This window comes from Pelecanus crispus, chromosome 16 (assembly GCF_030463565.1).
Source record: "Pelecanus crispus isolate bPelCri1 chromosome 16, bPelCri1.pri, whole genome shotgun sequence".
Taxonomy (NCBI): domain Eukaryota; kingdom Metazoa; phylum Chordata; class Aves; order Pelecaniformes; family Pelecanidae; genus Pelecanus; species Pelecanus crispus.
Genome location: NC_134658.1, coordinates 1,606,083 through 1,726,165, shown reverse-complemented (window position 1 = coordinate 1,726,165; position 120,083 = coordinate 1,606,083). Strand labels below are relative to the sequence as shown.

The window sequence follows — 120,083 nt, the reverse complement described above, 5'->3', positions numbered from 1 at the left end:
TGGAGTTGAGATGGACGAGAAATAGGTGAGCTTCCTTAGCTGTGGTGCAGTATTGTACGATGGAGTGCTGTGTGGATGGATAAATGTACATGTGGACGGATCTGAGCTTGTGTTGGCACTAATGGTAGCATACAAGCATGGCAAGCCTAGCAGCGTTTGGTGGATAGGCACTATCTACACTGTACAAACAATAAACAAAGTAGTGTCGACTCTCTCCCCCGTGATAACTTAAGGTGGAGTTAACACAGAGGAGAACAGTTTCTTTTATTGGTGGCCCTTTTAACTTAGTTTCATTTTTATTTGCAAATGGAACTTGTGAGCTCGGAGTATATGTGAGATGCAACAAGACACACATAAAAATGAGCAGCCATCAGCAGTGTCAGAGGACTTGCGTGTCTAACAACTAAAACCACAATCTGCACGCTATTCTGGCTGCTAGTAACAGTGGGTAAGAATTGAATGCTACTTAAAGCTAGAACATGAATTCTCAGTAGAGAATCTGCCTCGCCTTGAATAAAGCAGTGCACAAGTTGGTTTCATAATACTACATTTTTTGAGTACTTCATCACTTTTTCCCATTGAATAAAATGAGAAGCTTGATTTGAATTGTTGCTCTAGCCCTTCAAATCCTCGGTTTTAGATTTCAAAATCCGATTCATGTGTATTCAGACGCTATGTCTTTACTTTAGTCAAGGTAAGGCCAGAGCTCTGTTTTTCTTAGGTTTACTCTGGATTTTTTTACATTATATAATGCAGTTCAGCTATGTAGTCGCATTCCTTTGTTGTTTGGGGCATTTCTCCAGGAAATGTGCACTAAAATGATAGTAGTGTACCCAGCTGTTCATTGTGTACAGTACTGTAGCTACCTGGCTAAGTAGAGGTGTGAAAATCTGATGGTTGCTGGAGCAGTGCTGTGTTATAGTGCATCTGGTGTGCTGTATGCACTATACCTGCCTTGGACAGATGCTCCAAAATCAGTGTGACTTCTGCATCTGCAGAGTGATTGCTTCTATCATGTTCTTGAGGTTAAAATGAGCTAGTAGCTACCCCACTTACAAGAGCGATGACTTTAGAGACTGGTTGTTCTCCCTGCACCATCATATCTAGCTCAAACTATTATATGGATGAGTACAGTACCTGCTCCATGACATAGTTGTGCCGCTCTGTGTTTAGTTGCTATTGAATATGATTCAGTACTCAGACATTCTGCTTCCAAACACTCCATGCTGAGTCTTAAAATCTTTCTCCCTTTAGTTTTGCTTCTTTCTGGTATGTAGAATTTTCTTTTTCTAGCCAGTCTGCTTTATGAAGGCAACTCTTTAGGGTAAGACTAGTTAGGGCAAGTAAAAGCTGAACAGGTTTTCTTCTTCCTTTTCTTCCTATTTTTTGGTTTTGTTTTTTTTTTGGGAGGGGGTGGTTTTTGTTTTGGTTTTTTGCAAGTGGCTCTTTGCAAGATTTTTTTCTTGAAAAGGGAAGCTTTACCTCTTACTGTTTTTTTTAAAGCTCTTCTCCTCCACGGGTTTGAACAAGCTCTCATTATTTTAGAGCTTAGAGGCCATAGCTGGCCAGTACAGGAGGGGACAATATAACATCTAGGGGCTTTGTACAGAAGTTTGTACACTTGTGTAATATGTAATAGGCCTTTTCACACTTTCTGTTGAGCTTTTTACCTGTAACCTTTACTATGTTGTAAATTAAATGCAGATTTTGCCAGTTTGGAGAGTGTAGTGTGTTCGTTCCCAGTCTACACTTCTGCAGTTGGGACTGTACATTGTTTCGTGGCTTATTGAAGGATTTCTGCCATGGCAAAGTGCAGCTGTTGCTGCAGGTCTTGTTCTGAGTGGCTGACCCAGGCTGCAGCTCTTAAAGCTGCTCCAGCTGCTTTGCTTGTGACCTGCTGTGCTGCCTGGCGCTGCGGTGCGTTGCACTTTTGCACACAAGAGTAACGCTTAACAGTGGATTTTAAACAGCAGTCACCTTTGCTTTCTGAGTGAAGTTTTATCTAGTTCTGGCATAATCCTCTCTCTCTGCACAAGTTATACTTCAGAGCCCAACTTTGCTCTTTTCGTTGCCCAGCTTGCTGCCTCTGACCTATAGAGTGGCCGTGGGCAGTCTAAATGCACCATCCTCTGTCACACTGTTTCTCTGCAGCTTGTCCTAGGCTCACTGGGGAGAGCTGTAGTGAAAAACAGTAAACTGGTACCTGGTTAAAGATAACCGTGCTGCCTGCAGTGTAGAGTTGAGAGGGATTCCCAAACTTTGCTGAATTTAGTAATATTTAGGCTATAGATTAGTGTTTCTTCTCAATCCAGCAATATCCTTTAAGCAGCTGGGGCAGTTACATTTTCATTATGGTGCGTCAGCAGTTGGCTGCATCTTCGACATTCATGTGCAGGCTGCTGGTCTGCCATAGGCAGGTCTTGTCCCTGGGGCCTTCTAGGAGAGCAGGAATAGCTTCCAGCGCAGAACAGGTGAGTGTGCCAGCCGAAGTGTGCGCTCATGCAATTGTACCGAGTGCTTTGAAACACTCAGTGGCATGGGGAAAGAGCACAGTAGAGGGTTGGACTGGAAGACATGGCTTAAGACAAGCCAAAGAACCGGGGCTGTGTAATGGCTATTACTGCGCTCAGAGGTCAGATGTGTTTAAGAGGTTTTTTTCAAAAGCAGTCTAATACACTCAGGTAGTTTGTAGGTTTGATCTCAAAACTGTGTCTTAATCTAGCAGCAGTAGGTGAAGGGGGAAAAATGTTTCTGCTTTCACTTCTGCTCAACACCAGGAACAGCTCCTCATTCATACAAGCTGCGTATGTCACTGGGACCTGCCTGCTTGGTGTAGGGGACAGGAATGCTAATGCAAGACGGAAAGCATGAAGTAAGATTGTGGCGAGTTCAGGATAGACAACCATGTGTTTTGGGTCACAGTCTTCTAAACTAGCCTTCCTGGAAGGTCACATAACCAGTAAAGCATTAAGAGGTACCTCACATATCAGCATCACATTAGTGCCTGAGACTAACCATGATGCTTCCCCTGCCTCCTTCAGAGGTCTTGCCGGCTCCACAAAAGTAATAGCTTTCCAGCAGCATTGATGGTTGCTTTGGTGTCGTGTTTTGCTGCTTAGGAATTTCCCAGAACTGATGTCCTCTTCAGAGAAGCTTTAAGGGAGAAGCAGCTAAAGAGCCCGAATCATTGCTGTCCAGCCTCTTGTACGTAGCTGGCTGTCTTGTCATATATTCTGGCATATATCTGTGAAAGGTTTCAATCACGTTTGCAGAATGGTAGAGGAGGAGGAAGTCTTAAATACGAGATGTGCTCCAAGTACTGCTCTAGTCATTCTGACGCATCTTGCCACGACCCAAGTTGTTTCTGTCATCTTGCAAAGGCACCTAGATGGGCAGCTGCCTGCGTGTGTGCTGGCCTTTGAGGAACTGGCCAGTAATACTGGACTAGCCTAGCAACTCCAGTCATAGCTGACCGCAGAGGCTTTTCTGACTCCTGTCTCGGCTGTGATGGATCATTTCCTGCCTGAGGTTTCCCACCTACTTCTGGATAGGTCAGAGAGGCCTTCCCTTGCTTGAGCCTGGAGGAAGTGGGAGCAGCATTTCTCCTGGTGGGTAAGCAATGGTGTGTTTATGCCCGTGTCGCCCCAGGGCAAGTCCTTTCTGAAAGGAGGCACAACCAGTTTTCTCCAGTGTCTTTGTAGAAGTACTGTTTTTATAACTTGAAGAGGTAGCAGGAGCTCATTCTCTGTTAACCTCTCCCATATAGGCTTACCAGAGTGCTCAATTACTTTGGTAACAATTTCAGAATTCGGTGAAGATAAGGAAAATCCTGGAAATGGGCTGTTTAGGCCCATTAGTGGTTCCACAGCCTGATTCTACTTGGACACCTTAAGTAGCTCTGATAATTCTTGCTTGTTGACAGGTCAGAGAAGGTTTGTGCTCCACTGCAGGGAGCGTTACAAACCTTCAAGGTGAGGATGGCTCAGGATGAGAGACCAGTTTTGCTTGGATCCTAGCAGCTGATGTGATCCCCTGACTTCACATATCTTCTGTGCTTGTCTGTCTGGGGCCCTGCTTGTGGGATCACAGTTCCTGCTTCTGTTTGAGGAGCGCTGACATCCTGCATGTTGTAACGTCGGGCCCCCAGCTGCAGACAAACAACAGCAAAGTTTAGGACTTTGACAAGCAGTGAGGATGACTTGGGGACTGCCTAAAATATGCAGAAACTCCAGTTGTCTGTCTGGTGCCCTGCAAGGGCAATTTTTATGTTTTCCCAGTTGAGTTTGGACACCAGAAAAGCAGGTAGACAACTTTGCTCCCTGTAGCTGTTCATGATTGGTGTGGTTTTTTTTCATCCCCGTGACCTGAAGTGGGCTTGTTCAAGGCTTATTCCTGACTTCTCCATGGGAGCTTTTCTCTGTCCTACAGCACTCATACCTAGTTTGGCATTTGAATTTCTGCAAACCATTTCCAACAGACTTTTCATCTATATTTGTCCATGATGTTAACAATGGGTATGTTCCGCTCTGCTTGGGCAAACACACAACTGGAGGGGGGAAAAAAAGCAATTGCATTGTTTCCTGCCTCACTGCATGAGGCAGAAAGTGGCAACTTCCTCTGATGCAAGTCCCCTGCTCCAACCACTGTCCATCCTCGTCACCCTTGTTAGAGGCTCACCAGGGTAAGAAAGAAAACTGCTCGTGGGTCCTGGCTCACCCACCACCCTATTCTGTGCTCCATGGTGGTTGCTTGAAGTAGGAGGAGAGGATCCCTTTGCAGGGAGATACCGTCTCAGTTGAGTTCTGTATCAGATGCTGACCTTGGAGAGCATAAAGACGTTTCGTGTAGCGAGAGGTGATGCCAGGTTAGCCTTAGCACAGGGGTGGGTAGAGAATGGCAGGGAAGTGCCTGTGAGCTTCAACAGGCAAGCATGGACACTATCATCAAGGCGCTGTATGTGACCCCACAGGGCCATCAGGGCCCTCTGCTATTCGTGTTCCCTCTTTCTTGGCCTTTCTGCTGCACAGCTCCTCTGACTTTGGCAATGAGCTGGGTCCTGCTTCCTGGGATGAGCAGTTTTATCACTTGGTGCTCCGATTTCTTCTGCTGCACCTGCTGCTGAGTTGGAGCATCTCTATGCTGCCCTGCTGTCACAGGGGACCCCTCTGGAGGGGGCACCTGCTGGGCAGGATCTCCTCTGAATTGGACCTCGTGGAGGTGGCGCTCACAAAGAGGACCCTCAAGTCCAGGGAGCATGTGTCTAGCCTAAACCATCCTGACGTGAGGCTGTGTGGCTGATGTGGAAATATCTGCTGTGGGAAAAGAATGGTCTTTCCTCAGACCCCACATAGCGCATGCGTGCTGTGGGGAAGTGAGGGCTATTTGTGGAAGGGGATGGGCTGGTTTCGATGAGCGTGTGAAATAAAGTGGGAGTTCTCGGGGCCCTGCTGCGGCTGGCCTGTCCCTCCCCTCGTAGGCAGGCAGGCGGCACCAGGCTGGTGGCGAGCAGGAGGAAGTGAAAATGTTCCGCCCATTTATTCATCTCTGTGTTTGGGATGACGGAGCCCTGACGGGTTTGCTGCCTTTTTCTCCAACAGCTGCTCTGTTCCCGGAGGCATCGCAAACCTCACGGGTCTGCTACACATGCTTCTGGGTAGCTGCAAAGCAGCAACCTCCTTCACCCATCCGCTGATGAAATCGGGCTCAAGGCTAAGCTACCTCAGCTGTCCTTTCACAGCCATGCTCTGCAGCTGCAGTATCAGCATCTCCCTTGAGCATGTTTCTCTGTATTGCTCGCCTGCCCTGGAAATCAGGGGCTGCTGGACCAGCAGCATCCCAGAAACATGTCAGTGAGCAGAGCTCTGGGGAGCTGCACTGATTCTGGGTCTTTCCTCTGTGCCAGCTCTGCTCAGTGTTAGGTTATCACATGTCCCTGGGAGGAAACCTCAGCAAAGAGCAGACTTTGGTATCCTCCAACCACAACCAGCTTGTTATGTGACAAACCATGGCCTGCTGAGCTGTCTAGTTTAGGCCACTGCATGTTTCTAGTTCCCAAAGTGACCTTTCAGTTTTAGACATACTTTTCTATGACTGATTTTCAAACTAATTCCTTCTGTTCCCTGTCCCACTCCCATTTTCCCCAGACTGGTAGCAGAGCACAGGTATGCAGGGGTGGCTGTGGCCAGGCTCTTCTGTTTTGAACTAGACCAGCACATCATCTAGCAAAACCCATATTCTCTTCCTGCAGCTGCAAACATAGGTCTCATTTGTAGCAAAACCCACATTCTGGTTTTCCAGAGATGCTCACCACAACCAGAGTCACCTGTTCCCTGCAGAGAGGCCCTGGCATCAGCCTTGCCACTGGGGTTTCCGGCTGTCTAGGCACGTGACTGGTTCTTTAGGTCCTGTTTGGGAATGGAGGAATAGATACTTGGTGTGTTGACCTTTGCTGTTGGCTATTCAACTTACCCTGTGATTTCCAGAGCAATACATCTGTTCAGCTCCTCCCTGGACTCTGCCTTAGAGCAGCAAAACACTCCTGGAGGGACAAGCTCTGCAGGTTTGGGGGCTTCTCTCTGCTATATTGAGTTTCCTGACCTCCCATGGTTAGTCTGGTCCTGCCCTTCAGGGATTCTTGATGTTGTTTGATAGAATAAAATACACTGTCTTCCCAGCTATTGGTACAAAGGGCATTTCTCCCAGGTGCTGTGTCCCATTTCCATTTCATGATGATAAAGCTTGATGGCATCTAAACTTCTGCTGCTTGGGCTCTTCCACCCACTTTAGCTTCATTCCTTTAGTTCCACATGGGTTTGTGTGCTGCTGCCCAGCTGTAAATCTTGTCCCATTAGCACAGGCTCAGCATCTGTATGCCTTCTGCAGCTGAGCCTGCCTGGGACAGTCTGTCTGTCTAGGGAACAGAGTCAGCATCTTGCTGGCTCTCCCAAGAGGGCTGATACATGGCAGTTCCTGTATCTTTTCCTCTACATCCTCAGCCGTGCTCTTTGCTCTTAGATGTGCAACACCAATGTGCTCTTGCTGTGAACAGGGCAAACCATGTGCTGGACTAAGACCAGATCGTGGCTCACAGATCAAGGGAAGCTATCCCTGTTGCCTGCCTGCACTGGGAATAGTGGACCCAGTGTTGAACCCTGAGTTCAAGAAGAGGGATGTGGGAGAGGGACCACCAAAGGGCAACCAAGATGGTCATGGGGCTGGGCACACAGCCTACGAGGAGTGTTTATGGGAGCTGGGCTGGTTTTGTCTGGTAAAGAGGAGGAGAAGACTGATCTAATAGCAGCCCACAACTACTTGAAGGACGGTTTTGCTGTCAGTGGAGTCAAATTCTTCCCAGCAACGGCAGACAAGATAGTGAGGGCCAATGGCCACTTACACAGCTTCAGCAATGCAAGCTGGGTATTAAGAAAACATCTTCCCTGGGAGAGTGGTGCAGCCCTTAAGCAGATCACCAGAGGGGTGGAAGGTCTCCATCCTTGTAGGTTGTCAAGACCTTGACATGTCTGACTTGCACTGGTGCCAAGGATAGTCCAGCTCCAAGCGTCAGTTTGGCCTGAAGTCCTCTAGACATTCCTGCTGCTATGACACCCTGTGTGGCATGCTGGAATTGCCTTGTGCAGGGGGAGTCTTGATACTCCAGCACTCTCTGTGCCTCAGATTGCTTCGTCCTGTACTAATAATGGGAAACACAAATTCCTGTTAAGTGCAGTGGACTTCTGCAGCTGGAGTCAAAGCAGAGAGACCTCTTTTTCTGCATCATCTACTTAAAAACATCTTTCTCCAAGTTTAATTTCTACATTAAGTCCCATCCTGTTCCTAGCCTGCAGCTTCAGTTTGATCATAGGGCAAGTTAAGGACAGTCCTTACAAAGATGAAGCTCATAAGGAGCAGCAGCTCTCAGAACAGGCATTTCCACCTGGGGGGCTGGCAGCTGTGGGGACTGTGCTCAGCGGGAGAATGAGGCAGGTGCTGCTGCCTGTCCTGGAGGTGTGGGAATTCGGCTCCGCCTTTCCCGCGGCTGGTGCTGCAGCAGTGGCACGCAGTCCAGACTCACTGACTCCCCTCTCCTCTGCACACTGAACACAGCTAGGGCACGATGTACAGGATGCTTGTGCCAGGGGCAAGTGTGGGCTGAAAGCCCGGAGGTGAGCCGGATGCAGGTGCCTGTGTGTTTGTACGGGGTGAGGGCTGTCTGGACGTAGCCATTGGCTTTCTCTGGCATGGTCCACCCAGACCTGCCCTCTGCTCCATGGCACCATCGCTCTGCCTGGCTCCAGATGCAGAGAGGCAGGGCAGGCTGGTACACAGGAGATGTGTGATGGGGACAGCCTGAGTAGGACAGGCTGGAGCATCTGTCCAGCCAGGACAGCACCACGGGAGAGCTGGGGGTTCACGCCTTCACCCACCCTCAGCACTAGCAGCACCACCCGGGCCAGGACTGGGGGGCACCAAGCTGTGACAGGTGATGGGGACCAGGAAGAGGATTGTCCCAGCAGCACGTCAGTCACTGCGTGCATGCTGGAGAGCTGCCGGCAGTGTGGGGCTATGACCAGATAGGGAACTTAACCACTGCTAGAAGCAGAAGCGAAAGCAGAGCCTAGAGCTGCTTCCCATGCAGTTCCCCTCTGCAGAGTGCACGAGAGCACCCAGCAGCATGGCCATGGAGCCACTCTCCTTCCAGGAATACATCTGCTCCCTGGACCCTGCCACCCTGCCCCGCATCCTCAGGATTTGCTCCGGTGTCTACTTCCAAGGTGAGTGCTGGGTGCCCACTGACTCCAAAGGGTGCCCCAAGGCTGTGCCACCTCCCCCTGCCATGCCACTGCAGCCCAGGCTCCCCGCTCCTGCCCTGAAGATGGCTGGTCCCCTGCCACCGGGGTGCCCATGTGCAGGGAGAGGCACAGGTCCTCATGCTACCACCAGACACAGGTGCCTAACGCACAGCTTCTTGTAAAAAACTTTCTGTTCTACAGCCAGTGCCCACCCAGCTGAGTGCCCCAGTGCATTCAGTCATGCTGCTAGGAAAGCAGTGGGGCTCCAAAAACCATCCAAGTTGGTCCTCCGCTTCATGCGCAGCTCTCATCCCAGGCAGTGAATCCCCTGCTGGTGGTGGATCTGGCAGGGACGGAGCCACGTGCTCAGTGGCTGGGTGGGAGGGGGATCCCAGAAGGTGGGATGGCATTGCCCCTGACCCCAGTGCGAGGGGTCCAGCAAGGGCACAGAGAGCAGCCTGGTCTGAGCTTTCTGCTTGCTCCTGGGCCACGTCCATGGAGACATCTTAGGTCGAGGAGAAGCCTTGACCAACATGGCTTCCTCAGCTGGTGGCAATGTTGGTGGTGAAACAGAACCACAAATTAGCAAATGCTTCTGCTGGATTTCTGGGGCTCCCAAAAACACTGGGAATGAACAGCAGGATCCTGGCAACACCAATGTGGCAATTACCACCAAGAGGTGTAGGATTTGTAGCATTTGTTTAGGTTATGCTGACTTTTAAAGAGCAGGAGAAGTGGTTGGGGTGGTCTCGCTCTGCTTCTCTGTAGGTCAGTTGGGGTGGATGTTTAGCTTTCCCAAAGACTTCTGATGGCCTTGATAACATCTTAACGTTGCTAAATAGGTAAAAATGCCACTGTTCCAACAGCAGCAGTCAATTTGTTTAGCAGTTGCTGGTAGTCATGGTGAGGTAGCTGGTGCTTTCTGCTTCGCGTAGCAGGGGGTTTGTCCTGAGTTTGTCCCAGGGAGGGGAGAAGTTTGGGGCTGCGCAGAAGGTTTGGTAGCAGCTCAGTGAATGCAGAGATTTAAGGGCAGAAGGGGGCATTGCTTCTGATGGAGGGTATCGTGATGTGGTAGCATAGCCTGAGGAGCTCCTGCTCCAGGAAAGGCTCCGGCTTCAGGAAAGGCACATCTACCCTGTCCCTTTGTGGTGTGATCAAGTACTGAATCTTTCCTGCTGCATTTCTTGTCCGAGTTACATCGGTTCAGCCCAGCCACTCCCATTGTGCTCTTCTGCACTGCTTTTCTCCCCTGTTATGACCCCTGCACAGGACATGGACTGTACAAGCTTCCAGGTATTCCTGATTCCATAGAAATAAGCATCAGCCCAGCAAAGACCCCTCAGCCAACCTTCTGGTTGTGTGTTCCCTTGGCTGCTGGTGAATGGTGTTGGACCTTGCAGACAGATCAGAGTGCACTGGGGATCAATCAGTGTTGCACCCTGCAGATGCGTCATCCTGTACTGTTGACATGTCTTGAACATTTCCTGCCATTACTGAAGTCCTTACTACTTCTGGCTTTTTGTTAGCAAAAATTTGGGTGGGTCCCCAAGTTGTTAAACAAAACTGCTGCTGGCTCGGCCCCTGCTCAGGCTCATCTCCCAGCCACGCACTCCTCGCCTCCTCTGCATTCTTGATCCTGCTTTATGTTGCAAAACCACTCTGGCTTGGTCCTGCGGTGGAGCTGAAGAGTGCTTTGGGGTCCTGCACGGGGCATGCACAGCCACGTGTGTCTGTGTGTCTTCTGCCAGCCAAGGGGGCCAGCCATGCCACATGTGCATGGAGTTAACCAGGTCTCTGCACCCAAGGCGTGAGGCATCTCTGTGCTCTGGGCAGTGCAGCCTGACCGTGGGTTTCCTCCCTTTTCAGACCATGCCCTCAATGCTGTCACAGTGTGACAGGGCACGAGAGGGCTGGAGGAGGGGGACTGGGGCTTACACAACATGCAATACTTTCTGAAACTTCCTAGCTTTCATCCACCTCTTCCTGTCGTTTATTTTTTCACATTTATTTCTACTTCAAGGTTCCGCCCACTGCCGGTGGGCAGGCACTCTCCCAGCCAGTCCCACCCCCCTGCTCCCACCTGCACTCCCCAGGCGAGCAGTGGTCAGTGGCGCGGCAGTGCCTGCAGCAGCGTCAGGTGCCAATACCCAACGTGGGGACACCAGCCCACCTCTGGCGGTGTGTCCAACCTTGGCTTCATCTGTCCTGCTCAGACCCGCTGGACTTTGTCCAGACGGGTTTTGAGTATCTCAAATGATGGAGATTCCACAACCTGTCTGGGCAACCTGTCCTAGTGTTTGACCACCGTGACAGTAAAAGAAATGTTTTCTTACATTCAGAGGAAGTTTTGTGTGTTCTGGTTTGTGCCCATGGCCTCTGGTCCTGGCACTGGACATCACCAAGAAGAGCCTGGCTTTGCATCCTCTCATCAATGTATATAAATACCTGAAGGGATTCCCCCTGAGCTTTGTCTTCTCCAGGCTGAATGCTCCCAGCTCTCACAGCCTTTCCTCACAGGAGAGATGCTCCAGTCCCTTCATCATCCTTGTGGCCCTTTGTTGGACTCTCTCCAGTATGTCCATGTCTCTCTTGTACTGGGGAGCCCAGCCCTGGACACAGCACTCCAGGGACGGCCTCAGCAGTGCTGAGCAAGAGGGGAAGGATCACCTCCCTCGACCTGCTGGCCATACTTTGCTTATTGCAGCCCAGGACACCATTTGCCTTCTTTGCAGCAAGGGCACGTTGCTGGCTCATGTTCAACCTGGTGTCCACCAGGACCCCCAGGTTCTTTCCTACCAAGCTGCTTTCCAGCTGGGTGGGCCCCAGCATGTGCTGGTGCATGGGGCTGTTCCTTCCCAGGGGCAGGACTTTGCACTTCTTCTTGTTGAACTGCATGAGGTTCCTGTCAGCCCATTCCTCCAGCCTGCCAAGGTCCCTCTGGATGGCAGCACGGCCCTCTGGCCTGTCAGCCTCTCCTCCCAGTTTTGTGTCGTCTGCAAACCTGCTGAGGGTGTGCTCTGCCCCGTCATCCAGATCATTAACAAAGAAGTTAAACAGGATTGGACCCAGTATTGATCCCTGGGGCACTCCGCTAGTGACTGGCCTCCAACTAGACTTGGTGCCACTGATCACCACCCTCTGCGCCCAGCCGTTCAGCCAGGTATCAGTCCACCTCAGTGTCTGCTCATCCAGCCCATTCTTCATCAGCTTCTCTATGAGGATGTGATGGGAGATAGTGCCAAAAGGCTTACTGAAGTCAAGGTAAACAGCCACTGCTCTCCCCTCGTCCACCAAGCCAGTCACCTCATTATAGAAGGTGATCGGGTTGGATAAGCGTGATTTCCCCACACTGACAATCCCAATCACCTTTTCATCCTTCATGTGTCTGGTAACTGTTTCCAGAATTATCTGCTCCATTACCTTCCCGGGGTTTGAGGAGAGCATCACTGGCCTGTAGGTCTCTTCTTGCCTCTCTTGAAGATAGGAGTGACATTTGCTTTTTTCCCCAGTCTTCAGGAACCTTTCTCGATTGCCCATGACCTATCAAAGATAACAGAGAGTGGCCTCACAAAGTCAGCAGTCATGGGTGCATCCCAGCAGGCCCCACAGACTTATGTATGTCTGTTTAGTACTCCTTACCTGGTCGTCCTCCAACAAGGGTAGGTCTTCCTTGCTCCAGACTTTCCCCCTGGTCTCAGGGGGATTCCTGAAGGCTGGTCATACCTGTAAAGACTGAGTCCAAGCAGGCATTGAGCACAGCAACCTTTGCTGTGTCCTTTGTGACCATGGCCCCTGCCCCATTCAGGAGCAGACCTGCATTTTCCCCAGTCTTCCTTTTGCTGTTGATGTACTTGTAGAAGCCTTTCTTGTTGCCCTTCACATCCCTTGACAGATTCAGCTCCAAGCAGGCTTTGGCTTTCCTAACCCTATCACTGCATGCTAGACCGTGTCTCTGTGCTCCTCCTGGGCCACCTGGCCCTGCTGCCACCGCTCGTGCACCTCCTTCATATGTTTGAGTTCAGTCAGGAGCTCCCAAGTGTTGGACAGGAGCACCAGCCACCTGCAGGTATTATGAGGAAGCAGTAGCCAACAGCTTACAGAGGGTGGTGAGGCAGCAGAACAGGTTGCCCAGAGAAGTTGTGGATGCTCCGTCATTGGAAGTGTTCAAGATCAGGTTGGACAGGGCTTTGAGCAACCTGGTCTAGTAGTGAAAGATGTCCTTGCAGGAGACATGTCCATGGCAGAGGGTTTGGACCAGATGATCTGTGAAGGTCCTTTCCAATCCAAACCATTCTGTGATTCTATGAAATGCTGAAGAGGCATTTTCTTTGAGGAAATCTCCCTCCGCACCCTACAGGGTCTGTGTACGAGATCTCAGGCAACGAATGCTGCTTGTCGACGGGCGACCTGCTGAAAGTCATGGCCATAGCACTGCAGAAGGTCATTTGTGAGGACACAGGGACAGGGCAGATAATGGAGCTGCCGCCAACATTTAAGGGTGAGCAGGGCTGCCCTGTCCCAGCCCAAACCTAATGGGTGCCCTTCTCCCACGGGAGACCTTTGCAGCCCCCGTGGGCTCAGCCTCATTGTCCCACAGGTCTTTTCCAGCCTGTCCCAACCCCGGGACCGTTCCCGACACTGCAGGGACCGTCCCTGGAGGGCGGCACGCGGCGGGGCCTGACGCTGCGCCAGGTGCTGAGGCGGTCAGACAGGTGGCCGCAGGCCCTGCTGTGCCCCTCCATCGGCACCTGTGTCCTGCTCCTGCACCCAGTCTATGAGGTGCATGCCGCCATGCACTGTGAGTCTGGATGGAGCGGGCGGGGTGCTGGGGGGAGGCAGGGGGGCTGCGGGGTCAGGGCAGGGTGCTGCGGGGTCGGGGCTGGGGGTCGAGGTGGTGGGGTCAGGGCAGGGTGCTGCGGGGTTGGGAGGGGGGGTGCTGCAGGGTTGGGGGCCTACACTGGTTTGGTGCTGGGACCCCGATGCAATGGTGTGGGTGGCTGCAGGTGGGGGTCGTGAGGTGGGGATCCTCTCCCACATGGGGCTGGGAAGGGGCTGAGCACGGGGTCAGGGCAGCTCTGCCCCACAGTGCGTCGGGACACAGTGAAGATCCCCTCCACGCTGGAGGTGGATGTGGAAGATGTCACGGAGGAGGCGCAGCACATCCACTTCACCCGGCCGCTGCTACTGAGCGAGGTGCTGGGGATGGAGGAGGTGCTGCCGGCCCAGGCCGAGATCCTGGAGGGTCCGGCCGGCCCCACCATCTTCGAGAGTGCCTGGGTGCCGCGGCTGCGGCGGGGGCAGTGGCTGCAGCTCCATGGCCGCTCCCACGCCTGGCGGGTCCTGGCCTCGGCCCCTGGCAGCAGCCGCCATTTCCTCCTCTCCAGCACCTACCAGGGCCGGTTCCGTCAGCGGCCTCGGCAGTTCACAGGGGTGCAGGAGCTGGCAGCCGGCCTGCAGCCCGGGCGGCGGCTGCGCGTGGTGGTGACGCAGGACTGCGAGGGCCAGGGGGACGACGTGCCCCCGCTCGGTGTGGGTGACCGGCTGGAGGCCCGGAGGCTGCAGGGGACCGGCCCCAGCACCTGGCTGCTCTGCCACCGCCATGGGGGCGGGGAGGAGGAGGAGGAGGAGGAAGGCGAGGAGCTGCTACTGCCGCTGGACCTGGGGGGCAGCTTCGTGGAGGAGGCGTGTGACAGCAAGAAGTATGGACTGGTGGAGCTGCTGGAGCAGCAGCCGCTGCCCTGCGAGGTCCGGGTGGTGGCCCCTGACCCGGAGCTGGAGCGGGATGCACTGGGCGCCCTGCCCGCCCTGCGGCTGGAGGCCCGCCTGGACCAGCCCTTCCTGGTGGGCAGCTTCTGCGAGGAGCCGGAGGAGGGCTTCGAGATCCCGCCGCAGTGGCTGGACCTCTCCCTCCTGCTGAGTGAGGGGCCCGTCCACCCCCGGACCCCCCGCACCCACCGCGCCCGGGTGGAGGAGCTGACCGAGGCCTTCTACTACCAGCTGCTGGCCCAGCTGCCCGGCGGCCTGGCCCCGCCGCCCCCGCGGCCCCCCAAGCGAGCACAGGCGGGGTCGAGCCCTGGGGGAAGGTGCCACTCGGCCCCCAGACCCCCGGTCCCCAGACCCCTGCCAGCGAGCACCCGCCCGGCTCCTCCGCTGCCGCCGCTCCCGTCCCTGCCCCGGCTGAGTGACCCCAGCCAGTATGGCTGGCGGGGACCCCGGGGGGATGCAGGTGAGGCCCCCGGCACCTCCCGGGCCCTGGCCCCTCCACGGGGCTCAGCCCGGAGACGTGCTGCCCTGGCGGGAGGACGGGGCCCCCCAGCAGCGTCAGCGGGTCGCGCTTAAGTGGGGAGTGGCCACCACCGCGCCGGGGCTGTCCTCCTGGGGACCTGGGGCAGGGATGCTCAGCTGGGGACATCTGCACTGCAGCCAGCTGGGCCCCCATGGGGACTGCCCCTTCCCATCCCCTTGTCCCATGGGGGGGGGGGGGACACATGAGGAATTGCCCCATCCCCGTGTCCCACATGTTGGGGGGGAACTCACAGGGTCTGCCCCATCCCCGTGTCCCATGTGGTACAGGGAACCTAGGGGGGGGCTGCCCCATTTCCTTGTCCCACATGCAGGGGGGATGTGTGGGGGGCACCCCAATCCCTTGTCCCCCATGGGGTCCATGGCACAAGGGGAAGCAAGGCTTGACCTCAAGGGCGACAGCATGGTGACCACTGCCGACAAGCCCTTGGCCTGCATCTGCCATGGAGTGGGGCACCTTCCCACCACCCCCAGATCACAGGGGACCCGTAGCCCCAGAGTCTGTGGTGGCAGCTGCTCTGCCACCACACCAAGAGAGGCCCTTCTCCCCCACACCCCTTCAGTCCCCGCTGTGTCCGGGCGCAGCTCAGACTGGGGAGGCGGGGAGAGCAGGTCAGGGCGTTCCCCGTGGGGTCTCTGCCGCGGCCCGTTGTGGTGCACGTCCGTAGGCTGTGCTCTCTCTTCCCTTCCAGGCACGGAGAGCGACAGCACTGACCACGATTATGAAACTGTTGATGACAACGTGCAAAACGCAATTCACAAAATGCAGGCAATTTTTCCTTTCTAGTCCTCTAGTTCCGGGCAGCCACCCAGCCTCTAAATACTCTTCGACCTTACATGACATCAGTTACTTGCAGAGGCTAAATACAGCCCTGGGGATCCGCAGCACAACTTCCAACTGCCTCGGTCCTGCTGCAAGGTGCCCACGTTCCTCGAACGCAAGCAGCCCGTACGCTGTCAGGACAGCCCCGGGCACAGAACAAATCCCCTGTTGTGCTGTGGGCTGTGTCCTCAGCTGTCACCCATGGGACTCTGACAGCATCAGACCAGCCTTCAGCTGAGTGGCCACCAAGATGCCACTGAGATGCCAGCCCAGGCCCTGGGACACAGATCTCACTCCCCACCACCGTGTTCCACCGTGTCTGGGCTGGGCTTACAGATGCTTCCAGTCAGAGATGCTTTGGGACCAGCATGTCCAGACACTGGCTGGCACATGGGGCAGGATGGGGTTAGGAAGAGACATGACAAGGTACTTCACACAGTGCAAGCTATGCTGCAGCTGGGGCTCAAACCACTATGTGACACATTTGTATGATTGCATGTGTTTTGGATTTAGTAGGAGAAGAACGTTGATAACACGCTGATGTTTTCAGTTGTTGCTCAGTACTGCTTATGCCAGTCAAGGACTTTTCAGCTTCCCATGCTCTGCCAGGGCCACAAGAAACCGGGAGGGGGCACAGCCAGAATAGTTGATCCAAACTGCCCAAAGGGCTATTCCATACCATACGGTGTCATGGGCAGTATAGAAACTAGGGGGGGGGGTTGGCTAGGGAGCAGCAATCGCTGCTCAGGAGCTGTCTGGGTATCAGTTGGCGGATGGTGAGCAATTGCATTGTGCATCACTTGCTTTGTATATTATTATCATCATCATTATTATATTGTTATTATTATCATTACTATTTTACTTTATTTCAATTCTTAAACTGTTCTTATCTCAACCCAGGAGTGTTTCTCACTCTCACTCCTCCGATTCTCTCCCCCATCCCACTGGGGCAGGGGCAGTGAGCGAGCGGCTGCATGGTGCTGAGCTGCTGGCTGGGGCTAAACCACGACATACACCTAAACATCCCAGCATTAAGGCCAGCAGCAGATGCCCTGGGTCTGGCAGCCAGCCCCACAGACGTGCACAGAGGGAAGAACTGCTTTTTCAGAGCCAGGTCACTTCATTACCAGCAGGCCCCTGGGAACTCAGAGGCAGCAAAGGACAGGTCAGCGCAGCACAGCAAACCAGACTCCCATCTGGCAGGCAGCAAGCGCATTTCGGTGTCTCAGCATTCAGCGTGAAAGATCCCAGGTTCTGCTTTTCAGCAAGGCTGTGGTTCATCTTGTGAGAACAGCTACATGCCTTATGGGGTCATGGTGAAAAATGCTCCTGAATATTTATGAACTCCTGAAACGCTGCCATTGACAAATGCAAAACAATTTCCAGAAGGTAGCTTTCAGCTTTGCATTTCATGTAACAGGAAGCATATCATGACTAGGAGGACAGAAATACACTGAAGCAGCTGCCCTCAGCACGCTGCCTTCCTGAACAAGGCAGGCTTGTGCAGAGAAACAGGAGAGGCAAATCTGTTCTCTGCCCCCCCACACATCACCAGTATCAACCCTGCTGTTTCCTAATTTAGTGGGTTTTTTAGTTATGCTTTAAAAATAGTTGAAAGAAGAAAAACTTGTACCACGTGATGTAATTCATTTGAGCTTCAGCTAAAGTACTTCTGGTGGCAGATACAACATGTAGCTTTCTTCAGTAGTACAGTTACTTAATTTCTTAGTGTCCAGGCATTCACTTCAGTTTGACCTTTTAAAGCAACTTACTTCAAAAGCTAAGGAAAAAAATAACTATAGTCAAAGAAACTCTGGAAAACATGGGCTGTGCTTTTACCCACGTGGCTAGGCTTTGCCAACACAGATGGTCTTTAGGGAAGAAAAGCCTCTAGAGCCACACACGCGTGCAAGACTACCCAAGTTAAAATTTTATTGGAAACATTCAAAAGCTCTAGTAACAAGATCACCTCATAGTACAAATATAGATTTAAATGCATAAACTAAACTTAATTAAAAATCTATTCATGATTACTGTACATTAGTGGAGTACACTCTTGGCTACCCACTTTGTGAATGAAAAGGAATGAAAGTTGAGTTACAAGAAACAGCTCTACAAACAAAAGACAATCTGCCCAGGACAAGATTAGAAAGAGGTTCTTCTTTCTAACACAGGCATCCTCCTAGGAGACAAAACAAACTGAAGCTTCTGAAGCTTTGAGGCATTCAGTTTTCCCATGTCTGTTTATGCTTTCAGTCACATGGTCACAGCATATAATCAATACCAGTTAACAGAATCCTATACGTTCTGCTTGTCCGTGAATTCCAAGGAGGCACTCACAGAGTAACTGAGACTTTCACAGGCTAGAAAGAGCAAAGATCACCTTCCATGTTGCAAAGCTCAGCAGGATAACTTGATACATGGACAAGCATTTGCTTAGAACTAAATCCAGCTGGAAGTAACTTCACTCAGCATCTGTCGACTTATAGTGATCATCATCCACAGTGGAGTAGATGTGTCCCTCGCTGCTAAGGAATTCAACAGCTTGCCTTTGAAGAAAAAAAAAAAAAAAAAAAGCAATTGCTGACTAGTTCATATCAACACCTTTCTCTCAGGGATTTTCCATTTACAGACCCCATTCCTACTGTTCCCTTCTGGCATCTGCCAAGGGAAGCTCTCGGTGGCTCCATCCTGTGAGCAGTTTAAGTGCTGCTCCACCAGTCAGTAGGCACAGAAAGTTTCTCCAAAGCTATGGCAATGTGCTCCCCCAGCAGCTCGCAGACTCTGCCTGCCACAGAAGTGGTGGGAAGGCCACCGCTCTCAGTACTTCCCCGGTAAAAGCAGTACCTCTCACTCTGCTTCAAAGGGGACAGAACACAGAAAGATAATGGATGTTAATTACTGTCTTTAGGCTTCACTGTTTTTCTGAGTCTCAGGGAGGAGAAGCTGTAAGAGACAGCAAAGGAAAAGAGAACAGCAACAGCCTATTCCCAAGTTCTGATCAGTGTGCAGACAGCAAGGTAGTCCTTGAACAGGAGAAAATATCGCTGAGGCACTGCGGTACTCCCAGTGCCTATTACTTTGCTACTGAACTGTTACACAGCTTGTTCTGAAAATAGGGAGTGAAGCATTTTATTACCACTTCAACTGACAATCACTCATTTTAAGCTGTTGAAGACTTCAAAAGCTCTGGCTCACTACTGCATCCTACTGGGAACATCTGAAATTACTAGCGCTGTTGAGCAAGTAAGGATCCAGGCTTGCCCACTATTTTCCTCTCTGCCTCCTTTTATCAGACTCCAGGAAGGACCACCTGGATTTCCGGAACATCCTTCGTTTCTACACACTTACTTGATTGTTGACATGCTCATATTGTGGAGCTGAAGTTTCAACTCTTGAAGACTCATACCTTCTGGGACAGGGCAGTTTTTAATCAAGTTCAGCACCTGCAAAAGCAAGAACCACCATTAGCACACAGCTAGGCTTCTCTATCATCGATAGACAGCAAGGTCGAGGAAGAACTACCCGCTTTCAAAGAGCAACTGAGCTTTCATTTCTTTGTCCTACATCACGCCGCAGCAGCCCCCGCGGCAACTGCTGTGTTCCTGGAGAAGCTTCTTGCACCCACCTGACTCTGATGCGCTGTGAGTCCATTCACTGGTAGGCTGCCACCTCCTCCGTAGCCCCCCACATCACCTATCCCAGCAGAGGAAAACGACTGAGGCACTCTTGATGCTGACTGAAATTACAAGAGTAACATTGCTGTGGTTACACAGGCTGCTGCAAGCCCATGGCATTGAAGACTTAGTGTTACTTCAGAGAGACAGTAATTAAAAACAGATTCCCAAAAGAAACCACTGGAAACAGACTGCAACGCAATCTCTCTCCAAGGAATCCAGGACTCCTGTTACACCTTCACTGCAGCCCTCTGACAGCTTCAAGCTTTCCAGCCCCACAACTGGTATACAATTTCCCCAACGAACCAAGAGATCCCTGGGAGATAACCAGTAACCCAGTAAGGGCCAAGATGGAATCAGAATCTTCAAGTACGTACGTACCATAAGATTTTTTCTGAGGATCATATGCGCATTGACAATCTCTAGTATGTGTGTGGTGAACTCATTCATATTTTCCAGAGGCATGATCTTAAATGCCACCAAGCTTTTCTTATTCTTTCAAAGAAAAAAAAAAAAAAGCAAAGAAAAAAAATTAACATCACAGCAACAGGACCATGCTTAACAGCCAATCCAATCATTCTTTCCAGGAACAGGGATGGGACAGTGGTGGGTAGGGAGACTGTCTGCACTTAACTAGTCCAAAATTTTCCAACTTGCATTTTCATGCATAATTTTGCAAGACAATGCAGACAGGATAACTTCTAACTGGCTGGTAATTAATTGCACTTTGTTTTAATGCATGCACCTTTATTTGAATATTTATTCATATAGTTATAATATTTAGTTATGAGGCAACCACATCACATAATATGCTATAAGAAGCGTCCCCATTAAGCAGAACCAGGTCTAAGTTCTACAGTACAAAAACCCAAGAACATGGTGTCTGGTACTCTGTTCTGCTAAAAACACCACACTGATGAAGAACAGCATTTTAAATGGGTCCTCTGCCATTTGCATTTAGGAACAATTAAAGTGCTATTAAATACAGCCCTGGCAAAAACATTGAAGGATTTGTCCACAGGAAAGGATGAGCAAAGATGACGATTAAGTAGATATTCTAAAGGGAGCCCACTAACACTGTGCCAGATCAGCAAGCCTTCACGCCACTGCTCCAGCCTCATGACTCGAGGGGTCGGGCATGGGTAACATCATCTCACCTGGAAAGAACGAAGATGACCAGCTACTTTCACGTAGGTCCCTGGAGGTACTACAACATTCTCACCACCTGCCTCCTAACAGAGAGGAAAAGGAGAAAGGAGAAAGGAATGGTTTTCTGATTCACCTTTCTATTTCTTGATTATCACAATAAATGCCTTAGGAAAGGAGGCTTATCTCAAGCAAACACAAACAACATGCATTCCTACATCCAGTAAGAGCAGCTGGGTAAGCATAACCATAAATGAAAAACAGAGAGAAAAATATTTGCTCATTTGAACACACTGTACACTTGACAGCACTCAAAGCCAGTTGTCTGCTCTGCTGTCTCTGTCCACTTTCCCTCAAATAGGAAAAAAGCAGGTGTTCAACCATGCAACTTGGCTAGGGGAATGGAAGCAGTCCAGAACCTTTTTTGAAGTTATGATAAACTTGCAGTTAAGCCAACCGAATGTCTGCCTAATTACTCTCCCAAAGTTCTTCAACTGAACTCGGCTGTTTGCCTTCCAATATATGTTACAGTAACATGGGCTAGCTTTAAAGGCCTGCTATACCAGCGGTGAAAATTATCAGCACTTCAGGAGGCATGCATCAGAAAAACCAGACACTATTCATCAGTACACATCTTTGCCTCAATTACCGAGCCACACAGAAAAGTCTGTTCACTCCCTCTCCTTGTATTTCTACACAAAGGTACCAAGCATGCACCTCTCAGTTCAGCTATGAAGTAACGGCTGAGCTTCAGCAGCTAAACTCTAGAAAATTATTCAAAGTGATTCAATGTAGAACTAGATATGAATTACAAAACGGGAGAAGAGTCACGTACAACACCAGTAACCTCTGCTACAGCAGCATCTCCCTTGGCTTTCAGAGGCACGTTATTCCTAAAACACTTTTCAGAAGAGCCACATCTTTTTGATAGGTTTTCTCTCTTCACTGCTCCCAAAGCTTTTAGAGAAATGCGCTCATAAGGAATACGGTGCTTACGTCAGTATCAACCCACTGCCTGACATCCATCGGGGCTGCCGTCATGTCGTCCACTTTGTAGAGAATATTTGTCGGTGCTTTCTCAGCATGCCGGATTATCCCCATAATGGTCACCTGCGTTGGAAGAGGGAGGAGTTCACCCGGAGGGCCCCTGGAAGCGAGTCCGGTTTAGCCTCTTTTACCTTCCCGCTCGCCGCTCTCCCCCGGCGCCCACCTGGGAGATCTCCACATCGCGGATCCGGAAGGTCTCGTCGACCTGCTCGGCGGCCAGCAGCTGCGACACGGTGCAGGGCACGATGTTCTGCGAGCGGATTCTCTGCAAGGGGCGGCGGGGCCGTCAGCGCCGCCGGGGAGCGGCCGCGCCCCTCCCCGCTCCTCCGGCCGCCGCGGCCCCGCTCCCGGCCTACCTGCTTCTTCTCAGCCTGGGTGCCGGCGGGGGAGCCGAAGCCGCCCGGGGACTGCGTGTAGCCGCCCGCGGGCCCCGCGGTGCCCACGGTGCCGTACCCGCTGTCGAAGGTCCCTGAGGGGAGAGAGGGAGAGCCCGTGAGGCGCTGGCGGTCAAGCGCCCCTCGTCCCCGCCGCCGCCGCCATCACGGGGCGCGGCGGCGGCCTCGCCCCCCCCCCCCCGTCTCCGGCGGCCCCGGGCGCCCCTCGCCGCCCCCAGGCACCGACCCCGGCCCGGCCCGGCCGCCCCCGCCCGCACCGTGCCCGCTCCACATGGCGGCGGCCCAACGTCGGGCGCCCGCCGGCCCGCGCGCACCGCCCCTCCTCGCGCCGCCGGCTCCTGCCCAATCCGTGGGCGCCGCTCCGCCGGGCGGCAGCCAATCGCGGCCCTCCATCTTCCGGCTCCTTCCAGTAGGGGGAGGCCGCGCGGAAGCGGCCGGCGCCATTTTGAGTGCGGGCGCTGCCCGGCCGCGCTGCCGTGAGGGAGGCTGTAGGGAGGCGGGGCCGGGCTGTGGGCAGGGCCGGGCCGGGCCGGGCAGGGCAGGGCTGTGAGCAGGGCAGGGCAGGGCAGGGCCGGGCAGGGCAGGGCTGCGGGCAGGACAGGGCAGGGCTGTGGGCAGAGCAGAGCAGGGCAGGGCAGGGCTGGGCTGGGCTGCGGGCAGAGCAGGGCAGTGGGCAGAGCAGAGCAGGGCAGGACAGGGCAGGGCAGGGCAGGGCCGGGCCGGGCTGTGAGCAGAGTAGGGCAGGGCCGGGCTGCGGGCGGGGCAGGGCACAGGGCAGGGCAGGGCAAAGGACGGCACAGCACAGCACGGCAGGGGACGGCACGGCAGCCGCTGGCCGATATGCAGCCCGTCGCGCTCCTCCTGCTCTGCCCGCTGGCCGCGGCCCTGTCAGGTAAGGGGAGGCAGCGGGCCCCGCTCCCCGGCCGGGCGGGGGGTACCAAGCGGCGCCCGGCGGCGGCTCCGCGCCCCCCGCCCCGCTGAGCCTCGGCGTCTCCCGGCAGCGGCGGGGCGCTTCTGGCACATCACCGACCTCCACTGGGACCCCGACTACGACGCGGCGGCGGGTGCCGGGCAGGCGTGCCCCTCGGGCGGCTCCCGGGCCTTGCCCGCCGCCGGGCCCTGGGGCAGCTACCTCTGCGACGCGCCCTGGCGCCTGCTGGCCTCCGCCGCCCGCGCCATGAGGAACCGCCTGCAGCGGCCGGACTTCATCCTCTGGACCGGGTGAGGACGGCCCGGGGCCGCGCCGGGAGGGGCCCCGCTGCTGCGGGGCGGCCGGGCTCTGACCCCGCTGCTGCCGGGGGCTCCTCAGCGCACCCCGCTCCTCCGGCTGCAGTGCTGGGGGCTGAGGGACGGTGCCGCTCTCTTCAGAGAGCTGCTGCTCGCAGAGGAGGAACGCCAGATATTCCCGGAATTGGCGGTGGGGGCTCTGGGGCTGTGCCTTGCTCTCGGGCTGGGGCACGGTCAGCCTGCTGTGAGGGTTGCCACGGTTTGCACGGGAGAAGGGGCAGCCGGCGGGCTGGGACGTAAGGAGCTTGTGGGAGATCCGGGGCTCCTTATGTGGTAACCATTTTGGAGAGGTGAGATAACGATGTGCCTTATAATGCAAAATGGAGGCTTGGCGGGGAGCGTAACTGCGATGAGGCCTCTCGATGCCAGCAAGAGGCTCCCAGCAAGGCCCCAGCAGTGAGCAACAGTAACGTAAGGAAAAGATCACCGCTCGCTATCCTTTCTTTTCAATTGCGGCCAGCCCTGTCTGTCTTCACACAAACCCTTGAGACCTGAAACGCTCGGGGGAATGGGACGCGCCTTTTCTGTTGGTGCACCAACTCCTGCCTGTTAGAGGCAGTGGGAGGAGAGCATTGCCAAACAGACTTGCAGCATTTCTTCAATCTGTGAAGAGGCATCTGGGAGGCTTGTCTCAAAAAGGGGCTTTTTTGCTTTAGAAGTATGAAGAATCTCCCCAAATGGAGCATGTTTTCTCCTAGTGGGTACCCTATTCCACAGGAAGCCTCAATAGCACTTACAGACAGTAAAATCTTTATTTTGCATGATTATTGTAAGTATATATGTCCTCTTGTAATGTTTGCTTTTCTTCTAACACTGCAACATCAACCTGTAATCTGCTGTAACCTCCAGTCCTGGTTTGCAGTGCTGTTGCCTAACCCCATGTTTTCATTTTCTGTCTCTGCAGATGATTGTTCCTGCTTAGAAGTAGTTACTGGTCCTTATGACTTTATGCTGATTTTTCTTTTTCCTTCAAACTGTTTCCCCCGGTTCTTTGACCTCATTCTGAATTTTGAACTTCCCCTCCAATGGGCTTGTTGACAGCCCAGCATCATCTAGAAATGCCATAAGCATGTTACTGAAAACACTGAAGCATTTGTCTGCCCCATGTTCGGAGGCAGACCTCAATGATCCCTGCCTTATTTGAGGCATTCATTTGTTTTCATTTTAATGACAGTTGTTATCCTGCTGTTCACACAGCTGTGCAAACGGCTTTGCTTCACTATTGCTGATCGAATGTTGACCTGAAATTGCAAAATGCTGTTCCTTGCAATATTTCCAGTCAGCTTTAGTGTCTTACTGAATGCACTGAGGCAGAGTGAACCTCCACTTTATATGCTTGTGTATAGATTTTTTCAAAGTAGAATAAAGTGGAGCCGGTTTTCACTTTGAGCAAGTCCTTGAAACTCCTTCAGTGCCTTGGCCAGTCAACATAGCACTGGTTCCTGCCCCAAAAGCTTTGACTTTATTTGCTAGGAGGCGAAAAGAGAAATAAGCAAGTTTCTCTGCCTTGCTTATGACTTTAACCATATGCCCTGTGAGTCACAGATAGCGACTGTGCTGCTTTTATTTTTCTAGAGATGATACTCCACACGTCCCCAATGAGAAGCTTGGAGAAGAAAAGGTTCTGCACATAGTAGAAAATCTGACTTCTCTGATAAGAGAGACATTTCCAGGTAGGATCTGAGGGGATGAGAAAGGGAGAGGGGCACACAGTCTCATGGGATGAGCTTACCAGGGTGGAGAAATGACAGAATTGAGAAGGGGAAAGGCACAGAAGGGCAGTGGTTGTTTGGACTTGTTTGTCCTCTTCCTAGTTGCTGTATGTCATGAGGCATGTCTGAATTGAGGCATCTGACGCACACTCATTTTTTCACGTTAACTCACTCAGAAGAGAGGAAAATAAACATTGCTGTAACTAGTCATTAAGACAGAAAAGGCTGCAAGATTTCCTCACACTTAATCCCTGTCAGCAGTGGGGGAAGGAGCGCTACTGATGGTGAAAGCTCACTGCTTCCTCTGTAAAGCCGTGGCTCTGGGGTGGCTTGTCCCAAGGAGGGATGGTCTTCGCAGTGTTGTACCCAGTCAGTGCAACCACGTGGCTGTGGCGTGGATGATTCACTTTTGCAAAGCTCTCAAGCCATGATGTTCTTTCCAAGTCTGTGAGTGCCTCGGGGAGCTTTGGTGCTGAGGAACTCTGAAGCAGTCATTGATTCCTCTGTGCCTCCTTTTCTCTGTCTCTAGACACTAAAGTCTACGCGGCGATGGGCAATCATGACTTCCACCCCAAGAGTCAGTTGCCAGGGAAGGAGCACAGGATCTACAACCGAACAGCTGAACTGTGGCGTCCCTGGCTGAACGATGCTTCCATTCCTCTTTTCAGAGCAGGTGTGGCACCACTGGCTCATGTTGGAAGCACTCTGGGGAGATGGGGGTGGTTAGGAGAATACCACAAATAGTTTTCCCTGCTTCTATGCTCAGACCAACAGTATTTGTAGAGTATTTACAGAGGAAGAGTCCAATTTAATGCTGATTTCTGGCACAGAGTTCTCCTGCATGCAAGAAAAGACATTTCTTCATGCTTTAGTCCTCCTGCTTTCCTCAAGTTACTGGAAAGTGACCCTACAGAGAATGCAGAGTGGTGAGCTTCAGTGGAAGAAAAAAGATCTTTTAAGAAAACTGCTGGTGCAGGCCAACACTGTGGCTCTCTAGGGCTGCCCAGCTCCTGGTGCTGCACACTGTCCCCACGCAGGGTCTCTCCTCACCTGGAGAGGCATAAGCACGACAAGAGGTACACAGGGGGAAGAGTTGCTCCGAATCCCCATCCTGAAGTGGTCAGAGCGCTGCCAACACCTTGTCCAGACAGTGACGCTGCTGTGGTCATTGCCACGGAGAGCTGAGAGGGATGGAAACAAAAGGGTCTGGGGTCACAGCGACAGACCAGACCTCCAGCTCTGTCCCTGCCGATTGCATTTTTCAGGAGCTTTCTACAGTGAGAAGCTGCCCAGCCCAAGGACAAGGGGGCGAATGGTTGTCCTCAATACCAATCTGTACTATGACCAGAATTACGAGACAGCTGGTGAGGAAGATCCTGCAGGGCAGTTCCAGTGGCTGGAAGAAACACTGACCAATGCCTCTAGAGCAGATGAAATGGTATTAAAAGAAATGAATAAACAAACTTTGTAGAGGGCTTCTCCCAGCCTGGAAGCTCTTCTTGCTCCTGCTCTCCCTTCTGTGCAGTCAGAGCAAGCCAGGGCTCTGTGGGAAGCGTGGGCTTTGCATTCAGTGCAGCTCTTCACTTTTGTAGGTCTACATCGTGGGGCACGTCCCTCCTGGCTTCTTCGAGAAGAAACGAGACAAGCCCTGGTTCCGGAGTGGCTTTAATGAGCGATACTTGAAAATTGTGCAGAAGCACCACAGAGTGATTGCTGCCCAGTTTTTTGGGCACCATCACACGGACACCTTTCGGATGTTTTACAGTGATACAGGTATTGGTTCTGTCCACCCAAGCATTTGCGCAGTAGCTCTGCTAACCCCCAGAAAATCGCTGTCAATGAGAGTTTTCAGTGGCTGTTAGCTGAATGCAGCTGAGAAGCCAGAAAAGGCTTGTGAAAGTCTTTGGTCAACAAGAGACAACAGTGGTTCTGATCTCCATCCCCACCCTGTAGCTCCAGCCCTCCTTTCTGTTCACCCTCAAATTTTGTTGTTTCCCTTCAATGCCTTGCAATTTTTTGCCTGCTCCCTATTGATGGGTTTTGGACATCAGCTGAGACATAAGGGAGCAGTTTGCATGCTCTGGCTCTCCTTTGAGCGTGGTTCTCTTGCACACCCTCACTGCAAGAGTCTTTGACAGCGGTGGAATGCCCGTTCTCGGCTGCCGCAGACCCATATTCGATCCCTGATGCCATTCAATGTGCTGATCTTTATGTGTGCGCTGTCGTAACTCCGGCTGGTGACAAAGCTGCTGTTTGCAGCGTGATCGGTTCCTGGGGTGCTCACCGCAACACGGACGGGGTGTGATACAAGCCAGGGTCTCCCATTCATGGGTTATTTTGCCTTTCTGTTAAGGTTCTCCAATCAATGTCATGTTCGTGGCCCCTGGAGTGACTCCCTGGAAAACAACATTACCTGGGGTGAACAATGGAGCCAACAACCCTGGGATTCGGGTGATCGACTATGATCCAGACACCCTTCAGGTTTTGGTAGGGGATCCCCATGTGCTGCATGCTGCAGTTTTAGAAGGGTGCTTTAATTCCTCCACATGGTTTTAACAGGCAGGACTACAGGAGCCAAGTGGCTATGTAGGTGTCGTGGTTTAGCCCCAGGCAGCAGCTCAGCACCATGCAGCCGCTCGCTCACTGCCCCTGCCCCAGTGGGATGGGGGAGAGAATTGGAGGAGTAAGAGTGAGAAACACTCCTGGGTTGAGATAAGAACAGTTTAAGAATTGAAATAAAGTAAAATAGTAATGATAACAATAATAATAACAATATAATAATGATGATAATAATAATATACAAAGCAAGTGATGCACAATGCAATTGCTCACCACCCGCCGACCGATACCCAGACAGTTCCCGAGCAACGATCGCTGCTCCCCGGCCAACCCCCCCCAGTTTATATACTGAGCATGACGCCGTATGGTATGGAATAGCCCTTTGGTCAGTTTGGATCAACTATTCCGGCTGTGCCCCCTCCCAGTTTCTTGTGGCCCTGGCAGAGCATGGGAAGCTGAAAAGTCCTTGACTGGCATAAGCAGTACTCAGCAACAACTAAAAACATCAGCGTGTTATCAACATTCTCCTCCTACTAAATCCAAAACACAGCACTATGCCTGCTCCTAGGAAGAAAATTAACTCTATCCCAGCCGAAACCAGGACAGTAGGAGAGGACCTCAACCGAGATATTTCAGCCTCATGGCTAGCACAAAGATTTAGTAAGAGCGTCAGCGAGCAAAGGCAAGGTGACGGCGGTCAGCTGGCCTGGGCCTTCCGCTGGGATGAGTTCCCCAGGGCAGCGCAGGACAGGCTTTGTCGTGTTCTTCATGTCTTTAAGCTAGCCTTGCTTTGACGCTTGCTTTACTACCCGGGTAACGTGGATTGCAGAGCTTCTCTTTGGGGCCTGACAGACTTGTCAAACCCCCTCCAAAAGCTTTTAACCATCTAGAAAATTATTTGGGTCCCCCTACTTGCTAAATTGATTCATTTGTCATGGATCTGAATTTAGGTGAATTGTAGGGGCAGATTCTGTTTCCTCTGTCTCTTCTTTGCAAAGAGGTAGAGGATGGGTGTTTGTGCCTTTCTTTGCAATGGATAAAGCAGCTCTGTAGATGCTCCGTTTACATGTTTATAGCCTGAGAAATGAATGCTAAACTACACTGTGGAAGGCTGGGGAGCTAATGAAGTGGAGAGAAAAAGGGCAAGAGACTGAGAACAGTAGTTGTGAAAAATATTATTATTTAGTTTATTCACAGTTGAGAAAATAACTGCACTCTAATACTACGCCAACCCTTGCTTCTGCCAGTGGGCAGTGTTGAATAGTAAATAGCAGAGTGATTCTGAAGCAGGCCGAGCTCAAAATTGCTGATGTTTGGAGATAAAAGTCAAGCAGAGAAAAGCCATCCCTTACGAAACAGAACACTTCTGTGGCAAATTCTGGAGGCTCCCACCTGAGGTGTCTGTCCCCAGATTTCACATCTCAGTAGAAAGCACCTGTTGGGAGGCAGCTCAGCCCTGGCTGGGCAGGGAGATGCGCTGCCTGCAGTGAATGCACGCACCCGCTGTGAATGCACGCGCCTGCGGTGCTGCACACCAGTGGCTGGGAGAAGGGGCTGATCGCATCCTAGCCAAACGTTTCACTCAAGGCCTGATCCTTTCCTGATTTGTCCTCGTTCTGTTTTTCTCTCCCTGCAGGATATGGTGACTTACTACTTGAATCTAACTCATGCCAACATGATGGCCTCAACATGGGAGGAAGAGTTCCCAACATGGGAGGAAGAGTATAGGCTGACAGAAGCCTTTCAAGTCCCTGATGGCTCTGCGCGCTCCATGCAAACGGTGCTGGAGAGGATATCAAAGGATCCACGCTATCTGCAGCGGTACCACGAGTTCAACTCTGTCAGTTATGACCTCACCCCATGCGAGGAGGCCTGCCGCGTTGATCATGTTTGTGCCATCAGGGAAGTTGATTTTACAAAATACAAGGAGTGTGTTAAAACCAGCAGCTCTGCCTCTGCCGTCATCAGTGGTTGGCTTTTATTATTCTGCTTGCTCTTAGGACTTCTGAGTCCCCAGCAAGTGTCATAATGACAGAGCAAGAGAAAATGAAGAGAGCACAGGTTCACCATGTACATGAATCGGCAATTGTGAATGCTTTTGGCATTGAGAACTTACTTGGAAATCAAGGCAAAATCAGTGGATTTTAGTAAAAATTCTATGACGTTGATTTGAAATCTTCTAGAGAAGCTTGACGTTACAGGAAAGGGCAGTGATTGCTACAAAGTCTTTCTGTGCCAGACTGACTGGCATCAGGGACTCTCTCTCTTCTGTTGTGACTTCTGAGGTAGTCTCACAAATCGGATGAAGACCAGGCCTCTCCATGGACTTTAACTTACCATGATGAGAGCTGTGAGCTGCCACGTGTTCCTGAGGAGTCTGCTGCCACAGCAAGAAACTTCATTATTCCTATTTTTTCTTTTTTTTTTTTTTTTTCCCAATTGCTGAGCATAAACAGCTCTTCTTTTCTGTGCTTTCTTAACTTGCATCCACTTAGTTTCTTCCTTCAGCTGGGCACGGCAAGCTGACCTTGACCGCTTCGCCGTTAAGGAACACTGAATGATTTACCAGCCTTGGGCTCTGCTGCCTTCTCTGGGAACCTTGAGCGAACCTAAACAAAGTGATGGCGTCGGGCCCTTTAGGTACAGGTGAATGGGATGTAGAAGGAATGTTTGTGTTGGCTGTAAAAGGCAGCTCCAGGCTCTCCCAGGGGTCCGGCTGCAGGCGGAGCGGGAGCTCGCGAGGCATTGGGGTGTCGCGCTCAGAACGTGCAGCCTGAGCACGCCCAGATTGGGCGCCAGCCTCGGGGGCTCCCGCAGGGCGTCTGCGTGCTGCCGATGGACGCTCCGGCCAGAAAGGTGGAGAAGGGGCTGCGGGGGGAGGACAGAGCCTGCGAGCGGAGCAGCATAGGCTGGGCATGCGAACATGGTGGCGTGCCCACCACGGCAGCCGCAGTGGAACGGATGCCTCGCGTCAGACAAGAAGTAAGGATGCAGGAGGAATAGCTGCCTGCAGCGCCAGGGCTTTGCAGCCATGGTTGGCGTTTGTCCCAGGCACCTCTCTGGAGCCTGTGCCGGTGCGACAACGCGGCTGCCCAGGGCCACTGCCAAGGGCTGTGCCGGGGGGCTCCCAGCCGGCCCTGGGGCAGCCGTGTTGCTGCGGGGGTCTGCTAACAGCCGGGGCCCTGCGCAGGCCTCCCCTCCAGCCCCAGGCCCTCTGCCTTCCCCCACGACCCCTCTGCCTTCCCCTCCGCCTTCCCCCGTGGCCCCTCCAGCTCCGTTGCACCAGAGCTCCCTGGAGCAACCACGGCTGTGAGAAGGGAACGCACGGAGACGCGTGGTAGTTCCAGGTTTTGCTGTGTTCTGACGTTTTGCTGTTTGCAGCAGGATTACAAAGCTGACAGTTCCCAAACCGGCTGCTTTGCTTGCTGTTGATCCCTTGGTTTGGGTTGAAGCGGCCTCGACGTGGGTGCGGGTACGGGGAGGCGCTGGGGTCTTCGGGGGTCGGCTCTGCCGGCGGCCGGGGGGTGGACGCGCAGGTGGTGCCCGGACGGCAGCCGCTCAGTCAGCCGCTCGGCGGGGTTCGCTGGTGTGAGTGATTGAAAAGGTTGTGGAAAGAAATGGTGCCGCTGGGCGCTGGTGCATCCCTTGGGCTGTGGTTTTCTCTCACGAGGCGGGAGCAGAACCGCGGCGGGAGCGGTGCCGGGAGCCCCGCGGGGCGGTGCTGGCCGGGGCGGTGCTGGCCGGGGCGGTGCTGGCCGGGGCGGTGCTGGCCGGGGCGAGCGGGCCGGGGCGAGCGGGCCGGGCGCGGGGAGAGGCCGGGGGGTGCCCGGGGGGTGCTGGGGGAGGGGGGTGGCGGGGGAGAGGGACGGCCGGCAGGAGGCGCTGGGCCGGGGGCGGGGCCTGTCGGGGCGGGGCCTGTCGGGGCGGGGCCTGTCGGGGCGGGGCCTGTCGGGGCGGGGCCTGTCGGGGCGGGGCTGGGGCGTGCCCTCGGGGTGGGCGTGCCCTCGGGGTGGGCGGGCCCCCGGGTGGGCGCATTCCCGCGCCGGCGGCGCCGATGGCGGGTCCGGAGGTGAAGGTGCGGGTGGCCCCGCAGCGGCCGGCGGAGGCGGCCCCGCGGCGGTTCGGGCGGTGCCAGCTGGCGCTGGCGGCGCTGGGGGCGCTGGCCACGGCGGCGGACGTGGTGGCCGACGGGTGGGTGGCGGCCGGGTACGCGCGGGCCGGGCAGCTCGGCTGGGCCGCGCTGACGCTGGCGCTGCTGGCCGTCGCCTCGGTCGCCACCCAGGTCTGCAGCTGGCTCTGGCTGCGCTCCGACCCGCCCGCCGTGCGCCCCGCCGTGCCCCCGTGGCTGCTCGCCGCTCTCCATCTCCTCCAGCTCGGCTTCCTCTTCAGGTACGGACCCGCCCCCCGGCCCCTTCCCCGGCCCCCCCGGGCTCCCCCAGGCTGCCCGCTCGCCCTGCCCCCGCGGGGGGACAGGGGCCCGACCCCCGCTGCTACCGCTCTGCCCGGGGAGCCCGTGGACATCCCGGCACCCGGGGGCGGGGGCGGGGGCCGAGCGGTTTGGCCCCGCCCCGGGTTGCAGCCAGGTGGGAATGTGTCAGCGGCCGGCGGCCCTGCGGCTGGAGCTCCCAGCCGTGTCCCAGAGCACCGGCTGCGCTCGTCTGCCGGTGCCGTCACCGCTGCCGGAGGCCTCCGGCCAAACCGAGCAGCGCCGGGCGTCGGAGCCCGCAGGAGCGGTGAACGCCCCAAAACCTTAACGGCATGGCCACGCTGTGCCTCCCCTCCCGGGGGAAGGCGATAATCCGGTTGCTTCTGCCGAGGGCGGTGCTCGGTTTCATGCTTGAACTTCGCACAGCAGCTGGGCGTCATGTGGATGCTGCGGTGCGTGGCTTGGGAAGGGGGAGGAAGTGGTTTGAGCATAAACTGAAGCGTTTTAAGTTGCCCTGCCAGGGCAGCGCGAGGGCCGAGGGGTGCACTGCCTTGCCACCCGGCAACCCCTCACCGCTGGCCGGGTCCCCGCACAGGTGCCTCCACACCCTGAAGGTGGGCTGGAAGGTGTGCTGGGCCAAGGTGAAGGAGGAGGAGGAGCAGAGCCGCGTGGCCTTCCTCTCCCACGACATCAGCATGCTGCGCCTCTTCGAGACCTTCCTGGAGAACACCCCGCAGCTCACCCTGCTCCTCTACGTTATCCTGCGGACAAACAAGGCAGAGCCCTCCCAGGGTGAGGGTCTGGGGCCACGGGAGGGGGTTGCAGGGGTGCAGGCTTGAGGTCAGAACGGGCTTGGACAGGACAGACCAGATGGGCTGTCTGGGGGCTGCAGGACCCAGCAGGATACTGTCTGCCCTTGCTTGAGGTGTCATTCTTCTCCCATGTCACTTCTTCCCGTGATGTGACACACAGAAGGGCGGACCCCTGTCCTGCGCTCACATGCCCCAATGGACCATGCTGGGCTTGGGGTGGGAGGGTTGAAGCTGCGGGGACCTGTGGTCATTCCCCTGCATGCCCCAGGAGAGGCTGAGGGTCAGGAGAGGAATCGGGAGCCTGCTGGGGAGCGGGGAGTTGCTGTTGTGGATGCGGACGGAGGGTGGAGCGCAGGCCACCGAGGAGGTGCTTTGGTGCCCGTCCTGGGGTGGAGAGCAAGTGTCACGGCAACGAAATGGGGAGCCCAGTCCTGTGCTGGCTGGGTAGAGCCAGCACTCACCTCCTGCCCGTGTGTGCTGGGGGCTTCCCTGGCGGGGAGGCAGCTCTACAGAGCTGCCTGGTCCCATTGCTTCTTCCCCATCTCCTGGGCAAGGCTGGGCACCAGCCTCCTCCTCGGGGAGGGCGGAAGGCTGGGGAGAGACACGGGTGCTGAGGCTCTGACCCTCCGCAGCAGCTGCTTTGCAAGCTGGTGAGAAGCTCATTTTAGCAATGCTGGGCAGGGGGAGGTCTGAGCCAGGCTGGGACCCCCTCAGTCTGTCCTCAGCATCTCCACCACTGTGTTTGCAGGACTGGGGATCTGCACTGCGTTCATGTGTGTGTCCTGGTCTCTCCTGGACTACCACCAGTCCCTGCGCTCCTTCTTGCAGGACAAGCATAAGCTGAGCCTGGGCTCCTCCATCGTCTACTTCCTGTGGAATCTCTTCCTCATCTGCCCCCGCGTCCTCACGGTCGCTCTCTTTGCCCTGCTCTGGCCCTATAGCGTGGCTGTCCACTTCCTCCTTGTGTGGCTAGCGATGTTCCTCTGGGTCAGCCTGCAGGGCACAGACTTAATGGAGTCGCCCGGCCCCGAGCAGCTCTACCGGGCCATGGTGGCCGTGATCCTCTACTTCAGCTGGTTCAATGTGGCGCAGGGGAGGACACTGTACCGCAGCATCATCTATCACGGCTTCATCCTGGTGGACAGCATACTGCTGGCCCTGTCCTGGCTCTGGTACCGGTCCCCCTCTGACGAGCACTCGTACCTCATCCCAGTGGTCTCCGCTGCCCTGCCCTGCTACCTGCTGGGGCTGGCACTCAGAGTCACCTACTACAAGTGGCTGCACCCCAACGTGCAGGTGCAGGAAGAAGGTGGCTACGATGAGGTGGATGCCAGCAGGCTGGAGTTGCGCTCGTTCTCAATGCCAGACCTTGTGAACCGGCGGATGCAGCGGCTGGCCCAGACCCAGTTCCCAGTCTCCCGGCCCATGGGGCAGCGCTTTCTGAATGGGGCTACTGCTGTTGAGTCTGCTGTCTGAGGCCAGCTCTTCCAAAATGACTTGCCAGGGAGGTAGATTTGTTAGTCCTGCTCCTGGTTCTGCCCTGCCAGGCTGTTTAGGGCAGCTGGAGGGACCTGGCAGAAACCAGGGGTGATGTGCAAGCACCTAGCAAGTCCCATGGCACACAGCATGGCTCCCATGGCTGGGCCCTCGGGGGGGGGGGAGCCACAGTGTTTGTGGGGGGTCCAGCATGATGTGGCTGCACTGCGATGTCAGCTTCTCTAATTATTTATTATTAGCTTTTTCAAAAAAAACAGGAAAAAAAAAAATTCAGTGGTTTTTTTTTTTTTTTTTTCCTCTGTGTGTGGCTCCCCCGTGTCTGCTGCTGCCATGGCTGCTTGGGGAGGTGGGGGAGAGCTTGTTCCTTCTTTGGCAGTGGCTACGTGCTCTTTCTGGTTCCAGCCAGGATTTTTCTGCCTTCTGCTTTGCTGTTAAGGTCAAAGATCGGCCATTATCACCACGTTCAAGGAGGGATGGGAAAGGAGGCAGGGGCTCCCCTGCACGGAGAGCGGCTGCCCAGGGCGGGGGGTGCCTGCACTCTGGGGTGTTGTGGGAAGGTGCAGGGTCAGGGCAGTGCCCCTTCAGAAGCAGAAGCACGTTCCAATGTGGATTCTCCGTGGACAGAAATGTTGGTTCTGCCCTTTGCCATATCTGCTGGGTCCCTTCCTGCCTTTCCTTCCTGCTGCGGGCTGAGAGAGGGGCAGAGCTGAAGCTTCGTGCTCGAAGCGGGGCTCCGGGGCCTGGGCTGGGCAGGTCGCCCCTTCGCTGCTGCCCCAGGCTGTCGCTTCTCCCCTTTGAGCTGCAGATGCTGTTTGTGGGGTGGGGGCTGGCAGGGTGCAGCCGTGCCACGGGACGCCGTGCTCCTGTGGGGGCAAGGGCTGCGTCCCAGCGTACGGCCGCAGCGTGGCTCGGCGCTTCGGGCTTATCGTGGCTGCCACATGGCCCCTTCGCTGGCAGGCCCTCTGCCATGCTCTGGGCGGTGCCCCGACACCGTGCCCAGGCCGGAGTTGGCCATGACAGGTTTCCTCAGCTGTAGGTGGCTGCTGATGTGGTCACCGTGGGGCTTCCCAGGCAGGGCTACCCCTGGCTCGGTGCCCAAACCTGAGCAGGCCCAAAATGGCCCCTGCCGCCTTTTGCTTTTGCTATTGCCCAGCCAGCAGCTGTGGCACATCCTGGCTGCCGCAGTGCGCCGCTGGAGGAGCTGACCCGCTCGTGTCACCACCGCTCCTGTAGCAAGATAAGCCCGTGGCCAAGGACAGCGGCACCACAGCAGCAGCAGGGAGGAGGGTTGTTTGTTGGCCTTGCGCAAAAGAAAAAGGGAAGGGGAGGCTTGTGCAGGACTATCCAAGGGCCATCTGCCTCCCCTGGGCACCCACCACCACAGAGCCGGGGAGCTGGTAGCTCCACCGCGGGCTCTGGCGGGACACCCCAGGCAGCTGCACTGCAACCTGCGGCACCGGCACCCTGCACGCCGCCGGCGCTGCCCAGCTCAGGCTGTCGCAGGAAACAAGGACTGTCTACAGGGGTGTCAGAGAACAGGCTGAAGCAGTGACTATAGAAAATAAAGACTTTATTTTTTTTTTTTCCAGTTCATAGGATAGTTCCCATTACACAGACCACCAATGGCCAAAGGCTCCGCAGCCACCAGCACCCAGGGCTCCCCCCCCTCTCCCTCTGCCAAGGGTTCGGCAGTGCAGCAAGGGCTGCTGCAGGCTCCTGCTGCTTTCTGTGAGTGCCGGCACAGACATCTCCCCCCGGGCTCCTGGAGGTGGCAAGTGGACAAGTGGGGTTTTTTAAAGCCCCCCCCTCCCAGCTGTGGTGAAGCAGGAGCGGAGGCTGGCAGCCCCCAGGCGGGCTCAGCGTCAGCGCCCCGGGCCAGCAGGCTGGCTGTCACCCCGGCATTTGGGCTTGTCACCAGTTCAGCTACAGCCAGGTCAGGGTAATGGGAGAGCAGAGACACAGAAGAAAAATCAAATGCTTGGATAGAGATGCTGTTCCTGCCACACGAGACAGAAGTCTTAAATTCAGCCAGCAGAGGGAAAAATAAAATAGCCAGGTCAACCTTTATTAAACAATCACAGAAATGTACCATCAACCTCCTATTATAAAAGTACTTTACATACATTCAAGGAAACATCATATAAATATCAGTATGAAATGTCACTGGCTGCAAGAGTTCCACACTCAGCTAAAATTTCGCTGACACCTTAAAATTTCCTTAAAACATTTTAAAGTAAACAAACACAAAGCAAAGCCAGCCAGCTGCCGGGCTGCTTGGTACCTTGGGTCCAGCACTCGCTGCGAGTGCCTGGGCAGAACACATCCCACCTCCCAGCGCAGGCCAGCACAGCGCTCCTGCAAGCTGCTTTGCATTTCAGTGAAGCAAAGGGGCTGCTCAGCCACGCTGGATGGCGGGAGGTTAAGGCACAGGTTTTAATCCCAAAGTTCAGCCAGCCGGAGTACAAGACGTGCTCTGAACAGGCTGTTTCACAGGCTGGGACATCTCCCAGGCCCGTTTACAGGAGACCTTTGGATGGGCTGGGGACCTGCAAAGAGATGTTCAGGATCCAGCACAGACTCTTCTGTGCCTGCAAGTCCTGATCTTCTGGTAACATTTCAGACCCTGGGAGCAATGGGGCTGCTTCTTGGCACGGCTCACTTCCTAGCAGATCCGCTCTGGCTGATGCAGCAATGATACTTCACAGGGACCCCAGATGAACTGGGCTCTTTATGGACCCGGCCGTAACGGAGCTGTAGCCCTACAGTAACTCTCCCTGCTCTGCACAGGGCCCACGCTGCTGTGAAACACCAGCACACGCCTACACGGGCTGCCCCAGCTGCGTGGGAACCCCCGGTAATGCAGCGGAGCTCTCCATCTTGCGTACACGGCAGATGGGAGAACACCCCCGTAGGCTCCTGCTTCTCTTCAAACCCTGCTGCTGAGCACTGCACAGCACCTCCCAGCTTGCTCCCGGGCTCTGCTGGGCCAGCAGCTGGGAGCAGAGCAGCAGCTGGCAGTGCAGCCAAAAGACATCCCCTCCTCTGAGCTGCTCAGGAACACCCACGACAGAAATTGGCTCCTCAGATTTTTCTAATGGGACGAGAGGTCGCGTTGTTCGCAGGCAGCGGCTTCTACATAGACAGCGTGCTCCTGAAGCAGAGTTCCTGGGGAAATACGCAGACCCAGAGCGTCTGCCTGAGATCAGAGCACAAGGCCAACACCTAGCAAGGAGCTGGATGGAAAGCAGACCACTCCTGACTCCTGTGACCACCCTGGAGAAAGAGAATCTCTTCTGATTTTAATTTTTTTAAGAAAAAGCAAACTGGAGCTAGGAACTTGTGAAACAGAGTCCTCTGTCCAGTCCCTTAGCTCTGGGGATCCAAGCCCCTTGCTCTAGGCACCTTCTCCACAGCGGTGGCCGGAGCTGGCCCAGGAACAGACGCACCCCGGGGCACAGCAGAGCACGTGCTGAGCTGGCCCAGCAACTCCCCCAGCACTGATGGAAATTATTCCTCAGTAATTAATGCCATGAAAGGAATGCAGCAAACACATCACCTGCTTCTGTGGGCACAGCTTGAGTGGGTCAGCATCCTCCCTGAAGTGACATGCTTTCGGACCAGCCCCCCATGTGTCCCAGATGGGTGACGCTGGGCTGGAGACCAGCAATCTGGAGAGGTTTGGGTGCAGCTGCAGCGTTTGGCTCAGCAGGAGCAGCAGAGGCATGCGGTGGGACGCAGCAGACATCTGTCCTCTGTGCAGAAACCCCAGGCACCTGCTGATTTGGTGCCATCGGGGTACAGGGAGGAGGCAGACACCACTGACCACAGCCCGCCCTGGCACAAAACCAGCGCCCCGTGACAGCCCCCAGTCTCCAGCTGGCTATTTCTGGCTAGTGGTACTGCAGGTCACTGACTCCAGCCTTTTTCTCCCCAAGATGGTAGCAGAAAAACCAGCATAACCATCACCCCCAAGGCCAGTGTGCTCCAGGCTGCCAAGTCACAGTGTCTTAGAAAATTAAGTCCCTCTTAAGAAGGGTTTTGTTTCTAACTATGTAGTTAGGCTAATGCAAAGAAGAATACAAGAAAATTGAATCTGATTCTACTAAAAGGAACTTACTCTCACAAATGGAGTCAGGAAAGCAGAGGTGAAGGTTAATAACCATACTCTTCTTTGTAACATTCACGAGGATTTAGTTTTCTCAAATTATTCCTAGTCCAGACGAGGACTCTGTTCACATCTGAGCAGTCTGTAATAGTGTTGTGCTGTATCTAATGTTCATAGGCAGTTTTGTTTTCCTTTGCAGGGAAAATCTGTGGGATCTATGGTCTGGGTCATGGATAGCTGGAATCCAGTGATCTCCCGCTTGTTAACAGGGCTTGTGCACACACTGACTAGAAGCCACCGGGGCCAACTCGGAACACCAACACTTTCCTCTATGAGGAACCACGTATCCCAGAAACATTCCCTTATCTTTCTGTTTTCCAGTAATCCCACGTTGAGGAAATAACATAAGGACATTGTAATAAATTAACTGCTTTGAACACCCAGGGAAGGAGAGAGGACACATTTCACAGCAATAGAGGTATTTTTGACATTTTCATTAATATTTCCTATGGAAAAAAAACATAGCTCTTTTCGGCTTTGCGAAACAAGGGAGGTTCAGCTCTGCCATCAGTATTTTTCTATAAAAATAAGGTTTTGTGTTTACTTGGGTTCTACAACTAAGCTGAATAGAAAGGAGAAGGCTCTTATAAATACTTCTACTGTTGTATCACCCCCTCCCTCTGGAGACTACCTGCTAGAGGAATTCAGCTGGCTTCTGTAAGTCTCTTCTTCAGACAAGCCCTAGCTCTGCTGAGCCTAGTGCTTCTTCATACGACACCTTTGTAGTTGGCAGAGCCTGTACTCCTGAGGAAATAACCTGGTGTCATGTTTTACTGTACAGTTTGCATTAGGTCTGTTTTCTTCATCAAGTTGAAAAGTGAGTCCCCAAATATATGAGATTTCTGCCTCCCCAGCGATGGAGAGAGCTTGCAGGAGCTGCAGTCACGCCTTTGCTCCAACTTCTTACAGGAAATCTAACTCGAGGGCTTGGTGAAGGGACATGAGATCTGCATGATTTGTGATCCTCCAGAAAGGCATGTTGTGCTGTAACAGAGAGATGACAAAGTCAGGTTTATCGGAGTAATTCTACAGCTAGGTGGAAGCAGTCAGGGTACAGCTGTAGGGTTGTGCAATACGGCGTTTGTGACAGCACTGTCTCAGCATACTATGTGCAGGAAAGGACTTCAGCCATATGCACATCAGTATCTGAAGCCTAACTTATCTGCACATCTGTTTATCATGGGCACTGGCACTGACTATCAGCTGCTTTGCACGCTCAGCGCTCGACTGTGAGCTGCTGCTTCACCCAGGAAAGCCTTTCCAGGGCTCCCAGGGCATCTGCGTAGATGACAACTCTGGCATGTGGCAGACAGCATGAAGAGACGATGTCCTGACAGTAATCTGTGCACTTCTCTGCCTTTCACTAGCATGACTGAATCACCTGTTCAGGCGTGTCCAAATCAATCAAACTGTTTGCTCCTTGGCTGTGATCCAGATTAATGGGAGATGCTGTGTATTGATCTGCTGCTGGCAACCGAGTCCTGACGCCCTCCGTGCTTCTGAGAAATTGAATTATGCTAACTGATAGCCGCATGCTGTGATCAACATATGCTACATCAAGACACTGTTTTACAGGGACAATGTTACACGCAATCCTAAACAAGAGTAAAACAGAAACTTTAAACCCCAAAGAGCCAGAAAACTTCCCATCTTAATGCAGTGAAAGATCTCTTGCATCAAAGGCAGTCTCCTCCTGCCTGTCTGCCCCTGGCCTGAAGAGTTCAGCCCTGGAAAAAGAGTCTCTGCAGAAAAAGACTGCTGTAGCAACTTCCCTTTGCATCCCACCTCTGCAGAGTCAGAAACCCACCTGCTTAGCTGCAACCTCTTCGTCACGCCCATCTCCAATTACCACATAGGTGACTTTCTTTCCAAATCGTGACACGATCCTCTCAAAACAGCTCTCTTTACCTGCCAAGAGACAATCCCACTACAATGAGCCTTAGGCAGAGAGTAACAGAAGCCTGAACAGGTCCCTTCTTCCTAGTAGAGAAACACATTCTTGTCTTACAGGAAAGGAGGTGACACGCAGTTCAGCTTGTGTGGCCAGCAGCCACCACTATTACATGGCCAGCTGGACCACAGCAGCCATGGGCGCTGCTCAGCTGCAGAAACTGTATTTGCTCTGTTAAAATCCCAGGTAACCCGCAGCAGACAGGTACTCAGCACAGCTCCTTACCTATTTTTGTAGCACTATAAATATTTTCGATGGGAAACACCTCGCCCAATCCATACAGGAGAACTTTGGCAAGAGCTGGCACCAGTTGGGTGGTTGTGATCAGGATGTTCACACAGTTTTTTCTAAAAGAAGAAAAACACTTGTAAAAGCACATCGGGCAGCTTGCTCGGCTTTCCAAAGTGCCACGTGCTTTGTTGTCCTGCTTTCAGGAGGCTTTTTAGGCCAAGATTTTGATGTGTGTTTTTTGTTTGTTTTTTGTTCTCTGGCAGAAATGCAGTTTTGTGAGCACAGTCCTATTAAGGGAACCTTCTTAAGATGCTGCAGCAGAAAAATCCCAAAGGGTGCTCAGAAGTGGAGGTCCTGCACTCACTCACTTTGCTTCCCAGTACAAGCAGCAGTAGTATTCCATATGGACACTGCTGCAACAAAGCACTGCATGCAAATCTAAGTGAGAGAAAGGGCTGAGAAAGCAACACACACTTTTCCAGTTTCCATACCTGGACTGTATGAGTAGCAGGGACTTTAATGCAGTTTCCAGCCAGGAATCCGTTAGCACTTCTATATCGGTCCTTAGCCGCTGCAGAGCTTCCCTCTTCTGCGGGCTAAGAAGGCCTGGAAGGCAAGCAACACAACTTTTCCCAGCTGAGCCAGCAAGTCTACTACAGAGAGAGCCATCACTCAGTTTAACAGCTGCCTGTTCTGCGATAAATAACATGGTACTGAAGGCATCTGAAAGCTGAGACTGTCTCGAGGCAATGAGAGAAACCAGCTTCCAGTGGCACAGATGAGCCCAGACACCCATCTGTGACTCTGACTGCAGGGAACCGGGCAGATACATTTCTCTGATTATGTCAAGACATTTCTCAGGATATATGCAACCAAATGCACTTCTCTTGTACAAAGCACTCACAGCAATAGGTGTTGTCTGAGGCCACAGACAGCAGGGGAAGGAACTCCTGCAGTCACCCTTTCTGACTTCTTACTTCCCAAGGACGCCTTCCACTTTAATCCCTCTTAGATATCTTTTTTAATCCCTTTTTTTTTTAAATCCCTGTATTTTTTATCCCTTTTAGATATCATTTTCTCAAAGCATCCAGTTTTGAATTAAAAGCAGACAGAAATGGAGCCCATACACTCAAACCTGCTCCCATCAGTAAATACAAGAAGAAAGCAGCACCTTGAGTCTGAACCTCTCTCCACCCAATTTCCAGCCATGAGGTGTGAATCCCCCGCTTCACTCCAGCCCTGAAGTACACCAGTCCTCTGACAGTGAGGCCACAGAGGGACACAGTGTGGGCTGCACTGCCAACTGTTTTACTATGTGGCTTTAGACAGGTCCTGAAAAACTTTGCATCCAGGTTTCCCACATGCAAAATATGGAATAATGGTCTGATCCCTACCAGAAATAACATAATTGCAGCATACTGAAACGCAGACTTACATTGATATTTTTAAGGCTGAAAGTCATAGTTTTGAACACCTGGTTTTTAGAAAATACGTCCAAGAAAACATTCTATCAAGTTTTTTTTTTTTGCGTAGGCAAAGAGTACCCAAACCCACAACCCACCAGGCTGAGTCATCCTGCTAGGTGAGCTGCTCAAGCAGCACCCCTTTCCCAGAAACATCAATGCCAAGATTCAGACTAAACAGAAAATTTATCTACATATGATATCTGTGGTTTGCATCATTATTACTATTTTGGCACTGGAAGGGAAGCAAAACTAGAAGATTTTAAGTGACTTTGTGAACAGACAGTAGAGATGTCATGTCAGACTATGAGCACAACAGCCAAAAGGGTGAATGCTGTATTTCTTGACAATGGCATGATAAAAGGCAGATTTTGTGAAGACACGAATGAAAAGACCTCCTAAGCAGCATGGTATGTAAGTCATTTAGGCCTGTTCTAAGCAGAGTGACAGGCAGCCTCTCCTACAAAATTAGCAAAGGGACATTTTCTCTCAGATACAGGATTGACTGACCATCCCTATCTACATGACAACTCACAGACGGCACTGGCATGCCGTTCAGTTTTGGAAGATGTACCCTCTTAGATTCCATGGAGATTGGATCCCATTTAGTACTAGGAGAATGGTTACTTCTCATGTCCGAACATTCAGGAAAGCAAAAGTTCTGAGGAAGGATAAGAGTCTGGCACCACAAACTGTTTAGTGCTCAGATATTGGTGCAAGTGAACACTCACCTCCAACGTTAGTTTTGTATTTGTCGTAGATCTCTCGTACCCTGCGGTAGCGGAAGGCCAATTTTCTCATCCAGTCCACTCCACCCTGGACGCCAACTGATGAGCCGTGATTTGCATTACTTCCTGAGCCACTGAAGCCATCCGTGGAGAAATTGTAGTTGCTATTTCAGAAAAGCAGATCTGTTACATGTGCCACAGCAGCAGAATCACTGCAGCTTTTCTGGTGGGGTTGCAGACCAGCTCTGACGGCAGCTAGAAAAGCATCTCGGAGAGAAACTCTGCACAACCACCGCTGCACCCCAACAGCAGACACCAACTTCTATTGGCAACGTATTCCGATACCCAACTACACTTGCTGCCGGTTCTGAACTGCTGTGCCGCAGCATACTGATTCAACTCTTCTTTCACACCTTCCACTACAAAACCTGCCTTTGCTCTTTGACTGCTCACTCCTCCGCGATACAGAGCATCCTTCCAACTAAACCCTTTCTCATCCTGCAGTGATTAAACCTCAGCATAGTATCTTCCAAACATAACATCTGTGTCTTTACATTACAGCTGCTGCTCCACAAGCAGATGAGCTGCTTTACCAGCTCATGACTGCAGGAAACAGGTCCTGCTTCACCACTTTCCCCGTATTTCTTTCTGCCTGACAGGCACTTCCCAGACCTTTCCATGAGGCAGTTCAGCTCATTAATGCAAGAGAAACCTTACCCTCACCCCACCTGATACTGTATACAATCAGCTTACAGAGGGATGCAAACTACAGGGAGACTTTCAAAGGTCAAGATCATGAATTTTGGAGCGTTGGTTCTCCATTCAAGACATGTCATTGAGCACACAGGCAAATTCAACAGTGGACAATATAATTCACATTGTAATTCCAAAAGTCTCAATGTTTTGTAGGTCTTCAAAGAAATACCACCCAGCAAACAAACACCATTTGCCAAGTTTCATCCCCTGCACAAAGCTGACCTCCATCCCTTATGCCCTTTTGGGTTTGAAGTGCCCACAAAAAACAGATTACATCAGCTATACATTTCATGCATTCATCAGTACACCACCTTAAATCTTGGCCATTGTCATCAGATGCCACATCTTCTATGTGTACCTGGTCACACTCCTGTTTAAGAAAAAAATAAAAATAAAGTCACACTGTTGTAATCCAGAAGTATACTGAAATTTGCAGATTAAAGAAAGTGTGATATAAAACAAACCCTTCACATTTCCCAACAGCAACAAGCCATGTAATACTGCCTCCACAAACCTATACACAGCTTCCATTAGGTTTGTATTCCAGTACTAGGTTTTACTTCTCAGCACTTTGGTCCTTGCCAAGACAGGGACTTGAAGTACCAGAAAAGTCTGAAAAAGGCATGTTTCTATGACATTTCGAATTGTCTGCAAAAAAGGAACTTTGATACTCACTGAAGAGGTTGGACTCAAAGCTCAATTGTCATTTGAAACTCTTTTGCCATTTCACAAAATCAAACCAAACCAAACAAAAATACCCCAAAACCACATTATCTGGTCAAGTACTGATATTCCATTTCATCAACACAACGGTCAATTCCGTTACTGGAGCATCACAGCACAAACCCTGGAGTGAAAGATCAGTGTGATGGCACTGCCAAGTCTCTGGTGCTTAGCATAGCTGGTTTAACCCAGAGAGAAATTGTAAACACCCTAGGACAAGTGAATTTTCCCAATTTCAAGAATTTCCCACTGCTGCAACCAACACCTATAGCAGTAAGTGGTGGTGTGGATCACATAGTGTATCAGTGACTACCTTTCCAGCACAAGAGACTGTATTTGGTGGTTTTTTGGTTTGCTGTTTCTTTTCCTGGGGCAGGGAAGTAACTGTCATTACTACCTTTGCAAAGTTCACAGTTGCAAGTAGTCACAGCCACAAATGGAAACTTCATTTAAGTTTCTATTTGCATCAAAAAACCCACCTTGTTTTCCCACAATGTGCATCAGTGATGCACCTACAATAATCATAGAATCATACAATCGTTTAGGTTGGAAAAGACCTTTAAGATCATCCAGTCCAACCATTAACCTAACATTACCAAGTCCACTCTAAACCAATTAACGGTAGACTAGACTAAACCATGTCCCAAAGTGCCACATCTACCCGTTTTTTGAACACAATTTTTGAATTTTTGAACACGTTTTTTGAATTAGTTGTTCACTATTCATATTTAGCCTTCCTAAGCTTTAAACTAGTCCTGTAAATTCTGCAAATTAGGTTCATGAGTCCATATTCATGGACTCATATCAAAGAAGACATGAGTCAGGAAATTTGCTATTTCCAACCATTCCAGATTCTTGCATAACTTCACACCTTCCTGTATAGAGCACATTACTGTGTCCATTACTATCTGATAATATATCATAGCACAGCATAGGACATTGCCATGATTAAAGCAAAGATTTATATTCAACTTCTGTGGAAGTGGTGTGGAACAGTGAGATGTATTTAATTTGGCAAAGAATACTGCACATGAAAGAGGATGGGAGCTGATCAGAAGTCCTTGAGGCTGGATGGGAATGGGAGAGCAGCAGAGACAGCTTGCAGGAAAGAAAAATGGAGGGTGCTGTGGGACCTCCATGAGTACAGCATGCTTGTCTATGGAAGCGTGTCCTTCATAGTTGTTACACAGCCAATGTAACCTACTGAGACACTTGCTGAGATGCACAAGTTGTATTCTGTCCTTGGCTTAGTCAAAGCCCCTGGAGAACTGACATTCTCAAGGTCACCTTCTTCCCCAGATCTCTGGTCTCCATTTCAAAACAGGATGATCAGTGAAAGCGAAGTGCTTACCAGTCCAGAATGAAAATATAAGACAAAGCAGACATCACTCTTTTTATTTATACAGGTTCAAGTAGAAATCCGTACGAGAGCTACGAGAGCTCATGACACTAGAAGTCTGCAGAATGCCTGTCTCAGATAAAAGAGTGCTTAGAACCAGTTCAGTTTTGTCAGACTGTTATGTTTCAGCATTAAGTGGCTCTGAAGCACAATAGCCCTCACAAACAGCACAGTGTAATTCTAACTGGGTGATGTGGAATTTTGCCTTTCAAAAATATTTGCCATGTACCTCCAAGTCATTGAAAAACAAGTGAGTATCAGCTACTTCAAAAATCATCTCCTCCATGGACAGACCTGAGCCAATCACTAGAGTTGGATCCTGGCAAAACAAAAAGAGAAAATGTAAATTCACTGTGGTTACATGCAAAGTAAATTGTGATAAATCTTCCATTAGTTACATTGCACAGTTTCCACTGTATATCAAGCCTGATGTAATCCCAGCTGCATTCAATGGTGTGAACTACAGTTTCCCTAGTACTTTAAACAACTCAATTAAAAAAATAAAATCCACATTCTGGTAATACAGAGACCCAAAATTTAACAAAACACTTCAGTACTGCATAGCAGGGACTGATGCATTTTCAGAAGCAACACAAACAAAACGTTCAAAAATCTTCAATATATTTTGAAGGAGAAAAAATACTTCTTTTCACAATGTGCTATGGCCTCAATAATTCCCAATGATGATAAAAACAGTTTGATGTTTTAAGACTTGTATTGTTAGAAAGGAAGTGTTTGTGATGTCCATATCCTAGCTCTGTATAAAGCCAAATTTAGTGTTCTTTACCCGCCCCAAACTGCCAACAAGTTAAAAGTATCACCTTATACAAACAAAATATCATTTTCTATTCCTTTTCCAAAGATTAACATTTACTTCTGCATGACAGATATAATTTTTCTTCCACAGAAAAGACAATATTACCTTGCCATATTTTTGAGCATAAGATCCTGTGAGAAGTGAATGGAAGATTATGATGGTCTCATCCAGGTCCCAGAGAAACACTCGCTGCATAGAGAATAAAAGCAGGTTAGAGCTGAGGTATTCCAAGTACTGAGCTACAATAAAGGTGTAAGTTTTAGGGTTAATTTTGTGGCTAGCTGCAGTATGCTTTTAACAGTTATGAACAACAGTATTCATCTTACAGGCTGAACACATTATTAATTAAACTTTCAGTTTAGTGGGGTAGAGTTTATACACCGCTACAGTGCAACTATACGCTCAGAGTTAAGACTCTCTTGGTCAAATGATTTCAAAAGCTTCTCTTGCTTTTATAGTTACAAAAGCAAAAACTTAAGAGTGCTAATGAACTTTAGAGCCCTGCTAGGGTAGAAGTTTACTGCCTGAGATCTGGAGAGCACCAGGTAAATGACCTTGGCGTTTATCAGACACTTTTGTTATGATAAATAAGGGGGATTGTCTGCCATGAGGAACAGCAGAGTTTCAGTATAGAAGGACTTTGATAAACTTGAGAACTGGGCCAATGGGAACTAGAAGTTCACTAATTGCAGATTCTGTATGTGGGGTAGAATAACCCCTCATACTGGTCTAGGCTGGAAGGAGCTAGAGGACACAGTGGACACCAGGCGCATGAGCCAGCAGCACTCTCTCCCTGTGGATAAGATGAGCTGCATGCTGGAGAATACTAAGTGTGCCTGGCTGATAGAAAGAAGGTGCTGTCTCACCCTACTTGGCACTGGGAAAGTCACTCCAGATTGCATCCCCAGTTCCAGAGGTACTTGAAGAAACTAGAGAGCAGCCAGCAAAAGGCTGTCGAGATGGTCAGCAGCCTAGAGGAGAGGCTGAAGGAGCTGTGATGGTTTATCTTGGTGAAAAGGAGACTAAGGGTGATCTAATAGCAGACCACAGCTAATTGAAAGGGAACTGCAAAGATGATGGAGACAAATTCTTCTCAGTAGTGGCAGGTGGAAAATTGCCATGGAAAAAGAAGGGAAAATATGCAGCTTGGGAGACTCCAGTGGAGACAGAAAACCTCCTTCCCCAGGTGGATGTGGCAGTCCTGGGACAGATCACTAGACAGCTACAGCATCTCCAACCTTGGAGGTTCTCAAGACTTCGCTAGACAAAGCTATGGTTCCAGTGCTGGGGACAGCCCTGCTCTGAGCAGGAGGCTTTACTAGACACATCCAGATGTCTCCTCCATTGACACCACTATTATTTCAAGACGTGTTTACATGATGCTTGTCAAGGACCACTGAAGAACTCGTTTGGGCCAGTTCTCAGACAACATGGGTCATGGGAATTTCCCGAATTATGTCTCAGTGCAGGAAAGACATTGACCTGTCAGAGTGGGTCCAGAGGAGGGCCACAAAAATGATCCGAGGGCTGGAACACCTCTCCCATGAGGAAAGGCTGAGGGAGTGGGGGTTGTTCAGCCTGGAGAAGAGAAGGCTCCGGGGAGACCTTAGTGTGGCCTTTTGATACTTAGAGGGGCCTTATAAGAAAGATGGGGACAGACTCTTTAATAGGGCCTGTTGCGATAGGACAAGGGTTAATGGCTTTAAACTAAAAGAGGGTAGATTCAGACTAGATATAAGGAAGAATTTTTTTTACTATGAGGGTGGTAAAACACCAGCACAGGTTGCCCAGAGAGGTGGTAGATGCCCCATCCCTGGAAACATTCAAGGTCAGGCTGGATGGGGCTCTGAGCAACCTGATCTGGTTAAAGACGTCCCTGTTCACGGCAGGGGAGTTGGGCTGGATGACCATTAAAGGTTCCTTCCAACCCAAACTATTCTTTGATTCTAATGATCCCCTTCCATTTCCATGGAGATAGGATGAAAGAGAGGACTTTTACCACCACACTATTCTGCAGTGCTACCTGTAGAAAACAAGATTACTACTTACCTCCAGTTCACTGTCCTGTGAGGAGGAGGTATCTGCTTTCCTCTTCCCCCTGTTCTTCCCAGGGATGTTTTTTCTTGCCTGCTCATCTAACTCTTTACTTGCTGTTGCTCTTGATAATGAAGGACTTGTGGATGCATCTCCTAGAAGAAAAAAATCACAGAGCTCTCACCCTCTCATGTCTCAAAACAAACACTAACATAAAGCTTATAGCATTTGGCCACAAGCCTCCTTTGCAAAAGGTAAGATGTTACCTTGCTTAATTGATGCAATAGTAGTTGAACTCTTATTAGAGCATAAAACATGATTTCTTTGTCGCATCATTTCAAAACAGCTCTGTCTCCTCAATTCAGTCCACCAAGACTGAGCTACTGCAGCTACAAAGCCAAAGACAGAGCACCTTCCATCCAAGGCCTGTAACCCCTCAGATGTCTCACTACCCTGGAACTGCTTTATTACTCAACTGTTTCTTTTAATACTTCTTGAGAGAGAACCAGAAACCCTCAGTCTGGAATGAGTGTACGAAGGAAAGTATTTAACAATGCCTCTCCCTCCCAGATTTCCTGGACTAGTCAAATGCCTTTTGTGTCAAGCAACACTATACAAAGCATGCTGTTTCCACCTCCACATACACTACTCGCTCCTGTACCACTGTAAGCCTTTGACTAACAGTTAAACAATAGTCAGTGCGCAGAGTTATCTGGAGTGTGTTAATCACACACAAATCCACAGTGTGCTAACTGAAACACAGATGCTTAGACTACCACTCCACTGGCCTATTGTCGTGCTTTAGCCCCAGCCAGCAGCTCAGCACCACGCAGCCGCTCGCTCACTGCCCCTGCCCCGATGGGATGGGGGAGAGAATCGGAGGAGTAAGAGTGAGAAACACTCCTGGGTTGAGATAAGAACAGTTTAAGAATTGAAATAAAGTAAAATAGTAATGATAATAGTAACAGTATAATAATGATAATAATAATAATGATACACGAAGCAAGTGATGCACAATGCAATTGCTCACCACCCGCCGACCGATACCCAGACAGTTCCCGAGCAACGATCGCTGCTCCCCGGCCAAACCTGCCCCCCCCCCCCGTTTATATACTGAGCATGACGTCATATGGTATGGAATAGCCCTTTGGGCAGTTTGGATCAACTATTCTGGCTGTGCCCCCTCCCAGTTTCTTGTGGCCCTGGCAGGGCATGGGAAGCTGAAAAGTCCTTGACTGGCATAAGCAGTACTCAGCAACAACTAAAAACATCAGCGTGTTATCAACGTTCTTCTCCTACTAAATCCAAAACACAGCACTATGCCTGCTACTAGGAAGAAAATTAATTCTATCTCAGCCAAAACCAGGACACCTATCCAAGAATTAGTGAAGAATAACAGGGATGATCTCAGCCCTGGAGACACAGACTTGGCCAAGCACCACGGCCATGACCGATGGGGATACATTATGGAGCCTATTCTGCTACTGGTAAGAACACCCTTCCCAGGGAAAGAGTAATGAACAACCATAAAAAAAAAATTTTTTTTAAAAATTCCAATGCTTTGATGTTCAGAATATTATGACCATGATGGGACATACTCTCTGAATCCTTTATTAACAGTTCAGGCAGAGCAGTTAACATCCCAGACATCTGCCTAACTAGTTCAGAAATAGGACCAGAACTGCAGTGGGAAGGCAGAAGGCACAGGGAACTTGAAAGTGCTTGAATTCAGTCTGGGTCTTGAAGATGAGACATTGCAATTCCTATGAAAATTAATGCAAAACAGTCAACCTGGACAATTCCTGAGCTAAGAAAATAGCACTGAAAACATTAACAACTGGCCGTTCCCTGGCCAGTGCCTTGAAATAACAGGTCAATTTCAGGTCAACAAAACAGGTCAACATCAAATAAGAACAAACTCTCACGGGTAAATCTGCTGTTGCTCACCCCAACTAGAGGGCAACTACCTCCTGAAAGAGGGAAGGTGCTTGAAGCACCATGCTTCTTGATGTACAACATCACAGTGTGGTGTCTGTCATCCCCTGTCTTGTAGCATCCCATAAGGTAAAGGTGAGAGAGGTCTGGAACTACAGAGTTCACGACTTGATTTGTATGCTTTGCTCACTGGCAGCCACCCATCCCTGCTTTCAGGTTGCCTGAATGAGTCTGAGGACTTGGCAGAGCTCAGGTACTACTAATGGGCTTGGGGAAGATGAAGAAGGCAAAGTGCTGCAAAGGCAATCACTCACCACCTCCCACAAGCAGGCTGATGCCCAGACAATTCCCAAGCAAGAGCCACCTTGGAAGCTAAACCCCACCCCACCCCTTCTTCCTCTACGTCAGTTTTTATTGCTGAACATTACGTTATATGGTATGGGATATCCCTTTAGTTGGCTCAGATCAGCTGTCCCAGCTGTATCACCTTCCAGGTTCTTGTCCAGCCCAAGCCTGCTTGCTGGGGGCGGTGTGGAGGGGACAAAGCCTTCATGCTGTACGAGCACTGTTCAGCAGTAGCCAAAGCGCTGGTGTGGTATCAACACTGCTTTAGCCACGAATCCAAAATACAGCACCAGCAGAGCTGGTTAACTGAAGAAAGTTAACTCCATCCTGGCCACACCCAGGGCACCAAAAAAAATGAACGAAATCTGTATTTTTTTTTCCAGCCCACCAATCTGCAACAGGCAGCAGGTTTCAATTTAAAACTGTTTGACAGCACAGAAAGAATCTCCCAACTCCTTGAGTAAGACACTGGAAAAAGCACTCAGTCTTTGTTCTTGTCCTTGTTAAGTGTAGAAAACTGTGGTTTTGGTGAGGAAATTTTAGTCAACACCACTGCAGTTGGTACATGACACAGCATTAGTGGAAAAGGCCAGCGAAAGATATGACTTCTCTAGAATAGTCAATTAAACCTTTTCAATCCACTTTCTACATCTCTTCTCTTACCAGCTAAAATCATCTCCCCCTGAAAAGTGCCAGATAACTTAATGCTATGGAGATGCAGATCTGCTCACATACAAAGCACAGCAGAACAGCTGTCATTTCAAAAATGGTTTACATGATGAAGCAGAAGAAAGGAAAAGATGTACTCCTGGGCACATCAGAGACCAACTCATCAAGAGGCAATGGCTGAACTACAGCTCTTGAAAATGCATGAGCAGCCCTGGAGGACTCCCGTAACTGGCATTGGCAGCTGTGTCATGGCTGTCAGGTAATCTAAATACCTGGCTGTGGAAGGGAAAGCGCTAGCATGAGCTACTGAGACTGGATATTATCAACTGCCCTGTAGCCCAAGTGAACACCCAGCCTTGACACATGACAGAATCAACAGTCCCCAGGGAGCTGCTGTTGGCAACTCTTCAAGTCACCCCTGGAATTCCCTCTCCCTACAGCATTCAGAGCATGCGGCAGGTGTCTCCTGAATTGCAGCAGTATAATACTTCCAATACCTAAGTTTGGCTGGCCCACCATAACACTCTGCACACCAGTGAGACCAGTCTGACAATGGAAGGCAAATGTCCTGTCCAGGCCAGCACGTAAAGGTGCTGCAATTACCTTTTGGAAAAAAGTTTTCCCCATGTCTGCCCACTGTACTGTTTATCACAGGTATTTTGCAGCCACCCTGTTAAAGATCCAGCCATTACCAGAGGAATGTCTCTGCACCGTCCGCGTAGGCACCATGGCGTTTGGTTTTTCGGTTGGATACGTAGTTGTTGCTAATGCAGTACTCTCCGTGTTGCTGTCTGCTGGTGTTACGACTCCAAAGCCAGAACTCGGGTAACACGTCTGGTACTGACTTTGGCCAAGGATCGTGTACGTAGGGTACTCCTGCTAGAGGAAAGCATCAGTTATGATAGGACACTTCTTTCAGAAAGGATTCTATATGCCTGTCAAAGAGAAATCCCAGCAAGAGCACAGTCTGACTTTATGCTGTTTCTTTTTGCATATGTAAGAAATCCAAAAAAAGGGTTGAGAGATCTGACTTTCCAACGGCCCCCGCACAGGCAGGTTCTGCAGACAGGAGGCCAGCAATCACAGGGCCACTCCTCTGCCTCCAGTTTCTTCAAAAATGCATTCATTATGAATGATGTGACAGTAACGGGAGTACTGAGTGGATGCCACGGCATCAGTCCACACCATCTGTGTTCTGGAATTTGTGGTTTTGTCTTGCATTTTACTTTCTGATACCAGCTGTACCGACAGAGACAGAAAGTGGTCTTGGCACTGGCTGAGGGTGCAATCCTGGCCACAACAGCTACAGGATAAACTGCCTTTACTCCTGTCCTGACTTCAGCAAGCAATCATTTTGCGTACTGTGTTGAAAGGTATTCATTTTTGAAGACCATTTAGTCATTTAGGAGGAGATCACTGAGCACCTGAAGCTGTGCTTGAGGATTTTAATTTCTGCTACTGATAGTAAAGAAAGCAGCCGCTCCAAATGTCACGTCGCACTCTTCAGGCACACTGTGCACTCTCAATTCCCTCTGAGAGTAACCTGGATTTGTGAACCAGGTGCCTTGGTCTGCACTACTGAAAGAAAATCTTTTTTTCCCCTTACAGCTCCAAGCAAGTTTATGGTAATGAAAGAACCTTAAAAAGCAACAGCATAAGCATGCAAGGATTTTTGTGCATCCATTGCATTTTCCACACTTCCTATATTCTCCTTCTGCAAAGTTGTAACATTTCCTTTGTGTATCTAAATATTCGGAACGGCAGTTAACCGCTGACAGCGTTACGTATTACCCACAGCAGGTCATAGCTGGGGGAAGGGCTTTGTGCTAGCTGTGGGGCTTTTTGACTTTGTTTCATGCTAGCACCATCAGAATGCATCTCCTACTTTACTGGGTTTTTTTCTTTGTTTTGTTTGTGTATAATCTATTTTCCTTTTCTTGCTGAGGGAGAACAAAGGCATTCAAAAAATATCCACCCATAATCCTCCCTGTAGGTTTTGTTCTCAAAATAGTTCTATTGTTTCTTCTCCGCTGTCTCTCTTGCAGAGATCTCAGTACCCTGTTCAAGATTCACCACACAATCTGCAGACAAGGAAACAGCTTTGAACAGATGAAGTGAGTTTGCTGCAAAGGCCAAAGGGAAAAGCATCATGGTCAACGAGGCAGCAAGAGTAATTTTACTGACTTTGAGTTACATACTGAGCCCTGTAACTCCAGTACCCATTGTACTCCATTTGAAGTGACGAAAATATTTGGCCTTCCTTTGTCAGTTTTGAGTAACGTGTTAAACAAAGGTAAAGGAGATGCTGCACATAAATATAACAAGGAAGAAGTTTTACCTGTGAGATGCTGGCTACTGCTGACGTGGAAATATTGACAACAGTTGAGGATGTAGAGACTGGACTGGCATTGGTAGTTGATGCTGTAAAATTAAGAATTACTGCATTAAGTGCTTCTAGAAAAGCACAAGAGGCAAGAACAAACCAAGTTGTGAAATAAGTACTTACTAGGCTTATGTGCAAGCATTTGTGCTTCCAGCAGCACTCTGCTTGTAACAGCCAAAAAAGAGTTGGGGGGTATTTTGAAACCAGTTACATTTCAACTGGGATTACAGGGAAGGAGAGCCAGCACATCTTTAAAAACAGTACTTTCAAATGTTTCAGAAACCTTTTCCCTCCATGCCTGCTAAGCAATTGGAGTATAATTAAAATGGTTTCACATCTTTACGAAAAGTTTTGAGAAGACAACAATCACATTCTGATGTTCAATTATTAGCAGCTGAAAATTAATCAGAATAAATAAATAAAATGGACATGAATATGTTTAAATCAGTTCTGAAAAAAAAAAAATCCCTCTGCATTGGACTTAGCATATTTAGTCTAATTAGATCAAAAAAATTAAGGAAATAGTAAAAATATTTCAAATAGTATAAAAAGGTTGCTTCCTACTGGAGAAAGCGAAAATATCTCCCCATATCTCTGTGAGACTACAACTGTTTTTTGGATGAGACTTTCTGAAATAATTTGTCAATAGCTTGTAGGACAAATTATTACAGACATGTAGTTGTTAGTATGAATTTTAAGATGTTTAATAGCCTTTATGTCACTGCACTCTGTTTTTCCAAAACACAGAAGAGACTGCTAGAGCACCTTCTGGGAACACCAAGTCATTTAGCAGATTTTGTGGTTTTTACAGCAACAGGGCCACTCCATTAAACATTACTCCACATGGGGTTTTGGGACCCTTGAGGATTATTGAAAACAAATAATGAAATCAGCATGAACAAAATCAGGATGTACTAAACCAGGTGCCACCAAGAAATATTTTCTTTTGCTAAGCCTTCTTTCTCTGCACACAAATAAAACCAAAAATCACTTTTAGATGCTTATGAAAAGACTTGCAGAAATCCACAGTATCACCTACTTTACCATCACTCTGAGAAAAGCCCTCACTTTCTGCAAATAAAACCCATGCAGAATTCACCCCAAGACTGAAGAACTCAAGCTTCTGAAGACTTCAGTCTTTCTACCCCAAGGAAACAGACCCAACCACGAACTCTTAATCAACGTACGTTGTGTTATGGCAAGCACAGATACTACCTGGTGAACAGCTCCTGGAAAGAGGAATGGATCCAAAATATGCCTCAAAAAAGATGAAAAACAAAAGACATATATCTTAAAAGAGGTGCAGAAATACACAGTATTTACAAGAGGTGAGACATGTGAAGGGTGGCATCTCTGCGGAAGCAGAAACGAAGGTAAGTAATTAGCCCCTGGGAATCCCCTCACAGATAGGAGCAGCAGTGTTCAAAAACAGATGGGAGAGAATTTTGGGGGGAGAACATTTAGAAAAAGGAGAAAAGGCTGCACTGAACAGCAATAATGGTAATGAAGATACTCAAGTACCTACAGTAGCTATGCAGCTACTAGAAGCACAGCTGTGAGAGTAAGGTACCCGTCACAGATACTCCTGATAAGCAACTGCTACAGAACAGGGGCTAGTTTCCAAATAAAACTCCTTCCAACTACACATAGAATGTTATGGAAATGATCAAGGCTGTCATTACCTTAAGAAAATGTCATTTCCTAGGGCACTGTGAAGAGCAGCTCTCCAGAAAAGATCCTTGCTAACGCAGAACAAACCTGCCATGAAGCCGGAGGAGATGAACTATCTAGAAGACAGATCATTCTACTGCCTCAAGATTATCACGGAGAGCAAAGAGAAAGCAATTCTCATCTGTAGCGCTCTGAAGAGGCTGCTTCTCCACTGAGATAGATAACAGAAGTTAAGAAATCATAGAAAAAAGATTCCAAGTGCTGGGATTCTGGTAAAAACACAGATTCCCTCATATGAACTTCATTGTTTATCTTAACTCCGGTCTCCTCCAACACTTATTTTTTTAATTGTTCAATTACCTTTTATCTATACAGTGTTACACAACAGATCTTTACAAACAGCTCCCACTACACAGATTAACCAATTCTTTCTGCACTGTGGGTCAGTTCCTTTTACCTGTGAATGGGCAAAAAATATGCAAAAATGTTTGGCACAGATGGGCCAAAAGGGACAACTTCATGGTCTCAGGTTTAAAAGACCACAAGTATTGCCTTGAAGCTGCCGTGACTCTTTTTCTCTTCTCCCCTCTTTCTCCCTGACTTCATGTGCTGGGAAGGGAAATTGCAATTAATGCATTTTACGTTTCACTTGGCTGCTTTGCTCTCACAGGGAAGGAAGAGGCAAGGCAAGAAGCAGCCATTCCTCCCACGTCGCTCCCAGTGCTTCCAAGTGCCTCTGCAACGTACCACCATGGCCATAGCTCAGGTGAGGCCAAAAGGAAAATTCTCAGTCACTAAGCACATCTGACCATTTACCAGGGTTCAAATATCACATCACTTCAGTCCAGCGTCTGCAGACTAAACCATATCCACGCACTGAAATACACCTCCAGTGGGAGAGCAGCATTGTACAACTGCGTATCACCCTACTATTTTGATTGGAGAGAAAAGATAGATTTTCAAGAGATTACTAACAAAGCAAGTTTGTCCATCCTTCCAGCTCCGGCTCCACCACCTCCCTTGCACCAGCCCAAGTACTGAGCTGACCCCTCAGCGGGTTGCCTGCTAATTTGACGAAACAGAAACACAGCAAATCCAAAAAAGGAGGAGTTTCCTGCCAGTCTGCAAAAAGTTGTTTCAGAAAAGTGATAGCATTTACACAATTCAGGTGACTTTTTCACACTTTCAACAAGCAGACTGAAGGGAAACTCTCCTCAAATCACACATTCTCACAGCAGTGCAGATCAAATGTTTTAAAATCCTTCTGCGGAGCGAGGCCTTACAGCCACCTCACTGATCCGCAGGGATTCACGTGCTCGCCATGGTACGTCACTGGCAAACCTGCCAGGGGTCACGTTATACAGAACCATTTCTGACCCTTGGCAATGAAAGCTGGTGCCATGAAACTTTATAATTCATTCTGCCAGTGGGAGTACCTGGAGAAGAGTTATGTTTGAATGAAGGTAGTATTCCCAGTGTTGTATCGCTCATGTTATGAACAGGAAAAGTAAATTAAGGATAAACATTATGCGGGGCCATTTACTGTCACAATGACGCAAGCTGAGAAAGTACCATGACATACCACATGGCCTTCCCATCAGTGAAAGATATGCTGAAACCCACTTACTGCCAATTTTAAGAGTTATTACGTGGCACTCATTAGACCACATCTGGATATGGCATTCAGTTTGGGGCCCTCAAGCACAAGAAACACACTGATAAAATTCAGCGGGTCTGGCAAAGAGCCACCAAAACAGTCAGGGCGCTGGAGGCTGTGCCCTGCGAGGGGCAGCTGGGGGGCATGGGACCATCCAGCCTGGAGAAGAGATGGCTTTGGGGCACCTGGCAGCAGCCTGCTGGTGCCTGCACGGAGGTTATCAAGAAGACAGAGCCAGGCTCTTTTTGCAGGTGCACAGCAGAAGGAGAGAAACGGTCACAATGTGAAAGAGGGGATGCTCTGAGTTGGCAAAAGGAAAAAAGTTTCACCGTGATGATAGTCAGGCACTGGAATTGGCAAAATCTCCACCCTCACAGGTTTTTGAGACCCAACTAGATAAAGCCCTGAGCAACCTAGTTCTGAGTTCAGTGTCAACTCTTCTTTGAGCAGGAGGCTGAACTAAAGATCTCCTGAAGTCCCTGAATTATTCTATGAAAATATCACACAAGAAATAGATTAAGAATTCCTGAAATGCTTTTTAAGAACTACAGAGAGACACTAATTTTCACAATTCATCCCCCAAACATAAATGGAAAAAATCCTGCCTAGCAAAAAAGTATCAATTTGCACATATTTGCCATAAACAACAATATTCCAGTATTCAGCTAACTGGCACATTTACTCCTAAAAATTGCTTTGGAAGCTGGTGAAATTCAGCACCTGGCTTCTTAGATGTGGCACTTCCAGCAGCTGGAATATTTGTAGGCTAGTTCTATACTGAGAAATTCACTTTCTAGCAGATCTACCAAGCTCAGGGGTGTGTCTGTGTGTGCATGTAATGTAAGAGCCATCTACCTCCAGAAGTAATTTAAAAAAAATTTAAAAAAAAAAAAAAATCCAATGTCAGCGCATTTCCTGACATCAAGCTAAAGACCACCAACGAAGAGCTTAAGCTTCAAGAGCATTCCCAGTAAAGGCATGCAAGAATACAACATTTAGTCTTCTTTCCCCTTCCCATTTGCTCTTCACCCTGTTAAGTCCATCAGCATGGCACCAACAAGCCAGCCTGGTGCATACAGAGGTATGTAGCAAATACAAAACCAAGCACATACACACGCACAAAGAGAAAAGAGACAAAGCATAAAGAAGCATGCACAAACCAAGAACAAACGTGCAAGCTTCTCTTATTTGTGGTATCTGGACTCAATTAGGTGGAGAGAGATGCAGATAAAAACCATGCCAAGTTACCTTCAATGGAATAAGAATAATGTGCTGGGCTGGGCTGGCTTGTGGTTAACCCTGTAGTGCAGGTAAGAACACTGTGCTGACTTGTAGATGGAGTCTGAATTAAACCACTTTCAGGTTTCATACCTGGCCACAGTGCACCTGAATCAGATAAATTGGACCAGTTACAAACAAATATGCTGGGACCAAACAGCATGCTGCTACCTCAGATTAAGATTTTTGCTTGTCACAAAAGCAAGTAACAAATCACACATGGAAAATGTTTAATTTTTGCATAGTAAATGCTGACTGTCAGGCTGTGCATGGATTAGAGCTGCTGACAAAACTTGCTGAAAAAGAGAAAATTAAAAGCACCAACCAGACCAAATTCCAGAGCTTTCAACTAAAAATCTGTTAGTGTCACAGTAAGATTCACTGCCATGTTGGTATAAAGGAACTGCTAATCCCTCTGATGTTTGGCCCGAGTTGCACAGCACTGCCAATCACCACAGCAAGGCTGAAGTTTGGTATATATTAAGGTCAAGGTCAACACTTCCACTACTTCACTGGGCTTTGGGTTGAATATTTTAAAACAAGCCACAAGTCAGTAATTTTCATAGCCTGACAACAGCAAATATAGAGCTCAAAAAAAAAAAAAAAAAAAAAAAAAAAAAGGCGGGGGGGGGAATCTAAATGTTTCTTCTAGATTTCCTGCCATTCTGGACAGCATTTGTAACAACAATGGGCAAAGCACAGAGACAGCAAAGTCACTGTAATTCATCTGTACAGGGCACACATAAGCAGTGTGGTTTCAGATCAGGTGCCACGTTAAGGTCTATCTACGGCGCTGACCGTGGTGAAAACAGCATCCAACTGAAGCAACTCAGCTCAGGCCTGGTTCTTCAGGGCTCTTCAGGCTTTTAAGTGATTCCAGACCTACAGCCAAAGTCAAAGGCATTTCTCCCTGGCCCTGGTTAGAAAGCAGGAATCGGTTGAGAGGATCTACTTAAAAACAAGCAGGAGTGTGCAAAGCAGAGGGACAAAGGACATTTGGAACTAGACACAAAGTTCAGTGCGGCAGAAAGACCACCCTCCTTCTTAAACCCCCAAAAACCAGTACCAAGGCTGCGAAAGCCACCTGCAGACTTTCACCCACTCTAGCAGGACGAGCCATGGGCTACGAGCTCCCAGCCTCTTACCCAGAAGACACGGGAGACTCTAGAGCTGGACAAGAGCCGCAACTCCAAGAGCTCGCTCCATGCTGCAGCTTTGTCAGAATTAAATTCTGCAACAGCTCTTTGATTTATTTACATACCTGATCTCAAATTGTCACCTGTGAGTCAAATTAAGTCATTCACCTATCTGTACAGCCACACCAGGGTTTTGATTCTTCAACTCTCAAGTTGCGTCTTCATTACTGTTTCAAACCTTGAGAACCATGGTAATTAGCAAACAAAAGGGAAAGACTCTTTAAGAGAGATTGTAGATATATTGCAGAAACTCTGGAATAAAAGGTATGGGAAACAGATCCTCTAAGGAGAGTGGGAGTAGCTATATTTGTTTAGTCTGGAAAGGGAGTGCCACAATCTTTAAGTAGGTGAGTAGTTTTGAGAGGGGACAGCAACCAACAGTTCCTTACAGTGCAAGATGGATGGACAAGAAGCAGACAGCATAATGAGACAGTCACAGGACACACAGAAGTGCCTAATAACTGTGACAATGAAACACAAACCAACTCTGAATGCTGTAGGATAATTTTCACGAGTAGTGTAACAGCAGGTCAGACACACGTCAGAGGTGTTCACAGGGTTGGCTGGATGCAAGTGCAGGAGCTGACTCAGGTTGTGTGTTAAAGGCATTTTTCAGCTCCTGCTTTCCATGGCTGTCTCTCTGCCATCTCCCAGTATAGACACGTTCTACTTTTGATACAGCAAGGCACACTCTTGGTCTGGTGGCACAGGTCCTTCCCTCTTGCTGTGCAAGGCAGCATTTATAAGCTAGCACAGCCTTGAGGATGACAGAGAAGAACCCGGGCGAGTGGGAATGACACCTCTCTACGTCCAACAGCAGCACCGCAGCTGGGGCAGCAGAATGTCATAGGACACATCTATGATCGTGGAAAGACCCCACACAGGATAGTCCATTACTTGTAGATTTTTCTTGAGTTAATGTAAACCATCGCATCCACAGTGTTTCTAACACCAACTTACAGCCACATATATGCAGCTTGTATGTCGCTGCTCTTACTTTAATGCTTCTTTAATAAAATCTCTCCAGACCACAAGTATGTCTGTCCCATGCAGAACAATGCTCTAAACACCACCAAAAAAGTATTACAGCACAGGGAGAGGTGACAAACTGGCAAGAGCATAGATCATCTTTTCTCTAAAAGCAGCAACCTGACCTGAGTGATGTCAACACTATGCTTGTGTTTGTCAGCTTGCTTGAATTTCATACGTAAAATACATCTGCTTTGTTCCAGGTACATAATCCATAATGCCTTCTTTTTTATATAGAAACAAATACACAGTAGAAAGTCATGCAAACCTCTGGAACAGGCCCTTTGACGCTGGTAAAACATCTGACCAAGCTGGCCAAGTCCTCACCTGCTCAATGGAGATTTTCTGAGCAGAAACAATTTGTAGAATTTCCTCTGCACTGTGCATGTTCAGTCCTCTACCCTCCAACTGTCCATCACACCATGCAAGGTCAGTATGATTGAGCAGGTACCACTCCAGTATGATTTCCATTACTGGAAATATGACTTTCAACATCTTCCTAACACTTAAATTCAGACTGAAAATTCAGGTATTTAATAATAGCCCTCAAAATCCATACCAAGACATTTCAGAAGATTCATATTTCAGAAGATGTTTAACAGACAAAAGTTCCTATGAAGTCAACAGAAAATGCTGATCTCTTGCCTAGGTCTTCAGGAGAATTTCTACAGTTACGTTCAGAGTGTAACACTGAAGCAGCTAAGTACCCCCAAATTCCAGACCTTTGGATTAAAAAAAAAAAACAAAAACAAACAAACCAAACAAAAAACCCCAGACACCGCCCCCCCATACAGCCACCACCACTGCCACCAAGAAAACATCAACACACACACAAAACACTAACAAAAAACCCTACATCCTCCCTCCTGCCCAAAAATTTAGAGATAAGTCCTAAACACCTTCTTGAACACCTTGCCCTAACACTTCAAGGGAGCATTCCACATATTTACACATACTTGCCTTTAAAAAAACAAAACACGACACAGTAAAATACCTAAGAACATACAAAGCAGCCTCAATGCACTGTTCACAACAAGTTATCAATAAATGCCAAATAAATGAATTAAAGGAAACCACCAGCCACTGTTCAGATCTAGCAAAAAACAGTGCAACGAGGCACTGAAACCAACGTGCAGGCACCCAGGGAAGCGAAGGACGTTCCAGCAACCACAGCACAGGGCTGGGCATGTAGGTAACAGACCATCGTGACAACACCCAACACTACAACCGGGCAAAAAGACAAGGAGCAGAGTGTTTAGAAAGATAGCTGCACTGGCAGCTGAAGGCTTGGGTATGGACACAGCATCAGACTTCTCCACACTGGTTCAGCCTTCCAGGGAAAAGCTCTCCTGGAGGAATAAAGGGAGCTCAGGAAACACAACAGGCAGAGACCTTTGGCTCCCCAGGACACATAGCACAGAGTCTAGGTCCCGGCTGACTAGGTCCTCGCCCACTAGAAATCCTGAGACCACCATCATGCCAGGTGGTGGGGAGGGTTGGTTGTTTTTAAAAATCTCTGAAATGTCAGTCGTACTTGAACCTTACTGGCAGGGGCTGAGCTAGAAATGCAGAAGCAGCAAATACCAACAGCCACCCAAATGACCCTATTCTCCTGAAGAGCCTTGAGCTGCTAACAAAACAGCCCAACACACCCTGCAAAGCTCCCACTTTATGGCACTCAAGTGATCAGTCAGAACAATGTATCTCAGCGTTAATACAGGGCAAATGAGATTTGGGAGACACTGTTTGATCAAACCCTTGTGTCCTAGTTACTACAAAACCATCATTTTCTTCCTAAGGATCCCTCAACCACAGGAAAACTCCTTTTCCTGAATCCCAGGTGTATACGTATGAAAAAAAAAGATCTGTAGATTCGTTTTACAGGTTGACCTTTCTCATAAAGATAACAATTTGTGCCATATTAAACAGAATTAGTAATGTAACATGTCTAATACAACTGCGCCTAGTTGTATCATCTTTTCTACACCATCTTTCAAAAATACCATGACAGATCAATTGTTTTGTAATTTATACAGAAGTCCTTGCTCTGTCAGCAGCTAACAAAAGCCATAAATGTTGCTGGTTTTATTCAAAGACACGTAGTTCTTCATCTAAGGAAAAACTAACCCTTTTACACTTCAGGAGACTAAGATTTTAGCACTACAGATAAATCTGCAGGAGGCTCCGTTCATTTAGTTATGCAGCACGACCACAAGCCCCCGAGACAGACACTTCATGGCGCTCTCACAGCTGCGGAGCTCACTGCCAGCTCACGTGGTGCTCCCCAGGTTACCTGCGTGGAAGGGTGATGCTCTCCCCTCTCATTAGAGCTAGGTGCTAAGGGGCAAAACAGCCTCCGCCACCATGCACTTTTGAGAGCTGGCAACAATATAGAATATTTACCTATGAAACCAAGCAGGGCAAGATCAAAAATGAAAAGAGAAGTTAAAATGTTAATTTTTAATAATCGGTCATAAAATTTCACACATTCAGGGGGATAGCCAATCCTGTGGGTTTTTTCCACACTTTAATATACAGAGTACAATGAAAGACCAGGCAGCTCCTTTCACGAGCTAACCCACCCAGAGTTCGATGCTCCTGTCTGCACTACGCATCCTCAACTCCTTGTATAGATCACAAAGATGGCCATTATCTTCTAAAACAGCTCACCCCCCCCCCCCGAGGTGCGTCTCTCCCTCCATGCACTATAAAGAAAGGAAATGGTGAGCTTAACTTAAACTTAAACCCTGTCATCAAGCTTTAGCTGCTCAGTTACGACAGCACTCTTATCCTTCAATCATTTGCAAAAACTGGAATGAGGGCTCAAGTATTAGAGCAACTTAAGCTAACTTATTTGCCTAGTAAACTTGGAGACATTTTAGCGTGAAATCTACATTTGGTGAAAGATGAAATAACAAAAATGTCTTAATCCTGGCCAGCAAAAAGGAAAGGAGAAACACCTTCAGCAGAGATGCTGTAGTATGGGGTCTTGTATGATTTCACTGCCAAGGAAACTGCACAAACACAGCTATATCACAACTGGAGAAAATTATGATCCCAAACTAAGAACCATATGGCAAGCTTCATGGGGAGACATCCAAATTAATGGCCAGGAAAACAGCTTTGTAAGAAATAATATTTTATAACATGGAGTCCCATCAGTACTGTAGATACCAATCTACAATTGAAGTTAGGCGTGTGCTCTCCTACAAATTCTTCTCTCCAGCACACCTGGTTTAGCTTAACATTGGCTTTTAATGAGACATAAGACAGTAATTGCAGGCACTGAGAAGTCTTTGAAAAGTTACTTCTTACCGAAAGGAGGTAGTCCATAGGTTTGGGTGGTCTGGGGGTAGATGGTGTAGGGCTGAGACTGCTGCAGTGCTTGGTACTGAGTCTGACCAGGGTAAGGGCTCATTGTTTCCGATACAGGTACAGAAAGGATATGTGCATATGGTCTTATTAAAAAGAAAGAACAAAAGTAAAAAAGAACTATTTACATTATGCATCTTTCAGCCTCCAAACCAGAAGACACACAAAAAAACTGCTTTAGGAAGAAGAAGCAATACACACTGACACGTGCTGTTAGCGCAATACCCGCTTGTGTTTCCCAATACGACGGGCCCTCGGTTTTATATATGCTGCCTGCTTCTTGCAGTGACGCCAGGGGAAACTCTCTCCTCCATGACGCCAGAGCACCAGTGCTTATTCCAGGACTGGGATGGCAGGGTGAGAGGGGAAGAACAAACTCCCCATTCCAACAGGCATGAGCAATTAGTTTCACTTACCATTCCTCACAACACCAAATCCTAAAGCTAATACGATACAGTAGTACACGTCAAAACTACTGGAACACACAGAGACTACACAAAAGCAAGCCTGGGGGATTAAGGCCTACTATGCTGCAATGGGAAGAACTATTAAGATCCCCAAATGAGGTAAGTGACCAGAAGATCCTATATTCACTTATGTCCAGTTTGTTTATTCCTCAAATACTATGGGCATTATTCAACAAGACTATTGTGTTGTCAATTACTTGAAGATCCTTGTGATCATAAGACAACAACCACTGAAGCCAAAGGGTGACTTCTAGCAGCTTCAGTGTCTGCAGCAATGACTTGCCGGAAGACATGAAAGTGTGATTACAGCATTACAGAAATGCATAAAGATGCAAAAAGATAACTTCAGAAAGGAGAGTGACAGAATTTAGTAGGAATTGTTCGACTTACTTTGCAGAATACATTTGTGAGGTATAATCATTTGATGACCTTGGGATATAATCAGTGCATGTCATAACTGGAAAAAAAATAGTTGTATAATTACACAGGCAATTTCAAAACCCAACAAATAAATATCAGCATGCACAGTACATTTTAACCACGACATAGTATTTACAAAGGTTTTCTAGTGCCTTGAATATCTGTTTCAAAGCAAATTCTCAAAACATGCACTGTTAATACAGCACAAAAATGTTTTTCTTGGGAGTTCACAGCAGGTAGATGATTCAGTCAATACTATTTCTCCCTTTGCAACAATGCTCTCTCTCTTTACCAGTTGGTACGTCATCTTTTGCAATTCTCATGATAAAACTTTGATTTCAGCCCTGCCCAAAACCCTTCACGTGCCAAAGGGTCTGCATCAAGCTTAAAATTTCTTTTGTGTGTCCTGGAACAGAGACCAAAGCAGATGCTTGTTTTGCCAGGTTTTCCTCTTCCCCTTCCCTCTTCTACATGCTCTACCCAGAGCATGGCTCCAGCAATCTGTCCTTCCTTTAAAAAGGAGCGTCTCCCAGCTTAACAAACTTAATCCCACACATCAAGTGACAACAGGGACAGCTGCAGTGCACAAGGCTCAGAGTCCTAATTCAGATGACCTCCAAAGAAATGTGGCAGTTACATTTAATGGGATGTTTCCATTTTTCTGCTCGAATAAATCCACAGCAATTGCACTCTAAAACCGGTAAGAAACAGTCACTCAGGCTGCAAATCCAAGGAGGGAATGTTCAAAATCTTCTCACTTAGCACAGCCTATGGCTCTAGTATACCCCACATGTGACGGTTCTTAATTACAGCATTCTGGGTTGGGGTAGAGAAAGGGGCTTGAGCTGGTATGTCGTAAGCCAAGAGCCATGAAAAAACCCCTGGATTCAGATGAGCTGACCTGATAAATACTCAGCTGTCCATCAAACTAGGAAAGCAAGGATGCGCAGGACCCCGGCACAGAATTTGGCACTGTACAGCCCCTCTGGCACATGCCACCCCGTAGTGCGGTATGCTGCAGTGATCTCCAAGCTAGATGACTTCTGTGACTGCAAATCTGCAGTGTACATGGGTTTACCAGTTCAGACCTACAAGCACCATACCCAAATTCTTAGCAAACACAACTGTGCTGCCGTGGATCCAGCTCATTCATCTGAAGCCAGTTTAAAGCAGGCAAAGCACCCGGGTTCCAGCCCTGCCTAGGAGGGGATCCAGGCTAAAAGTGCATCTCTTGCATGGGTCCAGGGGCTGGATCCTCCAGCACTAACACGACAACAGACTGCACTTTCCCTCTCCCTTCCGGAGTGAGACTCAACTAACAGCCCTCAAAAAGAAACATGGTCACGGATGGCAGCATACTTGGCCTTGGGATTTGCTCCAGATGACAGTGATGTGCTCCAACAAGTTCGGCCTTCCCTATCTGGAAAAATCCTACAACATTATTGCTCTTGAATCGTCATGTAGTTAACTCTTTTATCACTTACATCCACTAAGGGGAGCAAGTTAGTTTGCAAAGGCAACCCTAACTGTAACATTTGCATTCTGCTACCTAAATAACCTCCTTTTAATGTAATCTGAGCACAAGCGGCTGAGAAATACAAACCATCAGCCACACGCTCAACCTTCTGAATGCTCCATGAATCGCCTCCCTCTGGTCCTCAGCGTTTGCCTTCACTCATGGTGTGAAGCTCATGTAGCACAAGGATACAACAGGAAATGCAAACTGGCAACCTTTGGACCTAAAGGCTTTCATTGAACGCTTGTCAGATATTCTCACACCCCCCATGCAAAAATGTCTTTTTTTTTTTAAAAAAAAGAATGTTAATATTCATCTGAATAGTAATGTAGTAATGGTATTTCTAGAATTCCTATTTTTAAAATAGCAAGGAAAAAACCTCATAATATCACTGCATGCAACTTCTGGAATTTGTAAATGACTTAACCAGTTAGGCAGGAGATTTTGCAGGCTACAACTTCTGGTAACTCCTGCAACTGCAACATCACAGCACATTGATTAAAATAGTAAAGATGCAATCAGTCAGCAATGCAAAGTTACATGTTACATATTTTCAATCAAGTTGAGCTAATTTACACTTATAAATAATTATTATGGCAGTCAAAGGCATTCTACACAGGAATCCTACTTCTGTCATAACCTCCAGCCCTCTTTTTCCAGAAGAAAGGATACATTCCACCTCTCTCTCACTATGCAGTCTTTTTATTTTCTGCCTCAGTTTCCCCTCCATTTATTTCATAAGGAATTTCTGCAGACATTCAATACAGTTCAGAGTCTAAGATTAAGTATATGGCACATTTTTACAAAAGATCCAACAAGCTGTGTAGAGATAATGATTCATAAAAATAACATCTTTTACAAAAGGCATTATGATTGATCAACTCAACCCCTTCCCTCAAGAAAAATCACATATAAGGCAGATAAGTCATAGCAGTACCCAGCAGCAAGTTGGGGGGCAGCGACACAAAAATATTTCTTAGAAAGAGATATTTGCTTACCATCAGGCATTAATGCTTTGTAAGCACCACAGCAAACTTTCACTTTACAACCGATAGTGAGGACAGGCTAAGGATTACGAGGAGGAGACAAAGCTTGTGCTTGATGAAGCAAAGTAACGAGACCAGTGGAAGAAAAGAGGAAAGACAGCAGGAGCAGAACTCCAGAAGATACTTACTCTCACTGGACATGGGAAGGTTTGAACCAAGGCTTGAAGATTCAGGTTTCTGATCACTGACTTCTGCGTTGCTCACATGACTGCCAGGACAAACAAAGGCTAGTCATTAGTATTATGAACTCTTAAATTAACATCCTTGAGTATCGTAACCCCTGGGTTCAACCTTCCTAACCGAGGCAAACCGACTCTGAACAGAAACTAGCTCTGCACTCTTTGATATTTCACACAGAGATCCCAAGAGAGAGATCTGCAGCTCTAATTAGATGTTTAGCTGTCATCACCTCCAGCACATCTACTCACCACTGGTCTCTCAAGATAAGGCTGTAGCTTCTCTGACAGCTCAGCAGACCTAGCAGCTTGGCGCTGCTGCCTGCAGTGGAAAGCGTGCACCTCTTTGCTGCCACCTGGGCATGGCCTCCTGCTCCCCTGCGTCAGCTCAGGCACCCATCAGGCTCTCCATGAGAGTTTAATTTGCTCATCCAGCACAAAAACCGTGCAGTTATTTCTGCTGGGAAACTGCAGCAAGCACCACTCTCGGTGCACACTTGAGCTACAAGCAGAACTCCCCCTCTCAGCAGCGGTAAGCCGTTATATTGGCTCTTCCACCTTGTGAAACTGCAGCCTGAGAATACCAGAGTAACACACAGCCTCCTCAAAACTGCATGAAAAACTGTGTTGCAGAACTAGCAATAATAAAACTAAAGCCAACAAGGCAATCATAAAAGGAAAAAGCAGCTTCATTAAGAAATTATCTGTACTTCCTACTCTACGTATGAACAAAGCAAACACTGACATGTAACTGAAACGGCAGGTGACAAATCCAAAATAATCTAGTACCCTGTGAACATTTCTTAAGTACAGAAGTGACACCCAGTTCAAGGATGCTTCAACACTTGTTCAGGGACAAACCCAGCATGAGGCAACCTCCGGTGGACATGGGAGTCCATGGCAGCAGGACTACAACGCTGGCATTTACTTGGCTCCTGCAGGCTGGGGGGGAAGGAGAAGCGGAGGAGTGCATGCTATCAACCAGCAGTGCCCTGGTAGCTCCATCCACCCCTGGACTGCTCCTTCTGGCTGTGACAGAGCTCCCTGCTCCAGGATGGGCTGGAGATAATCCCCTGGGGCAGGAGGCGCAGCTTTCCTGGGACAGGCTAAGGGGGGAGTTGGCTAGTAAGTGCCATGGGTTTGGTTGCAAGGCAAGAGAGTTTCCTTCCTTTGGCTGGTGAGAGGGAGTGAAGCTCAACCAAAATGCGTAACCTGGCTTTTTCCCCAAAAAACCTTCATAACCAAAATCCTTAGAAATCTTTCACAGTACTAGTAGCTGAACAGAATTCCATAACGAAGCATGAGTTTTGCAAGAAAATAACGTATTTCTATGCAGACTCGAGGTATTTGTCTACTCTTATTCTTGGTGGAAAAAAACGCTGATCCTGTGGCACAGATAGTCAATCTGCATCTGTTAAGTGGCACGGAGTTTGCAAGCAGGTTGAGAGCTGCTCGTTGTGATCACTTCCCATGGAAAATGTAATAGATAACGTTTCTGTCCATACCATACCAGCCCATGCTTCTGCTCTCCTCCTCACTGCTGCTCCTCAACACGTGCACCTGTGGCTCTTGGGGGACGTCCATCCCAAGCGCTTGTTCTCCATCATTTACAACTTTTCAATTCTCAGCGACTCAGAGAAAAATTCTCACTTGCACGTGGCTGCCTTGCATCGCTGAGAGCGCCCTGCAGACCAGCCTGACCAGCAGAGCACACTGCATTCACAAAAGTGTTAAAGACTCTTAGGGATGGTTAATGCTCCCAAGAGAGACGACCCTCACTGGGTACAGCTCTTCCTTTCCCCGCTTCCACAATCCAGCTAAGACAAATACCAGCCAGAGTATTGACATCGGATGAAAATCATGTTGCTGAGGAGAAACAGGTCTAATAAATTATTTTAAACTATTCCATAGGTCAAACTTAAAATCATATAATAGAGTTTTGTCAAAATAGAGCCGGAATATTTAAACAGAATATTTGAGCAGGTTAGACGTGCAATTTTATCCCTCCTCCCCATTCTGTTTTTAAATACTATATAAGGATGTTTACACTCAAATCTTGAGGCTGCTGGTGCCTGTAGGAAAGCTGTGATTGCACTGAAGCTGGGTGACACACTGAAGGAGAATCGGCACCATTCACTCTGGCATGTTCAGGCCTGCCCATGCTGCCCCCAGCTCCTTCGGGACCAACAGAGAGAAAAAATCCTCCCAGGACATGGTTCATCTCACCTCATACCGGCTAGAAGGTGAGCTGGCAGTCATTAGCTCAATGTTCTAACTTTTAGATATATAATGAATTTCACACACTGTCTGCTCACTGTTTCCTGTTAAAGTATTCCCTTCGATTTTCAAAAAAAGTACGTACTAATGTCCCCCTTCAGGGCTTCGACATATCATGTCCGCTCCTGCACGAATGGCACACACAGTGTTTCCTCCTCACTCACACTGGGATGTCAGAGGCTCCAAAAAGAAATCTTTCTTCACAGTATTTGCTACTACTCACAGGAACAGAATAAATCCTAATACAGCTATTCTTACTATATGTAATAATAGTCATTAATTCCTAAAGACGACATACATCAGAAAGCATCTACTGAGGCTAAAAATAGTACGACAGCTTTACACAGAATAGGCTAGCAATTTGAGAGGGTTTACTTTCTCAAAACAGTTATCCACAGTTTTGCTGACAATCACAGCACAGATATTATTAAAATATTCTGAGCCTCACCAGAATAAATGCATGTTATGTGCAGTACATGACAGTCTCATCAGATTCTGTGAAAAACAGGATGCTTGATGATGCAATTAAGACTCTTTGTAGCCACTTTTATAACAGCTTAATACCAAAGGGCCAGTATTTTTTTTTTATTGGGAACTTAATCTCAAAATTGTATCAAACACAAAAATGACTTATATTTGCCCTATCTCTGTGAAAAATAAAACGATACACAAGCTTCTAAAATGGAAGCTTATAATGATAAAACAACATTAATAACTGTTGCACACTAAAATCAAATTCAAAATTACGTACCTCAAGCTTTGTTCTCTGGATTCCTGCATCTTGGCTTTTTTCATCTGCAAAGACAAAAAAGTTCAGCGACACAGCCAACGAGAGCCGTCCTTGACAGAATCTGTGCACGCAGACCTCCATTAGCAGATCACCACTGGTTACTATAGAGTTCGCATTAGCGTTTAAACACAGAAAGCCTTGATTGAACTCCAGAGCTAACCACTGTAATCATGGGTTCTTCATCTCAAAACAAGCTTTCTCCTAATTAGAAAACAAGTGCTAAAGCTGAACGTGTTAGCAAAATTGCCATGTTATTTAAGTAAGTAACAGATGATGGGATATACAGCTACAAACGTCAGATAAGGACAATTTTATGGAAGTTGAGTAAAACAGCCATAAATTTTAAGAAAATCTTATTCTGCATAGATTCAGTACAACTGCCATAAGCTTGGGCCCTTCACTTTTCCCCCCTATGTTTAAGTATTAATAAAAGATAGGAACTTGAGTATTTTTTCTGTAATAAATTAGGATTTCAGATTTTCATTTCTGAGTAAAAACAATACAGCATTTATTCTGGTTTTGTAGGTGGCCAGCTGGATCCAGTTCCTGTATAGGGTATTACACAACAGAAAGCACTGCCTTGAGCACAGATTTGGTTTTCTGCACGCAGGCTTCAAATACAACTTTGAAATCCTCAGCTGGATGACAGGGTTAGTTTCTGTAGCCTGTAGTCTTTTGAGTGAGATGTTCCTGCCTTTTCCTTCCCCCACCTTCTCCCTCTAGCAGAAAGTTTTACAGCCTCCCACGTTTCTGCAAGGTGTTTAGATGCCAAACTCACTGCTTCAGTACCCATGCCGGTCCCCGCAGGGCACTTAGCAGACAGCACTGTTCAGCACACATCTTCGGGGAACAGGGATTACAGCCCCCCCGACGTGGGTACAACAGTCAAAGAAAGCCCGAAAGACTGCTGCCACATCTGAAAGCTGCTAGCATAAATGCCTCACCATGCAAGCTCGTCTCTCTCAGGTGAGTATAAATAAAATGCCAGGAAAATGCAATTTGAGCATGAGAGGTCAGAATGTGCTCAAAACTTTTTTTAAAAAATAAATTAATCAAACACAGGTTGATTTCTGTTGGGTAGGGGGAGATGGGAGGCAGAGGTACAAAAAAGGGTAAAGGCTCAAGGCAGCAGCAAGGTGAAAGGAGTAACCAAACAGTAAGGATGGAAAGGAGAAAGCCGAAAGGACAATCTTCTCTCCCTGATGAGGTTACCAGTATTTGAGAGCTCAGTCTGCTTTCATCTCTGCACTAGTCTTGCCAGCAGCTATTCCCTCCGGTATTTCAGAGCAGAACACTACAAACTTCATTAGTACTCATCACACGCATAAAAAAGGCAAAGGCAATGACAAAAGCCTATGGCAGTACAATGGCTTAGGAATCACCCAGCCTCAAATCTTCTGGCATTCACCACTTCAACCCGAGCAAAGAGCTGGTAACACTGGCATTGACATTAACTCCTGTTGTGGCTCTTCAGCCCCACAGCTTCACAGCCTTCTCCAGAGCCCTTCTCCTGCTTGGCCAGGAACACACGCTAATTCTGGTCCCCACTGTCACGAGGTCCAGGGCCTAAGGAAGCTGCATCAGTCTTCCCCACCTGAAGACGATGTTAACTACAACGCTAAGGGAAAGCAGACTAGTGTTCCCCCAGCTCCCTCGGGCACCGAGTTATCAGAGCACCGCTGTTGCCCATCCATGGTGCCCCTCAACTCCTTTTGGCATCCTTCTGTCCTGTAGCAGGTGCTCCAGCTCTTCCCTGGGACCAGCTCCTGAGCAGGGACCTCAGCCACCAACACTGCACCAGAGAGCTCAGGGTGCCAAACTGCCCACAGGGCTCTTAAGGAAAGGAGAAAGAAAAAAATGAATCGCATCACAAAAAGTAGCAGCAAACTGCATCAGAGCAGAATTACATTGACGATAAAAATAAAAGTTAACTTAGAGTTGGCAGCTTGAATTTTAGATTTCACAGGAGGAATGCTGCTGTTTCCAGTCAGGTACTCAATAAGATCCGGCTTCTTCAATTCAGTAGGTTTTTTGGTTTTGGTGTTTGTTGTTTTTTTTTTTTTTTAAGGGGATGTGGACAGAGAAATCAGCTCACTTACCAAAAAAACCAACCAACCAAAAAAAAACAAACAAGCAAGCAAAAAAAAAAAAAAACAAACCCCAAAACCGACCCCCCAAAAAGAAGCAAGGTTTTGCAAGAAGACATCAGTTTTATTGAGGTTTTCATCACAACCAGAATGGAACAGCTGTTCCTAAAACACCTCTTGATAGTCAGGACTTCGGCTCAAAGCACTGCTCTGCTGCTCTGCTCTCTGCCGACTTTGGTCCCTGGACTGGAACTTCTATCTTGATGAGTATCTACACTGCAAGGCCACCATGACTTGTCCTCCTCTGATGGGAGATCTTCCCCCTCTGCCAGAAACGTAACCTTGGTGTTGTACAGAGAACAATATTTTAAAAGAGTTTTCCTTTAAGCCAACAGTTAATTTCATTAAAAAAAAAAAAAAAATCTGAAGAGGGTTTCACACTCTCTTTAAATGGCTCTGGAACATGGGATAGACAGTACGTGTATGCAGCATAAGTCAAGCAAAACAGCAATTTTGAATTTCAATCCATCACGTCCCCGCCTCAACTGGCTAGCCTTGGCTAGTCCCCATCTCTGCAGGTTTTTGAAAGACATTCTCCCTAACATCTTAATGCTAAGCAATAACATTTACAAAATCTTGAAACTTCAGTGGGATGCAAACCCCATGTCAGCTGGGATAGAGTTAATTTTCTTCCTAGCAGCTGGCATAGTGCTGTGTTTCGGATTTAGTACGAGAGTAATGCTGGTAACACACTGATGTTTGAGTTATTGCTAAATAGTGCTTACACTAGGCAAGGACTTTTCAGCTTCTCATGCCCTGCCAGCGAGAAGCTGGGAGGGGGCAGAGCCAGGAGAGCTGACCCAAACTGGCCCAAGGGCCATTCCATCCCATACGGCATCATGAGCAGTATGGAAACTGGGGGGGTTGGCCGGGGGGCGGCGATCGCTGCTTGGGGATGGGCTAGGCATCAGTCGGCGGGTGGTGAGCGATCGCATTGTGCATCACTTATTTTGTATATTCTTTTACCATTATTATTATTTTCCCTTCCTTGTCTGTCCTATTAAACTGCCTTTATCTCAACCCACAAATTTTCCTTTTTTTTTCCCCCTCCACGATTCTCTCCCCATCCCACTGCTGGGGGGGAGTGAGCAAAGGCCACGTGGTGTTTAGCTGCCTACCAGGTTAAACCACGACACCCCATTTTCTGCCCATCACTAATCACTGCAATTTACCCTACGAATTTAAGTGGGAGGGAACAGTTTTAAACATAGTCTTTCATGAGCTTAGGAAGCATTTTCTCTCTCTCTGGCCACAAGTCATAAAACGTATTTAATACAGGAACAGCCCCTAGTAACAATAACTTAAGGACGATGTCCGGGGCACAAGCAGAGCGCGCTGCCATGATACGCTGCGCTCCCAGCTGAGCCCTGCACGATCACACTCCAACCCCAAAGCCAGCATGGGGCACCTCTTCATCCTCTCCTGCACGAGCCTTAGCAAAGGCTGCTGAAACCTCTTCAAACGCCTCTCAACACACACTCCCCTCTGAAAACCTCTGGAGAGATGCTGAGGGGTTTTTTGCCCCTTCTCAAGTGACAGGATCACAGTTTGAAGACTTTTCATGCAGGTGAAGTGAATTCACTGTTTTTAAAAATAAGGAAAAAAGAAAAAAGAAAAAGAAAAAGAAAAAGAAAAGAAATGAAACCGAGGAAGAAGATGTGGTCTACCTCACTGATTCAAGTTTCAGTTTTTGCAGCTTCAGACCTTCTCTCACTAACCTGTTCTGCTGTACTACAATGAACGACATGTCTTATAAGCTACGTCTCTGCTCCTGCCTCCATATTTTTATTTCACTACCAGTTTTGGGCTTCTGTTGGTTTAAAAACAAACAAACAAACAAAAAACCCACCAACAAAACAAACTGAAGTGACACATTCTAGCTGATCCCTGCTCCCAAATCACAAATTTCTATAACTGCAAATCCAAATTATTCTTTGTGCTTGAAAACTCTGTTTCTGCCCCAGAGCTACCAGCATTGGAGTTCAGTTGTATTCACAGAGTCAGAATCAGAACAGGAATAAACTTTTCCTCCCAACGTCGAGATAAGGGCTGCTCTGCGGCGGAACCCAGCTCCAGCTGATACAGGCCAACTCCCCGGCCCAAGCAGAACAAGGGAACCGCCGCTCACAGCTACCAGCATCAAGCAGCGACTCGCTGCAGCAAGTGCCGCCAAAGCACCGGTCAGGAGCGCAGAATTTTACTGCAAACCCTTTGCAATTTCAATTAAGAAAAATCTTCAGCCCAAACACACGACCATCGCATTTTCTCTACGCTTTTGGCAGCACTGGGTCTTTCCGGAGCCCCTTCCAACACCGTGCTCGCCCCACCACGGACTCCGGCTTGCTACTGCTGCCTGATACAAGAAGTCATTCCAAACAGAGAGCAACCCAGCGGATGTCTGCGATGCGTGTAATGCAAGTTCACCAGCCCTTATAAAAAGGAGATTTTTGTCATTTTCTATTTAATCCTTAATGCTAAGGTATTATAAAAATCAACTACATGCATCCACAATGCATTCAACAAGTGAGAGATTACTATACAGGATTACCTCTAAAAACTAATCTGGATTAATAACTTGTTATAAATTTAACTTTTTTGTTATGAGACGGTCAGGAGGTCACTTTCGATCATTCTCCCCCAAACTTCCCTTTCCTCTGTTATTTCCCATGTGTGTTTCTGTTTTCTAGCACTGCGGTGTGCACAGAAAATTTTCTATTCTAATTCAGACTTGAAAAGGGAAGAAACATTCAAAAAACCAGGGGCAAAAGATGTGGCTGTTTAACATGCCAGGCGGCAGCATGTGGGGTAAGTGAGAAGTCTACCATTCATTTAGAAGAGACACGCTGTATACAGCTGGACCAATTACCATTAGTTCACACCAACACAAGAAAATGACCAGATTTCTTTTTTTTTTTTTTTTTCTAAAGTAAAATACATTGAACTCAAAGCCTGATGCCTTCTCTACAGGCTCCTTTCCGGATTCAGTTACCAGCAGTTTGCCATAAACATTATTTTTTGAAGTAACATACTAACCTTGTTCCCATAATTAAGAAAAGCAAAATCATTTGGGAAAGAAAACAAGTTTGTACAATATCAACATGGGGCTACCAGGCTGACAGGATTTTGCAAAGCTGACTTCAGTTTTCTTTTTTTTTTAATTAGGAAAATTCACTTGTTTCAGGAATGGTCTCACTACGAGAAACCAAAAAGATTGTTCTTTTCATTTCCTCCTGCAACAATGCGCCACTACACTCAAAATACCACCCCACTTACTAGTTGTGATCAACATCGTCTCATGTTCTGTCTCAGAATGACTGACTGGCACAAGATACTTAAATTAGCAAGAAAATCTTCAGCTGAAAGTCACAGCAGAATCTGCTTAGAGAGGATGCTTTCGTGCACCGAAAATTAGCCGTACCCTGTCTCTCATGCCCTGAAGAATAAAGTTTTAAAAAGACAGTTTTCATTATATAAGGGTGTAATTACAGATATTTCCTTTTTTAGTACACACATGTAATTAATTTTTAAATCCTACAAATATCTGGAGTCCATATTATAAGTTTTTGCTGATTAGTCTCACATTTTCTGCATATTGACTCAGGCACATAATCTGCACATTGTGTCAAGCAATATTTTGAACAATTGTAAATTTACATTTCCATTTCATTCAACTTAGTTCCTAAGTCATAAAATTGCACACATGACATTACAATGTATCTTCTAACTAGTTAACTGAAGAACATAAAATTCTCACATTACAAAAGCATCAAGATCTTTTCAGTGAGAACATTACCAATTTGCCCTCAGCATATTACTCTATTTTTGTGTGCATTTGACAAGGTCTCCAAAATTAAAATAAGCTTCACTCTCAAGGTAGTTTGGCAATTTCCTGTTGAGTTTGCATCAGGTTTAATTTGGGAATATAACACTAATACAAACTTTTTTTTTTTTGCTTAATTTCTATGCTATTATGTTTTAGATATACAAATTTAACTTCATAACATACTGTATTAATAATTGCTCTACCCAAAACGTTTGTGACATGATAATATCAGTTAGTGATAATACAGACAGTATTGCAAATGTGGAAGATGTCTGGACCGCAATTTTTAACTTAAGACATGCTTCCCTACTCGAAGACACTGTTAAATTAAGAATTTAAAAAAAATGCTTTGGACCTGTGGAGATGATGGATTACAGGACCTTTTCAAGATCTCAAGCACAAGAAGAATTAAAGACTATATCTACTGTAATAACCAGCATGCTGAGCCTGTCATTAAAATAGTAAATTTTAGTTTCTCTAGAACAGGCTTGAAATAGTCTGGTTTTCTGAGCATAACAAGTAATTATTTTACATAGAAACATTACAGAGTTTAAGCATAAATAACTATTCCTTTTATTAATGTTGCCTATATGATTACAGTAAATTAAACGTACAATACATTTTACTAACAGTAAAATGATTTTTCACCTCTAGATAAATATGCTAAGTATAAGCCTTATTTTACATTATTAATTAAAATAACTGTATACTGAATTTGCGAGATCACCAATTTGGTTTATATGTTCATTTTTAGCCTTTTTAAAATACTTACTGGTTGTTCGGGTAAGTCTTGTGGCTCTTCCATGGGTATTACTATTTTAATGCTTAAATGATTCAATTCGTGTGTTCCTCAGCAGTCTTCAAAGCCTGTCAAAAAAAGGTGTTCATAGCTTTATGTACTTTTGGGGGGGGCTTATCATTTAGGCTATCAGAGAACATTAATTGTTATATATTCCACCCACAAGCTTTCTAAACTCATGTTGCCATCTCCCAATTGAAAGACGAAATTCATATATGGAAAGATTTCATAAACAAGGGATTTAGCTTTAAGCTTCAAGATGCAGACTTTTCTACGCACGTGGCACATTTCTACATCGTTTACTTGTACCGTACTGGCTACAGAAGCTAATGTATCAATCAGACATGTGCACCACGATTTTAAAGACACTTTAAATGATCAAGTGTGGTCTACTAGGTCAGTAAACAGCGTGATTCAATCTAACCTGTTTTAATTTAGAACATTTATGTAACAAACAAACAAAAAAAAAAAATCAGGACAAGACTGTACACCTAAATGTATTTACATGCAGTACCGGTTATTGCCAAATTCACAAAGCAAGTTTATTATCTCAGTTGCACCTTTCAAAAAGAGAAGTTTGATGAAAATTTATAAAATAATTTTTACTTTGGAAGCTAAGTAACCCAGTAGCATTTAGCATAGAGATCTTCTATACTACACCAAAGAGCTGCTATCCCCCAGGGTTTTAAAACCATGAAAAGGAAATTTTGCAGATTACTTTCGCAACCTGATCAGTTTTTGCCATTTGCTGGGCAAAAGATAAAGGCACATGTCCTCCACGGCTTCCCCCTCTGCCCAGCCAATGCTCACGACCAGCATGACTTAAGCGTTCAGTTGCTGCTCTTACACCCTCTCAGCTCGGAGCCGGTTTATTAAAACCAACCCCTAAGCTCTGCAGGCAAGCTCCATCTCAGCCGCACCAAAAGCAAGCAGGAGCCTGCTCTCCCATCCCAGCAGAGCTCCTCTCCCGCGCACACACGCGTGCGCTACCGCACACGGAACACAACCTAAGTGGACTACAGAAATTAGAAGAAGTGCTGAAAAACACTTAGTGGTTTGGAAGAAATTAAATACAGCAACTTTCCGTGCTGAGGTACAAGCTATTCCTGCCTCCACGGCCGTGCAAGTTTTGCTGTGAATCTCAGTGCAAATGCAAAAGGCCGTTTAGCCGGCTCTGCTTTCTCTACGCCTTTCTGTTTTCCCACCACGTCTGGAGCATTCAGGCACCTTCACATCATGAAACTGTCCCCCTGCAAAGTGACTGAACAAGGAACAGAAACAACTTGCTGGCGTCCTGAAACCAGCTGCTGTTTCCCCCTCCTGGCCCTGCCAGACCTACTTAAACTCCGAGCACGTGCAGCCAGCCTTCGGCGGAGCACCACGTGCCGGGCACGGGGATGCTTTGCAGCCTGGAATAATTTCCTCTTAACCATGAAAACACAAAGGATTTCTTCTCCCTTATTTGAGGACAGGTAAAGGTCTTACATGCCAGGGTGTATCATCTATGCCGGGGTAAAATTTCATTGCAGGTTCAAGTATTTTCCAGGGCTACCTCCCCTAATCAAAGCTACTTACCTTTATTGCCTTAACTGTAAATCAACTATTTACACTAAGTCTCTTCAATGACTCAGGTTCTTTTGAAATGACCCTATTCACACCACACACAAAAAACTATACAATACAAAGTACTGCTGTCACCGTTCCAGTTTTTCCTCCATCAGTTTTAATTGGTTTTGTTTTAAATATAAAAGCTTATTTCCTTTTTACTTTTTGCAGGAATAACAGAGAAAAAACAAGACTTAAGAGAAACTGGCATTCAAAGATTACGATTAGGGGTGTAGAATACAACGGCCAACAGCAAGAATATTTGAAATTGGTATCAGCAGGTCCCGTCCTGTCCCTTGTCCTTTGTTTTTGTTATGTGACACCGTTTCATTGTGTAATTTCTTATAAAAATCCCAAACTAAACTCTTCAGCATGCAAAAAGATTCCACATCACTTTGATCCATGCATCAGTAACTTCCCATTCCATACTTTCTTTAAAAGCTGTGAGCAGTTCTTTAATTTTGTTTTTGAGAAGGATCTAAATAATTAGAAAGACAACAAGTTTCCCAGAGTCACGTCAGAATACGTTACGCTTGTGAGGAAAACTCTCTTCCCAAATGAGTAGGGCACCTTGTAGCCCCTAGAAGCAGATGAATGAACCGAAGCAGAGGAGCAGTAACCGCTTGTCCAGACAGCAAGTGAAAACCTGAACTCTGGTGGCTTCACGCTTTCTTCCAGAGCATGCTCCATAGCTCCAGGACAGCAGCACGGGCAGAAGACATCTCGTGAAGGCCTAGTGCTCGGAGCTGCTGTCACACAGAAGCGGCAGAACGGGAAGCAGCGTGCGTTTCTGGGCGCACGGGATGCACTTCGCCGGTACACCCCGCTAGCTAGGGGCGATGGGGTCTGTCCCCAGCAAAGGCACCCTACACCACACAGTTTAAGCTGCTGCTGAAGGAAGAGCTCCTGCCCCTCCTTGCCTCCCGCGACCCACTCTTGCTCGCTTGACACCCCTTCCTTTGTGGCCACCAAAGCTTGTGTGGCTGCAGAGCAGCCTGGATCTGCAATCTGACCTTCTTCTAAGGAAAAAGAAAGGGGAGGGAAAGAAGAAGAAAAAAAAAAAAAAAAAAAAAAAGACGCACGCAAGCACAACCCTTCTGCTAAGCTGCTTTAACTGGGATGAGCTCTGGCCTCAGGCAGACCCGTGCTGGGGGGAGCCAGCAGGGTGGGGAACAGGCAGAGCACGCAAGCGGGGCAGCAGGATGCCCCTTTTCAGCAACGGCCACAGTAAATGAAACCATAATTTGACCATCTTATTTATGTTTTGCTTTGGCAAAACAGAGGACACAAAGTCACAGTGATATACATCCGATTCTGCAGCCTTTCCACCCGGATCACCCAGTCCCCAGGGTCTGCTGCAGAGCAGCGACACGACGTCTCGCGGCAGGCACAGAAAGCACCTGGAGCACGAGCAAGGCCAGGGCCTCTCCCTGCCATCACCCCTGCGAGCGCGGAGCGGGGAGGGGAGCTGCTGCCTCTGCTCCTGCTCCTCAGGCCGGGCGAAGCTGCTGCCAGCTTCAGCACCGAAGCCCGGGACGAAGATCCGGGGAGCAGCTGCTCCGGCCGTGCCTGTTCCCCGAGCAGCACCCTCCGAGCGGGGCAGCAGCCCCCACTGCCCATCAGCTGGCTCCAGCCCTCGGGCAGGTGTAGGCTCCAGGGCAGCACGCCCTGCCCTCCGGCCAGCCCCCAGCACCTCTGGGTGCTGCAGGCCGCCTCCTCACCCAGGAGGAGAGGTATGCACCAAGGCACCGCCCAGGGCTTGGGTTTCCAAAAAAACAAACCCAGCACCTTGCACCTGCTCAGCCTGAGCCACCTCAGTGTATTACCTTACGTACCAAGCAGCTCTCCACGAACAAAGTTGATTTTTAGAAACGGAAGATAAACAACACTGATTTTTCTTTTTATGGCATCTCAAATCTCAAAATTAGATTTTTAACTTATATAAAACTCAAGGCTACCGTACTTCAGATAAGCCTACCCCACGGTTTCTATGACAGAACATTTTAAAACCGTAAGTGACCGCAACAGAAGAGCTAGCAAAGCAGATCTTTGATGTCTTCAGTTCCACAGAGTCCACGCTGCTGCAGCTGCGCCCGTGACAGGGTGCCAACGCAACTGCCGGGCAGGGAACAGCGACCGCCGTCGCTCCTGCTCCCCATCCCACGCAAAGCCGCAGCTTCCCAAAGGTGACTGACGCTCGCTAACCTCAGAAGAGAAGAAATTGGTGATTAACAGCTTTGGGGGCAGCTGGGCTTTGGTCACTCCGTCCATCTATACATCTATTTATATTTGTGTATGCGTGAGGGAGGCCTGAAAAGTGGATTCTGGTAGTAAGCATACTTCTGCGGGCCACTGGGCTTGCGAATGAGGAGACCCGTACAAAATGTGACTTAGTGTGCAACAAGCCAGCAAATGAGCTGCAGCAATGAAAGAAACATGCAGAAAAATTAGTCAAGTGGTACGCTTCTGAAAACCAGCAAAATACTACTATTTTTTTTACCTTTGTGGGTTGGTTTTCATTATTTATCGGATTAAAATTATTTTGTAATATCTGAATTAAACAACATCTTTTTATTTAATCTAGACTTGTTTTGAATAGCCATCCTGGTTTAATTCCAACTTGTGCAGAACACCGACAATGTAAAATATCAAGGACAGGTGTTTTGCACGTTGTTTTATTTTGCGTGCTCAATTTGTGGAGACACATTATCTAAACTTCAAAATGGAAGGCATCAAAGCAGAGGAATGGACTGCAGAATTGCACAGATCAGTTGCCTGCCTTCTGTTCTGCACAAGAGAGCTATGCCAATAATTCCCTATTAAAAGCCCTGGCAAGCTATGTACAGTTTCTTGCACTAAATCCTGTTTTAAAAAATCCTAAAACACAAAGTCTAGCTTGGTCAGACTCTCTTGAACTAGATACTCTGGATATAATTTCTGAAAGCTACCTGCTATTTGTTTTCATTCTGTTCTTTTCAAGCCCATCTGCCTTGGCTTGGAATATGAAATTTTGGCTGAGGAACAGTTCTTCTCTCAAGCTGCAAATAATTAAAGTCAAGGATACTGTGATAAAACCAACAAGCAGTAATTATACTGATTAGAAAAAAAGCTGTTTGAATATGGTTTTCCATTACTTTAAAATAGCCACTGTTTCCCTAAGAACAAACCTTTAGTTAGGGTAATGAAATTATATCTATTCAACAGAAAGTTAAAATAAAGTGTTTCGTGTGCATAATCTATGCAGTTCTTTCCACTCCTTATTTACTCAAGGGCCAGCACCTTACCATGAGCAGCAATGAATATATGAATTAAGCAGCAGCAGAAGAGTCTAACCTTCCCATATTTTCCAGTGGACCATTTAATGGCAATCTGTCCCATGCTGCTACACTACACACAGACGGGATGGGAGAGTGCAACCAGAGCGATCTAAGCCATCGCCTGACCAGAGCAGGGGTTTTTCTTGCAATGCGCTTTCACTCTGTGCCACTCACCACGTGACAAACCGCTTCTTTTCGAGACGAGCAGAACTTGGCAGAGTGGGATGTGGTGGATCTTCCTGCCCTTTTTTTTTTTTTAATTTATTTTAATTAAAAACACCCAAAGAAATAAATAGAAAAAGTTAAGAGAGAAGAGACACATACTGACACTACTATGCACTGCACAGCTACCAAATACTTTCTAATTCTGAAGGTTTATGACTTAAGTTTTAATCTTCAGGCAAAATACGCTGTCAGTCATCTCCCACGCCGGCAGCGACCCGTGCCCCTCCACATCAGGGTGTGAGAGGGCGTATAGATATAACCTCCTTGTTCCACAGGGAAGTTTCTTCACCATTTCATTCTTCCTCATATCTCAGCATTCCCATATCCAACTGTGATAGTATTTCATCTCCAAGCTGCTGAAATATTTCCAGCTTGGTATCAACATAGCCAAACTAGCATTCTGCCTACACCGAGCAAGCAAACCCAGCTTGCTGCCCGCTCCTACAGGATCTCTCATGAGGATTTGGCAAAAACAGGCATTCTCTAAAGTTCTGAAGAATGCCCCATTTTGTTTTTAAACAGCTTGATTAAAGATCACAGGAAATGACAGCATCAGCCTGGTTCCCAGTTTGGTCTCTGCATTAAAACAGCCCCTTGAGGAGCTGTGAGGAATTGAACAATCCTGTGTACCAAACTTCGTTTGCCCTTCCTTCAGGCAAAAACAGAGTAATGAAAATTCTTCAGGAAGTTGTACCATCCCAATGATGCAAACAAAATGAATGAGTAAATAAATGCCGAGGTGTGTAAAATGTTCTATCTGGTGAGTCTGAACACAAACTCAAAAAAACTTCAAAGATACTTTAAAGAAAAAGCAGTTGCAGTACTTAAGTCGCTCATGCAACGCCAGTGGTACGCAAAGAAAGGCAGGGGCAGCAGAAGGGGAGGGCCCATCTAGCTTTCCTCCCCCACTACGGAATGAAATACTTAACACAAATCATTTGCTTTCACAAGTAGACCTGCAAGTAACACAATGAATGACCTCCTTCCCATGGTACCAAGTTAATTTATAAATAGCATATTAAGGCTGCACATTCAGCATCTGACAGTCATCCCATGACTGCCAAGCAGATGAGAATAGGTGCGTTACTCCGGTGTTTGCAAATACAAATGAGGTAAAGTGGGAAAAGGAACTTGGGCTTCTAACTCCAAATTGTGATACCCCCAAAATCCTGCTTTCTAACACTATCAGCAATCAACACCTCAGACAAGTCTTGCTCTCCAACAGTTCTTAAAAATTCCCTCTAAAATCTACCTTCAAGGCACCATACCTCAAGCTCTGTTTTGTTAAATCTACCCCTTTTGTAAGTACAGTTCTCCACTATTTTCCTCTTTCAGCAGCAGAGAGCAGCCGTTTAAAAAAAAAAAAAACAGCGACAAAACAGAACAGAGTTAATGAATGAAAGCTGTGCTACACACCCGTCTGCTGATTCCGTATCTTTAACAAATCCAGCGGATCTCACGGCAAAGATTTGGACTCTGCTATTCTTCGCTTTTTCTCACTCTCCATGCACACACCCACACACCCAGATACGCACGCACAACGCACATGGATATTTGCAAAATACTGGGAAGAATACCAAAGAATAAACCTTTGCCGTGAGATCTGCTGGATTGTTTGCTGCTCCCTCCCCGTGCTCTCTCTTCCCTTCTTTATTAACTGAGGAAGACTCAGAATAAACCACTGCAAAAGTTACAGGGAAGGCAGACTGTATGCCCTATTTTTGAAGGTACGAGTGGCCATGACAAGCCTGTAAACACAGTCCTGTAGGATTGAAAAATCATGGTTTGATTAAAATTTCATAATCATAAAATGGAAAAAAAATTGTGCAATATTTATAAAGTGAGAAAATTACTTAAATTATATGTGGTAATACAAATATAGTTTTACCCTAAGCAATGCCGATTTCATTAATAGGAATTTTCACATTATTTTTAAATCCTTGAAGGGCTACAGTGTTAGGGCTCTCTGCGGTTCACTTCACTTGAACAATGACACACACCGCTTGGTTTCCCAGTTCTTATGCAATTCTGTTAAATTTGATTTTGAAACACAGCAGGGAAATTTTTAATGGGGAAAAGAACTGTTTTCACAAAAGGAAAATTTAGAAATAACAACTTCATCCTCGAGAAAAACAACTCCCACTGAGCCCAGAAACAAGTTGGCAATTTCTTCTAGATACATGTAAGGGGCATAGCTCACATGGCACAAGAACATGAAACTGCTATTAACCTTTTAGTTACAAAACAAAGCACAGTAATTTATGTAAACGTAAGAAAAGTAGAAAAGTCGACTACCTCCTCCGTTCATGAGGATTCAGCTTGCACTGAGACAACGGATTTTTTCTGAAGACGACAAATGATAAGATACGCGGTATCTTGCGGCTCGCATACATTTCTGTGTTTTAGATAACCGATAAATGGGTGGCAGATCTCTAGAGCTGCAGCTCCAGAGGAAAAAAAAGTGCTGTTTGTCGTAAAAGCTTTTTAAAACAAACTTTGAAACAACAGAGCATACAACCTTTAATTTCTAGAAGCCCCTTCAGACACATTGAAACAGATGAGGAAATTTCCTGAACAAAAGACAGAAATTTTTAATCCTCTACCAGTCAGACAGCAAATCTGCATCATTAACCACAAAAAAGGAATTACTTACATTATGCAGCTCTAAACTTTATTTTCAGTAAAAGATTTCACTAATACATACCAAAAAGTCATATAGCTACCACCAGAGGCTACCAGGAAATGAATCTATAGTTCTATTAGAGAAATTGTTTCAGTACTCAACTTTCACCACGATTTTATTGAAAAGGTTGTGACTATGGTAAATTTACTTATTTCTTTTGTTATTTTGCCTTAGAGGCAGCCATGGTATTTATCACAGTGCAATCAGTTCTGAGAACATCTGTAGCTATTTGTGTCTTAGCAACAACAGTTGCTAGAGTAACCCGCTCAGAAAAATTAAAGAAAGAATAAAGTACTGGATATTCGAGATTTTTTACTGGGGAAAAAAACAGTTTAAATGATGGTCTTCAATGCTCAGCTGCTCAGTAAGAGCCACTGCTTTTAATTAAGCAGATTTATTAAACCATTTCCTTCACACAGCATCAGTCCTGCTGGCAGAGGCAGGTGGGAGCACAAAACACCCTCCCGGCTCAGCGGAAGGGGCCGTGGAGCCCAGCCCAGCGCACAGCGACAGCAGAAACCGCCGGCAGGGAGTGCGTGAGCCTGGCCCCTGCACACCCCTGCACACCCCTGCACGCCCCTGCACGCCCCTGCACGCCCCTGCAGCAGCCACAGCCCTGGGACCGCAGAGGGGACATCCCTGCCGCACCCGCCAGCACCCACTCGCAGACCTGTTTCCCACCAATTTGTCCAGTCCCTCTCTGAACCGGCTGCGGTCGGCAGCTCCCACAGCCGCCCAGGGCAGCTCACGACCTGCTGCATGAAGAACTTCTCGGCTGTTTTACGTGAACGAGTTTGAGTGCCTTCAGTCCTAGCAGGGCAGGATTGGGCACGCAGCCCCACTTTCAGCATGTCCCCTGCCTTCAGGATTTTGTACGCCTTGATTACATTCTCTCTCCAAACCAGCCCCAGGCTTCAGCTTCTCTTCATAAGGCATCTGCTCCATCCCCTACGACCACTGCTCCCCTCTGCTCCCTCTTGAGATGCAGCAACCAGAGCTGTACAGAGTATATGAGATGTGGCTGCAACCACAGCTTTACCACAGAGCAGTAATAAGATGTCTCTGTTGTTTTCAACACCCTTCATAATGACAGCCATCATCACTGGCTTTTTGTTTGGCTGCCATTTACACTGAGCAATCATTCCAATGAACCATCCCTGTCCTCAGGTTCTGCTCCTGGAGTCGTGACTGCCTGCTCCGAGTTCAGCTGTGTGTAGATAGGGTTTAGACTGCTTTTCCCTAGATGAATTACCCTTCACTTAGGGAAGCAATCTAAACCATATTTATGTTAATTACCTTAAGTTACTGTAAATTCACCTATGCTGAAGCTCTTTTGCCACGTTCTTGATCACTCGGTTTGGTGATATCTTTCTGCCTTTGGTATGGCTTTTTATGACTCAGAAGTTCAGTAACACCAGTAAACCTGGGGATTTCACCAGTCATTCATTTCTCGGGATCACTGGTGAAAATGCTGGACAAAACCAGTCTAAGCACCAACATTAATGGTACTACAGTGCTGTCTCTTCTCCAGCCTTTGAGGTGACCACTAAGCCCTGTCTTCTGCTCCCTGGGCTTGCTAACTGAGTTACAGGGCTTTTAACTAGGTTTGTCAGGGAAGACCCACCAAGTAGGGGATAGCACACATAAGACAGGGTGACAAAAATGCTCAGACAAACCAGCTCTGCTACAGGATGATGGACAGACCTCTAATGACCTTGCACAGTCAGAGCAAGAATGGTAGCCAAGAAAGGAGAATATTGTGGTAGATGTCCACTACAGATCCTCTGTCAAGAAGTGAATGAAGCCTTCTTTAAACAGCTGGAAGAAACCTAGTGATCGCAGACCACAGTTTGCAAGAGGGACTTTAACCACCCCAATACCTGCTGTGAGGGCAACACGATGGGGCAAACAAAAGTCATGTTTCTCAGTGCATCAAAGATAATTTTTTTATGGGGTGATGTAACATGGCAAAAGTTCAAGATCCTAGGAGAAGTGAAGATGACAAGTAACAAAATAAACAGCCAGATTACAGTTTGTTCAGGAGACTGATCTGATAGGTATGGTACTATGGGAGGGCCTGAAGGAGCAGTGCAGCCCAGGAGAGATGGCTGATCCTCAAGGACAGCTTCCCCCTAAGAACAGTCCATCCCAACATGCAGGAAAATGAGCAGATGCAGAGGGAGGACGGTTTGGCTGGACACTGAACTTCTGACTAAGCTCAAAAAGGAAGCATATGGGAGGGAGGTGAAGCAAAGACCAGATACATGTGAGGAAGTCACCAGTTGATGAAGCATGCAGAGATCAGAAGCTTGGCTGGCTCAAATCTGGCAGGGGAAGCAAAGGGCAACAAGAAGGGCTTCTAGGGCTCCTGTGAGCACAACGGCAGCAAAAGACCAAGAAAACTGTTGGTAGGGTGCTGAGCAGGGCAGGCAATCAACTGAGCAAGGACACAGGAAAGGCTGATGTATTCAGTGTCTTCCCTGCTTCAGGCTTTACCGTCAAGGTCTGCTCTCAGGCCTCCCAAGTCCTTGTGCCTCATGGCAGAGCTTGGAGGAAGAAAGTGACACCTCTCAGGGCCCCCAGCAAATACCCCCCTCCTGGGGTTTGGTTACCTGGGCTCAGGGCCAAGATAGTACAGCTGGTGACCTTCAGGAGAGCTTTTCTAGGAAGCTCTACTGGAGGCTTCAGCGAAGGTCTCCACTCCCTGCCTTGGGAGCTGCTTTTAAGCTGCAGCTCTCACCTTTGACACTCACCTGAGCTACGGACTTGACTTCCCAGCTTGATTTCAAAGCTGCCTCACCGTGGATCTGTCTGCCAAGCTGGGCTCTTGCCTTAATCCAGCTACCTGCCATTGCCCGGCTTGCCCTGCTCACCCCGTGGGTCCTGAGGGGCTGTACCTTTGCTGGTGAGGCCACTGCTGCTGCCTGCCTTAGCGTCCCTCCCCTTAGGGACTAGTATGCCCCTGCTGCTCCCAGACACTAACAATGGTACAGGAAGACAAAGTTAGAGACTGCCTTAAGAAAACTGGACATGCAAAACTCCGTAAGACCAAGTAGGATGGAGAAGGAGCTGCTTTCTATCATTTTTGAAAGGTTGTATCAATCTGGGAGGTGACTGATGACTGTGAAAGGGCAAATGTTACCTTCAAGACAGGCAATAAGGGTGATACAGGCCAGTCGGACTTGCCTCAGTGTCTCAGGGAACTGTGGAGCAAATCGACACAGAGATCATTTGCATGCACACGAAGGACAAGAGAGCGATGGGAACAAGAAGCATGGATCCACCAAAGGCAAATGGTGCCTGGCCAACCTGACTGCCCTTTCTGATGCAATGATTTGCTCTGTGGAGTAAGAGAGCTATAAATATTCTGTATCTCATTTCAGTAATGCAGAGTCCTTCAGCATCCTTGCAGCCACACCTGGCAGGTATAAACTATGGACAGACTACATGGTGGATGAAAAGTTGTCTGGACTGCCAGGTTCAAAGGACTGTGATTACAGGTCTACAGTCTAACTAGTGGCTGGTAACAAAAAGCCACCTACAAGAGCCGATAGTGGACACAATATTGACGTCTTTATCATGACCAGTGCAACAGCATAGAACACCCCTTCAAAAAAAGATCTGTGGATAAGACCGAACGGGGAGAGCGCAGTCCAAAAGCCTGAAAAGCAGAACTGCGGTTCAGATGGACTGTGACATGCTGGAAGAATGGGCTGGCAGGAACCTTGTTAAGTCAACAAGGGCAAGTGCTATGTGCTGCTCTAGGGATGGAGCAACCCCATGCAACAGGACAGGCTGGGAACAAACTGAGAGGTCACAGTTCTGCAGGAAAGAAACTGGAGATCCTGGTGGACGAGAAGTTCAATACAAGTCAGCTGTGAGTCCTGGCAGCAATGAAGGCTTGTCTCAAGCTAGGCTAAAAAGATATGATAGAAAAGACACAGCCAGACTCATCTCAAGTGCCTAGAGAAAGAGGTAATGGTCATAAACTGCAACAAGGAAAATTCCCATTTGACATGAGGAAAAATCTATTCACCGTGTGAGTGGTCTGCACTGGAAGAGTGACCCACATGGGTGGTGAAATGTCCACCCTTCCACATTTTCAAAACCCCAGTGGACAAGTTCCTGAACAACCTACCTCCTGTGAGCAGGAGACTGAAGGAGGCCAGCTCATGAGGTCCCCTGCAGCCCAAATCTATGCTTTCACCAGCTTTCCATTGATAGAGAACCTCTCCTCCAAGCCTGGGGAAACTTAGCTTCTTTAATACAACTTTGTCAAATGTTTTCCTGAAAATTCGATTATACCTGTTGCTTGCCTCCACCCATGCGCTTGCAGAACTCCAGTACATTAACAAGGCGGAATTTCCCTTTATAGAAGCCATGCTGACTCTTTTCTAATGGACTATATTTTCCAGTAAGCAGTGATTTTGTCCTTTATAACCCTATCACCTTATTGCTGCCAGAAGTCAGTCACCTGTATGGCGTTCCCAGGATGTCCTCTAGAGACCATCTTTAGCAGTAACAGTGACAACAAGGAATTCACCGAGCGTCTCTGTTACACCTTACCATCCCCAGGTGCCTGTTCCACCACCCTTGGTCACCAAGCAGACCCACACAAACACTACCTGGACTCCTGCTCTTGATGGATTCAGAGAACGTATTACTACTGGTTTGAGCCTCCTGTGCAAGGTGCTCTTCAACTTCCTTTTCACCCTTTTGAATTCTCCTTTTACATTTCACCTGCCATGCTACAGATTTTCCTGTTCTCACCTGCCATGCTTTCCACTTTTTAAATGCTCACCTTTTCCCCATGATGGCTTTTTAGCTTTCCCATGGAGCCATGCAGGGATTTTTTGTGGGGGACCAATTTGTTCACTTTCAAATGGTGTATCTTGGCTTCTGACACAGTATGTTTTAAACAGACTCCAAGCTCCCTGTAGGCTGCTCACTTCCTGGGCAGATCTTTTTATGGTTTGGGGGATTTTTAAACTACTTGATTCATTTTTAGGTATTTTAATTTCTTGAAATCGAATATCCATGTGCTGGATTTATTTTGTCTGCTATCCCCTTCTACTCAGTTCTACCTAATTGTACTGCAGTTGCTATAAGCCATCCCACTACTAGCTTAAAGTAGGTCCTACGCATCACAACACTCCAAAAAGCAGCTTCACTTGTCAGTTTAAACTTGGTTGCTGTAGGAAGCAGCCATTTATTGAGTTAGAAGAATGGTCTCTCTCCCTCCCCTCCTGATGAGGCACAGAACCGGTCTCCAGGTAATTGAAAACTCCCACTATAAGTCTCCCAAATTTGCAGCTTCTCTGATCTCACTTAATAGCTCCTGATCACTATCACTGCTCTGCTCCAGGGGTTGCCAGTATAATCCTAGTAGTACATTTAAGGTCTGAGATTTCCACCCGTACAGACCGAACAGTGCTTCTCCTTTCCTGTATTTGTAATGCTGTTACCCTTTATAAAAATCCTTCATGCACAGTGCCCATCTCCCACTATACACCCTGCCCCACCATTTCTGTACAGCTGGTACCCCGGCACCACCACATCCTGGTGAAAGCCCCCTTCCACCTCATCTCAGAGACACTTGTTACGGCATGGACAGCGTAACTGTGGGGCTAGCTCCCCATAACCACCACCATCAGAACATCCCCAATCACACTTAAAATACTTGAGATGATTACAGTATCTACAACTAGTTAATACTATTGTGTCACAGATCACCCAAAACAAGAATGAACACGTTCCATTTGGAATTCAACAACCCCCAAACTTACATTTCGCATTACAGTAGTATCAACAGGTATCAAACAAATGCAGACTTAGATCGCAAAAGATTTGCTGCTTCGTGCTACAGCTCACTGGCAAAATCCTTTTCCCTCTCTGCTATTGGCAGGTCAGTGAAGTTTCAAGTAAGAATTAACATCTCACAAATGGAAGCATCATCTCCTCTGCTAGGTACAATTTTGGCAAAGAAATGAGTGATGACTTTTTTTTTCAAATCTACCCTAAAGGCCCCATTTCTCCCAATTCTCATTCTCTTTCATGTTAGTTCAGGTCCTCTTCAGTGTGCATCGTAATTAACATGTGCTACCAGTGACCAACTGGTGTGCAACCTAAGAAACTCTGAGCTGATCCTGAGTATGTCGTGCATTATTTTTATAAAAGAAAAGGTGCTGTTATTTTATTTACTGTGAGTGCTTCTATCCCACCTATGCTCCAGACTAGGCCAACCAGTAAAAAAGCTACATTCAAATGCACAAAGTAGCACAAAGTTTCTACACAAGCCTCAAAAGATCTTGCAGCCAGGACAACAAAACTTTCACAGTAAAAAACAGATTCACATTTCCTTTCTCTTCCCTGTTGTCCTTCCATCCCCATTTTCTTTTTTCTCCTTCATGCCAGTATTTATTTGAATTATCTAGCTGCCAGTCTAGTCATTACATAGCTTTTTATATTTAGCCTCCACAAAATATTTTCAGTCCAAGAGTATTGAAATATATTAACTTCTAAAAACAATGACTCATTCTAATCAACAACTCTCTTCTCCTGAAAACAAAAACATACTTCAGACAACAAAATTGTGGTGACATAAGCTTTCAGTCCTCAGACTTGACCTACTTGAAACTTTTTCTTTACTATAGAGAAAGATAGCTTTTGCTCCCTGCATTCTTCCAAGCCTTCTAAACGCAGAAAAGCAGTGCATTCAGTACCCCAACGTGGATTACTACTCACTACTGCAATTAGTGAGCCTCGGGGCTCATTCACAAGCAGCAAACACTACAGGGTTGCCAAATGCACATTCAACTTCTGCTACAAACAGAAAAAATCATTTGAAGGCCCTGAAGGAACAGGACGACACATACCAAAGATATGGACAAAGGAAACACAGCAGGAAACGTCTGACATTTTAATAGCATAAGATGCCTTGATTGAGATTTGTTTTGATCCACAGGGGTCTCAGTCAGACTACTTTACCAGATACAGCCAAATGGCAACCACACATATCACAGAGAGCAACAAAACAGTCAACAGGGGTTGATGAAGAGCCATCAAGAGGGTTTTTTTTTTTTTTTTGGGGGGGGGGGGGGGGGGGGGGGGGAGGAGGTTGGTTTGTTGTTTGGGTTTTTTTAAACTTACTGCATTTCCTGAGTTACAGCTTTTAAGGAGGAAAAAAAAAAAAAGAGATGAGATAAAGAAAAGCAGGAGACTTCAGGGTTCACACAACTGTGGTCACAAGAAGAGACTCAAACTTCGTGTCTGCACCTTTCCACAGCGTGTGTGTGTTTTTCTCTGGTCAACACTTAAAAAGCAAACAAACCAAAACAAAAAACAGAGAGTGAATTACAGGCATCATGCAAACCACATCCTCTAACCTTGTGGTAGGTGCAAGTATTGCTTGATTCCAGGAGAAAACAAACAAGATCATGAAGATATCTTTGTTACTATAAATACATTTTCTTTAGACCTTGTCATTGAGAATTAATCCCTAACCAGACAACAAATAAATCCTAGCAAAAATAGTGCTGTATGTTCTGACGTTTCTGATGATTGCAGAAAATCTAGACTGCAAAATGAATGCAGACAGACGAATGACCAGGTCATTGTTTTACCAAGATATCTGTAATTAGTTGAGTTGTGGCAAGTGATAATATTGTGCATTTTAATTTTAGCTGACACCAGCTGCAAAGTGAATCACATTATGCAAACTACTGCAGTCGTAATCAAAGACTGTTTAACCCTACACTCTGTTAAGTTACAATCGGTTTTATTTCACAACTGGGGCAGGCAAGGAACGCAGGCACAATTCGTTTTCGCAGCTCTCGGAGCCCCGGTAGCTCTGATACCTGTGACCATCCCCAGTGAAGCCAGGCGCCCGGGCGAGTGCCTAACAGGACTGAAGCTTCAGCAGAAGCAGCAGGATGACACAGGCCTTCAGGCTGAACGAGAGCCCGAGGACTTAGTATCTTCTTGCTTACCACGTCGCAGGTAACCTTTGAGAAGGAACAGTCCACCGCACTTTCTGCTGCCTTTTAGCTTCAAAATCTGTCAACGCCAAGAAACTCCCCAAAGGGCTGTCATCTTTGACTAATGGAGTCTGCCAAAAACTCTCTTGAACTAGGCCACTTTTTGCTTCCCTCACTGGAAAAAGAAGCTGCATGACATACACTGGATTCTGGTAGTAGTTCAGTGAGAACTAACACTTTCAGTAAAGACCAATTATATGTGTTTTTTATAACAGCATCCACAAAAAAGGTCATTTCATTCAGAGATTAGGGAAACTTACTCAAGAACTTGGCGCTGTTTTTTCTTCAACATAAAGTTAAATTCTTTAGGTCCTGGAAAGCTACTACACAGATTAATAATTCAGAGAACTGTCAAACTACTTTTGCTATCTTATTTTAAAATGCTGAGAGCAGTGGTATCATTGATTCATGGGGACTTTTTGGCTTTCTTCAGGTCAGGCAAGAGTGAGTATTTTTTAACTTCTAGAGCTTTTTTTTAAGCCAGAAGAATTCATTTTTCCTCGTATCCAGAAAGGTCAATGTAGCAGCAGGCTTGGCATGAGAGCTAACTACTGGATAGAAAAAAAAATTGATAGAGTAGCAAAAGAAGAATTAAATCTCGTGTGTCTTTATAGTTCTCCAGAATACCAGCCAAGCTAATGAAGAAAAAAAAGTAGTCCCTGTTACTCTGAGTCCCTTTATCTTCTAGAAAGGCCAGCTCCCCTCCCTATACCCCAAAAGTTCTGGATGGACAGGAAATGGGGATTTAAAGTGCAAAGAATAATGAAGGCAATGGCTTCCAAAATTTCAAGAGCTGTCACAAAGGTAATGAACAAAACATCAGATGTGTTGCAAATGGGACCAAACTTCTATGTTAACTTTAAAAGCCTTGACCCAATGGGGCTGTTTCCTGTGACAGTATTTTCCCCAACAGGCATACAAGAAGAACTATGTCTTTACCAAGAAAAGCAGCGTGGGGAAATTGTGATAGGAAACCAGTGATTGAGTCTACTTCAGAATACTTCCACGTGGTTTTGAAAACAGCTGTCACTTTCTTTTCTGCTCTGAAGAATAATTAATCACCTATTTTTTCAAATGATCCTGGTCCTGAATATGCATTTTTCTACCCTGATCATCTTAAACCAATCGTATTTAAGGAAAAATTTCTTAAGATCGCTCAAATAGAATTGTCACAAAAATTGTCACAGAAAAGACATTAGTATGAGACTGATTTGTAGAATCTTCAAAATGGAATTACATACGATAGTATGGTATTTATAGAAATATGAACCATCACCCAAGGTTTAAAGCTGCCGTACACTTTCTGTTATGGTCCAGCTGGTGACTCTCAGAGAAACAGGACTGCCAGGAAAAAGGGAAGAAAGGAGGACCCTGGGAACTACCAACCTGTCAGCCTCACCTCTGTGCCTGGGAAGATCATGGAACAGATCCTCCTAGAAGCTGTGCTCAAGCACATGGAGGACAGGGACGTGATTCGAGACAGCCAGCACAGCTTCACCAAGGGCAAGTCCTGGCTGACCAACCCAGTGGCTTTCTATGGAGGAGTGACTGCATCAGTCGACAAGGGAAAAGCAACAGATGTCATCTATCTGGACTGCTGTGAAGCCTTTGACACAGTCCCCCACAACATCCTTCTCTCTAAATTGGGGAGATATGGATTTGATGGGTGGACTGTTTGGTGGGTAAGGAATTGGTTGGATGGTCGCATCCAGAGGGTAGTGGTCAACGGCTCGATGTCTGAATGGAGACCAATGGCAAGTGGTGTCCCTCAGGGGTCCGTACTGGGACCAGTGCTGTTTAGTATCTTCATCAATGACATAGACAGTGGGATTGAGAGCACCCTCAGCAAGTTTGCAGACGACACCAAGCTCAGTGGTGCAGCTGACATGCCCGAAGGACGAGATGTCATCCAAAGGGACCTGGACAAGCTGGAGAGGTGGGCCTGTGTGAACATCATGACGTTCAACAAGGCCAGGTGCAAGGTCCTGCACCTGGGACGGGGCAGCCTCTGATACCAATACAGGCTGGGGGATGAAGGGATTGAGAGCAGCCCTGCGGAGAAGGACTTGGGGGTACTGGTGGATGAAAAGCTGGACATGAGCCGGCAATGTGCACTGGCAGCCCAGAAAGCCAACCCTATCCTAGGCTGCATCAAAAGCAGCGTGGCCAGCAGGTCGAGGGAGGTGATTCTGCCCCTCTGCTCTGCTCCGCTCTGCTGAGACCTCACCTGGAGCCCTGCGTCCAGCTCTGGAGCCCTCAGCAGAAGGAGGACATGGACCTGTTGGAGCGGGTCCAGAGGAGGCCACAAAAATGATCCGAGGGCTGGAGCCCCTCTGCTACGGGGCCAGGCTGAGGGAGTTGGGGTTGTTCAGCCTGGAGAAGAGAAGGCTGCGGGGAGACCTTAGTGCGGCCTTTCAGTCCTTAAAGGGGGCCTGTAGGAAAGGTGGGGACAGTCTTTTTAGCAAGGCCTGCTGTGGCAGGACAAGGACTAATGGTTTTAAACTGAAGGAGGATAGATTTAGAGTGGATATAAGGAAGAAATTTTTTACCATGAGGGTGGTGAAGCACTGGCACAGGTTGCCCAGAGAGGCGGTGGAGGCCCCATCCCTGGCAACATCCCAGGCCAGGCTGGACGGGGCTCTGAGCACCCTGGGCTGGTTAAAGCTGTCCCTGGCACTGCAAGGGGTTGGGCTGGGTGGGCTCTAAAGGGCCCTTCCAACCCAAAGCATTCCATGATTCTATGATACTCAAACACAAACACCACAAACTTCAAGGCTCAGAAGGAAGCTCTTGGGATGTGAGAACAGCCCTGCAGATGGGTCTCAACTCAGGAGAGACTCATCTTCTGCAAAACTGAAGAACTGTTCAATCACCTCTGAAACTAGACTAGCCATACCTTTAACCCGAAGAGTTTATCTAAGAGATGGAAAAAGTTCCCAATCAGCTTCACCACAATACTAAATTATTTTTCTAAGTACAAAGCTTGGTTTTTAGTTACATTGCCCAGTTACCGGACTGATCGGTGACAACCTGGAAAAGACAAGACAGCAGTGACTGGTGTGGATCAAAATGACACCATGCACTGAAGAGCCTGCTATGACATGCTGTGTCTTCTGCCCACAGCACTGTCCTAAACATCAGGTTTGGGTAATGCATTAGGAGATCTGACCCCTTACAGCACCTCCTTCTCCAGAGCTCTAGAGGCAGCTGCAAGAAGGAAGAAAGGCTTTGAAGTAACACCCTCAGGTACTGGAGTGCCTCCAGTCATAGGGGCCACATGAACTATCCTTGAATCCACTGCTAGAGAGGGGCCGCTGCTGAAGAGATGCTTGTTTTGCTGTGCTTTAACCAACTAAAGGAAAAATTCCCAGACAAATTAGGATAAAAGAAAGAGAATAAATTAAGGATAAGACAAAGCAAGAAAAAGCTGAAAGAGACCTTCCTCAACTTACGACTAACCAGTGTGTGCCACTGGTCATGGATTAGGTAACAAAAACACTCAGGAGCCGCTGCTGGGGACGATGCTGTCTGTAGGTGGGTTGTCTGTAGACACTGCTGGGTGCGAGATCATACAGAAAACACCAGTTGTTAAATCCTGACACAATTCCATTTAAGGCCTCAAAAGTTTCCTGTACATCTCCATCCTGACAGCTCCTTTTTCAATCGCAGACCCAGTACAAGTTTTAACAAGCATCCATTTTCTAGGAGCACCTTTCAGCAAAAAAAAAAAAAAAAAGAGCACAGACTTGGGGGGAGGGAAAAAAAAAATCCTACTTCTGATAACTAAGAATATAGGCACCAAGTTACTCACATCCACAATGACATATTATCTGCTTTAAGCCTTGAATCTTTATGCAAAACATGACTTGCACACGGGAACACACTACTTGCTAGGCTTTTCATTCAATTAAAATATTTCAGTATATTTTATCCATTTTTATGTCTGATCATATGTAACTACCCTTTGGTACAAGAAAGCTAGGAAATCGTACATTAATCTGCTGTAGAGATATTCCAACCCATTAACACAAACATGGAAACCCGTTTAATAAAGTGTACTCTGACATACTCAATTCAAAACTCATTCAACATCTGGATATTTACAGCATAAAGTTTTGAGAAGCTATAAATCTTTCCAAAGTCACCGATTACTCAGGAATTATTACAGCTATCGCATACAGCTGTGATGGGGAAGTGATGACAGTTTTTCAATCAAATCTGTCATACAACCCAACAATACACAGTTACCAAGGTGCCATAACTGCTGCTGAGGTTGGATGGAAGAGCTGAGAGGAGGGCGAAAACTGCAGAAGGACACTGTGCAGTAATTCGAATGGCTTGTAAACCGCTAGACCTTAACCTCAGCTACCTTTTAGACATAGATCAGCGAAAATGTACTGCGTAGCACTGTTTGCCTGGCAAAAGTTGGACTGCAGAACTGCCCAAGTAAGTATTGCACTATGAGGTGATAAGAAAAAGCCCAAAACATGATAGGTACAGTCTGACAGGTCAGTAGTTTTGCAGGTTGAGGAAGCCACTATCTTCATGCATTTTTAAAAGTAGCTTATTATGAAAACAGTGACTTGAGGCAAGTGAATTGCTATAATTCTCAACAAAACCTATCTTATTCAGTGTCATGAATTTAAGATAATCCGCAACAGACAAAACTGAAGGAAACCAAACAACAGAGGCAGATAATGATAATCATAAAAATCTTATCTCCATCAGTATGGTTGACTTTTAATTACCAGCTGGAAGTTCCTACACCACAGATTAAGTGCATCACAGAAACAGAAGCAGAGCTACCTCCATACGGAAAGCAAGGTCCACCAAGACTTTTTTGTATGATGCTCTAGCTGAATTACTACCGCTACGTTGCATCAAGGACTAGCTCTAGTCTGGAAACAATTTAGTCACACCATGCAGTGCAGAAACCAAACTCATAAGGCATGCTGTGCTTGAGCTGGCTCCACATAAAGGTTCAGCGGTTCTGTGCAGCATTCCCAGAACCAGGAATGTCCAGTAGAGCAACCTGGGTCCAACACAGCTTGCGAAGCCCAACTGACCGTGGCCCTGCCAAACCCAACACATCCTCTTGGACCTGCCTGCACAAGCCCCAGTATGAGCGGCTAAATCCATCCAACGACTACAAAGTGCAGATCGTGTTTAAGCATCTCCTTGCAATGCCAACACACTTGGAGCAGGGCTGTCCCGAGCTGAAGCTCACTGCTGCGGGCCTGTGAGCCACCGGCCCAGCCCCGGGCACATGCTCTGCTACCCAGAGAGAGTTCTTCTTCCCGGTTACCTTGCACAAGCCACTCCTCGTTACCGGAGCTAAGGGCGTCAGTTAGTGTCTGCCTGCACCCTCTGGGTGCTGCCCAGCTCTCCCGAGCACCGCCAGCAGCGGCCGGGGCACCAGGACTGCTGGGAGCACCGCGCCGTGCCCCGGGGGCAGCGGGCCGGGCACCGCCGCTCCTGCCCCGCCTGCAGCGCCCTTCGACGCCCCCGCGGGCCCGCGCTCCGGGAGGGGGCGGGAGCACACGGCCCGCACACGCCTCGGCCTGCGCCCCGCGGCCGCCGAGAGCGGGCCCGGCCCGGCCCGAGGCGGGGGAGCGGCGCCGGGGTCTCCGCGGGGGGAACCGCGCCCGGGGCGGGGGGGCCCCACGCGCCGCCCTCCCGCAGCGGCGCCGGGCGCGCAGCGCGGCCGGGCCCCCTCGGCCGGCTCTTACCGAGAGGCGGCTCCGGAGCCGGGCCCGGGAGCGCGTCCCGCAGCGGACATGGCAGCGGCGGCCCCGCGCCTCCTCGCCCCCGCCCGCCGCAGCGCCGCCCGGAAGCAGCGCGCTCGGCGCCGGAAGTGACGGCGCCGGCCCGAAGGCGGCCGCGGCGGCGCCTCAGCGCAGGGCGGGAGCGGCCCTGCGGCCTCCGCTGCCGGGGCCGGGCCCGGGGCCGGGAGCCGCCGCCCGCCGCGGTAGTGCCGGGCGCGACCGCACTGAAACGGGAACCGGTCCCGCCAGCGCCCGGCGCCGTGTGGGAGCGGGCGAACGGGGCTTCAGCGGCCCCGGCTCGGCCGGGAGTCCCCGCTGCCGCTGTGCTTTGGGGTTTGGTTTCGTTACATTGACAGGGCCGTCCCTCTGGCCTGCCCTCCTACTGCTCGAAGTGTTGCGACGCGAGTTATTTGAAGCAGCTTGTCGCTTGGCGGCCGGGGCGTCAGAGCCGCGTGACGGGGCGCCGGTAGAAAATTTCCTTTGGGTGCGGGTCAGAGAGGTCGGGGGTTTTTGCCGGGTTAGGTTTTGGAGAGCTCTAGCGGATTTTGCAGAAGTTGTTTCTTTTCTGAAATTACTGCTTTCCCCTTCCCTCTTAGCAGGTCGAAACTTGCTGAGCCTTTGATTTCACCTCTCCCAGGAGTTCCCTCGGTGATTTTAAAAAAAAGTAACACAACACAGAAATCAAGCTGTGTCAGCGCGGTACCGAGGCTCTTTGCTGGAGTATAAATACAGAAAGATGAGAAGGTGGGAGAAGTTAAAGGGCAAAACACTTGGGGAACACCCTTTATTTAAAAGAACTTTTTTTAAAAAGATCCATTTTATTGCAAAGTAAAGCAGAGTAATGCAACATTGTGCTAAAACGGAGAAAGTAATTCCAGGAACAGAAGTAGAAGCTCAGACAGGTTTTTAGGAACACATTGTTACTGACTTAAAGACTGCAATACACCTTCCTTGAAGTGTCCTCAGGGCTTTTTCCTCCACTTACCCTTTTCCTCAGATGCAAGTTTATATTTGTTCTCTGAGCCCACACTGGCCTTACAGCTCTTTTCTGTGGAGTAAAGCATGTTATTTACCCACAGTAAGTAGCCTCAACTGTAAACTCTCTTGCATGCTTTCTAGGAATCAATAGAAGATCACACTTTTACCAGATGTCCATGTAAAATCCCTTTCCATTTCCTCTAAGAGTTGCCAAACTCCGTCTGCTCAGTGCTTTAGGAGCTGTGAAGCCAGACAGCTCCGCTATCACATCGGGTGGCAAGGGGAGAAGAGGAAAGCTCTGTCCCATCTGTCAGCTGCCAGAAAGTGCCATCTGGGGAGGACAGAGGCAGATTCCTCCAGCAAGCGGGATTTAGGCTTTTAAATTACAGAAATCACCCCCCTTGCTGTGTGCTGTGGCTCGGATGGCTGCAGATTCAGGGCTGAGGGACGTAGTCAGGGAATTACCTCTCTGCTAAGAGGTGCCAGCAGGGTTTTTTATGAGTGGCCATCACTGAAGCAGAGTCCAGGACCAGGAGGAAAATGCATTCACATTGTGATCAGATTCTTTCCTTTGCCTGGCACTGGGCCTGGAGTGCATGGCTGGCCCTGGCAGATGGTGTTAGAAGAAGAAACATCTTAGTTCTTTTGCTCATTCACACAAGTAAGCATAAAAGCTGCCTGAGGATCTTCAGGAGATACATCTGAAGGACCTGTATCTCCACTGAATATAGGCAAAGTCTGATACAAATATTGGTCTCATCTTTGGAAAGACTTGAGCTTATATTTCACATTCTCTGGTGGGTGTACGAAGGCTGCTGTCCTTGCATATGAATAATCAGTGTCACAGGTCAGATACACTATTCCTATCATCAGCCAGACTCTATGTAGTTTAGGGAACAAAAAACTGTTGTGAAAACAAGTAAGTTCCCTTCCCTGCCCAATTTCCTGTGCTGGATTGAGCAATTTGGGTCAGAAAAGGAACCTCAAGTGTCTCATGATTTGTAACAGAACTCAGCACCCCTGGAAAATCGCTTTGCCCTGGGCCCCAACTGACTGCAGCCAGCCCTGAGTGAGGAGTCTCCAATCTTGTTGGAGCACGTGAATTACATGTCTGTTAAGTGTACTGTATCACTGCAGCACTGATTTACTCAGAAAGTAGCCATGACTTGACACTTCACGTGTGGTAGGATATCAGGAACTAGTCAGCTTCATTTCTTAGTAGCAGAAATAGAAAGGCTGGGGGAAGGAATAATGTACAGTTCCTTGCTACAACCCTAATTTAAATAAATAAGAACAAAGATACTGAAGCGGTTTAAGCTTTTCGTCGTATTATTGTAATGCCCGTGCTGACAATAATCTTCTGTTATGTGGAGCCTCCAAAGTGAGATTGGATCTCCACAGACACATGCAGTCAGCCAAAAATTGCTATACTGAGTGCAAGAGACCACTGGTTTGCCAGTTCTGCTATCATACAAGAAGCCAGGGCAGACAATAGTCCTGTTTGGACATAATGCTGATCTGGGGATGGGGGCTGAGGCACTGGCAATTTCTCTTCCTTTTCTTGCCTACTAGTCCAGTTACTTGACTGATTCAAGAGCTGGGAGCAAAGGCAAACGTTCGTAATAGCTACTCCCAGACATGTGTCAAGTATGGACCCCAGCAGACTGTGCGAGTAGCTGAGAAGGGATTAGAGGTGCAGATCTCTTCTTTGATGGCATTTAAGGAACTCCCTGGACTGCATCCCTTCTAGCCACTCAAGGGTTTTTTCAGCTCAGACTCTCTTCACAGAACCATGCAAGCTTCTCAGAAAAGCCACTTGATGCTAGCAACTCAATCTGTTGTTCTGTGTCTTTTAGAAGTCTCTTACAGTTCTGATACTGGATTCTTCGTGGAGCTGGGCAGGCAAAGGACCAGGGATGGTGCTATTTGGGCTGACATAATGGGTAACTTCAGCGCACTTAGCTTCTAGCTGCTCACTGCAGAGACTCAATGACACATTTCTTTCATGTAAAAGCAGATCGTCTGAGCTGTTCTCAGTGCCCATGAGGACATCAGCCCAGACAGAAGGTGCTTTTCTGCCAGATCATTACCGCCTCCAGTTCTGCCAGTTGCGTGTGATAGAACAAATGAGCGTCCATTCTTCTTTCTAATGGGAAAAAGGAAATTTAATGTCTTGGTTCTCTGTTGTGTTCCTCAGCGCCTCTTCTTGAGAAAAGATGAGTGACTAATTCATGCATCTCAGTCTTCAATCAGAACAGAGCTGACCTAGATCCTGATGGCATCCTCTTGGTGAATGATGCCCTCAATCACCGTGTCAGTGGTTTGCCTGGAGCACTTGCGACTCCCTTTCATGCTTTTCAGGTTTTCTGAAAGATGCTTCTGGAACTTCTTGGTGAGGAAGCAGTAGATGATTGGGTCCAACACACAGTTCATACTCAAGAGGCACAAAGTCACCTGGTGAGCATCATTGAGTTGTTGGCGCAACTGACAGTTTTCTCTCTGCCACTGCTCCAGAACAGTCAGGGTCCAGGGCAGGTGCACTATGTGATGAGGTACAAAACTTATGATGAACACAGCCAGCACTGTGCAAACCATCCAGAGTGCCCTTTGCTTGACATGAGCACTCTTCTGTGACTGCACTGATTTGGAGAAGAGGGTCCTGATGATGATGATGTTCCAGCCTAGTATAAAAAAGAAAATGATATAGAAGAGGATGCAGATGATGACATGAATGGCGAGAACAGCTGAAACACTGCCAGAAGAGTCATAGCGCTCAAAGCACCGCGTGAAATTCTTCGAATGCGTCACCTCCTGATTAGTATTATTGTCAAAAAGGTAATACAAAGAGCTGCCCGCTATTATGATCCAGATAGCTGCTGATAAGTAGATACCCCTTCTCTGGGTGGTAAGCTGAGCAGCTTTAATGGGATTAGTCACGGCTTGGTAACGGTTGTATGTGATGACCATCAGGAAGGCAACAGAAGAGTAGGTGTTAACGAAAAATAAACAGCCAGCCACATTACAGAGGAACTCAGGCATGATCCAGTCTCCATGGTGGTGATAGTAAACAATCCACATTGGCATCGTAACCAAGAAGAGCAGGTCAGCTACTGTCAGGTTCATCATGAATATCTTGATTTCGTTGAGTTTCTTGGTGGGGTAAATACGGCTGAAAATCCAGAGCACGTAGCAGTTGGCAACAAAGCCCAGAATGAAAATGATGCTGTAGAAAACAGTGAAGAGGCTGTAGCGAAACTCAGAGTCTATGTAGCATTGAATGTCAGCACTACCTTCAGCACCACCTTTACCCTTTCCAGACATCGTGGTGCTGAGTGGGACACCTGAAGCAGAATTTCCTGCCGTAGCTTTTCTTCTTACCTAAAAATACAAAGCATAAAATGAGCTGATTGGTGTGGTACCATTGCTAAGCCAAAACCCACCTTTCATTTTCAGCTGTCTGTAACCACAGGAGTTCTGCTTCATGCCTCGGCTCCAGCCACAGACATCTGCCCTGTCCCCTTGGTCCTCTCTTTGATACCATTTCCACACCATACTAAGCCTTTGTGTCTTCATCCAGGGTTGTTTGCTGCAGTGCAGATCTGAGCTAATCTCTAATCTCAAAAGCCTTTTCTGCTTGAGGGTTCTTAGATAAAATTATCTGTTACTCTGTACTGTCTCAAGCTTCTTAATCTTTTACTACAAGCAAACAGGTTTTCTGGGTCTCTGTTTTTCCTCCTGTGGTTCCTAATGCTTTCTAACTTGCCTACATTTATTTTTACGTAGAAATTCCAGAAAGGAAACAATATCTACTAAAAATATCTACTATCTACTAGTGCCATTTCCGGAGTTGCCCTCTACTTGTTTTCCGACATTTTCCTTCTTACAGTTGTAAAGATTGTATTTGTTTTCTTAGTTGTAGGATCTCACATTCACTTTATAGGCTCTCAATTTTTTTACTCAGTGAATGATGTAAAAGATGAGTCACTAATCCTGCAGGGTGATGTTTTGTGGTGCATTGTTGATTTTAACTACAGTTCATCTCTCTTAAAATCCTGGCTGTCATCTATAGTGCCATCATTTTTAATTCACGTTGTTGTCAAACCAATCTGGCTCCCTGGTTTCTTTCCCCCCTACCATTTCTGCATCAAATGCAAGTGTCCGCAGCAGCAATTCTGTATTTTCCTGTGTCGCTGGTGAGGCTGCTGACAAACACTGTCCCTAAAGAGATACCCTCAGGTTTTTAATGTTACCAATCCCCACCTCAGTTAGTATTTCTTCAGATCTTGCCTACAGTTTGGACATACCAAATTCCTGCATCATCAATACTGCATGTGTTCTTGTCTCAGATTTACATGGATTTGGTCTAATCCCTTGTATACTTTAACCTGCTACTTTTACCATCCAGAGGACGTACACACCTGTTCTTGGCTGTGGTGCCAGCTCCCCGTCTGACTCTGGGCAGGCACTCACCTCTCCGTGACACAGTCCTGCAGATCTGCTTGGTTTTCTCTCCCTCTTCCTTCATGGGAAGATAAGTGACTAACACAGGTAAAGCAGTTTGAGAGCCACCGGCAAAGACATTAGGTTGCTCGCTGATGGTAAACTTGCTGGGTTTTTAACCTAATTTGCAGAACATGGTGGTTTTCCTTGAGAGTGAGTAAACTGTACCACCAGTCATGAAGCCTAAACTTCTTGTGTGAGTTATGATGGGAATGCCGGGTGCTGCACATTGTAATGTGCTTGCCTCTGATCTGCCAGCCCCACGGACAACAAGCATTTTCCCCCAAAGACTGCTGCCTCCTGAGAAGGCACCCTCCTGCCTTGAAACTTTCTGGATCTTCCCCAGCAGCAGATAGTGGCATGAACCTCCATCTCACCCTCTCTGGGTTGAGTCTCTCTTTGTGCCCATGTGCTGTTGGTTCCTCATCCACACATTTGCAATTTTCCTCTGCAAATGGGGAAGTCAGCTGTAGCTCACACAAGCTCTCCCTTTCTTCAGAAAATTCTGCAAACCCCGTGGTACTTCTTCCCAGTTGTTAGGAGAGGAAGGCAATAGTCATCTTCTGGACCCTGTCCATCCTCACCCCTCCCAGGTCCCCTAAGGACATGACAACTATAGATATCCACAACTTGTCCTTGGACCTTCATAGGCTGCTACGTGGTGGGCAGCACGGGGGTTTGAGTATCTTTAAACTCAATCTTTCAGCCATGTTCCATGTGAATTAACAAGTAGCTGTGGCAGTACTAGTAGTTGGCCAGGTGACACATGTATCTGTCCTCTTTCACCTTGATCTCTGCCACTCTGCTGAGAACCCACTGATCTCTAAAGGGTAATGGCTGATTCAGGTGGTGGTCGCCAGGAGGTGAGGATGGTCTGGGCTATGACACCTCGGGGTCTGGCCACAGAGGTCTGCAGAGAGGTCCCAGAGTGGGCAGGGGCCCACGCTCTGTTCCCTGTTCTGCCTTTGATTCATGCAGGACCCAAGGCAAGTCCTACTGGTCATCTCATGGATCTGTTTCCACACCCTCATCTATATATGAAAAGTGGTAATTGTCACAACACGGCCTTAAATAAATGTCCGTGTCCAAGCCCAGCTCTCCCACCAACTGAGGGACCATCTCTGGTAAGGACATACGCCAGCTGGAAGGGCTTGCATCTCACAGCTCACGAGGGCACCTAGCAGATGCAGACATTCAGGGAAGGGGTGAGGCTGTGCTGCGGGGCACTGTCCATCTACCCCACCATTGCTGGTGCTGTACATGGGCATGGCAGCCTACAAACATTGCCCAGGAGCTCTGCTGAACTTTACTGGTGGGGTCTCCAGGCCTGCCCATCAGCTGCCAGATTTAGCAGATGGGGTGGAAGGGAGAGTGAACCTGCACATCCCCCTCCACTGCAAAGCCCTGCACAGAAGACAGCTGCGCTCTGACCTGGAGATAAATGCAAGGGTATGCTCTACGTTGTTGTCTGCTAGAAATCTCTGGCAAAGGTGGGCTGTGGGAGATGGCAGAGCCATGCCCTGGCCCCAAAAGCACTTGGTAGAGCTCATCTGTATTTGCATTAGTAGGCTGTGCAGTGCCAATGCCAAGGTCCTTCAGGGAATCACAAGAGTTGCTTTTGCCTTCTCGCTTGTCAAGCCAGATACTCTACAAAACACAGCTAGAAGAGAGCATGGCACCACTCCCCACTAAATTTACTCAATACCCACTTTCCTCTTCAGCCTGAGGAACTCGAGCTCACATCTCCCATATACTTGTGAGATGTCCTAAGTCCTAGAGTCTGGAGTACCTTATGGGGGATCTCACTCAGCCTCTCCTGTTGAAGTGGTTCCCCTTTGTATAAAACAAGTAAATAATGTCTGTGCCAGCAGAAGGGAGAACAGGCGCAGTGGTCAGGGTGTGGGCTGGCAGGTGTGGGTCCTGTTCTCTGCTGCAGCAGGCTGCACTGCATTACCAAAATCCCTGGCAACTCGCCCAAGCCGCTACCTTGTACACTAGTACACCAGCCAATAATCCCAAGTGGTTTATATCATCAACTCCATTGTATGCAAAATTAGAGGTGGAAGTAATGGGCAGAGCATGGCCAAAGCAACTGCAGACTCTGCTCCCAGTCTACACTCTCTCCCGTGGGCCATGCTCTCCCAATAAGGATTTACTGGCTCATGGCTGCAAGGTGCAAAGACCATGCTATCACAAGCTATGCCATCAGCAAAAGTATATTCCAAGAGGAATAGTACTAATAAAGTATATTTTCTGCTTACCACAGTTGAAAGGATTCAGCACGATACGTCCATCTTCAGCTTTAGTAGAGCAGTGATGGGTGTTTTACTGAGGATGCTCAGTCTTCTTCTGAGTGTTATTTTCTCTGACCTGGGGCTGGAAGGTCTCCACACAGGCAGCTCTCAAGAACGGGACACCAGAATGGGAGCAACTGCAGCATGACTGCAGAGTCACTAGAGAAGAGGAAATGTGTGACATCAGCTCAAAGGAAATGAGAAATAAAATAAGCTGTAGAGGAAAGAAGGCAATTAACCACAGAAAAGATCTGGAAAGTCCTTAAAACTGTTTCCTCAAAGTATCTCTACTTCTGATGATCCTGAAAGAGGGCAAACTTGGGGTTTTCATAGAATCATAGAATCGTTTAGGTTGGAAAAGACCTTTAAGGTCAGTCATTGAGTCCAACCATAAAACTAGCACTGCCAAGTTCACCACTAAACCATGTCCCTTAGCACCACATCTACATCTTTTAAATATCTCCAGGGATGGGGACTCAACCACTTCCCTGGGCAGCCTGTTCCAATGCTTGACTACCCTTTCCGTGAAGAAATTTTTCCTAATATCCAATCTAAACCTCCCCTGGCACAACTTGAGGCCATTTCCTCTTGTCCTATCACTTGTTACTTGGGAGAAGAGACCGACCCCTACCTCACTACAACCTCCTTTCAGGTCGTTGTAGAGAGCGATCAGGTCTCCCCTCAGCCTCCTCTTCTCCAGACTAAACAACCCCAGTTCCCTCAGCCAATCCTCACAGGAGCATTCCTCTCCACTGTGTGTCCCTGGTTAGATCTGGGATTAGACAGCATTTGAGCATCCTTCTTCCAAACAGATAAATGCCAGAAGCCAGAAGAGCTTTCACTTAATAACTTTGAGGATGGGAAGTGCCAGGAAACTCATATATCCCATGGACTCATTCCCTAGCAGAGTCTCCTTCGCATTTGTGTTGGGGCTAAACAGACCGAGGAATCCAGCCATCCCAAGTCTCCTTTTATCTCAGGGACCTTCAGCGGACACTGAGACACCACGGCATGTCAATTCTTCACCTGGCTCACCCACCTTCACATCATGACCACCATTATTTGTGGCAGCCCGAAGACCACTCATTACAATGATGCAAATTGGTGAGGTGCTCAGGGAGACACCAGTGACAAGCAAAGCTGCACACATGGTCCCAGCTAAGCTGTAAATCCCAAGTTGTAGCTCCCATGCTGATGGTTAACCTGCCCTCCATGCAGACACTGCTTTTACACCTGCACACAGTGCAGATGTGAGCTTGGAGCATCTGCACCATGTCCTGCACAAACCACACACCTGCGGACAGCTACAGGAACTGAAACAGTGAGTCTGGTGCCTGGGTTCAGTGTGAAACACATAGGAACAGAGCCACAAAGACCATCATCAGCACAAAGAGGTACCTGAGCCTGCAACAAGGCTGCCGAGGAACAACATGGGCCCAAGCGGAAGCAGAAGAGGCCAGTCCACATTGGTGCTCTCCTGGGAAGGCTGGCTCTCCTGGCTCTTCTCATGGAATGCCATGTATGGCAGACAGCCCATGGTAGGCCCTGGCCATGTGCATGCTGTGAGGAGCACCAGAAACTCCCATGGTGTGGTGTCATGTCGTGGGAGAGCCACCAGGAACAGGCTGAGAGTTGCGTCCCCTGGGCCACACCAGTTGAGGGCACCAGCCAAACTTCTCCGAGAGCCAGGATTTGGCACAGACCCTGGGACACCTTCAAGTCATGCTTTTGCTGTTGAGCTGGTGAGCCCTGGCTCTGAGCTGGGACACAGCAACCTCCTCATCAGCCAGGGAGATGGGGCACTGATGGAGGGGCAAGATGGACAGCAGCAACGCTGCTTTGCCAAGATGCTGACTTTTGTCTTGCCTTGCCTCAGGCATCTCGAGGTGATGGGCTGCGCAGCATCGGGGCAGCCTGCATGGTGCCAGGACCCACCCTCTGTCCATGCTGGTGGCTGGATGTCCCCAGCCACGGGCAGGCAAAGCCCCAGCACTGATCTGGGCTTCTTGGCCTGGGTCAGCTCTTCCCTGGCTCTTCTCCAGAGGGTGCAGATGGCCTTTCCCAGGGCCATTATAGAGGGAAGCACCTGGCGTGCACTTCAGCACGGTGCCCCGGGGTGAGCAGAGGCAGGCTGTGCACCCGGCTGCCTGGCAGCCACTAGGAGCCCTAGCGAGCTCCCAGCCTGGCAGGGCGTTGTGCAAGTGCTCAGCAAACTGCTGCACAAACCAGGATGTCCTGCTGCTCCGGGCCCTGCTCAGGGGAAGCTCCAAAAACACCCAGAGGTGCATGGAGACCACAACTGGCACCACAGCTGGACACGCCCTGAGCTGCTGCGGGATCACCCTTGTCCCACGCAGCAACAGCACGGGGTGTCCAAGGGACTCAGAAGCCACCTGAGCTGAGCGGGACCCAAACTCCTCCAGTGCGAAGGAGCCCCACAGCGACAGCACTGCGCGGGGTGGGAGACCTTGCTCTACCCTGCCCCACCTCGGCAGGGCAGGCTGCACCAGGGGGCTGGCTGTGTGGAGCAGGGGACCAGGGAACAGCCACACCCTGTCCCCATCAGGCCAGGTCAGGGTGACCTGAAGGGTGAGAGGCTCCTGCAGTGATGCTACAGATCTGTGCTGGGGTGGAGGCTTCAGCAGTCTCCTCCCCTCTGCCACCCACAGTCCTCCCTCTTTCCCCATCAGCCGCTGTAAAGATGGACCGAGGAACCTGACCCTTCGTGGACCAGACAAGAGCCCCAGTTATGCCTGCAAGACTGCTTCTGGGAGCTTAAATTAAAAACAAAATAAAAGCATGCTCATGAGGTTGGCTGGTGGCCAGTCCATGCCTTTGGGAAGAGCAGCCAGTGAGGATGTCTGGTCACGAAGGGAAGGGGAGCGCTTGCAAAGGCTGTAGCAATGGCCAAACAAAGCTTGCTGTCCTGCCGCAGCCAAGTTCTTAGAGGAAATGAAAGCCCAGGAGGTTTTGGGCTGGGGAGGAGCTCTCGTCAGAAATCTTCATCTTCCTCTGCTCAGCCCTGTGTTGGTTCTGCCACTGATGGGACATACACACATCACCAAAGTTCAGCAAAAAAGATCTTTTGTAAAACCCAGAAAACCAAACAAGAAAACCATACCAAGTTCAGTGGTGAAAGGCACAAAGAGACCTGATGGGTGGAAGCACTAGCAGTGACACAAGCTTTGCTTTCTGATTTAAGCACTCCCACTGGAGTCAGGACACCTCCAACTGCCCCGAGCTAGGACGTGACCGTGTCCATGCCGGCCAGTGCCTCCTCGCCACTCTCCAGATTTACTCATTTTTCAGCTTTGCTTCAAATGCTCAGATTAGGTCTCAAGCTATTGAGATTCACAGAAATGCCCAGAACAACTGCTTGGTCATGTAGACTGGCCTCTTGCCACGTTTGCACTTGTCTACCTCTTAATTAGTTGGGGGGGTTCCCTTCCTCATCATCTCCATTTTCAGCTGTTGCATTTAAAGCATGAAAAGCAGAAGGGGACCCAGATTCAGTGCTCCCAGTACCAAGGCAATAGAGGAAGAGTGAGAATAGTCCGTGTCCCCCCGCCGAACTGCCCCATGTCTGTTTTGCATTGACAGGTCCTGTTACCCCTGTACAGCCAGCACTCCTCGCATCCCTGCCAGCTGGGGACCCTGTTCCCCTGCTCTCCTGGACTGCTGCCTGTTTCCGAGTGCATAACTTTGAATCTGGTATTAAGATGCATTTTGTTTGCAGCAGCCTGGCTTATGAAGTGGTCCTGGAAGTTTTTGACTGCCCTGTCCTCAATGTTATTTACCACTCTTCCAGCCTGGGGGATGCACACAAAGTCTGACAACACTGAATGCATGCAAGGCCAAGTTAAAAAAAAAAAAAAAATCTTGAATATGCCTTTACTTTTATCAACCAAACTTGCAACTAATAAAAAACTGAATAAGCTTCTTTTACTAGAACTGATTCCCATATGATGCTGTTAAGTCGCACTAATGGGACTTTAGGTTGTTATATCAGGATGCTGGATCCTGGAGCAGCTCTTCCAAAGGACGTTTCCTTATTCCAAAGGGAATAACTTCATGCAAGCTGGTTGGTAGGCAGCGGGCTGTTCCCCTCAGTTCTGGCACAACATCAGCACTTGCATGGCAAGTGCACGCTGCTGTGAAAGATGCACACTGCCTCCCTGGATGCACTGTCTGCCTCTGGCATGTTTCCTTGGGGTCGTTTCCTTCTGAGATGGAGCCCGTTAGCAAGGTACCCGCTTTTGATGACCACATACAAATTTTGCAGGTATCAGAAACTCTGTTGGTTTTGAAAATACAGTATTATAAGCAAGTATCCAAATAGAAGCTCTTTCCAAGAGCAGAACCACACTGTATTAGTGGAGAAGAGCTCTCCATGGAGTGCAAACAGAGGAGCAGCATTTCAGCTGACAGGCTCTGCGCGCACTGTTGACTGCCCGGTTCAGTGACAAGAGCAGTGAACGAGGACGAGATGAAATACCAACACGGAGCTTGTGAAAGCACCAGCCGCTGCCACCAGGCTTGGAGTTGTGCTGTGCATGCAGTGTGCAGGACCAGCACACCGGTGAGCGTGATCCGTGCCGGTCCCGGTCACCCGGATGTGTCCTCAGGTGCCAGGACGGGTCATTGAAAGGACATGAAGTTCCCTTCGAGCTGGAGGGCTGGCTGGTCTGATGCTAAACATTACTGTCTGTGAGTTTCCGCTACTCATCTCACACCCTCTGCACAATTTCCTTTTGCTTGTTGCAGGACAGAAATACTAAATAAACTCTGTAGCTTTCCCCTGCGAGCATTTCAGAGCCCAGCACAACATGTCCCCACCTTATTACCAACTCTGCAGGAATGTGCCCCGAAGCTTGGGTTGCTCGGCAGGGAAATGCATCCACCCCAGCAGCCGAGAGCCCCTCCTGGGGCAGAGAGCAGCGACGCTTCCTGGTAGCCATTTGACAGCTGCAAAGGCAGAGCACAGCGTCTGCACTCGCTGTGGTGCCGCTGGGATAACCCAGCCTGGCAGGAAATGTCGCTGTTGGGAGCCGGGCTGCCTCGCCGGCAGCGGGTGCTTCAGCGGGAGCAGGGCAGACTCTGGCTGGTTTTGGCAGGTGGAGCCCGTCCAGCACTGCTGCACCGGGCAAAGGGTGATTTCCACGGGCCACCACGTCAGGATTTGTACACTGCAGCCCCAGGCTGTCGTAGCTCTGACGGAGGGGAAAACCATGCCCTCACCGAGCTGTCGACGGCCGGGTCACTCTGCTCCCGCTGCTCCACACCGCAGCAAGTTACGTCCCGACAGCGGCTGCCTGCCCTCCACCCTGGGCAGGCTCTGCCCTGTCCCCCTGCCCCAGCCTGGCAGGGTCAAGGGCAGGGACCATGCACCAGCAGGATGAGGGACCTGGGCTCCTTGAGAGGCTCCGAGCATTGCCTCCTCTTCCTCACAGGACGAAGGTCCATGGCAGGGCTCCTCACCTTGCTTTGCAGCATCCAAGCAAAGCTGGGGTCGTTTTTGCCACCCAGGGGTGGGACGGGACCCAGACAAGCGCAGTCGCCATCCCTGTGGCCCCAAAGGCAACGGCAGCGCTAGCCTGACTCGCACCATCATGACGCACCCGTCCCTGCTCACTGGGCGCGGGGTGCGAGCACACATCTTCCCAGCGCGCCTGGATGGGGAAGACAAGGGGGGCTCTCAAGTCCCCGGAGCTGTCTGAGATGCCACAGCTCAGAGACCCAGGGGGCACGCGCAGCCAGCCCGTGTCCTGAGACACCCAGACACAGAAGGAGCCTGTGAAGCTTGGGGAGGGAGGCCAGCGCCCTGGGAGAGCAAGCAGAAGGGAAAGGAGCCTCTTACCTCGGGGTCACAGAGCACCTAGCCCAGCAGACCCAGCCCGCCAGGTCCCTGCCGCAAGCGGAGCCACCAGCAGGGCCGAGCCGCCGGCATGCTCCTGCCTGGGAAGAAGCTTGGACGGGAAGGAGGGCGCGCTCGCAGGTGAGTGACTCACTTCCCTCTTGGCACTTGCAACACGGCTCAGACGTGCCCCGGCTGCGCCCTGGAGCTCGACACCGTCTCCTGCGGCCCTTCCTCGAGCAGGCGGCAGTGGGGAAACAGTGGTGGAGGCTCTGTGCCGGCCAGGGGCTTGTCACGCTCCCATGTCACCTGGTGCCTCGCAGGCCTGAGATGGGGCAGCCCTGCCCTGCAGCAGCTCCGGGGCAGGGGTACTCCCCAGCCCGGCCAGGGTCGTGGCAGTGGTCTGGGCTTGGTGAGGGGGGGCAGCACCCTCAGCAGATCCGTCCTCTGGGCTTCTCATTTCCTTCCAGACACTGGAACCAGGAGCCAGCACAGCGGTGAGTGCTTGTTCAAATGCTTCCATTGGAGGTGGAGACTTGCTGCAGCAGGCCAAAGCGTCAGGATGAGACTGCTTTGCTGTGTGTCCCCGTATGTGGAGACAGCCAGAAAAATATTCCAGGCTGTGACAGCTAGTTTCCTTGCCCTCTCTGCAGCATTATAAACCCCCCTCGGTTCTTGTGCTCCTTCAGCTCCTTCAGAAAAGGTGGATGGACACATGGGGACGTCCCAGGGGAGCAGCTCCGGCATTGCTCTGCCCAGGGTTCACAGGGGATTTCCCCAGATGTGTTCTGTGGCACTGGCATCACTTGGGTCGTGGGCATAACATCCAGTCAGTCACCCATGTCATAACAAGAAATCATATGTGTTTGTCTCCTCCCTTTATTCACCATGGGTTGTTTAACAAGGAAATGTTGTTGGGTTTTATTTGCTGTTAAGAACTGGCACTGGTTTCTGCAAGGAAGGAGGCATGAGGTTTCTGAGACAGCCCTGAAGGGCCAGAAAATCACGACTGGTTGGTGTACAAAAGCGTGTTGAAAGCACATCAGAGCAGGCACAGAACCTGCACCACTATCAGGAGGAACTGGCTATTTGCATGTCCTGCAGCCCCGTCTAGGCCTGCCAGATGCCCAACTCCAGTATGCAGAGCTGCAGCAAATACTCCAATTTCCCAACCAAAGAGAGAAGCTGCACCAGTTTATGGTGTAGGTAAGTTATGGCCTTTCTCAACAGAGAAGGTTGCCAGTGTCCTCTTGTGAATAAGAAAAACTAGGCTATGCTAGGAGGAGCGTGGCCAGCAGAGTGAGGACAGCTGATATCCCCTCTGCTCGGTACTGGTGGTGCTACACCTGAAACTGCATGTGCAACACGGAAGGGACATGGAGAACCGGAGCGGGACTGGCAGAGGGCTGCCACCATGGCCTGAGCCCTGGGGCAGATCTGATCACCACCTGCAGCTGTTGGAAGGGAAGCTGCAAAGAGGACGGAAGCAAACTCTTCTCAGTAGTGGCAAATGGTGTGACAAGGGGCAACAGCTGCAAATGGGGGTGCAGGACAGTCAGGATGGGCACTGGTGAAATATTTTCGCTAGAAGGGCTGTGCATCCCTGGGACCCCTGTCCCAGAGGGGCCAAGGGTCTCATCCTTAACACTTCCTAGATAAAGCCACAGCTGACCTCACCTACCATTAGTGACAGCCTCACTTCAAACACAAGGTCAAATTAAAGACCTACAGAGGTTCTTCCCCCAAACATTTCAGTTCTGTGATTTGAACTGCAACACTTATTTTCCTTTGCAGGTGCTCTCAAAATGCAATCCTGCAAACCCCGTTCCACCCAGAAAAACTGTTACAAAAGTGCCCAGACAGGGCCTGCCGGCATTTGGAAAGGAAGCAATTTGTCCAGACCTGAGAAGTTGGGTGACACATAAATCCCATCGATTATTTTCAGGTTACTTCAATGAGAATTGAAGTTTGCTTCAATGAGAATCCAGTAGTGGCTGTGAGGCAGGGGACTTTGCACCTTAATGTTAATATTAATGCTACATCTGGACTTCTCTGCTGCTGCAGGACAACTGAATATCCCAGAAAGGGAATATGAATGAAGCAGGTGGCCAGGGAGGCCAATAATGCAGGAGAGTCCATTTTAATGGCACTGAACAGGCTGAGCCAGAGATCTCCTGCTACAAAGGAAAGACCTAACTGTCCCAAAGTACGTGTCCATTCTTGCCCTGGGAGTCTGAAGCCCTCCGGCTGCTCTGACAGGGAGGCTTTGAGTCAGGCAGCTCAGCTATGTCCTAGATCTACGTGAAGTGTGCATGGTGCTCAATACAGCGCTGAGATCGGAGCGGGAAAGACAGGAGCCCAGCCTAGAGGAGCAGCACTCCCAAACATCTGCCCATTTTGTGCACAACACGAAGCTAGGGCTGTGAGAGCTTTACCTTTCAAGGAGCAAAAGGAATTACCCCTGGAGCTGAAGGCAGGGGAGCCCCCAGCAGCAGGAAGTACACTGCCAGCAGGAGTTCTGGAAAACAAAAATGTGGAGGTTTTGAACCCAGCCAGCGCTGTCCTGCCCACCATCGGGCCCAGGCACGCTGTGCTGGTGCACAAGACAAGGAATGATGCCCATTTTCTGCTTGTGAATTGTAGGGCTCAGCTGCCCAAGCAGGGGAGGTCTTGCTCACACTGCAGCTTGCAAAAGAAAAGGAAGTCAAGACAGCCCATTTGCTCTAGATAACATACTGCAATCGCTCAACACTTTCTGAGGGAAACTTCCTCTATTAAGGACAACCTCTCACAGTTTCTCTCCAGTTTCAGCTGTTTTAAGAGGTCGGAGAAAGACTAGCAAAAGAAACTCTGATCTGGAAGAGGAAAGCACAAACCCTTGATCTCTCCCACCTGGGTCCCTCTATCCAACACTACGCTGGCTGTAGTTAAACCCCCAGAACCACAGTTACGCTCCTGAAGTACAAATTGCATACAGCAAAAGAGTTGTTGCTGCCCAAGAAGAAGGGGTGGAAGAGGGGTTTTCCATGCATTTACAAAGACGGCATCTCTTTGAGGAAGAGGAAGGCTGGAAGAATACCCAGGCACACAGCATCAAAAGGGTGATGCTGGATCCAGGCCACCTAGTTCAGTACTTCATGTCCAACAGCAACCAGCATGATGATCAATGAAGAAAGCGACCACAGCACAAGGCACCCCTCATCGTACGCTGCCAGCATCTGCCAACACGGGGCAGAGACTCCCTCAGCTAGCAGTTACACTGGGATCTTTACATAGCTTGATGGCATGTATTTGTGTGAACACACACACGGATGAAAATTAGAAACTTCTGACCTCAACTTCTGACTCAACAACAGTCTGTGTTGAGTTCTACAATCTACTGCAAGAAAAGCATTTCTGTGTCTTTTCAACCCATTTCTTGCTGATTTCCCTCCATAACGTCTTGTTCTCAGGTTCAGGAAAAAAGCAGCTTTTGCTGCCCTGGTTCTCCTCTGTACCATTGCTTGTTTCCTTTTGAAAGGCTGTGCAGTAAAGCCTGTATATAAACGGGCATCCACGTAAATTGTAAGGCATGGCCACAATGTGGCTTTGTAGCAAGGAAGACAGTATTTTCCATTTCACTCTCTGTCTTTGCCAACAGTCCTCTCTGTTTTATACAATCCCTGTGGCTGAATTACTACAAAATGGTTCCTGAGCAGCAGTAGCTAGTTTAGAGCTCACTGCTGTGTTCGCCAAACTAAGATAAATGTTAAGTAACACACTGGTTTATGTCTTACCAAGAATCGATTTAATCTCTGGCTGATCACTCAAGCTTTTTACAGCTGCCATAACTTGGTCTAGCCTTTACTGAATAGTTTTTCTACCCAGTGAAATCTAGCTAATCTGGTGATCATCTGGTGAAATCTAGACCTAGGCCTGTCTACATGCTCAGGGGATCCGCCACTCTTATCCTTAGACTGCAAAGTAGCACCAAACAGGCAGATCCTACACCCTGACCCCTTTAATCCACAAGCAAGTAGCTTCGTGTTGCAGTTTCCCCAAGTAACTTGCACAGGTCCTTTCCAATCCCACTATTGCTGAGCAGGAGATACACCCTTGCAAATTGCAGGTGGGGGGAAGGCAACCTCCCTGCCTCAGAAGGGAACCAAAAGCTTCAGGAGCAATCTCTGGACTCCCAGAAAGCAGCAAGGAGCTGAGCCCGACTCTGGTAGACCCCCATGTACTGTGGGAACTGGACATGGAGGACAAGTCATTTCCACAGAAAACCAAAGCCAAGACTCTACTGAAACGCGCTTCTGTAGCTATCTGGTACCTTTTCTCCCTCCAAAAGAAAAAAAATTACTCCTTATTCCCACTGATATATTTTCTTGTCCTGCATATTGAGGACAAATATTTTAGTCTACAAGGACCAATGACCCAAAAAGAGCTCCAAGGAGGAAGAAGGCCTAGGGATCTCTACCTCTACCTCTTGAAATTAAACATTTCATTCAATCCATCCCACTGCCTTGGCAGGCGTTGCAGAGGCCAGGCAATGGCCCAGCCTGCATCTGTGGGGGTTCGTGTTGTGCATTCACTTATTTCCACCCAGGCAATTCAAAACAGTTTGCTTTTACAAAACCTGAACACAAGGATCAAAATTAACCTCCCAGGTTCCCTCCAGTGGAGCAGAGAAGCATCTAGCAAAGGGCCAGGTATTTTGCTGCTGCTAAAGCCTGCCTGGCAGATGGGAAGCTTCACAGCACTTGGCTGAGTAGATAAGACAGGAGAAATACTTCATATTCAGACACAGAAGCATATCGTAGGCAGGACAGGAAGAAAAGGAAACAGGAACAGCTAAATTGACAATGAAACAGCATTGTTATAAGCTACATGTTTTGCTGCTCCAACCAATGGAAATAGGCAGTGGAAAAAATGACTCTTAACTGCAGAAGCCTGTAGGACTAATACTTCGGTAACTTTGGCCACAGGCTGCACTCGAGACTCAGCGGTGAGCCACTCCACTGGTCAAATTCTCATAAACGTACACGTCTCCAGGAAACAGAAGCATAACATGGGTTGTATAAGCATTTCACATTCTTACAGGACTCATCTTGGGCTACCTGAAAAAAATTTAAAGAAAAGATCTGAAAGGTCAGTACCATCGCTCAGCAAAGACGTTACAGCATCTGAAAGGAAATGCTACTAGAAAGACCAGTATTTCACTATCAAAAGAAAGGACTCTGGGGCAAGAGTGACTGCAACAGATCTCTAAGCTAGAAATACTTGGACATGGGAACAAGAGGCAGACAAGTTAGAGGGACAGCTCATCCTCTGGGCAAGAGACTACACTTAGAAATACCCTAATCATCTGAGCTACTACCCAGCACTGCTCATTTCTTACACCCAGGAAGCAGAAGAGAGTGCACCTGAGAGACAGCACCACAAAAGTTAACGGGTATTTTCCCCAGAACAAATGTGGCTAATTGTTGCCTTGACAAGGAAGTTGTGTCCTACCAACACATTGACAAGGAAGTTGTGTCCTACCAACGCATTCCCAGTTAACGGAGGATCAGGCTCTGCCAAGAAAAAGGAATTTCACTGCCTGAACAGAGCAATGCTGCCCAGTTCAGTGTCTCCCAGACCTGTCAGCCCACCTTAGTCTGCTGCTAGTTATTGTTTGGCTCTTGTGTGCTGCCCAGACATCACCGATGTTATTTTTTAAGCTATGTTTTGCCCCTTGAGGTTCAGCTCAAGCTATCTATCTAGCAGGTTATACCTAGCAGGACAAATAAGGTAAAGAAACTATTCCTTTGTTTACACAGAAAATAGGAACTGTATTCTACTGTTCTAAGAGCTAGTTAATGTATAAAACACCAAAATACCTTAGTTTTATTAGGGAAGGACATTTCATTTTACATCTGGTCACACAGACCAGTGCATGAGAAGAAAAGAAGAAATGAAGGCAAGTGAGCATCAGCCACCTTTCAGCAGATTGATCTAAATCCTAGGCCCTGTCAGAGAGCACTACCTTCCTTGGGAGCTGCTTTTCCTGCAGAAATCTGTTTGGTAACACAACTTCATCACATTGCTCCTCCCAAGCAGGCAGAAATAGAAGGAAATAATCAAAACTTAAAAAGTTGAGACACCAGAAGATGGAGGCATCTCTTCAGGTGCAGCAGAACCAATCTTTCTAAAGAGAGACCTCACCAATGCCCGAGACACAGGAGCAGCACAAAGGATTGCGCTCATTTGAAGATGAGAGCACATAAGACAACAAACCCAAGTGAAAGGAGCTGGCTAATGGTAGTAAGGAGTGAGAGAAGCAGTATCTTCATGGAAGCAGCTACCCACAGGACCCAAGTGTGGGGATGGCCGTCAGGACAGATGGGAAGAGTTTGCGGAAGGGTCTCCAGAGGAGTCTGCCAGGCACATATGAATCCACAGTACACTCCATTTTGAACACCTTTAAACAGTTGAGAATCTCTTAAAAACTTACAATACACACACAAAGTAGGATTTTAAAAATCAAAACTCATGAGTTTGAGCTCATCCCATAGCTCTGGGGAATTACACTCCTAACAGGTGCCCAAGTCCTCCCAACCCATCCACGTTCCCCAATGGCACAGCAACAAGCTCAGTTTTCAGCATAGACTCTGGCACACCTGCATCCACCCAGGCAGCATCCAGGGAAGAGACATCTTCTCCCCATCCTCCCGGGTGCTGCTCTGTAGGACTGTCACTTCTAAATTCAAGTCAGAACAGACTTTGGGATGACAGCAGACCCTTACCAGGGAAAGTGTTCATGCTGAAGAGCAGCAACATTTCAGTGGCCAGCACTCAATTCACACCCTTGCAATTGTATTTTTGAATAATTCCAAGAAAAAAAACCTGGTAACTTGGGTAAAAATTTATTTTACATACAGACCATTGCAACTTAACTATTAATCAAGAGAAGTTATTTTTCCTTTACAGGAAGTGACCAGCTGGCCTGAGATTAACAGAAGTCTAAGCCTGAGAGCTGGGATTTTAATTTGGAAATCAGATCTTGGGGGAAGGGTCCTTCCAAGCACCACTCACTTCAGGGAGGAGCTGCAGGACTTTAACTGCAGGT

At 48.3% G+C, this 120,083-nt stretch overlaps 7 protein-coding genes across 18 annotated transcripts in view; 3 read left to right on the top strand and 4 right to left on the bottom strand.

Annotated features, from left to right (window-relative positions):
• Positions 1–8,658: 8,658 nt before the first annotated feature.
• THEMIS2 (thymocyte selection associated family member 2) lies at positions 8,659–15,909 on the top strand. Its single transcript, XM_075722122.1, is given in 6 exon segments — positions 8,659–8,771; positions 13,147–13,287; positions 13,387–13,587; positions 13,876–14,904; positions 14,907–15,015; positions 15,678–15,909. Coding segments are annotated over 6 exon segments (1,782 nt in total). The 5' UTR covers positions 8,659–8,671; the 3' UTR covers positions 15,880–15,909.
• Positions 15,910–17,824: 1,915 nt separating this feature from the next.
• Positions 17,825–22,453, bottom strand: RPA2 (replication protein A2). Its single transcript, XM_075721869.1, has 10 exons — positions 22,438–22,453; positions 22,142–22,254; positions 21,949–22,050; positions 21,735–21,848; positions 20,750–20,824; positions 19,974–20,087; positions 19,690–19,695; positions 19,544–19,654; positions 19,267–19,361; positions 17,825–18,464 (listed from the first exon to the last, which is right to left on the bottom strand). Exons 1-10 carry the CDS (start codon positions 22,451–22,453, stop codon positions 18,380–18,382), a joined length of 831 nt encoding a protein of 276 aa, XP_075577984.1. The 3' UTR covers positions 17,825–18,379.
• A 567-nt stretch (positions 22,454–23,020) lies between these two features.
• Positions 23,021–30,473, top strand: SMPDL3B (sphingomyelin phosphodiesterase acid like 3B). Its single transcript, XM_075721868.1, has 8 exons — positions 23,021–23,072; positions 23,182–23,401; positions 25,043–25,140; positions 25,709–25,852; positions 26,445–26,617; positions 26,772–26,952; positions 27,533–27,666; positions 29,375–30,473. Exons 1-8 carry the CDS (start codon positions 23,021–23,023, stop codon positions 29,765–29,767), a joined length of 1,395 nt encoding a protein of 464 aa, XP_075577983.1. The 3' UTR covers positions 29,768–30,473.
• A 225-nt stretch (positions 30,474–30,698) lies between these two features.
• Positions 30,699–34,655, top strand: XKR8 (XK related 8). 2 transcript variants are annotated; one of them, XM_075721951.1, is made up of 3 exons: positions 30,699–30,720; positions 32,760–32,956; positions 33,725–34,655. In XM_075721951.1, the coding sequence occupies exons 2-3, from the start codon at positions 32,860–32,862 to the stop codon at positions 34,450–34,452; spliced, it is 825 nt and encodes a 274-aa protein (XP_075578066.1). In that variant the 5' UTR covers positions 30,699–30,720; positions 32,760–32,859; the 3' UTR covers positions 34,453–34,655. The 2 variants fall into 2 exon arrangements, with proteins under 2 accessions (XP_075578066.1, XP_075578065.1); XM_075721950.1 differs by lacking the exon at positions 30,699–30,720 and adding an exon at positions 32,484–32,616.
• A 4,767-nt stretch (positions 34,656–39,422) lies between these two features.
• EYA3 (EYA transcriptional coactivator and phosphatase 3) lies at positions 39,423–99,354 on the bottom strand. 9 transcript variants are annotated; one of them, XM_075722103.1, is made up of 18 exons: positions 99,332–99,354; positions 77,710–77,804; positions 70,929–70,972; positions 67,853–67,932; positions 65,133–65,199; positions 64,219–64,361; positions 58,649–58,786; positions 54,028–54,110; positions 52,382–52,568; positions 48,756–48,895; positions 46,812–46,895; positions 46,119–46,208; positions 44,079–44,137; positions 43,015–43,175; positions 41,312–41,426; positions 40,815–40,936; positions 40,446–40,546; positions 39,423–39,622 (listed from the first exon to the last, which is right to left on the bottom strand). In XM_075722103.1, exons 2-18 carry the CDS (start codon positions 77,740–77,742, stop codon positions 39,542–39,544), a joined length of 1,728 nt encoding a protein of 575 aa, XP_075578218.1. In that variant the 5' UTR covers positions 77,743–77,804; positions 99,332–99,354; the 3' UTR covers positions 39,423–39,541. The 9 variants fall into 9 exon arrangements, with proteins under 9 accessions (XP_075578218.1, XP_075578217.1, XP_075578219.1 ...); XM_075722102.1 differs by lacking the exon at positions 99,332–99,354 and adding an exon at positions 98,908–98,965; XM_075722104.1 differs by lacking the exon at positions 99,332–99,354 and adding an exon at positions 98,908–98,965 and having other exon boundaries at positions 52,382–52,565.
• A 767-nt stretch (positions 99,355–100,121) lies between these two features.
• On the bottom strand, positions 100,122–108,613 carry PTAFR (platelet activating factor receptor). 2 transcript variants are annotated; one of them, XM_075722090.1, is made up of 3 exons: positions 108,538–108,613; positions 107,107–107,298; positions 100,122–103,723 (listed from the first exon to the last, which is right to left on the bottom strand). In XM_075722090.1, exon 3 carries the CDS (start codon positions 103,664–103,666, stop codon positions 102,611–102,613), a length of 1,056 nt encoding a protein of 351 aa, XP_075578205.1. In that variant the 5' UTR covers positions 103,667–103,723; positions 107,107–107,298; positions 108,538–108,613; the 3' UTR covers positions 100,122–102,610. The 2 variants fall into 2 exon arrangements, with proteins under 2 accessions (XP_075578205.1, XP_075578206.1); XM_075722091.1 differs by lacking the exons at positions 107,107–107,298; positions 108,538–108,613 and adding an exon at positions 103,743–103,767 and having other exon boundaries at positions 100,122–103,611.
• An 11,251-nt stretch (positions 108,614–119,864) lies between these two features.
• DNAJC8 (DnaJ heat shock protein family (Hsp40) member C8) overlaps positions 119,865–120,083 on the bottom strand; it is a 13,058-nt gene continuing 12,839 nt past the window's right edge. For both annotated transcript variants that reach the window (XR_012831680.1, XM_075722092.1), the window contains one exon: positions 119,865–120,083. This exon is cut by the window's right edge. The gene's annotated coding sequence lies outside the window, so the exon portion shown is untranslated.

Bases quoted from the DNA above. Each gene is read 5' to 3' on its own strand.
- RPA2 (XM_075721869.1), bottom strand. The intron at 22,051-22,141 runs GTAGGCCGGGAG...CGCCCCTTGCAG, and splicing joins CCCAGGCTGAGAAGAAGCAG to AGAATCCGCTCGCAGAACAT. The intron at 20,088-20,749 runs GTGAGATGATGT...TTTCTTTGAAAG, and splicing joins GTCATCTTCGTTCTTTCCAG to AATAAGAAAAGCTTGGTGGC.
- SMPDL3B (XM_075721868.1), top strand. From the start codon at position 23,021: ATGCAGCCCGTCGCGCTCCTCCTGCTCTGCCCGCTGGCCGCGGCCCTG. The intron at 26,618-26,771 runs GTATTAAAAGAA...TCACTTTTGTAG, and splicing joins CCTCTAGAGCAGATGAAATG to GTCTACATCGTGGGGCACGT. The intron at 27,667-29,374 runs GTAGGGGATCCC...CTCTCCCTGCAG, and splicing joins CAGACACCCTTCAGGTTTTG to GATATGGTGACTTACTACTT.
- XKR8 (XM_075721950.1), top strand. The intron at 32,957-33,724 runs GTGAGGGTCTGG...CTGTGTTTGCAG, and splicing joins CAAGGCAGAGCCCTCCCAGG to GACTGGGGATCTGCACTGCG.
- EYA3 (XM_075722103.1), bottom strand. From the start codon at position 77,742: ATGGAAGAGCCACAAGACTTACCCGAACAACCA. The intron at 65,200-67,852 runs GTAAGTATCTTC...TTTTTTTTCCAG, and splicing joins CCTTCCCATGTCCAGTGAGA to TTATGACATGCACTGATTAT. The intron at 40,937-41,311 runs GTATGGAAACTG...TTCTTCTTTTAG, and splicing joins CTGCTACTCATACAGTCCAG to AAAAAACTGTGTGAACATCC.
- PTAFR (XM_075722090.1), bottom strand. From the start codon at position 103,666: ATGTCTGGAAAGGGTAAAGGTGGTGCTGAAGGTAGTGCTGACATTCAA.